Below are 120497 nucleotides of genomic sequence, written 5' to 3'. Positions count from 1 at the left end.
GCAGGACCATCTTTTCTCTCTTCACCTCCGAAAGGGGAACAGGAAGCCCTGATTTGGAACAGGAACAAACCACCACAGCCTCACAACTCACCAGCAGTATAGTCTTAGGCAGGTATTGACTCACTTCAGCAAGTACTATCTTGACTGCACAGTGAGAGCCCACCACCACATTCGCAAAGCCTGCAAATGAAATCGAGGAAGAGGGACCACCACCCTTCACGCAGACAAACGTCACAGGACAAGGGTCCAGTGGGGTACAATGGCTTTCATCTCCTAGAGGGGGCTGCAGCTGCATTTGAGCAACAAACAGCACGCACACCCACCCCACACGAATTTCAAGCAGTGCCTGCTGCTGCCAAATACTGCTCACCCATATGATCACCCACCCACATTTTGGGAATTCTCAACACCCACCCCTTGGCTGGAGCCCTCGACCCATATCCAACATTTTGAAGTTCCTTTGGTGCCCACTCGTGGTCAGACAGCTAATGAAGGAGCAGGTTTTTGGCTTCATTCTGTAACACACACTGAATCTCTCCCAGTGCAGACAGATCCAGGCCAGAGTATATGCTCTAGGATCAAACAACTCCCTAATAGTTTCAGCTGTGTGTTTCCTAGACCACTTTAGTTTAATGTAGTCCTTTCAGCTCCTCTCCAGAAGTCACATTTAAACAGTCTTTGCCAGCATCTAAAAATTCCCCTTTTTTAGTTTCTTTGGGAGTCCAGATCCAATGCAGTTCCTCAGAACCTGGAAGCTGAGTGCAGTTGCCAAGACACCCGGGTGCACAGGGTAACTGGAAGGGCAGGACGCTGCCAGAACAGTGCCACAAAACATTCTTACACCACTGCAGTTTAAGGTGCTCTCACAGATTGCACCTTGGGTAAAGAGAAAACTAAGGAACCTATTGCTGATAGCGTGGAAATGACTGAGAGCATTTTTAAACATGTTGGGGGATAGGAAGGAGGTATGTACTCGACCAGACTGCCATAATCAACAACCTGCATGGTGTAGCAATTTCAATCCTTTTCCCCCAGCATTTAATCCCAGGTCCCTTTTATCTTCCAAAGTAGAAAGCCTTTTTTTCTTCAGATATATTAGCAGATCATTAAATTATCTTTTACCTTTTACTACAGAGGAGGAACAGTAGAAAGTTGCTGTCTGTAGTTGGGTGTGGGGTTTTTTTTGTTTTGGTTGGTTTTTACTTTTTCTTTTTAGAAGAACATTTCTGAAGTTACGGCATACGTCCAACAACTTTAGACACTTGCCAGTGTAAATAATGTTGTAGTCCTACTGGGTGTCTGTCCTGCTCTTAATGCCTGAGCTCATCAGACATCAAATTTACCCCAAGGGCTCCAATGCAATTCCCTTTTCCCAGCTTATGTATAAGTAGCAACCAGACAAGCAGAAGACACCCGAGTACTTGAACTGCAAAGGCTGCAATACAAGCTTATACATAAAAGGGAATCCATGTCCTCCACCCACAGGAGGACTTTTGCTGAAGAACACAGATCAACCACTAAACAACCTGTAGGAAGCCAGTGTTCACTAAGCTGTGTGTCTGTGGGACTATCTGCAGTACACTGAAGCACTTAAAAAAAACCAAACCAGCAAACAGATCAACCAAGGCTACTGGTAAACATTTTGTAAAAGATTTATTTAAGTATCATTTATCACAAAGAGGAAAATACATACAAGATTAGAAGCATGCAACCATCTTCCACATTTCAATTTTTTTTTTTTTTGCATTCTCAGCACATTGTAATACAACTCCTGTGCCACCCTCACTTCTTCCTGAAAAATACGATGTTTCAAGACATAGGATATCCAAAAAAACACAATAAAGGTAAGATAACATATGAGAAAAGTGCAAAGTAAAAAAAGTCACGTATATACCACATTCAAACCCCCTACCCCTCCAAAAAATGGATAAAGGCAAACTGTCATTTTGCTGCGTGATCAGATTGTCTTTATGAACTACTTTACAAAAAAATTAATATAAATTAAGGGCACAATCCTGCAGACACTTATAATTGTAGCTAACTTCAATCCTAGATTGGCTCAGTTGGTATTATTAAAAGCCACAAGTTAGTCACATGCATAAGTTCTTGCAGCATAAGGCCCTAAGGCAATAAAATGTTTAAGAGCATTAAGGAGAACAAAAATTAAAGCAAACAAAATCACTCCCAGATGCGTTTTGCTTAGTAAGTTTATATCAAACATATTTTAAACAGAACAGTTTGCTCCTAAAGCCCTGAATATTTCTATTACTTAAGCAGTTTTGCAAGATTAAAAGACAAAACCCCCAGGAAGCTGGTACAGATGTTAATTAACATAAATTGCTTCAGGCAGGTATGTAGGGAGGTGGAGGTTCCTTCTCAGGCATCTTCACTGCCATTTCATAGGTTGGCAGAACATACTAAAAAGAAGACATTTTGAAGAGATTAATGCAGAAGGTTTAGAAAAAAAAACAGAACAAGAACATACATGCCCCATTAGCAACTTAATCCTCTGTTGCAGGCAAATGTTTTTAAGAGATAGTGAGGAAGTGAAAGAAGGTGCAACAGTAGTTTACTGCTCTGCTGAACCTAACTCTAGGTCATTCAATCCACCCCACTGCCTCTCGGTTTTGCAGAGCAGCAGGGAATGTTTTGAGTGATGCAATCAGAAAGCTTCACTCTGTTACAAGAGCAATGTTCAAAGACTTCTCTCTACAAAACCTCCTCCTATTTTATGCACTGTAAGAACGTAACTAAGAAATAACCCACCGTAACATTAGCTGCTTTAACTCTTTTAATCTTTCCAGTCTTTGTTTAGAAAGCTTGTAAACATATATGGGTATGGTGGTTTTCTACTTCAGAATTAATCAATGCTGGTTCCTTTTATCTCAAAAAGAGGTTTTACCTGTGGAGGAGCTTCAAAAGCAGGGTACACAGCTATCTCTGGCAAATTTCTGTTGCTGATATATTTATAGCAGTTCCATACACAGTTAATTAGGTATGCCTGAAAGAAGAGAGATTTCTCTTTTTAAAGCCCTTATATGCATTAGCTGATTCAGAAATCAGATGCTGGATTACATTCATATGACAAAAAGGAGCATAAATTAACTTAGTCGATACATATCTGAGGAATGGTTGCTATTTCAGAGATTTAGCCACATACCAATGTTGTTCCCCATTTAGCTTTGCTACCATAGTGACTCAGAGTATGAACCACACAGGGTTTTAGCAAAAGAATTCACAGATCCATTCAACTAATCTCTCTATCTGCCTCAGCAGTGCTAATCAAATTAATCCTCAACTGGTTTATGCTTCTGTGGATCTCAGTCCGAACTTGCGAGGAGGAGGAGGAGAGGAGGACAGGCCAACAGCACAATCCCACTCATCCCCGAGTTAACATCACTATTTGTCCAGCTACCAAAGCGAAGGAGAGGGCACGAACACTCAACTGGGGTGGCAAGGAGAAGACAGTAGAGCAAAGTAGCCTGGACTTTAAGTCAACATTAACTGCTGTAGAAAGACATACCATCATGCTCTGATGAGGATTAGATTTTTTTTATTATTAATCTGTATAACATTAATCTCTCTGAATTTTTCATTGATGAGTTAGTACGTAGTTATACACAAAGTACCGAACTTCCCAATCAATACAAAAATACCATCTACTGTATTAGGCTTCCACTCCCCTCAGTCAGACATTCCTCTTGGAGAAAGTACAGAAAATGAGTAAAAAAACCTTTTTCCTTACTTCATTTTTTCTTAAATTCAATCTGAATACAACAAAGGAATATTGTCATGCCCAATGTATATTATCAACTCATTTCTCTAATATGCTTTGTCTGCGCAAGTTTTTGTAATTCAAATGAATGCATCTGTATTTAGATCATCAAAAAGAAAATAACTGGTAATACCACCCTTCACTAGAAAGAAAGATGCAGCTCTGAATTAACCTATGCATTTCCTCCTTCCATCATCTTCCTTCCAGAACGTGCACCCTGGTTTTGTTAGGCACAGTGAGAGATTTTTAAAGTTTTGTTTAGAAAACTTGTATGCAGTAACTCAATATTGTTTCACTACAAGCTTAGTTACAAATATTAAATTTATCTCCACATATGCAAAAACAGGGTATTTGAAGTCTTTGTGCATTCCTACTTCCTACTCAGGAAGGGCAGAGCTGCATAAACATGCCCCACTGCATAAAACAAGTTAGTTGAAGACACCAGTACACAAAATATAAGACTAAAGTCATACCATAATTGAACATCCTAACAATTCTGCTCAAATAAGTTATTAACTCAGCATTAAGAAGTCAGCTGTAGTTAGAACTGAATAGTTCTTAATTCAACATTGAGAATTAACTCAGATTGACAGCATCTTACTATAGTAACTCATGAAACAGACATATGCTTAAGTTTTAACTTACCTTTAAAATGATAAATAAAACAAAGAACACCAGAACAATAAACAAGAGACAGCTGGAGTCCAAGGCAAGGAGATCATCTTTGTAAGGGAAATCCGGCTAGTCAAAAAAAAATAAGGAAGGGAGAGAAAGGGAGAAGATAGGTACAAACACTGTACAGTCACAAATATGACAGAAGGACATCCAAACTTCACACCAAATGAAACAAACTCTTGCGTAAACTACTCCCCAGAAACAACAAAAAGTGCCATTTCTCACTAGTTCCTTCTTTATCCGCCCACAAAGCACAGTATTTATCCTGCCTCCATCCTGCAAGAACAGGTGGTCACTACAGAAGAGGGATACCTATACAGAAGGCTTCTACTGTCTATGTCCCTAGTCACTTCCTCAAGCTCATGCTAATACAGCTTTTGTACTTATACAGCATTTGTACTTACAGTCCTCTAATGCATAACTCTTTAATGACTTAGTATTAATTACCTCCTGTCATTCCAACCAGTAATGTACATGTGCACAGAGTAGAATGGAAAAAAGTTGCCCCCAAACTTCATAAGAGCCAAAACAAAGAGCTTCTGCAAATTTCAGACTCTTCTCTGTCCTTGACCACAGTAACAAAGCCTCTCTCCAAAACAATTTTTTTTTGTTTATCTCTGTTTTAAAAGTATTTTATTTTTAAACATCTACTTGAACAGATCCAAATACATGCCAGAAAGAGCTTGTGATCCCCATTAACTGACAGTGTATTCTATCTATTGAGTCTTCTTGCAGTTAAAACACAGGCAGTGTTAATGACAACTCCGTTACAGTTTCCTTAGAAGGTATTGTTGCAAAATGAGAAGAGCCATATACAACCTAAAAAGGAACCCTCAGAATCTCAGATTCCATCCCATAATGCTGTAGGACCCTACATCATATCAATCCTTACCTAGACTCTTCTAACCCTTCCCCCACCAAATAAGGATCAACACATTTTTCATCTGCAGTAGCAAACCTGCCACAGAAAACATCACTTAAAGGGTTAGGAACATCTTTATTTCGAGTGCAAATGTAGCAGAGACAGTTTAAACCAACAACTCCCACCACAACTCTTTCTTTGCTTCCTAAAAGGAAAGCCAGGGAGAGTAATGACAACTTTGGTCCTTCCACCTCTGATAAGCTCTCATTCTCATAACCAACCTAGCAGTCATCCCCTAAGGCTGCTGCAACCTGAATTCCTCTTTCGTATGCACAGGAAGGTAACTATAGCTCAGTCACTTATCTAATTAAACCAAAGTTTAATTTCAAATGTAAAATACCAATTTGAGCTGAACAAACACTTACCAACTGATCCAGGTAATCCTTGATTCTGGGCAAGTAGGTTAGAGAACTGATGGCAACCAGACAACTGAGCACAAAGTCAAAGAGTTGGTAACAGAAAAATGGGATCAGCCAGCCTACACGATGCTAAGAAAAAAAAAAAAAGCAGCAGCCTATAAGATATTTCCTTAAAAAATTCAAGTTTAAAACCATGTACTATAAATATACTTACAGCGATTGCACCATACACCATCATTGCACTGATTGTGAACATGAGGAGGGAGATAGCAAATAGAACACAGGCATTTTCTGCATTAAAAGAAAAACAGCAAGCATCAGTCATTTCCTGAAGTTGTCACACTGCAGCTGACAGGTACACAAGCTCTATCCATTACTATGATCTGTTCTCACTCAACTGTTTCATCTGTGCAGCAGCAGAACTGAGTAACTCTGACCTGTCCTAATGGAAAAAAATCTAGTTCAAGAAAACCAGCAGGCGTTTGGAAAAATCCCTCTGCCTTAATCAAAAGCCTGAACAAAGCTCAGACACACCAATTAGAAGCCTGACATAGTTTGATAGTAATGCAACGTAATGATGCCGATTTGCAATATATGTCAGTGCTAAAAGTATGTGGGTGATTAACTTTACAACTAGTAAGAATTTTAAGTGAAGCTAGCACAGCATCAACCTTTACTCTTTAAAATGGTGTGATTATGTAATTCGGTCATTGGTAGTGGGAGCAGCACTGCTCCTTCAATAACACTAAGGAAAAGAGGAAATCACTGTGTGGAAGGTATCCCGTTATTTACAAGAAAAGGCAGTTGAACAGAAGCCAAATGGTAGCAGAATCCAGGACACTCCTGGAAACTGAATTATAAAGATTCTCCTTGTGCATCACAGCCACTGATGACAGAAGCACAGCTGCTTTCCATGAGTTAGATTATACTCGTTCTCCTACAGCAAGCACAGTTTACATTTTTAAACACAGAGAAAGAAACCAGCTTGAAAATCTACAGATGTGGTAAGCTAACGTTTTTAGCAATACTGAAGCCAAACTGTTGTGGTTCCCATGCTTGAAACACACGATCTGAGAATCATAGCTTCACTTTCTAGTCTGCAACTGATTTGAAAAGACACACTGTAGAAGCACTTACGTACCCAATTCAGTACAAGATAATAGTATCTACATATGTAGTATGTAGTGTATCTACAGATGTATCCATCAGTATCTACAGATGGCATCAAGAAGGAGGTCCTCCCATATCTGAAACGCATTGCGTCAATCAGAGAGCCCTAAGTACTCAGCAATAACCAACAAGTGCGGTTTTCTTCTGAGGATTTGTTACTCACAATATCCACACGCACAATCAAAATTGTAATATCCCTTCATGAACACAAAACTCTCTAGCCCATAGTCCAACACAGGAAACAAGAATCTTCAAGTCAAAAGCATGCGATAGCCATTTTACACTAAAAAGTGGGGAAAGCACCTTCAGAAGCATCTCTCAGTCATGTAAGCTTAAGGCTACCAAGTACACTGACATTTGCTACAAAACATACGACATTTTACAGATATCTGCTGTAATTGTACTTAATACCTTGGCTTTATGAAGTATTTGGTCGTTATTCCCACTCTCATTTCATTACTAACAAGCGTGAGTTATGGTCACAGGTCAGAACTGACAGATCCTCAACTCAGGTCATGAACAACTAATATGAAGACTGTAAACCAGAACTCTCAAAAGCCAGATTTGTGCTGTACTATTTCTCTTTGCTCCAGACTGGATCTGACCCTCCCTAAATTTCAGTGTAATATAACAGACTTAGACAAGACACATTAGAAGTGCCACACTCAACATATTTTTGCACATTTAAAAACAAGAAAAACAAAGCATGCGCAAAAGTTTACATGTCATGCTACAGTTAAGAAACTTGGTCATTACAGGCAAAAGTTTGACACTGATTACACTTGCACACATCATACGCTTAATCTGTAACAATAGAGCGGAAGTAGGTTTAATTCTGTTCATCATGCTTTCTCTTCTATTTCTTCTGCATGTCAAACTTTTTAGATAAATACTTTGGTTTCACTCAAGTACTTGGCATCCTAATTCTTCCACTGTTGTTAGAAAAATGGCATGGTTTTCCTCTTAGTAAAATCCTACACAATAGCTGTAAGCGCTTTCCTTAAATCTATGAGGATCACCAAAAATTAAAAAAATCAATCTTAAAAACTAGTTTTCTGCTTTTTGTTTTACTGACACAGCAAGGACAGTAAATGTTTATGGAGAAAGTGAATTAGAGAAGTTCCACACATAATTCAACCCTGAAAGCATTAGATGGCCAAGAAATCTTTAGAAATCCTATTGTTTAAGATGCTTAGGAGCAATATGAAATAAAAATAATATTCCATATAAGTTTTTTTTTGTTCTTGTAGAAGACCTCAATCCCAGAATAATTAAAGAGAAATTCAGAAAACAAGACAAGCACATTTTAAAACTGTATGCATGTATTACACACTAATGTAAGGCAAATACACCATGATACTGCATGCTTTGTTTTCTAATCAAACAGCAGAGTTATACACCTACCAGCCATTCTCTCAGAAGCATAGTAATTTCCAATGACTTCATACTGGATATCAACAGTTGGCACTATATTTGGATGAGTCACTTCTACGGTCAACAAGATGCCCATCAGCAAGTTCACCACCTGAGAAAGATCACAGTTACCTAAAGGTTATTTACACTGCAACAGCTATGATCTTTTTAAGGACACACTAAGAAATCTTTTATTTCCATTAGAAATAAACTCTTTGCTTTGCCTATATGTGGAAGGAAAAAAAAACCTCACAAAACCACAAACCCAACTTACCATTAAATTTCAATCTGATTTAGTTAAACCACTATTAAAAAAACAGAAGACCACTGGACACTTTTAATGAATCACAACTAAATAACTTTGCAAATTAAGAGGATGGATAGGGTTTGGAAGGATTCAAATGCCATAATTAAACTGATGCTGCATGATGAATGCACAGATATGTGAACTGGAAAACTGGAAACAGTTAGAAGAGGGCAGGAAGGAAAAGGTACAACAAGGGACACAATGAGGGACATTTGGAAAGAGTCTCTGCCTTCTACAACAAATTGAAAAGCAGCGTTAATTTAATGCACAAATAAGGTACTGCACCCTACTCTTTCAAATAGTGCTGGGGGGCAAGCAGTACAAGGGGATGTGCAAGCATCACACAGTAAATACTGAGTATGAGGGAAAACTTCCACTACAGCTCCAATCCTCAAATGTAGCTTGCTTCTTGGTTTCTCCCATGTTACAGTTTTAACACAGGGGAGAACTGGCTCCCTCCCCTTCCTAGATCATTTATTAAAACCTCATCAGTCTTTATCAGAAAGGCTGCACAAACACAGGTAAAGTTAAAGAAATCTCACACAAAGATTGAATCCCAAAATGTGTAAGCAGTCAGCATTGGCTATGTGCTTACCAGTCCTTCTCCTCACTTACACTGCCATTGAAAACTACTTCTGCTTCCCCATTTTGGTACATACCAGAAACGCTTTCAGTAACAGTAAGAGCTCAAAGAGTCAGAAGTAGCTTAAGCCTCTGCAAAATTGCCTTCACAGCATTTATAACCTATTCAGGGTTTACAGGGGCATAGTTTCTGTTACTAATATCTGGAGAGACATGCCAAAGAAAAAGGTTGCATAACAAAAAAAGGTCGCATAACAAAAAAAGGTCATGATGGTATTTTCAAGCTGCAGTCATTTTCCAATCAATATTCAGTAAGATCACCACCACCGGCAGGATCTTTTACAATTAGCCTCAAGAGAAAAAAAAACCAGCAGACTGGTTTGCAGTTTCTCACAACTTAAGAATATTTGCCAGATATTTCTTCTTTTACTGGCCTGGTTCCAGGAGTCAATGATAGTAATAGTGGCAAGTCTACGCACAACTACTGAAGTTTTCAGTAAGGAAAAAAAGCTTTTGAACATTCAAAAGGAGTTTTAGCTTTTAAGACTCACAGCTCCTACAAGCTCCCCCCCCCCCTCCCCCTCAAAAAGGGTTTTGTTGGGTTTTTTCTCCTCCTCCTCCCCCCCCCCCCGGTTTAGATATATCATGGTGATAAGCTTGCTTACACTTTCTTCTAAAAAGAACCCTTTAGTGAAATCAAAGCTGATCATTCTGTAGAAATGCTGTCATGTCATCATGTATTATACAACCTTATCAGAAACTCCAGCTATTTTCAGCTACTTGTATCCCCCATTTTATGCCTTGGAATGTAAAATATAATAACTAGTACAGCTGGCAGTAAAGGACTAAGTTTAGCCACTAATATCTTTAGCCCTGGAATGCGCATATTTTCCCCCTCACAAGATACTTCTTACAGGGCAAACTGTCAAGTTGCTCATCTGCCACTTGTCTAAATCTTTTATTTTGCTTCACCATTGTTCAAAAGTATAGAATACTGTATTCTCTCACCACTCCTGTTTCATCCTTCTCTACTCTGGCTTTCTGCTCTCAATGTATTTTCAAGCCTTCTATTTCCTCCTCCTTCTGAGTGAACTAGGGGTATCAACCTATACTTTGGAAAATAACTTTTTAAAACAAGTATAGAGCAAGAAGCCTATGTCAAAGTTCAGATCTCTGGCAGCTGAAACATTGATTTCTACTTCATAAAGCACAGAGAGACATGTTCAATTATAGCTCAATCATTTATTGGTTATACACAGTCATCATTTTAACATAAATAGTGATAAAGTTCAGGACAAAAGACAATTAATTCCATAGTGAGTTTAACTGCCAGGATAGGCTATCTGCCTCAAGATAAAGAGCAAGCAGCACTTGAATTAATATGGAAGTACTGAAGAACTTGAATGCCTTGGAATTGTGAGAGTGTGATCCTACATCTGTCACTTTTTTTATTTTCATCCTATCCGTGGTCCTAATTTAGCATACAAAAGTCCTTAGTAATTTCACTAGTTACTGAGCACAGTTCAAAGTATTAAAGCTTTATGTTCTCAACGTGAAATGGCGTGCAAGGAAAATAGGAAGTTAGAGTCATTCAAAATCCAATCTATTAGGATCAGTGAGACAGAATAAAAATACTAACTTAAAAAAAATCCAAACAACAAACCCAAACCTCTGCCAATTAACACACAGGGTTTCCAGTACTCCATTACTGCTATTTGTGAATCATATCACAGCACTGAGCAATTCATCATATTCAACATATGGATTTCAATTAAGAGTTGCCAACAACTCCAAATTTGTAGTCCTTTTAAGCACAAAGCCAGAGCCTGTATTTTAACTTCTATCATTCTTCTTTCACAAAAGCTTGATAACAGCAAGACCAAGGCTTGTTTCACCTTGATAGTCAACGTGACTGACAGCAAGAGTATGGTTTGGATTGCAAAGCATCGTCAGAGCTTAAAAGAATATACTCACTACAAATAAAATATATGTCCACAAATGGTCTACATGGAGAAGTTGTCAGAAAAAAATAGCACAGGTACGCATCAGAGTAATCTGAAGATTAAAACCACCATCCCCCCCAAAAAACCACCAACCCTGACAAGCCAGCACTCAATGGATAGTGCAGTGTTCTGAGGTAACACCTCAGAAATCCCAGCAGTCCCCATTCTAGTCTTTTTTGTTAGGAAGTCAAAGAATAATAATAAAAAATAAGTTACACACTGCATGTTCAAATTCTTGTTCAAAAGATGGTTCCATTAAGCTAGAAAACCCCTTAATTTAGTTTTGTAGTAGTTTAAGAAACTTATTTTACTCTTATAATTGGGATAACAGAGCTGAACGGAAGTTTGGTGGAGCTTATATCAAAATTAAAAAAATCCAATAGCTAGTATTAAAGTAGAAAGTGAGCAATTATTACAAACCAGTAACAGAAATATTAGCTCCCCATATGATCAGAACTCAAAAGACTGTGGGACTATAACAAGCATAAGCTTTTTAATTAGTGGTTTTATCTCCATGGTATACATTTAATGCCTAATCATGTAAGTGCTTCATCTCTCTGGAGGCCTGAACATGAAGTCTAGGTTTCCCCAAGCACTCTGAGTGACTAAAAGTCTTAGACAAACAAGAATTCCTACTTATCATTTGCTTAGTTCCTTTTATGAGTGGGAAAGGAGAGGGAAATTGCCTTGCACTACTACACTTTCTCATTTCATCTCACTTTTCCAGTATTTTACCTTAAACATGTTCCTGAAGAAACAAACCAAGATGGGGGTTTGTTTTTGTTTTTTTAATTATACTGAAATAATAAAAACTGACAAAGAATAATTTTAAATAGGGTACTTCAGAGCTTCTAACACTGTCAAGATTAGATTGAGACCAGTTACATTCCTTCATTTCTGGAAATCTTGTTCAGTGAACAAACAAGTCCAGAGATCATCCTCACCCTCCTGCTAACCAGTAGCAATTGCATCATTTTGACTCGATTGCTGAAGTTTGCTGCCAGAATGGAACAGCCACTCCCTCCAAAACAATGTTATTACTTTTAGACTGTTTATTGAACTCTGATCTGATTTTTGCCAGTGCAGTGTTCATACTTCCGGTTTCTGGAAAGCGCTGTGCCTAATAAGAAAGTTTACAGGAAGAAACAAACTTCAAAGCCACATGTTTGCAATTATGGAGCTAGGAATAGGAGGTTTCTTTTTCCTTCCTACATAGAACAGTAGCGGGTGTTGCAGAGTAAACCAAATTGCATTAGTCCTGGAACTCAAGTATGAGTCCGCTAGAAATATTCTTAACTTGCCTTTTTCCAAATACAGTTTTATCTATTTATCAGAAACAGTAGCAGCACACGGACTGAAGCATGCTTAAAAGACGCAGTTTGATCACACAGCATCAACAGCAGACATTTTAGAAAGTAATGTCCTTGCTCTCTCTAGATTCACAGAAGTACACAACAAGGACAGTGATATAACTGTTTTAGTGAGGAGGTGAGTTAATTAGATGCAAGATTTAAGAGTATACAAATAAGCAAGGAATAGGAAAACACCTAAAGAAATGGTTACATAAGAGTAACGCACATGTATTAAATAGCCAAAACTCTTATCTGACTAAAACATCTGGAGTAGATTGCTACGAGACTCCATTTTATGTTTGGTATCAAATTCCTTCAGGACTGCACAGCACAAGAACACAGTCTGTCCGGTAAACACAGACTGACCAAGATTTTCAGTAACACAAAGCTATTGTTGAACTACGCATTCTCCCCCACCGAAAAGCTACCTCCCTTGGAAAAAAAAAAAAAGCCACCAACAAAAAACCACACAAACCAAAACAAAAACAACAAAAAACCCCGACACAGACAGTTATTACCATTTGTCCCACTGTAACTTACAAGCACGGAATATTAAACTGATTTAGAAGTACTTATCACAAGCTAGTGTCTGAAAGACTGAAGTTAGTGATATACTTAAATGGTGCATTAACATGTCTAAACAACCTGACATACCCTAGGCCATTTAATTTTTTTTACGTTTGTCAGCAGAAAGATAAGTTTAATTTTCACTGTCCAAATTGTTTAATTTTCACTTTACCTCCAAAAGGTATGAGTTATAGTTGAATTCTGATTTAAAGCATTAGGCAAGACCACCTAAGACTTCATGGTAAGACCTTATTTCAGCTCAAACATCTAACAGCTGTCAGACTTAAAAGAGTTACCACCTTTTCCCAGCTGACAGCTGGGAAGACCTGGATAAAAATTTTCAATGCATAGTTTAACAATGCATAGTTTAACAAAGCATTTGATACAGTTTATAGAAAAACGCAGCTATGAACTACTTTGCATGCACCCTGCTACCCTGAACTCAACTATATTTTTCCCTCTAGCAGCCTGAATCCATTGCATTTACAGGAGATCAAAGGAACACTTTGCCTCAGACACCACTCCACCTCTGAAGCCAGCTGCCTCATCAGGTGTATGTGAAAAGTATGCCTGACCAGCATACTTTTCATCGTCCATAAGCACTGCAGATATTTGCACAGATTCAGAAAAGAGGTAGAGGTGCTGCATCCAGGCAACAAGATGAAACAGAAGGACAGCAAGGGAGGTAGAAGCTGGAAGTACTGCTGGGTCTGTGGCCACAGAAAGCACATCCCTGCCCACCACCCCCACCAAGTTCCTGGGTTTCTAGATAACCCTGCGAACAAGAAACAAAAACGGGGAAGGCAGTAAGGTACATTTGTTTCATAACAAGGATTAATGTCTCCTTACTGTTAACAATTTATGCTTTTACTTAAGGTACGAGAAGCATATTCTTGATCTCCTTCCATCAGCATAGGGTAAAACTTCTGGAAGTTTTGCAGGTTTCCAGAACAAGTCTGACGTTCAGTACTGCAATGGATCTTACTTTTCTGTTTTACATGAACTAATAGTAGAACTTAATCAACACCAAGACTTCTTTTACAATTTCTTTTTGAAAAAGAAAAAAATAATCCATTTCCTAGAGTTTAGTTACACATCCCACTCCCCACCTTGCTTTTTCTTCCATTCCTCTTTCCTGACATTTTATTGTTTGCCTGTAAATTTTTTTGTCAATGGAAGGACCAAGACAAAAAAAACCAAAAGATCTCCCCATACTTGCTAAAGATAAACCATAAACTCTCCAAACTTAAATCCCCATGCCTGTAAAAGCAGTTTCTGTGCATGGCTCCTTCACATCAAGGCATAAAAATTCAGCATTCTCTATTTTTACAGTCTGAGGAAGGGTGAAGGAGAATACAGGCTTTGGTTACAGCTTCAGGAGAATAGAAAAGCTATAACGCAATGTTTTTAAACTATCCTCACATTTTTACTGCCCATGAGGGTAAGGGGAAGGAAAGATAAGGAAATGACTTCAATAAAGGGGAACTCAGTTCCCCTTTAAGGGAACTAAGGGAAGTTAAGGCTCCGGGCCTTAACTTGCTGATACTGTTTTCATATGTCTACTTGTACTCTAGTTCAAAACTATCTTTAATATTTCAGCTTCACCACCACAGCTCTCTCTCAGAGAAAAAGCACCACCAGTTAGAAAACAAAGAGGTGTTTTAGAAACTAAACCTGTTTCTATCGCTCCTCAACCATAGCGTTGAGGACACAGAATACCAAATAACCGGGAACTTCCCTTTCCACAGAACTCTTCAAGAAGCAGAAGTCATGTTCATTTTGAAGACCCTCACCTTCCTCTCAGAAGTTACACACTGCTCAGGGGAACCACATCTTACCATCCTATTCCCAACATACCCCAAATTCCAGTCTCCCCAAACGTTGGCATCTCCTCTCTTACCAAGGACACGTTCAGTTCTGTTTGAAACATATCAAAGACCCTACACCTCCAATCTAAGAAAAGGAACAGGAATAGTAGCAGAACCTCTCGGAGACCCAGGTTAAAATGCTCAGAACTTTCCCTTCATTTTATTTTTCTAACCATAACAAGGGAGACTGCCATGGGACAACTGGGTTTAGCAAGCCCGAAAACGGACCCGGAGAGAGGCCCGAACCACGCCGGGTGACTCCAGGAAACTCGTGCAGCTTCCCCCGCACGGAGCAGCACAGGGGACAATCGCGACAGCTGGCACGACGACAGCCGACTCCCGAAGGGGAACAACTCCCCAGGTGAGGAGAGGGGGAGCCCCCCTGCGCCCGCCACCACGGCCCCCTCGGACCCCCCGCCCCAGCCCACCGGCGGCGCATGCGCCCTGCCCACTCCGCGCCCACCGCTCCCAAGCTGGGCAACGGCCGAACTCCCACGCGTGCGCGCTGCGCACAACCCAAATCACCGCCCCCTCAGCGGCGCCGGCTGCCCCCCACGCCAGTCTCTCACCATGTACCAGGTGCCCAGGATAATGGTGCCGGTCCGCACATGGCAGCAGCCGCAACAGCGAGTACTGTAGAAGCGGTCCCGGCTCCGCTTGAACGTCATGGCGGCAGCAGCAGCAGCGGCGACGCCGACCTCCCGCCTCCAGGCCCGCCGCTCGCCCTGTCCAGCCACTTCTGCTCCAGCTGAGGGCCGTAAAACCCTCGCGCGCGCGTCACCGCCGCTCTGGCCAACCAGGCGCCGACAGCGGGCGCGCGGGGGTGTGCCTGCTGGAGGGCGTACGCGTTGCCGCGGCAACAGGCGATTGGCGGCGCCGCAGGCCAATCACAGCACCGCTGGGTGCAACGCCCTGTCTTCACCTGTGGCGGCGGGGGGCGGGGCGGGGCTCACCTGAGGCGAGGCCTCTGTCCGCCATGTTGGGGCGGAGCCCGTTCCTCCCGTCACAGCCCCCTCGGGGCTGGTACCGCTCCGCATGGCGGAGCCCGTAGGGGCAGGCCCGTGGCTGTGGTCGCGGTCGCCTGGTGTCTTGGGCACAGCTCGTGCTGCTTCCCCACGCAGTGTCGGTGGAGGTTGACCAGAGTGAAGAGCCGGTGTTCGGCCTCCAGGCAGACATCTAAAACCTTACGGGGAAAACTGCATTGTCCAGCGACAACCCTTTCTTCCAAGAAAAGCTGGAGTAGGTGTCTCCTTAGTAAGGCCCGAAGTGGCCTGCTTTGAGATACTGCCAACATCCCACGGCTTTCACTGAACTTTGGCCAGTACTGCAGAGAGTTTAATTCGCTTAAATCCTTTTGCTATGCTTTTGCATTGATTCCTTGGATTAAATTATTAATATTGTGTGTTACATGCTAAGAGGATATGTGATAAGAGGATAAACGGAAGAGGTGAGTTTCAGTCCACAGTCATGCTCTACTTTGTTGTGAGTCAAAGTCCCTGTTCGTGAGTGGATAATAATTCATTAGTCCCAGTGAAGATTGCAGGTGCTGCCAGATACATGTGTTAATTAGAAATAATGTGTATAAATCGAAGTGCTGCCTTCATATATGTATATGATAAGAGGTTGCTCCACCACTTAGACACAACATTGGTTCCCATATAGAGCCAGACCTATAAACTTCCTCTGACCCAAGGGCAGCCAATGGTTTTTGCAGACCTGAGCTGTTGATACAGATATGCACACAGTTTATTTTAACCCTGGTCCAGCTGCAAGTATTTCCTTCTTTGCCATACAACCTATTTGAGACACTCATAGAACCATAAATACTTGCTGTGCATATATACACAAAGATCTATGTCATATGTCAGTATTAATACTGAGTTTTTTCACTCTGAACAATGAGAAGGTAGTGAAGGTGACTGTACTCCTTTTGATATATTCCAGATCCTACAATTAACACATTTTATTGTTTTAGCTACTTAGTCTATTTTTAAACATGAGCTGTTGCTGAGTTGTTTGAAATGATTTACTTTAAAGGCTTTAAAACTGGCTTTTTAATTTTAAATCCCCTGTGTTCCATAATTGGTGTTTTTCTTCCTTAGGGCATATTTCATTTTTGAATAAATGTGTTGTAAGTGCTGCTAAGACTGCTCTAATGATCCTGTTATAAACTATTATTTGTTTCTTTAGTGCTCCTAATGTTCTCAGCCCTGTGCACAGATGCTTAATTATCAACACTCTGACTTAATGTAGCAAAAATGGGCTAATTTTAATCAATAAACATGCATGTAAATAAATAGAAAAGGAATGTGCATTTTGTTGTAATCAGTCATTTAAAAAAATCAGTTTTCTCACAGATGGCACGTTGGGAAGCCTAAGCCAACCGTTTCTGCAGCATGCATGCCTGAATTGGTAACATCGTTCCTGCAGAGCTGAGAGAGGCTCTCCCTCCTGTTGGTCTGTCCCTGTGTGAAAGAGGAATTCACAGGACTAGAGTAAGTCAGAAGAGAAAGCCTCTCGCTTGAGTTAGGGCATCTACTTGGAAATACCTAGATTCCATTCTCAATTCAAATGGTTTGTGAGGGCAAGCGTTCCAACTAAGATCTTGCAGTTGGACACTTTGCCTTCACTGGTATCACTGGCAGCTCTCGTGTCAGGCTCAAATCTTCAGGGCTATTTTCATGAGATGAAAGAAATCTTAATTAAGTGTCCATATCTTTGTCAGCCAGGCTCAGAATAAAAATTGATGCGATTCCCTTGAGCTTCACTGCTTGTTATACCCTGCAGACAACAAAGATACTGGGAAGAATAATGTGAATGTCATTTAACATCACAAAGCAGCTTTCCACAGCAGGATAGACTGATGTGGAACTATTGAGTGGGCATAAAAAATCTCTCCACTTTCTCCTCCCCTCAATTAAAAAAAAAAAAAAAAAAAAAAGAGTATTTTGAGAATGATTGCATTGTTTCCTGTACTTGGGGGAAGAGAGGAGAGGTTAATGATTTTAGTCCTACCCTTTGTGAAAGATTTCAGTTCTTCCATGCCACGAGCAGCCCAGATGACCTCAGGCAAGACACTTCATTCTCTCTGAGCCTTAATTCTCTCCTTTTTGTTAGTTCAGAGAGGATTTGTGAGGCTAAATATATGAAAAATTCTGAAGGGCTCAGGTTGCAGCCATGGCAGCCAGAGCAAAATCTCAGAGACAGAGAGTACTGGTGATAAACTTTTCTTCCCAAATAGCAAAAAGACCTTGACATTGTGGGAGCAAATCGTCCACTTCCACAACAGTAAGAGCAGAAAGCCCTACATATATCTGCAAGTCAGAAGCAGCTGCAAAAGAATGATTCAGATTCCTTTACGAGCATGCCACTTAACTCCCTCCCTCTCAGCAGGTAGGGACGGAAGGAGTTTTGATACTGTGGTGTTCCTCATTAGCCAAACTGGTTAGGTCTTTCAAAATCCATGTCTAGACAGGAGATTTGAACTTCTGTCTTGAGAGGGCATGGCAGTGTTTTACCAAACACAAATTATCATTTTTGAATAATCATATTTGAAAATAATATAAAAACACATGTGACAGCAGAACAGCTAGGATCATGTAAACGAGAGGCCGGGTTGCATTCTTGTTCAGCTTCTTCAAAAAATTAAGCTCAACACCTGCAAGATGTCAAAATGATACAGCACTAAGACTGTTTTATGCTGATCTTCGTAATTCCACAACCTCTCCCTTTTGTGGCATTCTTCAGTCCAACCTTGGCTAAAATGTTGGTTTAGACTTACACTGTAATCATTACTTTTCCTCTGCATGTACCACACTATTGCCAGGTTGCTTGTGAAGGATGAGGTGCTATTCTGCCTCAGCATTTGCTGTGTGTGTGTGTGAGGGGAAGCCTACAGACCATGAGCTGATAATCATACGTAACCACCACAGGCAGAGTTCATAACACTTTATAATGAAAATATTGTCCTATTCAGGGTTGGGGAAACTGAGGCACAGTGAGATGAACTGATTTGACCAACACCACAAAGGCTAGTGAAAGCGATAGGAACATCAAGCAAGTCTCCTGTCCAGTGGCTTCTTTGCCGGGGAATAAAAGGTGTAGTGCCGGACATGTTGGAGCTCTTCCATCCCAAATGGAAGGCATTTGACTATGAGGGCAGTAACAAGCTACTTCTGTGATTTTTTTCTATAACTTTACTCTATGTGTGTGTCTGCTACTCTACATTATAACACAAGAAAAAGAGGAAAGGTGACTTTGCTTCTCAGACTTGGTTATTTTCCACATGGAACAACCATTTTTAAATTAAAAACAAAAAAGCAAGGTTTTTCAACATCCCAGAGAAACTAATGTCTTTACATAGATACTGCAGTATATAACACCAGATCCCTTCAACAGAATTTAGAAAAATCAATAGAACTAGTGCAGAAGATGTGAAAAATACCTGGGCTGAGAGCATGGATTGGCTTTTTGCTTCCTTAAAAAAAGATAAGAGTGTACTGGAGTAAAAGCAAAGCATTAACATATCAATGAGGGGAAAAAAACCTAAAATAAATTAGTCATGAGGGAAACTTTCCTGTTGGTGACACACAGTGAAATCCTAGATATCCTGAAGTCAGCATCAACAAATTTTACCAGCCTTTTTCTCCAAGGTGGATTCTGCTGGAAGAAAACAAGCTAATCCAGAGATTCAGTGGTTTCTTGTAAAAGAGATAAGAAAGTAATAAGAATGTATCATGATGAGTTTTGTGGTTATTGGATTTTACTTTTGTTTATTGAATTAATCAACATCATTTTGAGATTCCTAACGTAATGTTCCAAGCTTCTGTACTTTGTGTTCTAGTTGATTGATGTTAACAATATGAATTATCTTTTACCAGCAAGAGTCAATTTAACTCGGTTCCAAACCTTTTAACTTGTAACAGATGGATCAGAAAGTCAGGGTTAGGAAAGCAGCTAAAATATGACAGCATGACGTAAAACTTTCATTAGCACAAGACTGTGTTTCTGGGTTACTCACTGTATGCTCAGGTTTTCAGAATATCAAACACTGAATAAAAATTCTTGTATTCATTTACAGAATCAAAATCTGCTAAACTAAAAGAGCCATGGTTCATTTATATCAGCCTCCATACAGCTGGGGAGCTATAAAAATGTCTAAAAATAACGTACAGCATTTTCCTCCATCTAAAATGGTACTTGCAAGTTCAGGTAGCTCAGTACTTTCACAATAGTACATGGATACAGAAATCAAAGTTTGGCATAAACTAAATTTTACCAAGTTTCTAGTCGTCTCTTGATGGGATGGTATAAGGGTCAGTTATAGTGACAGTGGCTTTTTCCCAAGAAGGCACAGGGAGTTTGTTTCTGAGACCAATGCATTACAATGTCCTTTCAGTATGGGAGGACGCTTCCTTTGCAGATGTGAACATCTGTGGAATATCAGGGATGGCACATACTGGAAAGTTCAGTGTACCTTGAAAAGATCCCTGGATTTGGTTCAGCACAGAAGAAGGACAAGATTTCCTCTATCTAGTCTTCGTAGCCCATGACTTAAAAACCCTCTCTCCTCACAAGTGCATTTTCAGTATTATGGAGCAGGCCTGTGTTGTTAGCATAGTAAATAAATTATTTTCTGCCAAGCGATTAACATGTCTACCTGATACTCGGCTCATGCAGACATGTCAGCTGTGCCACTGAGCTGCAGATTGGGTGGAACCTTGGTAATTATAGATAATTACAATGATCAATTACAGATAATTATGGCACAGCAGGCCAAATTCCTCTCTGCAGTTGCCCCACTTAACCCTGACAGTGTTACACCACGGTTTGAGCGTGAAGCAAAGCTTCAGGCTCTGCATCTGCATACTGCAGTCTGCCTGTGAGTAAACACAGCTTTGTAGGTCAGGAGTTCATCAATTACAGCATCAACCACATCTTAATGCCCGAGATACTCACGGACACATCGCTTACGGATATGGTCCTATTATTAGGGATATAGTCAATCTTCCACCTTCAAAAGGCTTCCCACAAGAAAGAGCATCATTACAAAACCAGAGTAGACTGAGTTTAAGAGAAAGTTGAAACTTAAAGCACTGTATTTCATCATTTGCAGCTGCTGCTGTAACAATTAATTACTTGCTCCTAACCAGATCATAGATGTTTTCCCAGCCAGACTTCATCCCACCTCCCACACTGTGGCTGCACCAGTCTTGATTTCCAGCCGTTGGGCCATCTGCAGGCGCAGGGAGAGCTTTTGGTTGCTCCCAAGGCATGTGCCACTCAAGCAACTAATAAATTGCTTACGGAAAAGGCAGTGGGAGCCAGCTGGATCTGGCCCATGAACTGGCAATTAGACTACACTGGGTTGATGAATGACCAAAGAGAGGCTACTCTAGATTTACCCTTCTAAGGGATAAGTTATACAGAGAATAAAAACATTCAGTTATAGCACAAGCAATGCTACAACCTGTTGGAGGGTTGTTGAATTGCCTGTCTGAGGACTTATGCTACTCTCCAGCTAGTAAAGATCAGAGACTAGGAGAATGAGCGTATCAAGCGCATTCGTTTAACACTCCCAGTGCCAGAAGCAGCATAGCAGGCTGATGATTTGCACAGAATGGTTAATTCTCACAGGAGAGAAGGGGAGACATCTTAAAAGCATAGAAACCAGGGAGTAGCCTGAACATGCAGTGATGAAAGGAAGGGGAATTTCATAAGGGGCTCAAAGGTCTGCTTTTCAAAGGCGCTGGCCATCTGCAAAGACCATTTGTTAAGCTCAGTGATGGTTTTTCAGCCTCTGAGGACTAGAAAGTAAAAGAATGGAAGTTAACAGCAGCTGCTGAGTGCTTTGTGTTTTGGTTTGGTTGGTTTTTTAGACTCGGTCCATTCACTGAGGAACCAGACCGTCAGCACACTTTCCCATCCCTGGGAGCCTGTGTAGCAGCAGCACTGGGGGATGCGGCGCAGAAAGACTCCTGGCACTACCACAACCATATCAACCAAACGGCACCCAACATACCCTTCCTAACTACTCGCAGCAATGGTACCGATACAGCAGATGAATCACACAAAACCAGTACGTTGCCACCAAATTTGCCCTGAACAGAGCTTTGCAATTATTTAGGAAAGCCTATGAGCAACAGTATTTAGTTGTAGGAGTGTATTTTCTCTGCCTGCATTAGAATGTGATATTAAATAAGGTGCTGCTATAAACTACTGAGCCCGTCTGTATTACAATGATGACTTCCCATCTGTGAAACAGTGGAGCGAGAAGAATACAGCTCTCCCGATACCGCTGATGTCACTAAGAGTGGTACTGATGAATTTGACAGAAAAACTGGGTAATATAATTTGCTGCTGCTTGTCATCAGCACCGCAGTCAACTTGTCAGTGTTACAGGTCTTGATTGTTCTTTTATCCCAACAACAGAAGAATGTCATGAAGATTTCCTAAACACAAAAGGGTTCAGATGAAGGAAATCTCTTAAAAAACATTTACAGTACCTTGAAAAAGCTTGAAAATGAAGTGGTTTTAGCCAAAACCACATGCTCTTACACACATAAAAACTAATTAAATAAAACTGCTCATGAGTGCTGGGCTTTGGGCAAAAGTTTTGATTTTTTATTGTAAAAACAATGAACATTTGAAATACTGTAACATGTTAAAATAGAACATAATTACACAGACATCAAAAAGTTTGCAGGCAAATATGGAGAAAAAGGCAGAAGAAATCTGGAGTCTACCAATCTTGTGAGCTTCTCTTTATCTCCTTCATTCTTCCTTTTGGTTTTTTTTTGGATGACAGAGGTTATCTTCAATGCTCAGCAAAGACCTTGGGCAACATCCTGGCCCCAACGAGGTCAATGAATGTTTTCCCTTGGCTTCAGAGATAGCAGAACTTTACTCATTACCCACATACTCATTAACGCATCTTCTAAATCCTTGAACTCGCTGTACTTGTTTCTCCAGTGAGGCCATGTATTTTCTTGTTATGCATCTGCTCCAAACCAGTTACTTTCTGGATAAAAGTCCTTTGTTCTATTCAGACCATTCATAAACTGCCTGTATTTCCCCTACACTGAGGCACAAACACTAAGATGTGCAGATTCTAGACAGTGGGCTGCTAAATGGCATCAGTTAAGATTACCCCTCACCCGTCTGTCTGAAACAATCCTGCTGTGCTAAATTTCAGGGCACACTGTACAGCTAGCGACCCCAAAAATCACAACACAAGAGAACTGCCCTTTAACATGTAGTAGCCAAACTCCAAACACAAATACGTTGCTGCAATTAATTGCTTCTCTGAAAGATACAGCTGCTTTGACAGCTATGCAACAGATGAAGGCTGTCAGGTAAAAGTGTTGAGCTGCAGGTAAAGCTCAGATAAGCCAGCATCAGGGACTGGGTGGCTGCGATGGCAGAAGCACAGAGCTCTCCTCTAGCTCAACGATGCAAACAGGAGTGGTGCTGTAGCAGTGTAAAGCCATTAACATCCCTGGCTACTCGGTGTCCTACGTGAAATGAGTTTCACAGCATCAGTCCAATGCCTACGAACGCTCATATGTTTAACATGCATTAGTAAGGTAATCTTTCCATACAATCTCCAAAAGCACAAAGTTGAATGCAGATGGAGATTTGACAACCATTATCTCATCCTTCGAGGCAGCACTCTAAGATGGGTCAGGTGGAAGCACAGTCTCAGGACCATTGAAGAAACCCTCACAGCTACCACCAGAGCTGCAGCTCCTCTAGGGATAAAGGGCTTCAGCTTTTAGTGGTGTCAGCCCAGCGCTATTTATAAACCACAGTATTAAATTGTAACACATTCCCTCCTCCATACTATAAGCCCTCTAACAGTGAGAAATACACACTCTTCAATCAATACTAAAATGACATTTTTAAAAATTTTGTTCACAAATGTAGTTTATATTTGAATATTTAAGTAATAAAATGATAAAAACTTCCAAACATCAGATTAAGAAAAATGATTTCAAAAAGTTACTTCAGTCTACTATAAATACAAATGCAACATGCTTTAGACATACAGACTTTAAACTTTAGCCCACCATGAAATCTGAGGAGAAAAAGAGGGTTTACACCATCTTTCCAAATAAGTTTAAAACCTCCTCTGGAATTTCCCTTGTGGAGCAAGCTAGCCTGATGTGGGGTGAAAAGTATAAATATGTCAAGGTATGAGGCAAAAGTCTGACTGTAGCAGCCAACAAGAATTTAAAAGATTTAGAACATTTGAGAACAATCCACATTATTCTCCCTTTGTCTCTGAACAGTGTCTCCTTCTGTACATTAGTAGCCTGTAGATGAGCACCTCTGCAAAAATGCCAAGAGACCGGCCTATCTGGTGGACCCTCCATGGAACTGAAGTACAATCACGGTCAGGTACATCCCGACCATTTCTACAATGGCATATAACATTACAAGTTTACAAACACCATGACAGTGAAAAACTGAAAGGACTTAATGCAACCAGTCAAAACCCATTCAACAGCTTTTAATCAAGGGCAGCAGTTTGTAATGAACAGCCACTCTGTTTCAATGCCACCTCCTGTGCACAGCGTGCTCACGTTCTCTCACACACTCATGCTCTCTGGCTCACTGCTCCTCTTCTCCTCTTCCTCTCGCTGGGAGGTCTCCTAGAGCCTCTCTTTACTTTGGGCTCAGCACGGCATCGCAGAAAGCAGAATCCTTGCAGCTCATCGGCATGCCTGCCCCATTGGGTTGTCACTCTGGCAGCTGCACAGCTCCCTCAAGTCTCTTTCTTCATCTTCTTCCTCTTCCTCCTCTCCTTTTTTCCAGGTACACCTGCCATACAAACAACAGGCACGAACATTCCACGTGCAATCATGTCCCTGGGAACTGTTGGCTTTTTGCCTGAAGAAGGGTATTTTGGGGTTCTTAGATGTGTTTTACAAGAGCCACCTACTTACAAGGGTAATCCAAAGTCATGGGGAGGGCTCTGAATATTTTTAGTGGGCTCTGACTCACACATACATTTGATTCCGTTTCACATTTAAAAACGATGTGCAAAAATTATTCCCACTAAATGCAATAGCAGTTTTGCTCATTAGCTCTGGCAGGAGCAGGAACAGGTATTCGTCACAGAAAAAATATAATAGAGCCTCTCTAAGAATTAACACATACAGCTAAAGGAGAAGCATTTTGCATATTCACTTAAAAATGCATTTGTGAACACTTATCAGATTACATATTATTCTGAAACCAAAATTCATCAGATGTGCAGAAACAATCACTTACTGCTATTGGATGAATTATTAGCAACGTCCAAGGAATTTTTGAAGGAAGCACAAACTGCATCGCTGCTATGTTTTGTAGATATCAAGTCGCTTGGGCCTTCTTCCATTCTTGTTTCCAAACCTTGCTGGGGCTTAATTGAAACAATATGCTTTACTAAGCATATGAGTTAAACAAAGCATATGCGAGTACAAAATATGAGAGAAAATGTCATTATTGGAGGGAATTAGGGTATTTAAAGAAACTCCAGGACAAATTAGTTTTTAAATGGTTAGAATATTCTGGGATGTCATCTACCTACCTCCTGTTCATTTGTTTTAGAAGGGATTAAAGTATTGAAATTGTCTTTCATTACCATCTTTCCCCTTGTTTTCCCCCGTGAATAGAAGAACAGCAAGATATATTGAGGTGAAAGTACTGTAATTGTATAGGGAGACTGAAGACTAACATGTGGCCAGTGACTGCTAAATGACCGCAGTCCACAGAAATACTGGTGGTAGCACAGGGAGTGTGACAAGCCACTTTGTATATCGGACTTCATCAGTAATTTCATTTTTTTTATGTCCATCTCCAAAGGATGAGCTTGCACAGCAGCAGACACCGGTACGTGGGGCTGACATGCAGCACAAACTCATTCTGGCCCATCATAAACACGCCAGAAGAAACAATGCTGTCCTGAGGGGTCTGAACAGCACTATTAAGATTATTCATTAAGGTACATACAAAGCTAAAGCAACTAATTGGATGTACAAGAGAGAGAGAGGCCTGGCAGCACTCCGGTAACTGATGGGCTGTCCTAATGACCATGTGGATGATGGTCAGGGAGTTAGTTAAAAGCTTTTCCCTTAAATTGGGAGCATCAGGAGTTCAGAGAGCAAAACTGTCCCAAGGATCAGCAGAGACCACAGTGGGTGTGAGGGGAAGACAAATGATACTACACAGCTGTATGAGTCCAGAGCAACACATTCAGTGACAAGTGAATGAAAAACAATTAGGAGATTTTGGGGGGTGTGTGTCCCCCAATTTCTCATTTCACTGAGCAGCAAGGACATCACAGCCAAGGACTGGTCCAAAACCCTGTAAACACTCTGTTCCTTTGTACTTCCCATCCCAAATGAGCTGACATTTTCCACAGCCTTTCTCTGTTGTACTCTGAGACATTTTTCTCTCAATAAGCTTTTCACTAGTATAACATTGGTCTTGCTTTATCTTCACTGGCTTTTGGGAACGACCTTTACATTACTGTTAATATCTGCAGGTGACCTTCCGCCATAAATAAAACACAGCCCAGTTGTACACTAAACTTGGAGTGCATTTGCCTGAGAAAGCATTTTTGCTTCCATGATTAAAGCCATCTGCTCCTCTCTGCATTGCAAAATCAAACTGTTTTGTAAATATATTAGGGAATATCGTGTTGCAAAAACCCACTGGTCACTGCTCACCCTTCTTTTATGGGAAGGCAGGGAGAAAAAAGAAGAGAAGTGGAAGCCAGAAGATGGAGAGGAAGAAAAGCCCCCCTTAGGTCACATCATCCTAATGGAGAAGACATCCCCCTCTGCTCTTGGAAAACCAGACGCTACTCTGGGAATACAAAATACTCACATGCCTCAGACCAGCTCCACCCTTTGCTTCCTTCACTTCAATTTTCTTCTTCTTCCGCTGCGTTTTGCTTTCGAGTCCAGAAAGGCAGAAATGAATGCCTGCTTTGCCTTTTGGCAAATCCTGAAAGCATCAGAGATTTTATAAGAGGAGGCCTGGGACAGCTGGTTCATGTCTTTTTCAGGAAAACTGATTACCTCCAGGAATGTGTGCTGACAGTGTACAAGCAGGGCGTCTCTCTGGATAAGGTACACACCTTGGCTTAAGACAGCTGTTTGCAAAAAGCTCAGCATGCTCTTCCCACTGCTGCCAAAAAGGGACATTTCCCTGGGCTTCTAGAAGGCATTTAAACAGCAAGCTTTCTGCTTCTACCTCTCCACTCAAGCCACGACTGTATCACTATCAGCAAACCCTCTCACTTAAATAAATATGTCCCAGCCACCTGGGATGGTGTGAAGGCTGGTGTCTTCTGTGGACTCTACACCTCTTTTAAGCCCCAGGTATTCAGGAAGGTCAGCGGCAGTAGAAAGAGTTCATTCACGCAGGGTGGCAAACACCCAATGTTTGCTGTTCAGGACAGCAATGCCATCCGGATGGCATCCGAACTCCCAGAACCAGCCATCTCCCCCAGCCCATCTCACACATCCTGCAAACATGTCCCCCAGTTCCAGCTATTTCAGACAGGTCAGGAGAGTGACCAGGCCAAGTGCCTCCTCCCAGCATGAGAAAGCCCCCACAACCAGAGGAGTCCAGCTCTAGGGCTGGACTGGACACCCCAGTCTAGCTGAAACTGACCCCAGTGGAGCAGGTCTACCTTGGTCATCAACGCTGCTGCCTCACCTTTTCCTTCTCATCCCCTGTCTGATGCTCCTCAGCTCCCGTCCAGTTTCCCCACTCTTCCATGGGAGCCTTCCAGTCAGAGTCTAGGTCAATGGCTGAAGGATCATCTATTAGGACAAGCATACGAATGATTTACGTTCAGAGCCATACTACTTCCCAGGCTCGCACTAGTAACACAAATGCTGCAAAAAGTTTCTGTCATCTTCCTGCTTTCTGATGGGATGTCTGGGTGTGCATGTATGCACCTGCGTCTTAAACGTATTTAAAAAAGTATTCACTGACTGCTAATTCACAGTTAGTGACTGCACTCTTCAGGACAGGAGGAAAAATTAAAGAAGGGCAGGAAGACACATACAGGAACAAAAGCCCTTCCAGCCTGCGCTTCAATAAAACAAGCTTTACAAAACTAATAGCATGGCTTGTCAAATATTTTCTTTTAATTTCAGGGAGAAGGATTCAGGCATATCCAGAAACACTGGCAGAGACGGCAGGCTCTTCCACTCACTGCAACGCACCATCCTCAGGGCAATTATTTGTATGGAAGAGTAATACTAGCAAAGGATCTGTGCATTTGTTAATGCTCTCATTGGCTTTTCTTTCCTAAAAAAAATACTACCAACTGCATTCTTGACTTCATCTTCCTCCTCCATTTTCTTTTATTGAATGTAAGCCAGAGAGGCACCAACACGGCATAGATTTCCAAAGCTCCCTAACATGCAACTCTAAATATGCATGAAATAGCTAACACCTACCCCGCATAGATTCTGATCATTTCATGGGGGCTAGGCAGAAAATTTTTAAAAATCTTTTAGGTTTCTGTATCTGCCAGCATCTGGTACCTTTGAAAATCTGGTCACAAGCCCTCAGCTGCCTCTCCACAAAGCACTGGCAAATGATCCTCAAGCAAGAAGGCAAAACAGACCAGTTTAATTTGTGTGCCCAAACTGAATGAGGTGCAAAAAAGCAGATAAATCAGCATAAGATGTTGAAAGGACTACTTGATTATTTTTTAATGGTCTGAATGTAACAATGTTAAGTCTTATCCTAACAGGGAAAAAGACTTTCTAAACACAACACTTAATAATAACTCTTAGCTAATCACATATCTTAAAATAAAAACAAATATAAAAAAATCCCAGGCTGGATGGAAAAACTTCTAGTTGAAGCAGGGCCAAAACCAAAAGCATGCTGGGGATGATAAAAGAAAACTGTTTCCAAAATGTTGCTCTGTCCAGTTTGCTGCCAAATGATATAAACATGATTATAAACATTGCTCAAGTTTCTTGGTTTAAAATCCATGCCCAGTATTTCCATATCCATAGACAGTATTCTTTCCTTCTTCAAAAGGCACAGGAACAAGCATTTTCTAATTTATTCCCAAAAAAATTCCAGTCTAAGTATTTTAGGCAAATGAATGCATCCAGATTTGAGAGATGCATAATATACATGACTGACTTAGATGTCTGAAGAACAGTTTGGGTAAGCTATAGCATGGGACAGCACCACCAAAAAGCTTCTGCTGCTTCTCCCCAGTTAGGTTACATGAAGGTCTGGCTCACAAGTTCTAGAGGATTTAGCTGTTGTGGTTGAAGGCAATACCAACCTGCACTCTCCACCCCATCTCTATGCCAGAAGGTACATCAGGGTGAGGACACAACAAGTCCCAGCGCTGCAGCCCATGTGTGCACACTCTGCCCCTGCACTAATATACCACAAGGGTGCCACGGCAGCAAAAAATATAGGCAAAACCATGCTCCTACTGCTAGAGAGAAGGCAAATTCTGGCTACCAGGAAGGTACACAGCATGACACAGGGACTGGCGAAATAGCACCAAGACTTCAGGAATGACAGTCCCTCCTGAGCTGCACAGCAGCAGCTCTGCCGATGGATGCTCTCGTGGGTGTGCAAGCAGAACGGACTGTAACTTAAGGAAGGCACACCGGAAGCCACGACTATCATTTTCACTTATTTAACTTTCGATCTCTTAAACAGTATGTTTATGTACTTATTTTTAAGCATGAAGATAGTTTTAATGGCTAAATTGCTGCAGTGGGCTTATGTTCATGCTTCGCCCTCGTCATGTGGGTAGGCATGAAGCTCAGCCAGGCAGCGGTGACTCTGCCTCATCTCAGAATTACTCTTCCCAAAGCATTATGTCCCAGGGATGTTTAAAATCAACTCAGAGTGAAATTAAGTCCAATGTAAGATTCTTTACAATTTGCTGGATTTGATGGGAAAATAGGATTAAATATACTTATCCTAGAGCTCTGGTTTAAAACCTCTCCTGTTGTGTAGCTTATTTCCCTTCCAGCTACAGTGACATCTCCTGGAATGGCTTTAAACTTTGAATAATCTCTAATATTTTTAAATCAGCAACTGGTCCTCCCTGGGTCACAACTTCTCTCACAGGCTAAAACTGGTCAGTAATTCCTCCAGCAGGAGAAAACCATGAGCACAAAAAGGAATGTGCCATGCAGCAGCAAGTACTCCTGCTTCCTCCAATCAGAGAGGATGCCAGCACTTCTGCAGGCAGAAAGTCCATCCCAGTGCCAACCACCCGAACGCCCTTGGTCTCCAGCTGCCTGGGCAATGCTGGGGAGCAGCTGGCTGTGCCCTGGGAGGTGTCGGGAAGCAGGTAAACAGGGCCCCACAACAGCAGGGTCTGCTCAAAGGCAACAGTCACCAGGTTCCTTATGCCAGCTGATAGAGAGGGTAGAGTAGAGTACTCTATAGGCTGAACCTAATTATCTGGCCTGGAAAACGAATCTGGAAAGTACGGCAGCAAAAGCAGTCTGTCACCAAGAAGGAGATTAAAAAATTTCTAGTCCAGAGTTGTAGGTTTCAGTCCTGTGCTATCAGCACCCCTCTTTGGCATGCTCTCCCCCGATATGGTCAGCAGAAACCTAAGGGAGAGCAGCCCTTCATCTGGCAGGGCAAAATCCTCAGTGGACTGCATATTGTCTATGGTGCTGAGTCCTTCTGTGGCTGCTGTAGAAAACCCGTCCCTTTGCAAAGGGCAGGTGGCTGTGTAATGAGCATGCTCCTAACCCAAATCCTTGCTGAGCCCTCACTTGTAGACCAAGTGGAATCCATTCGGTACAAATGGATAAACAATTTCCAGTCTAAAGCTTGCATTATGTGTTACAGGTCAAAATTATTGCTACCAACAGCTGGGTGTAGGAGTCCCTCATGTGGCACCTTCCTCTAGCATTATTCAGTAGATGCAAAAATATCAAATAAATCCCAGACTGAAGACTTCTTTTAATCCAAAGAAGCTGCTTATTCCCATGAAAAAAATGAATTAAAATTCATTTTAACTCCAGGACAGAAGGAAACATGGGAGTCATGAGACACAGGAGCTTTCTGAAGGTTCCAGGGAAAATCTGCCTTGGCAATCAAGAAGGGTTCACTGGGAAGATGCCAAGTTACAGGTAAAAAGACAGCCCTCGTCATCATGAGATGTGCTGCATTTGAGAAGCAGAACGTGGGTCTTCTGAGACTGCCCTGTGCCGTTGCACAGGCCCACTGCGCTTGGAAGCAGATGCATGGCATAAAATCTGTATTGGCTTGCCTTGGAACCAGACACAAGTGCTCTAAAACAGCCCAGCCAGCCACAGTGTGCAGGTTACACATTTTGTAACAGCAAAACCAGCCACAGCTTATAACACATTTTGTGAGACAGCTAAGTATAAGTACATAAATGTCACCAAAGGGGCAGTGGCAGACGTGTGGTATAGTTGCACAAAGGCAGTATTGGGAAACATGTGCAAGCAGTAAAGCCATCAAGGTAGAGCACAGGAGGCAGAGCAGGCAGGAGATGTCTGGTGGATCCAGAACAACCCTGCAGAACAAGCGAGAAAGGTGTCTGGCGAAACCAGAGCAGCTCCTGAGCCCGAAAGTAAAGTGAACTATGTCAGAAGCACCAGAGATTTTCTCTTCGTGGCAGGACTGAAAAGCATGCCAACAGTAACAATGAGCAGGGAAAACTGCGGATGAAAGAAGCTGCCCACTTTGGAGCCCCCTTCCCTCATGAGGGACTGCAGCCATCAGTGCTAACCACGTGGCTTTGGCTCCAAGACACTGAATACCCCTAGCTAACGAAGGCTTAGATTGCTAAGGACTAATTGTTCGAATATGCAGAGACAATGACTGGTGACAGAATGAGGATTACAGAATCACTGAGGTTGAAAGGGGCCTCTGGAGATCATCTAGTCCTACCCTGCTACTCACAGCAGGCTCAGCTACAGAAGGTTGCTCAGGGATGAAACCATGTGGGTTTTGAATATCTCCAAGGATGGAGACTCTGCAACCTCTCTGGGCAACCTGTTCTGCTGCCTGACCACCCTCACCATAAAAAAAGAGCTTTTTCTTATGTATACATGGAATTTCCCATACTTCACTTCATGACCGTTGCCTCTTGTCTGCTCACTGGGCAGACCAGAGGCAACCACTGCATCAGGTGTTCATACACACAAATGGACCCTGCTGGACCCACTCCAGTATGTCCATGCCCATCTTGTACTGGGGAGTCCAGAATGGGGCACAGCACTCCAGATGTAACAATGACTAAGAATTAACCATCAGCAACGTGTATCATTGATGAATGTCAACCTAGCAGTGTGTTGTTTTGAAACCAGCCTGATGCATTAAACACTCCCATATCACAGTGGCTGCTCAGTTCCCTAACTACTAAGTCCCTCTCTCCCTCTATGCATATATGCTTTCGGTTGCAACAACACTTAAGCCTCAAGCCTTTTGTGAGTTAGGCTGTTATTATTACTGGTACTTCACAAAAAGATAACCCAGTGCGGCGCGGGGACCTAGCCAAGGCTGCTCCGCGAGCTGGGGCAGAGGCAGGACTCCAGCATCCAGCTCCTTCTTCTGCACCAGCCCATTGCCAAGCAAAGAGACTCATTAAATGTACTGATCTGGATTTGATAAAATGACCCCAGCTCATATTCAGGTTATGAATGGCATTTTTTTAGTTCACAGGCCTGCAAGAGGCCTTGTTTAACTGTCAAAGAGCTCATTTTGCCTGCAGCGCAGACCTTAATGCCAACCATTACCTCATCTAAATTCAGGGAATACATGTTCGTGACACTCCCCTCTGCATCAATATCAAGGCTGACGATTCAAAGGCAAAAAAATACTACTACTACTACTACTAAGAAGCAAGCTGTAAGGCAGGCAGAAATCCTTCCATTTCTGCTTTCAATCAAAATGCATCTGCTCCGACGTTTGCAAGAGCAAGCTGCTGAATTTGCTCCTATCTGTTCTGCTCTCAGACAGACGTGGCACCAAAAAAAGAGGAGCTCTGCCTGGCTTTGCAACTGCAGATCAAATCCAGAGTGTGCCAAGTGTGACCTGTGCTAAATGCAACGCAAGGAAACGCTGCTGAAGAGCTACCTACATTGCCTCCCTCCTTCCCGCGCAGGCAAGCTTGGGCTGTGAAGTTACAAAGGGCCAGGCGCTCATCAGCAGCAACGTGAGGGTAAACAAACACAGCACTAAGGGAGGGAGATGCTTGGGGCTGGTTTGGGGGTTTTTTTGGTGTTTTCTTTTTGGGTTTTTTGGGTTTTTTTGTTTTTTTTTTAAAGCAAACTATGCTATTTATAAAATCCTCTGATGGCCAAGCTGATGCGTCTGCTGCAGAGTCTCAGTTACTGCTGGGCAGAGAAGCAAGACAACCGCAGTCTTTTCTCCTCAATGCATTCAACCACTCTGGGTTCTCCTGTAGTTAAGGCAATCAGAGCAGCTAGAGCAAGAAGGGGTCTGCTCAGCTCATCAGACATCATTCCTGCAAGAGCAGAGTAAGGCCTCCCAACAACAGGGGTATAAATAGATACTTCACTTGATCCTGACCAAAAGGTCAAGAGAAAAGCCCATCTAATACCCACACTGTTCATGCCAAATTATTCCAGTCACTCAGGACCCATGCTGGCCTTTCAAGCAGATTTTTAAAGTTAAAAAAAGGCCATTATCAGTCATAAAAAGACTGAAATCCTGATTACCACAGTCCACTGGAGTTGCATTCTGCATCTGGGTTCTGGGTATTAGAGGAAATTTTAAGTTTTGGCAAAGGTGCCCGATGCTCTAGCAGCACCCTGTCCTCCCTGCAGCTCTTCGCCGGCCACCCCACTGAGCCCGGGCTGGGGGCTGCCTGGAAAGGGGCCACTTGGCTCCACCTTCCCCACCCAACGATGGGAGGGAGGCGAACACAATGCTTCAGTTACGAAAACCAAACCCAACTTTGAATTCGTTTTGCAAATTTAGTAATCTGAGATGATTACTAACACGTGGTGTTTGTTTTGAAGCACAGAGCCCATATTGTTGCCTCTGGCTTGGGAAGTCCCTGACCCACTCTCTGCTGGGACATGGGGGGATTGCCCTGTGCTTGCCCTGTTCCTGTGCTTATCTGCCAGCAACTGCTATGTGCAACTGCTGGAGAGAGGATGCCGGACTATGGGAGCCTTCAGAGAGCCTCCCTACAGCTGGCCTTGCTGCCCAGAAGCTCTAATTACACTTTGCACAGAAGTATGTATGCACCGAACAAGACTGCACCTACTGCATCCCTTTTTTGTTGCCTTCTAAGTAAAAACATATATAAATTGCATGTTGTCACCCTTCTCAAGGGTCCCACGCAGGGCGCCTACTCCTCTGACCGAGCTTGCAGCAGCTTTGGGTGCCTGCCCAACACCAGACCCAAAGTGAATTTTTCCCTTACCTCTGCCAGCCTTGTGCCAGGTGGGAAATGGACCCTGATTTTTGGGGCTTAGAAAACAGACTGGAAAGGGTATCAGCATTAGTACACTCGTCTTTCAATAGAAAATGAGCAGAGACATACCCTGCCCCTGCCATGCATCGTCTGCGGGAAGGAAAGTTGAGCTGGTGTGCCAACAGCATCTGGAAGGGCTGTCCTCAGATGATTTACTCTTCATGTTATCTGCATACAGGAAAAGCATCTTTTTAAAAATAAAAACAAAGAAAACCCCAAAACCTAAAAGATAATCACACAGATACAGTCACATTACTAAAACCAATTAATCGTGCCTTTATCTGCTCACTATGTCATGATGCCTGGACGTTATGTAATTTAAGCTACACATTAATCTATGCTGCTCATCACGGTGGATTTATTAACGACGGCTGGATGAGGAAACCTCACACATAAGTGATTAAAAACAACCCACTCAGGAGTGGCTACACTAACAATATTCAGAGATGTAAACTTCTGACACATCTCTGTTGGGAATGTAAGAAGGGAGCTATAGTTCCTGCAGAACAAAAGCCACATCCAATGTATCCAGCTCCAGCTCCTACTGACTTCAGTGAGAAAGTTTCTGCTCATTCTAACAGAAATCCATAATTACCAAATTAATTACTCCGAGAAAGAGCACAGATGAGAGAGAGCTGCTCAAAGAAAAAGAAGAGTTAAAGTTTTTCTGATTATTATTTTCAACAACTAAAGCAACCAGTAGGATTCACGTGCCTCCCTGAACAACTCTCCTTAGCCCCTTTCTAAGGCCTGTACATAACAGACTAGTGTTTTCTTCATTTCTTTCATACACAACAGATTTTTTTTCATATCTCTCATTTTTCCTTTCTTCCTTTCACCTAAAGAACTCCTTTGTTCATGCAGTTTTGCTCTGTATCAGCTTGATTTTTTTCTGCATAAATGCAGATGTTAACAAATATTTCTCCCTGTCGAGTACTTGTACATTAGGAACTGCTTCAATCCACTGATGCAGTGTTGGAAAATAGATGATAAAATATGGCATGTATTATATTGACTACCATGTCTGGCTTTAGAAGCATATTTCAGCATTCTGGCTTACACCGCACATGCTGTTTTGTGCACGGATGTCTATCTATATGTACCTATGCTTGGCTTTAGCACCTCTGAAAGATTTAGGACCAGATTTTGCATTCATCAGCCAGTTGGACCTCCAGACAAATTTCAGTTTCTGGTAGGCAGAGAGTGTATGAACTAGGAGCGCTCAGAGCCAGGCAGTGAGAGGGACTGACAGTTGCAGAGAGGCAAAGTAAAAGCCAGAAACAAGGCTCAAGATTAATGCAAAACCAGAAGATGCTCCATCCTTCTCAAGGCCATGAATGGAGAGGCTCAAGCTGAAAATCCCTTGCTGTGCTGGAGAGGAAGCTGCTGGCTAGGCAGCCTCGAACAGGCCCTCTCCAACCTGGGCATTTGCTTCCTCCCTCGGTCTGAAATTCTCTGAATTTCTTGGTCATCAGAACGCAACAGAAACCTTCTGTGCAAGTAAACCTAACAGAGAAAGAATTTGCTGGGGAGGCAATATTCTTTTTATTTATTTCAGGATGAGACACAAGTTTGGAAAGCGCTCAATAAAACGCTCTGACATCACTCCTTAAAATGCTGGTGGTGCTGGATTGCAGATGCGACCAAGCTCTACAAGGGAGAGTGACTAATGAAATGTGGCTCCAAGGGAAAAGACCCATATGTAAGCAATGAGAGTACTTTTAAGCCAAGCATCTAAGAAAGTGATAGAAGAATTCAGATGGAAGTCCAAAGAGACACCACTCACCTAACTCCCTGGACAGTTCTGACAACGTCCCAAAGGTCACATGACAGGATTTTACTTCTGCAATATCCCATGTTCCTGCATTTAAAAAGCAAACAAACAGTAACCCAAAATGCGATGTCACATTCACAACTGGCGACTGCAGTTTCTACCTGACACTCCCAATCTCATTACAGCCCTTCCATGTTCTCTCCATCCCAAGCCTGCAGCCACTGCTCTTGCTGGAGAAGAATCAAGCAAGGAGAAATTATCTTCTATGGACAGAGAGAGTCCAGCCCAGTCGCCATGTACACCTTCTCGGCCCTTCAAAGTGCACATCACACCAGCATGACACATCAAATTCCTCACTCATCTGAACCAATATCCCCTTTATGCACAACTGGCAGAAGCTGTCATCATGTATCAGCTTGGAATTTGGCCTTTTGAAAGCATTAGAGAAAAAAATGGTACTAATGTCCTCCCCCCATCAACCCCATACTTTGCAAAAAAAGGACTGTAGCAGAGAAAGCAACTCATGTAAGGGCAACCTAAGACCATTTTCTGAATCACCAGGGTACTGGATTACTGCTACTGAAGGTGAGTCATCATATGGCCTTATATACCAATAAATCCAGCCATCAAGCTCGATTAATCAATGAGATTGTAATGAAAATCAAATGCTTTTGAAAATTAACCAAAAGCAGTATTAACTACTTTAACTTGTAACTCGTAACTCTCCCACCCCACCAAGAAGTCAGGAAGAGAGATACTAAGAAAGATATAAAGGTCCAATTACCACCTAGTTATTAATTGTTGGTATTGCTCTAGAATCTACAGTATCACCCACAGTACAAACACAACATGAGACATAACTTTGATGACTTTTCATTTCCATTATGGTTTAATTTTTATGTCAAATACCAGTGAGAGAGCTGATATCAGCGTCTCCTAATCTTTAGCCTAATGGCCTGGCAGTCCATCCCTTCACTGCTTTAAAGGTGTCTGAGGTTTTAGAGACGCAGTTTCCCACCTCCAGCTTCTGTTACACAGAGAATGTTCCAACAGCACAACTGAGACAGAAAGTAGCTATAAATGACCTTGTTTGGACACCATAAGGCGTGAATCAGATGGGAAGCTGGGGAAACTGTGTAGGTACAGCACAGCACTGACATGAACAGAACACTTCCAACCGTCAAATACCCAAACTGATTTAGGAATACCCTGCCTCATACTGCTTTGAAATGCACAGATATACCCTGAAGCCTAACTCTGACCACGTGTGAGCATCCTTGGAAGGAAAGGCTTTGGTTCCTTTGCAAAGGAACCAAACGCTACATACCTGTGGGTAGAAAACAACTTGCACCCAACAGGTAGTCTGCAACACAGAAGAAATTCCTGCCATAAAGACCTCTCTTTTCACATGGCTGGAACATAAACAACAGCTATCAGGGTTCAAAGGGGGTGGACAACACTGCGTGTGTGTCAGTGGGGCTGTACTCTGCTGGACACAGTAATTCATGAAGTTTTCCCTCTGCAACGCTTGAACGTCGACACTCACCGACGTTGGAGAAAACATCCTCTTCTGACCGGGAGAGCACCGATTGTTCTCGTATGGCTCCTGAGGCCTTCAGCACGGTCCCACACTCTGCCTTGGCAATGAGAGCACCTTTTCCACCACCACTGGTGTCCTCTGTGACTGGCCACACCGCTCTCTTCTCATCCCAGTCAAAGGCTGGCTCAACCGCTGAGCTACCCAGAGATGCTCTGCTGGGGTCTTCTCAGGAATAAACATTATCACAGGGTCATCATTATTTTTAATTACAATGAAGAGTTTGTACAGGGGAAACAACAGAGCAAAGCCTGATCTAAACCCATCAGACGTAATGGCTATATTCCTGAAATTATTTACAGATACAATGACAGTAAAGCAGAGCCCCTGGGATGGGACGCTGAGGCAGCAAATGTGAAGGCCATGTGAGAAGGAAGGCACCACACAGTCCAGCAATGAGTCCCACAGGAGATGACACTGCACTGCAGAGGCCTTGGGCATCCCTCCCTGACTGCAAGGGTGGCTCAAGGCCTCCAGAATCCAGCTAGGGACCCAGAGCAGTAAAGGGAGAGAAAGAGGACAGCAGGACCTCCAAGGAAAAAGAAAGTAAACCTCTTGGATGGTGGTAGTTCAAGGCTGCTAGAGAAATCAATGCCGGGCATATGTATATTATAAATAATGGTAATAACTTCCAACATCTTTTGTTCCAGAGGACTCCCAAAGCACTTTAGGACTCCATTTTCCTGCGACTCTGGTGGGGAGGGGAACACTGCTGGCATCAACCCCGCCTTCACACACCTTAATGCTGCTGCTGCTGCTTCTTCCCTGCTAGGAAACAGCAATCAGCACTTGGCAGGGTTAGGGCTTCTTCCTGGAAGAGCACATTTCACTGCTCTGTAAATATCCATACTAAACAGGACCACCACGATCACCTGGTTGAGCCTCCTGCACAACCCAGGCTCTAGGACTGCAACAAGGACTTCTGGTGCTTGAACTGCGACTTAGTCTGCTGAGCTCCCTTGCCCTGGGCCAGCAAAGCTCTTAACGCCTGCATGGGCTTAGTGTTAAACCATGCATGGTTAACCTTCTGCACATGCAGCTGGCACCACCGATGCCAACAGGCCAACTTACATGAATAAAGCCAAATGTGGACCCATCTACTTTGCTGAAGAGCAAGTAGAGACCTCAACACCTTAAACCCTTAGAGAGTGTCATGCAGATATTTAACTCTTGATTTGTAGAATCCAAATGATAGAGAAAGTGGTCCCAAAATGTCTGTATATTTTTAGATGAAAATTTGTTGTTCACTTACCCTGATCTTCAATTTTAGTAGAGCATCTGACAGCACTTTAAGATAGTCTTATTGCAGACAGTACACAAACACCCACATTCATCCAGCTGTCTCCCAATCTCAGACTTCCATCTTAGCTTCTAAATTACTCTAATATATTAAACCTACAGGTTCATCTATTATATTAATAATTTTATCACAGATAATTAAAGCATTTCCAAATGCCTTAATTCCATGACCTGCTTTCATACAGCGGTTATAGTAACATAATTAGTAGAAATGTATTTAGGCATAAGTGCATGGCAGACACTTTGAAATCCCCAGAGGAAACGTGGAGTGAGCACAAAGCATTGTTTCATTTTATCTCATTAAGATAAGAGTATATCCCCGCTTTGTAGCTGTTTACTCTGGCCAGGCCTGGATTAAAGAACCTGTTTGGAGCTGAGCAAATTACACAGGTTTTTATACATCCATTATCAGAAAACTTCTGTCAAGTCATGCAAAAATAACTAATCCACATTACACCAACCCTTTAGCAGATCTCAGATCTAATAGACATTTGCTTTCAAAGTCCTGTGGGTAATATTATGTGTTTTAATGAAAGCCTGGAGTAAAAGGCAAGCTCCCAAGTAAGAGCTCCCAAAGCTGTCTTTTCCTAAGTAAATAGCCTAAGTAAGTGCAAAGACTTTGCTGCCGAATGACAAACAGAGCAAACAGAAAGATGCTGGGAAGTGAGAAGGGGTGACAAGCCCAGCCAGATCAGGTGTGTAAACTGAGCCTGTGCATTTACCTTTTTGTTTCAGCCTTTCCTTCCTTAAGTGTCTCTTTTCTCGGCTGCTGATCTTGGTCTGCCAAACTCCTACAACACAGAGCACAGTTCATTTTTAAGCTAACAAGAAACTTCCTTTACTGCCTTTATTGCTTAACACCAAGGTAAACAGCTGTCTGATAGTTTCTGATGCTGGCTGTAAAAGTGGCATCAGGGCAAGTGCTGCCCCGGTCTTGTGCAGCATCTCCCCTGCGTGCAGCGTTTGCTGTCTCTGCAGAAACGCGTTACATAAGAAATCCCCATCACAAACCTGTCTGTCACGTGTCCTGACTCATGTAACTGCACATATTCTTCTGTCCTTTGTGTCAGCCTGATGTGACACCCCTTTCCCTCGGGGCAGATGTCACAACAGAGCATTAACCGCCTTGTACGTCTGACAGCGGAGAGAAGTTCATGAAAATCTTAACTGTCAAAAAAGGCTTCAATTTATGGGCTTTCTCTACCCCTGAACATACCCTAAGACTTGTTCTGCGATGTGGAGACCCTCTGCCACACAGCTGATTTTCACACGCATTCATTCACACCAGTGGGGCCACGTTCTGCCTCCATCCATGCTCTCCATGACCCAAGAAGTCAGGGGAGAGACTGGCACAAATGGTTAATAAAGAAAAAAACACAGTCCATAGATTTCACTTGAGGTAAACATCTTCTTTCCTTGAACCATCCCTGAATAATGTGTCAAACAGTTCAGCTGGCTCATCCGTTCAAAAAACTAAACATCTGTTTGAAGAAAGCCTCCACTGTTTCCCGTTCTCCTCCAGCAGCCTTGCAAGCACTCTGCTCCTGACACAAGGGCCCACAGGGAGGACTCTGGTCAACAGCAGCAAGGGCTTCTCTTGCTCTCACCACCACACTAATCACATTATAATCTTTTAAGCCCAGAAAAGCTTAGAATTTGTTGTTTTCAGTATGACCCACGGTGGGAGGAGGCAGAGAGGGGCTCATGGGATGGAATGTATTTTACAATTAAATTCTAGCTGCCTGAGCCTTGCTAGCCTCTGACAGATTTCTCTGCAAATTTGCTTGCAACCAAAGATCTTGGCTCTGTTTATGCGTGTGCTAGAAATTGGCTATTACCCCAGTGCCTTTACCAGCCTCAATCATGGGCATAACAAAATGCTGCCCGAGAAGACCACAGCTTCAGCTGTGTATCAGCATGGCAGAGGCCACAGGATTAGAGTGAGAGCATGAAGACAGGACCGCGCTACCCAGTGGACCTCTGGCCACTTCAGAGATGCTTCCTCATCTGTGGATCTGCCATCCCTGTGAATGCAGTAAGGACCTGAGAAGTCTGGCAGGAAAGCACATGGTCCCTGTCTGCACAGTTATACGTAGTAAGGAGCAGATGATAGAAATAGCTCTCAAACTGGCAATTTTTCCCAGTAACGCAGAACACTAGAATAATAGAGAAGACCTCCCTTTTGAAATATTTCATCCCATGTTATTATTCGGTAATATAAATCAGATAACAGAAGAACCACATCTTTTGCTACCTTCCTCCTCTTGCAGTTTGTCTTTTTCCACAGAAAGCAGATCTTTTGGCACCTCCTTGTCTGAGCACTGGGCTTTCCTCTTCTTCTTAGGCTACAGTATACAGGAAATACATGGCAGAAAGATAAACAGGTGTTTGTTACATTTCATCATGAAGAAAAAAAAGAGCCAGGGCAATAGTTTTGAAATGGAGACCACATGGTGGTACTCAGAGAGAACAGTAGGTCGCTGGAGTCTTTAAGTGGGTGCAAAAGTCTTCCTGAGCAGATTTTATTGCAAACTCCAAAGCAATGAATGCTATAGCTTTTGGCCTACAAAATTTGACTTATCTGCTAGGTTAGAACACTCACATTTTAATTCAGGCACCTGCTCTATAGTAAGATTTGCATTCATCATTCCCAAGTCCTAATTTTCTTCCTATAAAGGAGAAAAACCTAAAATTATTTACCCCCTTTACAATCAGCAATTCTGAAATCAAGAGTTAGGACCCTGCCTATGCTTAACCAAAAAAACCCCCATGGAACAGCCTATTTTAATGAAGGTATCTGTAGTTTACACTAATCTGAAAGGACACAGCAGTGGCCGAGGCCATTTTCATATGGCTTGATGAAACAGTAGAGCTAACCTCAAGCCTTCAGTTTTGAATGTTCTAGTTTTAACACAGCGGTTCTTGACTTTTCCAAGGTGGGATAGCCCTGCCAGGAACACACTTCCCTTCCCAGGCTGGGAGGCTGCTCCTCACTTGTAAAGCACGGACACTTTCCTCCACACCAGTGCAAGTGCTCAATGCCCAAGATAAAACCCTTGCCCAGACTCAAGGAAATGTCCCGTGTCAGAGCTGGAACTGAAATACAGGAGATCCCAACTCCCACTTCTAGGCTTGGACCATGAGACCGTCCCACTTGTGGTGGCAGTGACAAGCACCACAGTGTGACTGCCAGAGAGTTACTTGGTCTTATGTTCCTAAGTAATCTTTTAAGTGCTTCAACAACAGGACAACAAATTATCTTTAAAAAGAACTACCAAAAAGGGAACATTCTTGAAACAAGTGTCTCTTGAAAGACAATATATAAACTCTAAAACTCTTTCTGGTACCTTGAGGAGCTTTTTCTCTCTGACGTTGACTGATGTTATAAGCTGGCCATTCACTGGAACCTAGAAGATGGACAATAAAAAATGCATTATGGAATATATATGTGCATGTTGTGTGTATGTGTAAATATACATATGAATTCAATTATTTCAATACCTTCCTATAATACATGTGATGGGCTGAAAGACACAGCTAAATAACCTCCAGTACAAATCTGGGCTAGAATTTGTGGCCTTGTTCCAATTTGAGTTAATTTATTCCAAATTAATTAGTGTTAGCTAAGCCTTTATGAATGTAAATCCAGAAACTCCACGTAGATTTATTCCAAAGCAGACATATTTGTGGTTTATCCTAAGATTTGTCTAGGATGAAAGTTGTTTTTCAAATAGGGTAAGCCTGTCTTAAAAAAGCAGCATAGACAGGAGAAGGCTTTTTTTAATTCTTGTTTACTGGTTGAGGTGGACCTTATGTTTCCCCTCAAGTCTATCTGACCTACTAAAAGAATAGCTTTCATCCTACCTAGATCCTGTAAAGTAAACCATGGAAGTTTAAGGACTTTTCAAATTACAGTTTGATTAATGTCTTGGTTGTCTCAGAATTCACTAGCAATGGCCAACCTCCAGCTACAGGGGTGGGAGGGTGTAAATCTGCAGCTAAGACAACAAGGGCTGTGCCAGCAAGGGCCACTGCACGCTACACAGAGGCAGCAGCATCCAAGAGAAGGCAGACCCCCCTTCTACAGGTGGCTCTGTTTCCCCCTGACATGCAGAGGAGCATGTTGCTGAATGTATGGCACGCTTCTCCCTTGCTCAGGTTGCCCTCCTTGTGCAATGCAACCCCCATCAGCGCTGCCCAGGTCTCCTTCAGTCCCACCAGACCTGTTGGGCTGCTGAGCTGAACCCAAAGCTCAGAGCAGGGAGCCTGACCCAGGCTGTCACCACAATCCCTGATCCATCCTCCACCTCTGCCTGGGGCAAGGGGCGGACAGGGAGCCCCGATGCCTGGCAGGTGAAAGCAGCCCTGCAGGGAGCAAAACCCCTGGCTGCAGCCCAGAGCTGTCCCCTCGGCATCAGGAGACAGCGGGCACCCTCTCACAAGCTGGTGATGAAGGGGATTCAGGTGCCCACAGTCCTCAGGTGCTGATGTTTTTCACCGTCTCCTCCTCCTCCCCACCCTCACAAGCCATCTCTGTCCCTGAGACACTGTGGCAGAGTTTAACCGCACGCACGCTGGAAGATGAAACCTGCTCTGATTCAGCTGCAGAGGAGCGGTGCCCGCTCTGTGCCGTCACAGATGCCGTTAGCAGGATGAAGAATAACCAGGGCAATTAATGAAAAAGAGATAGAAATCAGCACACTCCGCAAAACACTGTAGGGTAAATCAGGAAAGCTAAAACCTGATTTATTTTTTTTTTAAAAAAGGCTCACTAGGTGGCCACATCCCTTTAGGCAATGGGGACACCACCCCAGATGTGAGAGGCAAAGACTCAGAGCCACCTTGTGACAGGCGAGATTACAGCTCTCACACAGACACACAGGGACATAAGGAAACTCTTCTCCATAGAGCAACAAGTTTTTGTGTGTTATCCCAAAGGCACTCCAAAACATCGTCGGGACTTGAACCAGCTTCCTCTGCGAGATGAACCAGAGTTATTGCCTAGATAGCACAAGAATAATCTCTGCTCACGTTTGCAATGATTAGTTACCAGCAAATAAAATCCTTTGGGTGATTGCCCATGCCTGTCCCCAGCAAACCCAGCGGGGCTGCAGTCCTTCAGCCTGTTAATGCTTAGTTCTTTGGTATTTTGAAGACATTTTAGAGCTATTTTTCACAAGTCTCAGAAAGGTCTGATTTGATGTGCATGTTAAAGACAGCACAACAGGTACCTGCACACTGGCAAATGCTTTGCCCTTGGAGGTGCTTGCTTGGAAACCCGGACCAGTTACAAACTGGTGGTGTACAAGGGTGTAGCATGGACCCAGCAGGTTGGTGTTCAACTGACCCCCTAGCATTATTTGGAGGAGGAGCCCCAAAATTGCAGACTTTGCAACATACCACTCTCTGAACACACAGACAACACTGATTCTGCGTCTTCCAGTAAAATACCACAGTGACAGGAGCCAAAATATCTGCCTAATTACATCAGTAATTCCACCAGCTTCAAATTATAAGCTTAAACCAAGTGGTCCACATCTCTTTTGTCTCCCTTAGCTGTCATTTGGTATGTTTACAACTATATTATTCTGAACATTCACTAGCAAAATAATGACTTCTGTGTTAAAACCCAGCAACGTTTTGTAATAGTTAGGAAAGCCACCTTTGGTTTTTCCCACAGGCAGTCCTCTCTCTTCTGAGACTCTCAGGTTCATTTACTAGAAGCACTCCATAAACCTCACCACAAAACAGACCATTTTCCATATCCTGCTCTGCTCAAGCAAAAAATCCCACTGTGCCTGCAGAAGGGAGGGAAGCAGCCTCTCACATAGGATGGGAGACATAAAATACGAAGTCAGGGGAATCTTGGTGAAAATTTGAACCACTTAGGGAAGATCTTGAGCTTACATGATTCTTTTTTTCTCAGCATATGCTTCTGTTCAATTAAATGTGTGAAAATACAAATAGATCATGTCTTAGTGAACAAGAAATCCTACGCAATATAAAATGTTGGAGTAGGGGGGGGCAGTTTTCCACTATATGACACAGGACTTCAGGAAAACTGAATTTTATAGCATAAATACATGAAGGGATAACTGGGGGAAGCCACACAACACGTAAGCGCATATTCCTTTCCAGCCTCAACAAAACCTGGTGATTTCCCAGTTCTCACAATGAGATCTTCAACGTTTTTTCAAGGCTTTGCAAATGGACCTCCCAAATTAAGCCACTTTCAGCAAGACTGCCACCATCAGCAACAGAAATGGCAGCACCAACTTGTGAAGCAAGGAGGAGGATGCATTTTTGCCTTCTTTCAGACACACACAGAGGATAAGAGACATCCTACCTCCTATTGGCCTCTCTTTACATCAGGATGCTTCTGCAAGCATGAGGGACTACAAGCAGAGAGACGAGGAGGTGTCAAGATTAGGGACATGCAACTGTCTTCCTCCCCCAGGCTGCCAGAAGCGAGCACAGCCGGAGGCTGTACAGAGCCCTCACAGAGGCAGGGAAAACTCCAGAGGGAAATGTTGAGTGCAACAGAGAATTAGGGAAGATGCAAACTATATCGGCTCTGACAGACTCGTCTCAGCTGGGGGAGGATCACATTCCTGGATCTTCTCTCCATATAAATGACAGCAAGCGAGAAGCTGGAAAAATTGCAGCACTTTGTTTTAATGCCTTGCCAATCTGACTGCTGTATACTTTTACCAGAGGAGCACAACATTTCCTACGTAAGTGATATTTCATCTGCTAGGTAAACATCCCTCTCTCTCCCCGTCACTGACTCAGAGGTTAAAAATATACTGTTGACAGTCATTTACTATATCCCAGGGGTCTTTATGCTGACTGACGGGCTATTCAGCCCTAAATACCCACCTGGGACTCCTGAACCTTGCTGCATCCTTCCTAATGAGCAGTTGAGTGCAAGAAAAATACCAAACCTGACCACTGACTGATGACCACCAAATAGCCCACCACTGTGGTGATGCTCTTCTTTCAAACCTGAAGTATCTGTTGCTTCTCCACCATCCTTCAGTAACAGCAGCAACTCCCTTCCTTTCATCACCAAGTATTTTTACCGAGTTCAACTTCCTTTCAGTGGAAAGGTATTATTCTAGCCTGACCTTTTGTATTAAATCCTGCCTTTATCCAGCCCCTTTTTCAGGCAGTAAGCAGGCTGTATGGCTGAGGAACCCACCCTAGCCTATTCTTCCCTTTCGATGCCTTTAGGATATGGGATTAGTCATGCCTCTTTATCATGCTGTTTGGCCATTCTGAAAAAGAAAAAGGAATTTTCATGATTTTATTGCACTTAACCTAATGGACTCATTAAAGAGAAATTAATTTTGTCAGGGTAATTTTTTTCGTAATGAAAAATGTAGGTTTGTACAGGGAGAACACATCTAAACCTGATGCATTAAGTCACTGTATAAAGTCATCAGTGCAATTCCAAATACATTAAATATATGCAGAGAAACTGAATGCAGACTTTTAGTGGAATCAGACTGAGCATATTAATTTCTACTCACATTCTGTGCAACAATAGAAAGATTATTTTTAGTTCATGGCCATTTCGTTCATGACCCAGCGCAACAGGATTTCCCCCCCCACCTCCTGCCTTTTTTTCCTTTTTATGTAACCTAAGGTTATATTTCTGATGATTCCTCCGAAACCTTTATTCTCTTGAGCTAGCATTTAATTTATTTTATGCTGTTAGTATAGTTCTACGTAGAGTCACAAAGAAAGAAGGCAAAGTGATAGGTCTTCAAATGTTAAAAAATACTGGGTTTAATCATCAACATATAAACTGAGTATTCGAAGCCATAAAACTGTACCCATGACACTTACCTTTATGCATTTCAGTAGTTTCCTAAGACTAGTCATTTTTACAAAACCAAACACCTTGGTAAGCATCTATCAGGTCAGGAAGTCTGCTTTCAAATCTCAGTGCCACCAACTGGTTACAAGATTAATTAAAAATTATGTGAACATTAGCTTCAGGTTCACTAATTGCCCTTTGCCCCACTTGGGGAAGGTGCTTATAACTGCCTTCCTTAAGAAGGCATGCAAAGGTTTCCCCAGTAGAGGGATACTAGGACAAATAAACTCAGCGTATGAAACCCAAGGGGAGCTATTATACGCTTCACACATTAGAAATCAGGGAATTCATTTAAGAACATGAATAAAGATTCAGAAAATTGTTTTCAGCTACCACTTTCAGAAAACTCCAATTAAGTGGGTTGGACACTGGAAATTAAAGGAAGCAAAAACTACCCCATTCTGGCGGGGGGTCTGTGAACACAAAACCATTTCCAGATTTAAGAAATACTTCAATTAAATTGTTTCCTAGTGCTCATTTCCAGTGCAAAACCTATATTTTTTTTCTCCCTGTGTTACACCACAAGATAAATGTGGTGGACTTAGGCCAAAAGGCTACACTGGTACAGCAAAAGCAACACCAACATGCACTAAATAAAACAATAAAAGAAAATTTAAAAAAAAAAAAAAAAAGGAGAAAAGAACAAAAAGAAAAGGACATTCTAACCAGGGATCTAAAGAACCTCCCTGACCCATGCTGTGTTACTACTGAACAAGATATTGCTGCACTCTTGAGCTTTCTCAGGAGACCTTCAACAAGCTGAAAACCGAGCAGAAAGTCTTCATTTCTCTCAGCATCCTCTGGAAGATCTGGCCTTTGCTCCCTACACTATGCACTAAGAGTCAGATGTCTGCAGTACCACTTGCAGTCCACTGTTTGCTCTCGGTTCTTCTCTCCTGTGCACAGGAGCACAGGCTCAGCCACAGGGTAAGCAAACCAGAGTGCTGCTGCGGCCAGCCAATGGCTTGTATTGCTCCATCAGCAGACAGTGAGCAATCTGCATGACAAACACACTGGGAAATAAAGCAGCACACTGAGTTTCATTAATTCTGAATCAGATTTTCATAAATGGAAGCAGACATCCTGGCCAGTCTGGCTTTGCCACGTGGTCCTGTGCTGATGATGGGCTTCTGCCTGGGAGACTTATTTCCCAAACCAATGGGAACCAGGTGAATGGGAAAGGACAAGCTTGCATTTGTCAGAGGAGAAAGGATGGGGTTTAGGTGGAGCAAGAGTCCACCAGAGAGACAAGAAGGCACCAGCTTCAAAGAAAATTACTCATTCAGTCCTAATAGCTAGAGAAAGGATAGCACAATGGCAGTTTCCGCTAAGGTGACAATGGGAAGCCACAAAAACATACTGCGTTCGTTAGCAAAGGAAACTGAAAGGCTCTTCATGCGTGGCAGAAGAACGTAAAGGAATTTCTTTGGGGCATGCCCGCTCACAACACTACACACATGTACACTCCTGCAAAGGAGGGGGAAAAAAGAGCAGGATCTTGGTTTGTGATCAATATTGTAAATATTTATCACCTTATTATTAATAGCTATTATCGATATTCATTAATACAAAGTTTTCCCTGACAAAATCACTTCAGATAAATGTGTTCCCAGTAGGAAAGAAGAGTCTGTTGGAAGGGGAAACTGCATGGGAAACACACACAATGATTAGACAGAATTATATGTGAAATACGCACTGGGAATACGTGAAATTTTTCCTTTCGTTTAAGGCGCCTGGCAGAGGAAAGAGGTGGTGCTCCCATCAAATGGATGCTCTGAGAACCTCGTGGGAAAGGATCTGGGCCATCAGCACAGAAAACCTGTTCCTCTGCACATATTCCCAGGGACGAGGTTGCCCGTAGGAACCCCTTGAGCACTAACAGGTAACAAATACAGGCTGATGACAAGTAGCGGGAGCCAGAACTGCAGTTTTTGCCATTCATATCCGAAGGCAATTCCAAGAGAAACACTAGAGAAGCAGCCCTAAGATGCTGCTGCCTATGTTACATATCCTCCCGCTGGCCAGCCGTCCCAGGATACACGAGAGGCCATAAATCCGGGGAGCTGACAGGTACCTGCCTCAGCTCAGCTGCTCTTATCATCTGACAAGACGTCTGGGGAAAGACAGAAGAGTTTCCCCTGCGTGAGTGGATTAAAACCACTGTTGCAAGGAGTGATGAAGAAATCGGTTTCATGGGATTTGCTATTCTAATTAATTAGAGCAGCATTACAAGGGATCAAGGCTCCATTTTAAGGAGGCAATTACCAAACTCCAACACCTTCCAGGATACTTATGAAATCAATTCTCATCCAAGACAGCTCTATGAAAATAATTGTGCAACTGTGTTGCATTGGCATGAAGAGTACCGTATAACCTGAAAAGGTAGGAGAAAAGGTCTATCTGCATACCTCTGGAGCTGAGGGGATTGATCTTTAGTTCTGGTGCTGTTAAGCCATCCCTGCAAGAGGCAAAAAGTATCTCCAGTTTATAAAGACACTTCTGAAAAGCAGAAAGCTTTCTTTTGGGATGTATCAGATAATACATATTTTTATAAGTTGCCTAAGGAAGATTATATCACTGCATTTGTGCAAAAAGCTCTTCTTTTGAACTGACCAATTTGCAGAACAACCCAAAAACTTTGAATAAACACAAACCCCCAAACTCAACAGCAACCTTGTTCAGATCAGTTGGCTTCCAGCAAGTCTTGTCAGCAATTTCCTAAAAGACTCTTTATTAGGGAAAAGGCTATCCGGAAAACACTAAACACCCTCCGGCATCATTTCTAGAGATTTTTTTGTGTGACAACAGCCAGAATGTAACTTGTTAAGTGTGCGCATAATGAGATCACATTCAAAATGTCCTTGTATGATTGTGTTGAGGCCATGCATCCATTTGAACAAAGTTTATTCAACAGACTTATTTCACATGGGCTGTGAAAGCAATTCAGACTGGGTCTTACAGTGCACAGCCTGCTCTGAGACTAGTAATCACTCCACCCTGTTACTCTGCTATACGCAAAGTTAACAAGTACTGAGATGAAAGGCTCTAAAGCTGCCTGCCAGCAGCACTGGCATTGGGAGAGACTAACATAGTCGTGCACCGTCGCATTTTAGTGACTTGGACCTGGGAAGGATTTGGATGGAGGTGGCTGGGAGCTGCAGGCTGGGAAGGAGCCCCACAGAGAGCCGAGGGTATGCTGCACCCTCCAGCGAAGGCACCCTGGACAGGCGCTGGCTGCCTATTGCTATGGGGGATAGGGGCACACAGGGGAAAGAGGATCAGTCCTACATCAGAGGAACTGCAGCCCTGTAAGAGCAGATTCCCAGGGAAGGCAGTCTCACAGCCCACCCATGGGGCAGAGGCTGGGAATCACTGGCAAATATGCATTCCCAAACTGAAAAAATAATTAACCACCTAGTTTCTTTTAATTAAGATCTGGACTTATCCACCACTCCGGGATATGCAGATGTTTGGCTGCTGGAATGTATCAACACACCTGAGCACTGGAGGCGATTCATCTCTTGGCTTCATACCTCAGCAGGCAGCAGAGAGGGGCTCCCATCCTGTAATACCTGCGCACTGCAGCTTATGGCATTGGCCATGTCTATGGATGGAAGACTTTGTTATTAATAATATCTCTGATGCTGCCTTGGTAGAGATTTTCATAGGCAAATTTCGGCATATTAAAGGTGTTCTGCTGTTCTGGCATCCTTGCATCAGCTTAGTGCCAAAGCAGCATGCAGTGTTTTACACTTACGTAAGGAGATAAAGTTTTTGCCTCAAGGATATGATGTTCCAAAGACAGAGATAACATGATGGGAAAATGACAAGGAGCAGTAGAGAAGGGGGGTAGGGAAAAGAAAACAAGAGACAAATAGAGAAGAGAAAGGACAGAGTACTGGCATGGGAGGACAAGCCTGATTTTTTCATTTCAGCATGTAAGATGCTTTCCCCAGGTTATCTTTCCTTAGGACCTTTTAAGTGATTTTTCTTGATCATGCTCTTCTCATCCTCTACCTCCTTAGGACCATATTTTGCCTCCTCTGCACTTACAGAATAATCAGTGGGTCTCATTTAGAGGATGATGCTACTCTCTGTAAATGCAACTGCTAGGGTCTGGCCCCTAAAGAGTAGGAATCAGCTTAGTGCTGCAAAAGATGAGATTAATGATAGAAACTGCAGATGCCTGTAAACAAATTTATCCCTTCAGTTTCTCTTTTCCTCTTCTTCTTCGGTTTCTGTTATTCAGGCTTGTGAGGTACAGCATCTCTGACCGGAAAATATCCATTTGAATCAATGTCTTCAGCTTGAACTAATAACCCCACCACCGTCACAGCACCAGGCCTGTCTCTGACAACAAGGTGGGTGTCCACCCCTTTCTGTCCTGCACTGCCTCCAATAATTGGTGGGTCTGCAAAATTTTAAGTCATTCTGTAGCCAAGTCAAGTATCGATGATTATAAAGCTATAATAAAATTGTTACTGAAGTCCCTCTTCATCCCTTGACAGAAGCAGTTCTGTTAGGATTACTTTTTGATTTAACTGTTCCTTACTAATTCAGGGATACTTATGCTGTCGGGCCAACATTCTGTTCTCACTGATGACAGACAAAATACCCTAAAATGGAATAGCATATTAAAATATAACTATAATACAAATAAAAGTTAAAACTTCCATGACAAAGTAACAGAACCCTGAAAACTAGTGTTATGATGGAAAGCCCGACACATTTGTATTCATGAAGAAAAAAAAACACTTATTTCATAGCCCGCCTAAAAAAAACCTCTGCAAATTAGTTTTGGTTTGTCTTTCTCAGAATTAAGACCTAGGAGATATCAGTGACAGACAAAAATGTTCAGAAATGCTTGATGTATTAATTTTAAATACATACTTACTTATGTTCAGTATGTTCTCCTGAGAGCTTTACTTTCCATACCACAATACCTTGGTGAAATCGTTTTCTGTAATTTATACTGGGATTTTCTGCTACAGACAGCTTACAGCAAGTCCAAGTGACACAACCATGACAATATCATACGGAAACTTCATCACAGTGCATCATATCAAGCTCACCACATATATTCAACAAGGTGGCCATGGTCATCAGCTCACAGCTACTATCACATATTAATGCAGTAATAACAAAGCTCTGATTCAGAGTAAATATACATTATTAGCACATTGTATTAACACCACACCAGAGATACTATACGTGGGTCCTCCTTCTTAGCATGATGGACATTAACTGGAGCTTTTGCAATTCCCTGCAAACAGGATCAAGCCCATATGGAGTTACGGTGTTAGACAAAGTGGCGGAAGAAAGCCCCATACCAGCGATCCCAGGCCAGGAGCTCTAGCAACCTGCTGCCTTGCACTGTACGCTCGGAGAGGGGCTTGATGCTCAGAGAGGAACGCTGAGCCCCCGAACCCCTAAACCACCCAGAGAGAGCTTTGGGACGCAGCATCTCTAGGCAGGACAGGCTGCCCGGGCGTGCGGGAGGGGACGGGTGGCTGTGGCCGCTGGGCTGGGAGCAGGGGGTGCACCCCGGGCTGTCCGGCGGGGCTGCAGAGCGCAGGACAGGCGGGAGGAACGGATGCTGGGGAGGAGAGGGGGAAGGCTGCTCGTCCCGGGAGCCCCCCGTGCCGGGGGCGGGCAGGGAACGAACCCCCCCGCCGCCCTTACCTGCGCCGTGCGCCTTTGTTCCTCCGGCTGCCGCGCCGGCAGCGCCCCGGCCGCCCGGCCGCCGGCTCCCGCGGGGCCATCCTCATCCTCATCCTCATCCTCCTCCTCCTCCTCCTCTTCCTCCTCCTCCTGCGCCTCCCCGGCGGGGCGGCGGCGGGGCCCCGGCGCGGCCCAGCCGCGTCGCAGCCCCCGCAGGACCAGCAGCGCCGCCGCCCCCAGCACCAGCGCCGGCCAGAGGAGGGCCAGCAGCCGCCCCGGCAGCCCCGGGGCCGCCGGCAGCAGCTCCCCCGCGCCCAGCGCCAGCCGCACCGCCGGCCCCAGCATGGCCGCCCCCGGGGCCGCCGCTCCCCGCCGGGGCGGGGGGATGCTCCCCTCCGCTCCGCTCCGCTCCCCTCCGCTCCGCCGCGCACGGAAAGTTGGTGCCGAGCCGCGCTCGCTGCCGCAGCCAGGAGCGGGCACCAGCGCGGCTGCGGAGCCGTGCCGGGCGCGGGGACCGGCTGGTCGCGGCGGAGGACGGGGCGGGGGGGCGCGGACACGTCTCTGCTCACGGGAGTCTCGTTGCAAAGGGTTTGGCCGTGAGGTTGCGCGGGGCGGGGGGGGGAAGGGGGACGTGGGAGCCCGGGCGCTGGCGCTCGCCGCGTGGGGGGCTCTTCCGTGGGTGGAGGAGGGAGTTAATGCGCCGAGTGAATCTTTTCTATGGAAGAATGAAAGTGGTAAATTCAAGGCGAACGCGATGCGGTTCCAAGCAGCGGAGCTGCGGGCGTCGGCATTAATTTGAGAGCGGATGTTTGGTCGAGGATCGGGGTACCCAGGGGTGTTCTCAAGTAATGTATTTTTGCGAAATTCTCCAGTCTAGACAGAGGAGTTTTTAGGAATGTACATCTGTTCTCAGGCACTGCTACAAATATGTCATTATCGAGCAACATCCCAGTGATGATTACAAGAATTGCCTGTGTAATGCAGCGCGTGATGCGTTCTCATCTAGTGCTGATCCTCAGAGAAATAACGGTTTATTACAGCTAGCAGAACGCTAAGCAGAGTGCCTCAAACCACAAACCTCTTTGCTTCGCTGGATGGAGAATTTCTCCACCCACCTGATGTATAAGTGCAGGTGATGCTCTCAGAAAGTCTTTTTTCAAAGTCTTAGAGCTTCGTTTAAAGTGAGAAGTTGTATTTTGTCTTGGCCAGTCTAGAGGGACAACCCCTGAGAAAGAAGCAGTGAAGAGCAATGACGGGAAGGAACGAGCCCCTGATTCAGAAGTGTGTTGCTCATCATGGCCGTGTCTCACACCTGGCACAAACTCTGTGGGACTCACCAGGGCTAGGGAGCATTACTACAAAGATAGTAAGTAGAGCTTATTTAGATAGAACAGCATAAAAAGCCATGTTTGTAGCAAACCCAGCGCAGAGAAGGGGTTGGTAAGGGAATGGGTTTGTCTGTCTTCGCTTTATTTCACACCCGGTGGAGACTGCTCTCTCATGGGTGTGGATCCAAGCACTGAAGCTCAAGCCCAAACACATAACCCGTGCAAGAGACAGCAATGGGGAAGGCTCATTATCCATCCTTCCGCTGGATTAGCAACTCTTCAGGGACACAAGATTTATTACTCCTGTGTCCTGGGCCTAATTCAAATTCATCCTGAACAGGTCTAGGTTTTGAAAGCATAATAAGGTGTCATAGCACTCTGGAAATTTCCAGTCTAAAATACAGGAAGATTGTCGATAAAATTATGTGCTGAGTGGCTTTATGGGGAGAAGAAGGTTTGGGGAGGGAGGGAGAAATGCTTAGTACACAGGAGAGGGCTGCGGGGGTATGGTGGTACTTCGAATGCTGTTGTTGGGATGGGAAGCTTCCGTTTAAACATGGGTCCCACAAATGATCTGTCTTCTGTCTGCCCGTCTCATCCTGCTTATCTTCTAAAGTCTGTTGTTCAGCAATGACTAATCTTGTGGTCTGAAACCTCAGAAATTTCAGTGTTTCTGTTCGTAGCCCTGATACTGATTTCTGATGAGAATATGCCTATCTTGTACCTATCTGGAGCCCTAAGCTGGTAACTGAGTAGTCATGTGAAAATGTCAGAGACAGGGGGGCTTCCCCTGAACTTAAAAGATGGCAGTTATATGATTAGTTTTATGACATTTTAATGTGGTACTTGTCTCTTCTTTTTTCCCTGCCTTGATTTCTCTGTTCATAAAATGAAGATACATCTCTCCAGGTCTGAGCTGTTAAAAAGCATACAATCTATACCTTTGATCATAAATAAATATCACTACTTTCAGCTCATCTAAATTAGTTTGCCTTTCTTTTTCCCAGGGAAACATAAGCTGAAAGACATTTTAGGACTCAGCATTGCTTAACTGAGTATGAGATTACTGCTTTGCACCATTCCTTTCTATTTCTTTTTTTCCTCACAAAATAAAGGCAATTACTGTGGCCGGTCTGTAATGGCATTTATTTTCAAAGATAAGCATCGCCATATTACACCTTTTTCTAGTATTAATACAGACTTATTTAAAGGCATATCACTTACAGTATTGGTCTATGAAAATAGCACAAATTATCATGATGTCGTGTTATATGGAAAGCCTGAAATTTTATTGCAAGCCTGAGAAGATATTTTGGTATTTATGTGTGACATAAACTAATTGCAAACGTCTGATGGGGAGTTGTTCTCCATTCAGACTCAGAAAGAAAGTCCAATAATCAGGAGCTAGAACCATCTATTTGTGGCAAATCAAAATGCAGTTAATGTACACTGACAAAATAGCGCAGTCGCTAATGCCTCATGGGCCATATTCGAACCTGTCTGCCTCTGCGTGCAGAGTTAGTTATTCAAGGTGCTGAAATGATGAAGGTAGGCTTTGGGAGTTTTTCTGGGGAAAAATCCAGTCTTATTAATGTTTAAATGTTTCATGGAAACAGTTCAATTTTGACAAAAACAGATTGCAATTGGAGAAAAAAAAAAGCAAAAGTCTTTTTTTTGATCAATTTTCACGATAAAAGCAAAGCAGAGTTTTCATGCTGAAAGCAAAGCATAAACTTTTGTTTCAATTTTCTATTTTCTACTGAATTGTGGAAAAAATGAAATTTTCTGAAAAAATTAGGGAACAAAATAATTGTTTTAATAGCATTTCACAGGAATTATAAGATCGTGACCTGATGTATTAGCAGTAGACTTAAGGATTCACCCACGGAAGCTAAGAGCAGTACCCTACCCTGACACTGAATATCTGTAGCCTCGCTCGTGTTTAATCAACAGCGAGAGATGCAATAGAAAAATTAGTGATTTCACACAAGTCAGAGAGGTAAAGAGGAAGCTTTTAAACTGCTTCAGCAAAAACACCTTTCGAGAGGCAGCGAGAAGACCTCTTGGCAGTATTTAATACTCTTTAATCAGCTTCCCTGACGGTTCAGAAAACTGTAGCTGAAACAAGGCAGGTGAGTTTCATTTCTATCAATCAGCTGTCAGTAAGGGAAGCCAGTAAGGCTTTCTGAGCCTTACTGTCAGTAAGGGGAGAGAATGAGCTGTCCCTTCCCTACTAGAAGCAATCGGTGCTTACCGGGTTGTTCAGAACAGACCCTTCTCATAAAATTACAAGGCTTCATCCTCCCCTCTCTGAGACTACGGGAATTTGGGGTAACTACACGGAAAACAGTGGGGGTTTGCACTGGTTTAAGCAACATGGAGCAGCTCTCCTTTCGGTAGCCAGTTTCTGAGCCCTTGGTCGGGAGTTGTTTCTGGTGCAGGCGGGAGGATGTTCGGACGTGGCCAAGATCAAAGCGCAGGTCTCCATTTCAGGCATTCGCGGGTAATGAAACACAGAGCGAGTACGTGTCCCCCGGGCACCGACTCCTGCTGCGGGGCCCTGCTCCCAGCTGCAACCCTCTTGCTCTGCTGTAATGAAGCTAATTTACAGGCTGAGATGACCTCAGAACCCGCGGCTTATTTACAGGCTCGAAGGGACGTTTGCACCAAATCCTGAGGTTCATCTGCTGATGTGCAGATGTAGTCGTAATGTATTTGTGTAATTCACAAACTCTTCCCATTTTTTCTCCTGTCTGAAGCCCTCGTGCACTAGTGACTTTCCATGGACGCACGTGAAACTGATGAACTACGGAGCTTGTTTAGCTTATCGGTGAGGAAACTGAGGCATGTGCTAGCTGCGTGCCTGGCAAAAGGGTGTCAATAACCAGTAATGAGAGTGGAGTGCTCTGTCTGTTCAGACTATTCATCTCTTTGCATGGCTGCCCATGTGGCCAGGTATTTGCCATTAAATAAGATGATTAATTCCTTGGCAAGTTGATATCTGGCCTAGCAGTCCAGCACTTCCTTTCGGCATCTGTGGCTGCTTTGGGGAATGCAGCTTTATAGATTTTTACTAATTATCTAATAGCTTTTCAATCTCTTGTTTCAGTACGTGGAACTGGTGTTAATTATTTACAGATCTTTGGCATACCATTCTTAACTGATTCCCCTAGTAAATATGTTTAACACTTGCCTTGGTTTCCTGTACATGATTCATTTGGTTGGTAAGTGATCCATCTTTGTTTGCTGTCAAAGTCTTTGAGTTGGAAGAGGACTTTAATCATGTTACTTGGCTTTTCTGAATAGGGAGAAGAAATGGAGTCAAATAAGCACGCAATGGTAATGCAGTCAAAGAAGAACCGTGGCCTGGGTTTCTTTCACCAATAAAAAGTTATGCAAGCTTCAATTTCCCTTTCATTTTCATAAAGAACATGCTGGAAACATCTATTCAGCCAAAGATGTGAAATTAAAACAAAGAAACAAAAACGTCTTGAAAGGAGGAAAGAAGGCACTTTCCCAGCTCATGAGTTAATTAAGACCAGTCAAAGAAAACTGCTTCAAAAGGAAGGAGGAAGCCAGCAGTAAGCATGGCTGCAACTGCTTTTAATACGCTATAGCAATGACATGCATGGTAGACAAAGTCATAGTAGGCATTAACGCAACAATGTCAGTTCAAAGGGTACAGCGAAAAAGTTGGAGGCAAAACTTAAAAAAAAAAAGTTACTGAATAGTAAAATTGTTTCACTAGTAGATTTGTCAGCAACAGTATGGGACAAAGGAACTTGTTTAGCAGAGCACGATCATCTTGAGAACTATAAACACTGCTGGTTTAAAGATAAAATGAAAGGCCTTGAGAGCAAAACAGAAATAGACATAAAAATATGCATAGTTGGCTTTCCTGAAAGCCAAGAGGTTTGCATCCCTGTCAAACAATTCAGAAAGAAGCTGTTAAGTGCCCCAGGTCACTCTTGCACCCTTAGCACCTGCTCTTCCCCTGGAGGAAAGCCTGTGCAGAGCTGCATGAATATACAGCAGCACTGGTAGATTTTCTGTGCATCTCATCGGCAGTGGAGATCTGGGAATCTGGCAGGAGAATTTATTCCCTTCCTCTCTACAAAAAAGCTGAGTGCAACCTACAACATACTATTATCAATATTTTATACAATTAAAAAAATTATTTGTCTAGCAGCAGAAGACAGGATTGTTCTTGTGTTCTTTACATGCATATTTGTTCTCAGTGCTGTTCAGCCTGTGTCTCTGATCCATGTGTCTGGGAAACCAACTGGTAGTTTTCTATTTCTTTTGACAGGCAGTTCAAGCTCTTGCTTTAAAAACTTCCTAGGTCCCTTCATCAGAGATCAGCAGCATGCGTGCATTTTTTCAAGATAATGATGACTCCAAGGAGGTCTAAAATCAAGATAAGTGTCTGCCCTTGCTTTATTCCAAACTGGCACATGACACAGTGAACACAGAGTAAATTAGTGATGACACACAGTTTATTTCTATCAAAAATGGCATTCAGAGACGTGCAGCTGACACGCTGGAGGGAAGCGATCGTTACCTTCAGGGAGGCTTTAGTGTCAAAAATGCATGAATCCGTATCCACTGATAAAAGGGTGGCTTACACCCTTCAGTGTTCAGACAATATCATATTCTCATGCGATCTAGGTATCAAAGGCCACAAAGTTTTCCCTAGGTATGCTCACATAACCTCTGTATCTGAAGAGGATCTTCCACTTTGATCTGGAGACATGAAGGTCTGAAAAATGTACCACATCCACCACATCCTTCATGGTTTCTTCTCATGTTTAGTCATCCTCCATGTGAAAAAACCTACATCTTGTTGCTAACTTAATGTTATCTAGTTTCCCACCACTGATTTCTGTGACTTCTCTGACAGAGATACCCTTCTTGTAGCTGCTGTATTCTTCCTGAGACAGTGCTTCAGTGTCACAAGTATGTTAACTTTTATTCATCAGAAGTGAGTTTAAGAGGTATTAAACCTCTTTATGGTTCTCACCAAAAGGCATTTCCACCAGGTCTCATGCTATTTTTGGAGGCTGTTATTTTGCACATCCTCTTGACATCCTTTTTCTGTGCTAGCATATGGAGAGGTAATATTCAGCCTCTTGAACCTATTCACTTGTTCCTAGCATATAAATTGTGGGACCATTTTAGCTCTCTTTTCCACACCAATGCATTAGGGTCTCTGCTGGAGATGCCTGCTCATGTTTTTCCTGCTTTCTAGCCAGTTTACTAATTTCAATTCAAAAATATTTATTGGATTACTAGAGTAAATGACATCTACAAACTAGCAGGACTCGCTGTTTGGAAGTACTGCCCTGTACTTGGTTCCTTCCTCTGCAAAAGAGAAATAATGTTTTTACAGCACTTAGTCTATCTTGTCAGCTCAGACTAATCTCGTCACAATGTTGGGAAGAAGAACAAGTTTAATCTTTTTGTGATTAACAGGGAATCTGGAGCACTTACAGATAGATCTTTCTGAGGATACTGAAGAGATTTATGGTTGTTGCATAGGGTGGTTACCTTGGTCAGTATGACAACATTAGCAGACAAACCCTGATGAGTTAGTGTTGCTTTCAGATGGTCTGTCCCATCATATCTGTATGGCAGGTGTGGTCAGTGGATTAACATTTGCTTCTGCGCTGTTCGCAGTATCACTTTCTGTAATGAAGGATTATTAGAAATGCACTTGATTTCTTATATTCCTGGCACCCCTCCTGAGAATAAAAGTAGCTTACGGAGGCTGTATTTACATGGTGCTCTGTAGGTACATGCCTATTTGTTCTGCCCACAGTACACATGCAGCTGGTTGCTCAGACCTGGTTTGTGTTCAGTGTTTTCACATTGGAGGCAGAGAAGTTGTGAGTCTGGCTGTAAAAGACCACAGTGAAGTACCCAGAGCTGGCCCATCACCAGAGCTCGTGCTCCAGAGGGACAGCCAGGAGAGCTGGGGCAAATCATCTCAGCATGGGGAGTCAGACCTGAGACTTATGGGGCTGCTGCCCCAGAGATGTAACCTGGTTGTAGATGATTTCTTGCTTTGTCTTCTCTTCCTTTAATCCCAGGTCTCCTTATACCTGAAGGAGATAATCCTTCTTGGGCATTGCTGTTGAAACAAGCCCAAAAAATTCAGACATTGTGGACTGCTGTGGTCGCCTGGGCCCACAGAAATGGGCTCCTAAGTGTCCTATGAGTGAACCCTGTATGCCCAGGGAGCTTGCTGGCCTTTGCGTAAGACAAAATGTGTGACCCTGGTTCCTTCAAAGGAGGTGTCACAGCAAAGGGCTGAGTCTCCTCCGTGGTCGGTAGTTGCCTGGGATGTGAGTGTTAGCACAAAGGTTTGTTTTATTGAAGGCTCTGTCCTGTGAGCAGCCAGTTGAAGGCCTGGAGTCATCACAAAGAAGCTTCTGGATCTGGCTCCACAGAAGAAATCTCTATTAATGACTAAGCCCTGAGGTTTTTCAGACTGCTGTTTTGTCTAGATCCCAGGCTTGTGTCCCCAAGTTGTGCCCCGAGAATCCAGCCAGAGTCAGAGTAACCTGTAGGTTTGCTGGGGTTGCTGCTGCTCTGCTCACCCTGCCCCAAAAAATGCAGCCTCTTGGGATGAACCCAACATTTTTTGTCTCCTTCCATAGCCCAGGTAGCCACAATTTCACCATAAGGCATGTGACAGTGCAAGCAATAATGGCAATGGTTTCCCATTTTATAACTGCCACGCCAACTATATTGTAACTTAGACCAGCATCATTTAATTTCCAGGGTTGTCTCTCTTAAAACATGACATAATTTACCATTCAAAGCCATCCCACCATCCCGTTGTTGCACCACCCTGCCAGCCGCGCCATACAACAACATTTTGTTGCAGCAGCGCCTTTGGAGACTCCCCTGCATAGGGTTCCTCCACATTTCTTCCCAAACAGTGCAGCATTTCAGAAGGGAGGGCTGTGTTTGGCAGGTGTTTTTCAGAAGGGAGTATCTTGTAATTTTCCAAGCCTCTGTCGGAGTGTGTGTTTAAGCCAAGCTCAAGTCCTTTAGCTGTTCCCTACACCCCAGGTTCCTTTCACATTAACATTTTCCTAAATTTAGGGTATTGAGCTTAAATTCACTGTATAAGGCATCTCCAGAGATGAGATGGCTCTTTTCTCAGCTATCAATAACTGTGCTGCCTGCAGCTTACTGTGGTCTTTAGATATCATGCAAAACATGCAATTCAACACATGCAAAACAGGGAACTAAAATCTGTTTACCCAGCATGGATCAGAGACAGTCCTATTTTTAAGCCTAGCTCAGGAATGTGGGTAGCAAAGTGTCTCAGGAGGAGGAACTCCAAGCTGGAAATGGTAGGCAGCCACGGCAAGGCAGGACAAGCTTTTTTCCTGAGCCATGCTGCCGCTGGGCAGAGCCATGGTGGCCTCGGGGCAGGCAGGAGAGGGGCTTGGCGGCTCCATGTCCAGGTCCACCCCCTGAAGAGAAATTGTCAGCGACGGCTGGACCCCGAGGCCTCTCTCCGGGAAGAGCTCGCTTCCCATCACAGCTTGCTCTCGCTGAAGCCCTCGTGGTCAAAAAGACACAGCTAAATCTGCCTCCTGCTTTCAGCCCTCCTGTTTCATTTGTAGTCCTGCCATGGATCCAAGACCTGCTCTGAAACCTCCTGAAGTCAGGGGAACCTGGAAAGGTCTTCAGCTTCACATAAGCTCTTAACAGCTCTCCTCTAATTAGCCTCAGGTCACAGGCAGTGTGGGGGAAGGCAGCTACCATAGAAAAAGGGGTTGGAGTGGATGGCGTGTCCTGGGGGAAAAGCTCAAGTCCTGGGAGGAAATGCTGGCCATCGTTATGTCAGGGGTCTCTGCTGACACTTCATCATGTTTCTATCTGAAAATGAATCATTTGCTGCTACAAGTGAGTTCTAAGATGATTAAATGAAGCAGAAGTGGGACAGCAATATTAGCCACATTTTCAGTCTGCAAAAGGGGTTTTTTTAATGTTCTTGATATTTTCCATTTTACTTCTCAACTCGAAAACATAACCTTCTGGTTTACGTGCCCCTCGGGGGCTGTGTTCACCTCCCAGCTCTGCTGGATAACTCTGGCCAAGCCATTTCGGCTCAGGAGTTAATGGCTTTGCTTTCACACCCTTCATCTGCTTGTCTCCTGAGATCAGCATTCCCCAAACTCCACCAGCTCATGGGCTACAAGGGACAACAAGTTTTCCAGGTGACAACACACTTTGTTCTCCCTGTGAGCCTCAGTTTTAACTTATGAATTTCCTGTGCTTGTGAACAGCTTCGGGGCAAGTTCCCACGAGCCATGGGCTAGTGTGGCCAGCAGGGTGATGTTTCAGTGCAGGAGCTGTTGATGTTAAGGTGGACACCTAAAGCCTTGGGGCCAGGTACTTGGAGGAGCACTGGTGTTGTGCGAACTGTGAGTATTAATGATGCTTATTGATCTGGGAGTTCTTCATGCTGTCAAGAGAAAAACAAGCCTTAAAAACTGCCTAAATCCTGAAGCAGAACGGGATTTAAGGCATATGTTTCTTAGTATTTCTAACCAGCTTGTTTAAACAGCTTCTTGCATGGTGTGCTGGCCTTTCTCGGTTTGATGCCTAGGCATATACCACCCACTCATTATACAGTCTAGATGCCAAAGATGTCAGGTCCTACAACTCTCAGTAACAAAATCCTCTTTTGTACTAAAATCCTCCTATTAACTAACTGTTAACATAATTTTATGTCTAAGATGTAAGAAATTTTATTTTCTAGTAGTGTCAGTGTATAAATATGCTAGTGATGCAGGGCAGTTGGATGTAATTCTAACAGGAACCAAGGGTGGGATTAAAAAGTTCCAGGTCAGTTGTGTCTCTTGAAATATGACTTTTTCCCCCTGGAGAGCTCATCTATATGCCAGCCACCCGATTTCCTGAGCTGGGTGCAGTGCTTCTGCTCCCTGCCACAGATAGGTATGGAGCACAGTGTGCCTGTTCTGCAGTGACTGCCAGGAAGATGCCCTTTGTTGAAATTTTAAAATTGAAAATATGTTTGGGATGGTTTCCCTGACCAGTCCTCCCTGGCAGACCTTGGAGCTCAGAAATGCTCCTGCAGAGGATGTGGGTTACCCTTGTGAGGAATCTGACTACCCAAATGCACAGTTGTTTTCAGTTTTCCCAAAGTGGTACTGCTTTCATGTTGTCACATAAGAGATACTTGTGGTTAAGAGTGTAATGCAATTTCAATAATAAATATCCCTATTGTTCAGTCTAGTTTTTAATAGCTCTGTGATCCCAGCAGCATATAAACAACGGGAACTAAAGTATAATATAAGGCAGTGGTCAGAGTTCATTCCTTGTTCTTGATCCTCTCATTCTCATGCACAAGCAACCCCTCTGAGATGCCACTCTACAAATGATGAGAGTCTTCAACAAGCTCCAAGAACAGAAACTAGCAGTTTATTTCAATGCTCAGCAGCTAATTTTCAGGCTCATTTATCATACTGGTGACCAAACTACCACTGTTGAGTTAGCACTTAGGGGAGGGCACTTGGATGTGGTGGAGATTCTACTCCACTCTCGTGAGATCCCACCTGGAGTACTGCATCCAGTTCTGGGGCCCCCAGCATAAGAAGGACATGGAGCTGTTGGAGCGAGCGCAGAGGAGGGCCACAAAGATGATCAGAGGGCTGGAGCACCTCTCCTATGAAGACAGGCTGAGAGAGTTGGGGTTGTTCAGCCTGGAGAAGACAAGGCTCTGGGGAGACCTTATTGCAGCCTTCCAGTACCTGAAGGGGCCTACGAGAAAGCTGGAGAGGGACTCTTTACAAGGGCATGTAGTGATAGGACAAGGGGTAATGGCTTTAAACTGAAAGAGGGTAGATTTAGAATAGATCTAAGGAAGAAATTCTTCACTATGGTGAGGGTGGTGAGGCACTGGAACAGGTTGCCCAGAGAAGCTGTGGATGCCTCATCCCTGGAAGTGTTTAAGGCCAGGCTGGATGGGGCTTTGAGCAGCTTGCTCTAGTGGAAGGTGTCCCTGCCTATGGCAGGAGGGTTGGACTAGATGATCTTTAAGGTCCCTTCCAACCCAAACCATTCTATGATTCTATGATTCTATGAGATGGCACCAATCTAAGCCCCACCTAACATAATACTCACCTGAGCAGAGTGTTTATTCCAAGAACTAATTTTTCAGAAAACTGATGTCAGTTTGAACTTTGCTAGCACTTTTTTATTGGGAATTCAACATGCCCTGATGGTCCAATCCTGCTGTGTGCTGTCTGTGTCCAAGCTCTAGTAAAAATGCCAGTTCCCAGTGCAGGACATTCGGTTCATGTCTCAGCCACATGATTCATTGCCACGTTAAAGCTATCACAGCTTGCTCCAAATGCACAAATGTGGGGTCTATGTAGGAGGGTGAAATGCTGCCCTGAGATACTGCACTGGTACTCCTTACCGTACAACTGTACCTGCTCTGAACAACAGATACCCTAATTCACTCTGCCTCCCAACAGCACCAATAAGGTTATTTGCACTACTATGGTGATGTGCCTGTGCTGTTTCCAGTTCAAGAAATGGCTTGTTTGGTACTAGTGAGGAGGTCTGCACTGGACTGCCCAAAGAGGTACTCTGTGCTATGTGAAGCCACCAGCAGACAGTACTGCATGTGCCTTAGGGACCGAGCATGTGGTGCATTCAATACATGGTCCTGTGTGAATGCACAGATGAGGGGTCAGAGCATCACAGGTTGTTAAGATGCCATTGCAAGAGTCTGGAAATAACTCTTTGCAAGATCAGACCTTAAAAGCAGAGCATCACCCACAACCCCAGACCTCTTGCCCAGCAGAGCCCAAGTAACAGCCCTAAGTCAGATGAAAGTTTTGGAGCCCTGGCTACAGGACCACTGTGTCAGACCTAAGAGACTCCATCTGTGTGATTAGAAACGCAGCTGGAATAACTGTGTTACTAACTCATATACCAAGACAGCTTCCAGACAAAAGCAGGCAGGGCTAATGCAATCCAGTGGGCCATATTTTCCTCACCTTGGGAAAACACGTCTGTGAGCAAGTGAATTTCTTGAGTCTCAGGGATGGCAGTAGCCCCATCACGAGGATCAGGCAGAGGGCCTGACAGACTAAGCCATGGGACATCCTAAGAAGTATCTTAGTTTTAAACCACTTTTTGAGACCCAGCATTCCCACGTTGCTGAGGGATGCTCCCCACTGCCCTTGAGAAGCTGTGGTGCTCTTTGTTCCTTGTTTTGTGGGGCCAGTCTCCAACATGGCTCTTCCCTTCCTGCTCAATTCACCTGGAGCTACAGCCTCACTCAACAGCAATTGCAATGGTACCTAAAGCTAGCAAATATGCTGGGAAGCTGAAATTGCGCATTCCTTAGTTGTCTGTGCACCTTCTCTGCTCATGGAACTGAAGAGGAGAAAGGAGGTTCCAATTTTCTGTTAAAATGTAATATTGCAGAATATGGCCCTGCATCCTATGTGTGTCATACCAACTTTGATAAAATTACTTCTGAGCAACAGGGACAAAGGGAGGCCCTTACACGTCCGTGCCAAAGCAGAGCCCTTCAAAACAGTGGAATAAACGATCCTGGGAAGGTTGAAGCCTCCGACGAGGATGGCAGACAGAGTTGCCCTACAACATCTGTCCCTCACATGGGAACAAATCACAGTCACGCGCGGCCAGACTGTCGGAGCTGGCAGTTGCAGACTGTGCAGACCCAGAAAAATTTGCAATTCCAACAGCAGATGGCACAGTCCTAAAACTAAAACCAGTCTGCAAGGCAGCCAGGGGGAAAGATTGCCTGGGCTACAAATCTGAAAGCTCCTGCAAGAGGATCCTGTGGAGTGAGTCTACTGATTTGTCAACATAAGCAAACTGATTTTGAAAATACTGTATTTTATCTTTAGGATAAATAATTTAGAAAAGAAACTGCATATATGAGACAACCTGGTAGCAGTGGAGTTTAGTTTAAGACTCTCAAGTACAGCTGACAGCTTAAATGTAACTATAAGTTTTTTGGCTCCCCCCATGCCTCATAAAGCACTCTTTTAATTATCCTTGTATGATCTAGACACAACTTATAGTGGCCATAGACACAAAGAAATTCTATTTACTGGAAGGAAAGTGAAACTCCAGAATTATTTAATTGAACGGTAATGTCTTAAATTTGCTTTCACGTAGACCTAATCCTTTTGTGTTTCTTAGCCATCATTCAGAATCTTACAGAATTGGGCATAAAAACCATGTTCTTTATGTTTGGAATGTTTGGAACTAAGTGAGATTTGAGTATATCAACCCTAAAGCCCCCAGCCCTGTACATATGAGAAAGGCAGTGCAGCAGACTCAAGTCTGCACTTTGGTTCCATTAGCATCAACAAGATTGTTGGGCAAACATACTTATTTTGGTACTTTTTATGCAAACTTGCAGAATAAAAACCCAGAGATCTTCCCTCAATAGGCAGTATGGTAAGCCTGGATATATAATCCAGGACAACCATTTCATGATGTTTAAGGAATTAAGAAACTAATCCATCCTTTCGATGCACGAAGGAATTGCTAGAGGAATTGTCTAGTGGTTAAATCAGGAAACTGTGAGTCAAGATGTCTGTTCCCCCCTTTGTCAGTGAATCATTTCCTCTTCTTCGAGTCCCACAAAACACCCAGACAGAATCTGTCCCCAAGTAAAATAAACTCTTTACCAGATTTGGTCCCCATGTAGCTCCCAGAGTACTGCTTGCGGTAGAAGCTGTAATGTATGTTAGAATCAGAAAGCTTTAAACGTCAAAAGAGAAAGACATGTTGTGGTCCTGTACGTGAATTTTCCCTCTGCAGGTTTCACAGAGCCCAGAGCTCTGTTATCAGCTGCCCTGTGATAGCACATAGAAGCAGCAATCTCAGCATGGTCCTCATTTTGGTAGATGTCATAGAGTTGCAAAGAAGATGACTTTTCCAGTGCTGAGAAGCACATAATTTATATTAGCAACATTTTAAGACTGGGCTATCCACCTTGGTTAAGGGTCTGCTGACTTTCTTGCAATTAGAAAGAGGCTGCTGTATTCAGAGAGCCATTCAACCCACAATTTTTAAATCTTTTCCTTGGGATAGGATGAATTGTTTTCTGGAGCTGTCTCCCTCCACTGTTCATAGAAGGAAATGTCAAGTGATTTTACTCCTAACTTACTGCCTCAGTTCAGTGCTTGAATGGGCATCGTTGACTCCTGCTGTAGGTGTCAGACCACATTAAGCACCAACTCCTTAAGTTTAACAAAAGTCTATTTGCTGCTGTGTTGTACTTTCAACAACTACAGTTGCTGCTGCTGTTTTTGCAGTTACCACACATTCCCTGACCACCCCACCACTCCACACCGAGGGCTGCTGCTGCTCTTCTAGTCAATGGTGTTTCCCCAAGAACCAGCATCTTCCCAGAGGCAGTCTGTGGAGGGCAAACAGAGAAACAGTGCAATGCTTTACTGCCAAACACACTAATCGGTCATCCTATCCCACTGCTAATCAAGTAAACAAAAATATGTGCTCTCAGAGATAACAAGGATTAAAGGTTTTGCAGTTATTTCACACAGGGATTCCAGGCATTGCTATATTTGCAGTAATTCCCGTAAGTTTACGTCCTAGTTGCCTACACAGGGAGAGCAGCGGTCTTCAACGTTCAGAGAAACACAAGTTCCGAGTCGAATAACTCTACAGAAATGTCTTGAATGTTTGGGATTCCTCCTCCAAAAATATCTGTCTGACACAAGAGGAGATCAATCTTACCTAGCTGCAGCTTTCTAAAAGTTAGGCTGGTGAGCAGGAACCCTCAGTAACTGATGGAGGCAGAGGAGCAATTTCAGACAATGAAAGTATGAAAGAAATAATGCCTTAAACAAGGGAATCACAATGGTCTATTATTTTCTTCCACTGTTTGTCTTAAAAACAATTAAAACTGTAACTTTCTCACCAAGAAAATAATTTCTAATTGGTATGTTTTTTTCTACTTATCTGTCATCAGAGGTTGTTGTGGTTCAGGTATATGAATGTGGGTACCTGGATTGTAGATGTTTACATCTGATCTAGCTATTTTAAGCTTTGCTTGCAAACACTTCTACTGAATGGTATTTCTCATTCTAAGGCAGAGTAGGCCTAATGAGCAGCACCCCAGAAATGCTTATTTCTCCCCATTACTTATGAGGAGAGCCCAGAGTCACTAGCTCTGGTGTAGATATCTGCACTGCAAACATCTAAAATTAGGTGGGATAAATCTCGTGTAACAAGCTTGATACTTTAAGCCCCTGTTCAGCAAAGCACTTACTGACAGCGTAAAACGAAGCCTGAGCTTAAATGCTTTGCTGAACTGAAGCTTCAATTACTTAAGGAATGAGAAGACAGTCGTGGGGGATCATAGCAGTTAGACTTGCACAAGGCTTATGTTGGATTTCCACCATACAGTCCTACATACTGTTCTATTCCCCTACAGAAAACACTTTTCTTCCTTCAATTTCCTCCTCCAAACACATTTATTTCCGACCCCTCCCAGCACTCACTCTCCCCCGGCTGAGTCACACATGTGGTGTAACCCAAAACTGGGGCAGGCGAGCAAGAGGCACCACAGACTGCCGGGATTCGCAGCTCTTCGTCACTGGCTCGTATCCTTTTTTGTGCTTCGGTGTTTAGCATCAAATTCTTCACCGCTTGGCTGAAAACTTTGCTCAAGAGTGGCAAGACAGCATAAATATGTGGTGGTAGGATGAGTGAGCTTCACGTAATTGGGGCTTGGTTTGTAAACTACTGGGGGTAGGTAGCCGGAGCTGAAAGCCCAGTCTCATCAGGCATGTTTGGTACTAGCAAACTCCACGCTTGCAGGGTGCAGGTCCAAGCACAGGCGCCGGTACTCACATCGCGGTGTTGGCCCGGGCCACCGCGCCATCCAGCCCCAAAACACCCTCCGCATCCTGCCACCTCTTCCTGGCTACCAGGAGAACCTGGCTTAGGTAGTAAACCTTCAAGTTATACTAATTATTTTTTATAGCCATCTTGCACCTTTGAGGCAAAGACCTAATCATCACTTTTATGCAGAAAGACGTTACTACAGTCATCTCCTGAACTTGGTCAAGGCTTTTGTATAGAATAGAATAGAATAGAATAGAATAGAATAGAATAGAATAGAATAATTTCAGTTGGAAGGGACCTACAATGATCATCTAGTCCAACTGCCTGACCACTTCAGGGCTGACCAAAAGTTAAAGCATGTTATTAAAGGCGTTGTCCAAATGCCTCTTAAACACTGACAGTTTGGGTGCAAATAATAAACAATGGTAGTGATTTATTATTGTTGTGCTCATGCTGTAAAGGTGTTAGAGGAGATGTCAAAATACTCAAATCAAATTGACATGCTTTGTTTTTATGTGCCATCTCAGTGCTACATGAGAAGCGGAGAAATGAGATTACTAAACCGAGGTCAGCCATCAGCAAGAATTGCTGGAACCCTGAGGATGTGCAGAGTGCAGACTAAGTGGAAATTTATAACTGTGAAAATACAGGAACACCATTGTGATACTTTTTTCTCCCTGTTACCACAATTTAGGCTCTGTAGTCCCTGCTAGTCAATAAAATTGATGGAGATGCGATACTTGGGATTGCAGTATTGGTATTGATAATGACAGACACCTGAATTCCACTCTTTGTTTCACACAACTAGTTAACTGCCTAATAAACCAAATTGGTAAATTAAACCCAATAGCAGCAACACAAATGTAATTGAGAATTCAGTTAAATCCAGTGACTGTCATTGCCGTGGGCAAGGTGACTACGTTAAGGGACAAGGGACACTGGGGTCAGCATTACTTGAAATAATCAGCAATTCTTCTGAGCTAAAGTACATTATGTATCTTTCCATAACTCCCCAGATCTGACTTCCATTTCCTTGTGTCAAGTGCTTATGCCCTGTTTACAAATGGAAGTATGAGTCATTATCAAATGCATTTTCACTTGTTTTTCTTCTGGTATATTCTGTAAAATTAATGGTTGTAGGTGTCCATGTAAAAAAATTCAAATTACTGTGTCTTTCACTCCATTAGTGCTGAACAGCTTTGGAAGATAATGAGGCATACTTAAATTTCTGTTTCTCCTTCTTGATACATTGAGAATTTTTAAATGTGAAAAAATAGCTTTTTCTTTCAATTAATCCATGTGTCGAGTGTTTATTATTAGATTTTTATACATTTAGAATAAATATTACATTTTTATATTTTCCCCATCTTTTATTTGCAAGAAACTATGTCAGTATTTCCAGTAAATTGCAGGCTGGAAAATAGATGTGTGTGTGTGTGTTACAACTTTCTGAAATGCTCTTTGGTAACATAAATAAATACATTTGGAATTTTTCAAAGTGGGAGAACCTTTCTAGTGGAAGTAAAAATGCTGTTACGTGATTGCTGAGAAATGTTTACTTAATCTCTTTGACAAGTTTTCAGGAAGAAATGAGTGAATAAGATTTTGTTTGTTTGCTTGTTTTTCTCTTTCAGTATATTATGTATGAATTAAAATATCACTGTAAAATAACCTGTACAAATACATTTAATTTTCCATTACTCTAAAAGCAGTATCAAGGACAAATTTACCTGCAGTTCTTATTTCTGATTTTCAAGTGCTCAAAACGTAATGAGTAATTAAAAGCTCCTAGCAGTGCAAAAAAATCTATAAATTCAATAAAAGTAATTAAACTCCTTCCTTGCATAATTTACAAGGTTTCACAATTCTCTAGCCTTTCTCTTTTACATAAGACAACAACTGAGTCAGAGACTTCAAGACATTTTGTTATAAGCTCATTTGGTGCACAGTCGCTGTTTGCTTTCTGACCACGGTCATAAGACGATCTACATCCAATTAAATCTCTCAGTCTGTGAATTAGATATTCATTACACACCCCTAATGACTGCGTACAGCAAAATTGCCTAATGTCTTCGTAAATCTTATTTGAATGAATGAGTCGTTGAATTAAAAAATGAGGTAAAGCTTAGTCCTGCCCTTTCTTATGTTATACTTCACTACACACTTTTGAGAATTAGCAGCTCTGCTTTCCCCATGACACCCCAGGAGGTAACGACCGAGCATTCAGGGTCATACTCCACTCATAGTGGTTATTATACAAGGAAGGTACCAGTTAAGGAGCCAGAATTTAGGCCGTTTATATTGAAGCCAGTATTCCCTTGGCATTTATTTTTGTTTCACAGTATTTATTTTTGGGGCAATAAGGTTTCTGCCCACAGAAGGGAACTATTGTAAAATCTAAACATACAATTTTATGCATTATAACATCCTGGCCCTATAAATACAAGGAAAGACTTTTTTTGTGTGAATTTATGGCACATGCATTGGCTGTGAAACTGTAGTTCGCATGTGCATCAGTGCATCACACTGCCATGGAAAACCAGCATGCCTGATACTGAGATCGTGTAAAATTTTTTGTTTCGACGATACTGTAGAGGCAGGAGTGAGCTTTTAATAAAGTAACCTTGCTTCTTCATGCTAGTCTAAATCACCAGGTCCAGTAAATGGCCTGTGGAGTGCTGTACCACATCGCTGCATTACATAAAATCTCATCTCGGGCGTTTCTCAGTACATTTCCAAGGGAAGTGAAAATAATGCTCGCTGACCTGCCTTTGGGTGTGAATTGTGCTGAAAGCAGTTACAGCTGTTGACAATAAGCCCTCAAAAACCTGTCCCACTCGAAAGCCTGTCCCTTGCTTTTCACAAGAGCAAACAGGCAGAACAGATAAGGGCAACGATTTTGACTTGCCATCCTCTGAGTCTGCAGGAGTGGCGAAATAGTCATAATCTGTCTGATATTATTCACAATAGTGCAACTGATATCCAGCTCAAGAAATTAAACACGCGTTTACCTACAGGTACATGTCCTGATACTTAGCTCACCAAAAGTCGTTCATTAGTGGTTTTTTCTCTTCCTTGGACAGTAAGAGCCTCAAACCTGGAGGATAATTTTGTCTTGCTTTCCTCTGGAATTAGTCCACAAGAGATTGTGCCACTGTCTTAGATAATTCCTCTGCCACCTCTTTTGCTGTCAGCAGCCTGGTGAGAGGCCAGGGGACTGGGAAGTGCATGTGGCCTTGCTGGCAGTGTTCCCGTTCATAAACTGCTCCCATGCGTTGGTCAGGCATTTAATGGGAAAGTAGGTTTGCAATGGAGTTCACCCCTCCTGGGAGACAGGGCTGTTTCCAGCAAGAGCTCTGACCAGAAAACTGATTTCTTGTTTCACCCCAGGAGGAAACCACTATTTTTAGGGATGAAAAAAGAATATGAGTGAGGGAGAAGCCTCTCACCTACTCCAGTGTACCCAAATGGTCAAGATCCTTATTTCAGGTGTGGTGAGAGAATGTGGAAGCTTTTTACATTTAATTTTACAAACAGTACTTTTTTTCCTGAAAAAAAACCCCCACCTTTAGAAAGACCAAATCTGTTTGTAGATCTGGGTTACGTTTGGCCAAAAATATTGATCCTCAAAATGGAGGCGTATTTTTTGAAAATATTACTTTGGTATTTCTTCCTGCCATTTGCCAAACATAACTTTTCACTTTTCATTGCAGAAAGGCATCTTGAGTTTTAAAATGATCCTAAATTTACAAAAGCAAGCCGTTGAAGGATTAAGTTCTACCTCTCCCAAGAGTCTTAAAACATTTGGGTTTAGATCAAAAATATCTTAGATGGTAACAAAAGTATTTCTCTTCTCCAGAAACCCCAAATCTCTGTTTCTTGGTTCAGCCCAAGCCAAAATTTCCCCTCTAACTACTCATTCAACCTCTGACTAAACAGGAAATGTTTTTTTTTTTATACTCAGATTTAGATGGTAGACTAAAGGTCGAGTCCCTGTCCTCATGTCCAGCTATTTGTAGAAAGGACATTCGAACTCTGATCTAGGCAGAGGTCTCTGACACTGACCTGTTAGCTACCTTGGTGAAGTACATTTCTCCTGTGTTAAGCAAAAATCTCTCCCTTTTTTCACCCTCCAAAGGGGATACACATGTTCTAGCAAACCATTTTGGTTCATATTAGCCAAAATTTTCAGATAAAGAAGGTTTCTGGAGGAAACTTTTAACCCTCTCTAGCTGTCAGGGTACTTGTGGGGTGAGTTCTTTTCCTTTCGTGTTCCACCAAGGGAAGAAGCTGTCACAGCATGTAAACAAAATTGCTCCCCAAAAAGCAGCCTTCCTGGGGCAGGCAGGGATTCAAGTCACCTTGACCCCATGGGAAGGGGGCAGAGGGGCCGCCTTGGCAGGGACAACACGCCAGCCGTCTGGCTGTCCTCACAGCAATGTAATCAGGCCTGGCAGGGAGCAAGACTGCTTAAAGCCCCTATAATTTTAAAAAGTGCTTGACATAATAGGTATCCCCATGGAAGTATTTTCCGGAGGTAGCACAATGTGGGAGTTAGGGAGCCCATGCAGTGGTAACACATTATATTTCTCAAAGATTTTGAGAAGTGGGGGATGCAGAAGACAAGCTGGGTAGAAATTAAACCATTTATGGCAAAACACCCTCACAATTAAAAAGATAAATTAATTGCCTCACAGCCAGAAAGAATGAAGATCTCACTTGCTTTCCTCCTACGTAGATAACAAAGAGAAATCAGGAAATGAGAAGCTGAGAAAGAAATGGCTAAAATGCTAATTTTATTTCACTAAGTTGTTTGTTACTAACTTTAAGCAATGCAGATCCAGTGCACATGAGTGAGCTCGTCACAGTCATTTACAGAAGGAAGAGAGGTAGGATTTGCCCAGAGTGGTTCTTCTGGTGATAGACAAGCAGATGTAAATAGGATTTATTTAATGAAGAAGCTCCTTTGAGACAGGAGCCCAAACTGCCAGATTGATATTACAAAGTCCCAAAATCTCATCTCCACCTGAGAGATGGAGGCCCTCTCACTGCATACTCAGGGTGGGTTTTTTGTGTTCTGTTTTTTTTTTTTTTTTAAATAGCATCTTTGATACAATGCACTTGAATACTTGGGTGTTTTGCCCTTCCCTATAAAGTAAGGGTGAGTAAAGATCAGCTGTATGCAGTACAGAGAGGACAGACGATGGGAAAACAAAGACAAGACATCCTTTAATTTGTGCCTAAGCACAAAATGGCTGATGCCTCTCCAGCCATGAGGAGGGCTGCTCAAAAATCACGCGCAAGTCGTAACAGAGCCAAGCTACACATGCGGCAGCAGATCGAATTTTTAATTTTTTTTTTATGTGAACCAGGGCTTTTCCTCAGGGAAAGTCTCTGTTTCATCCCACGACTCCTCACTGTCAGCTGCAGGGAATATGACACTGTCGCTCCAGCCCGATGCCCCTCGGGCTGCCGGCGCGTCCCAGGCCCGAGGACGGCCTCTCCCAGTGCCGGGTGCTGAGGACTATTTGTTCTTCTCCTTCTCAGCCCATGTCATCCTCGGCACTGCTCGGGTGTTTCTCTTCTCCGGTGAAACACCGCTGGTTGTTTCCTTGCTCCAAGGAATGCACAACGTGCGTGAGCGAGCTGCCTGCAGGCCATGAAAGCCAACACATTTTTTTGCTGTGAGAGGGTGGGGGCAACATCAAATATTTCCCTTGATTACTGTATGTCCATGAATCACATCCTTGGGAGCGAGGCAGCCTGGCTGGGCCACTGGGAGATGAGTGTTTTCAGGGTCCTGCTGCCAGCTTGGTCTGCCATGGCTTTCACCTCCCAACATCTCTCACGCTCCATTATCATACCCAACAGAGACATTTCTCCACTCCCGGGCTGAGCCAGCACCGCTGCCTCTAACTCGGCTGCAGCTTCAGCTGAGTCAGACCAGCCCGAACATTGTACCATGTCACTCATGTTTGCCACCCACAGCACGTTCCAGCTCCGCGTCTCCACACAGGAGGAAACATGCTGAAAGCTACAATACCCATGGCCCATTTTTCAAAAATTTGAATGCTGTAAAGAGCTCGGTTAACCCTGTGCGTGCTGCTCTGTGTGCACGGGGAGGGGACACGGCTCAAAGGGAGTTTCTGTAACACGTAATAAGAGGGAGAATATATCCTGGGACCTGGTAGAAAGGCTTTGGAGAGATACAAATATGGATTATAATAGCACTTGGCAAACCTGAACCAAATGCAATTCGTTCCTGATGTAAGGACCTTTAAGGCTAATATCAGTGCCAAAGCATGCTGAGGGAGGAGGAGAGGTACCGGTTGGAGGAGGAGAGGTACTGGTTGGAAATGAGGACTTCCAGGCTCTTTTGGATGTCAGTAGCACTGGTGCCATTGTGGCTGTCCAGGCAGGAGATGTCCTGGTCTGCAGTCCTGAGCACACAGCGTGTGCTGGTAGTGAAGACTTGAAGGGGGAGAAGGAAGGGGGAGGAGGGGTATCATCAGGGAAGATGGAACATTGTGGGTAGGAAACAGCTGCACCATATGTCTCAGATCGGCTGTTTCTCTGCCTCATCCTGCTCTCCTGCCCCATCTCACATCACGCGCTCTGCTCATCCTTTTTCCCCCTTGTTGTTCCCTGTGTTTCCTTTCCTCACCCTCCTGCATCATGCCTCCCCCTGTACCTGTGCACACATCCCTCTTCTTCTCAGGCATCAGAGGGGTGATGGTTATCAACCACATTCTCCATCGCAAAGAGGCCAGTGCTTCAACAGGTCACTACCTACACGATTTTTTTTTTTTTAGCCAGCCTTCCTGTTTGCACTGCAATCACTTTTGGCCATTTGGTAGAGTTACAATCCTCTCGTGGACCATATAGCATTGTATTATTGAAACCATCATTGTTACTTACACTGGTAATAGCTAGAACCTTTATATTTTTTGGCCTTGCTACAGTGAAAACACATAGTAGGAGACAACTGCTGCATCCAGAAAGCTTGTAAATGTGATGGCTGGGCATCGTAAAAGTTGTGGAATCCTCTGGCCCCATTGGTGAACCTGGAGAAGAGCCACCCCTAGCTTCCCAAGGGAGCTCCAGGTGGATACCAGCGTGGTGATGGCCCTGACAAGGCGAGGAGGTGGCCTGAGAGAGTGATGACTGCAGACAGGAACAGGTCCTCAGCTGTAAGCAAGGGGTGGTACTGCTGAGCTGCAGGGCTCCTGTAAGCCACAGGAGCCCATGGCAAAAGCCATGGCCTGGAGGCTACCGGGCACCAGTCTGGGGCAACTGGGAGCATCTCCCTAGACGGGGGACTCCATGGGGACATCCTTCACCAGCAGCAAGGCTGGGATCATTGTCCATGGGATACTCACGGCCTGACCAGCCATCCCACTGAACCATCCTGAGCATGGGCATGCTGCAAGGGAAGTGCAGCCAGGGAGGAGGGAGCAGTTGTCCCTTCGGCACCGTCATGGCTGCAGGCAGAAAGCTGGGTCCAGGCTAATTCCTTAATAACCATGCTGAGGAGCAAGGCTGGGGCTTGCTGACTGTTAATTCAGGTTTCCCAGACTAATGCTTCCTTTTGTTTCCTTCCCTCCTTTCCCCCTAATAAAGTTCTGCTCATTTAAAACACTTTGTTAAAGCTCACTGCTGTGACCAGGAAAACACTGCTCAATGTGGGGTGCACAGCGTTGTTTTGTGGCCCAAGTTTCTGAATGGGAGGTTGAGTCAGGGTTGCTCCAGTTTTCAAGGAGGCATAGTTCAAAACTGGACCCAACTTAGCACATGCTGAAAGTGTTACAAGAGTAAGCAAATGAGACCAAAAACATGGGAAGACAATCAGCAGAGGCGCAAAGAGGTTAGGGATGCTCCCAGGATCCAGCAGACACTCAACAGCAGGGTGGAGGACAGATCTGAGTCAGACTCCTCTGCCTGACATCATGTCCATCACGAGACTGAGCATATAGTGGTCTTGGACACATCCTGACAGACGCCAGGTCATGTATTTGGGCTCAGTTTGGCAAGTCTGAATATGCCCAGTAAAGTCTCTTACTCAGCCATTTGCCAAGCCTCTCTCTTCTTGCTACTGCCCCTTCATTTCTTCTGTTGGAAGTTCTCACATTGCAGTGCGTCCATCTGAGAAGACTCTCTGTCACTGTTGTGGAGAGGGTGCTAGCAGGCTAGATATGACCTGGGAATTTATTACCACTCTTGCTTTCTGTGCTCTATAAAAATATTGAAAAATGTTAGAGACCAGTGCTGCATCCACAGACATGATCCACCCGTGACCTTCTCTAAAAATGCAATACCATCTCACATAGACAAAGTTTCAGTACCTAGAATAGCAGAACGAAGAGTAATACAAAGTATGGAAATCAGCACTTGTAGCCCTTGATATCTGTACCTCTCTAGGCTTTGAACAGAACAAATAAGAGTAATATTCTGATTTTTTTCTTTATAATAACCTTAATTAAGACCAATATATGATTTTATTTGTCTATCTTTTTAAATTAATGAAATGTATTGTGAATTTAAAGATTAATCCTTTAGAAAGTTGCCTCTATATTAAGACTCCTGAACTTCAGTGTCTACATGCAAACCACATGTAGTATGCATTTTACATATGAGACCATCATGGTCAGTGAAGAGCTTGTCAGTACAGCCAATGAAGCCCAGCGAGCAATTCAGGTCACCAGTCCCCAAGGCTATGGGCTCAGCTTGGTTGCCCAGAAAAATATCCTGGGGTGCACAAGACATTTATGTGGTGCTGTGAGAAATGACATAGCACAGAAAAGACCCAAAGTCTTTTTCACTGTTGTCCAGAAGCAAGAGAGGGCACCAAGAAGGTCTCAGGTGGTAAAAACTGAACTGCTGCTTTGCCTCCCATGCTGACGCCTAGATGTAGACACCTCAACTTAGTGTCCTAAGTTGAATCTTGACTTTTTTACAGTAACTCACTGCCTCCTGCTAAGTCCTGATGTCTGAAGTGCTGCTGAGAGCCTCATTTGCTCTTGTTCTCTCATGTCCTCCTGGCAAGATAAATCCTAAGATGGCACCATTGTGAATAGCACATAGTTCAAGGACTGCTTTCTGCCCCACGGTCTAGAGTTGCGGCATGCCTCACATCCAGACAGGTAAGCAACCTTCTCCCCCAAAACTGAGTGTCCACATCCAAAATGCCTGTTCACAGTGGTCCAGCTCCTGAACCATGCCTGAGCTGTGCCTGCGAGAGTGCAAGCTGGCCCAGGTCGGGGATGAGAGATGGCCAGCCCATGGGCCTCTCTACACTTTGCTAGTATAATTGCATCCTCTGCTCAGAGCACTGCTTTTCAGTGTTATATCCATTTCTTCTGACAACATAATTTTTTAAGGCCAGGATGAAGTATGACTGAAATTTTCTAAAATATGGGTGTTCTGTATAATGAAGGGAAAATCACAACCACAGTGTTGCTTCACTTAAACCAGAAGCTTTTCATGGATACCCTGCAAATGACAACTTTACTCAGCTAAGGCAAACTTGCAAAGCCCAGGAGTGCCAGGTTTTCTGAGAGCTGGGTGGGTTTTGCCCTTTCGTCCCACCTTGGCTTCACATTGTAAAAATGCAGATGCTTAGGAAATTGCCTCCAGGTGTTGAGTGATCTGAGTTTCACAAAAATAATAAACCTTGATCTGAGATAGATGACCTTGTTGTCAGCATAGGATCTTTAGGCTTGCAGAAGAAAACTGAAAAGGGTCTTTTTGCATTCCCTTGCTGCAGCTGTAGCATTGTTTCGGCGAGTCTCAGAGAGACTCAGAATTGCTCAGTTTTCTTGGGCAAGAGTCTTGTGATTGATACACACAGAGCACAAGGCTGGTTTGGGTGTTTTGTGGAGATATGTGAAGTAATGCTAAACTCCCTCATTCAGATACTGTCTGCTAAGTTAGTCCTGGCACTGTGGTACTCAGCATGGAGGAAAGCATCTGTTTGAAGGTATACAGTGCTCATAAAGCTACGTGGTGTCTCTGCACAGCGACCTGCAATGGAGACCTACCCTTCAGTTCTCTTTGAACATCTTGTGAACCAAAAGCACCTATTGTGAACCAAAAGCACCCAGCCTTTCTGTCTTGATTTCTTCAACTAGAAGAAAGGATAATACTATTTCATTTTCTCTTGGGGATTCTGTGTTGATTGATTTATGAATGGAGATGAAGTCTGGAAGTCTTTATGTAGAGGCTCACTATAATGCCAGTCTTTTGTCCCGTGTCTCCCAACAGACCAAATTATGCATTAGGGACATCTGATGCTCAGAGTGGTAGCCCAGCAACTACTGCCCAACTGTCTTTATGGCCCATACAATATTTACTGTGCTGCCAGGTTCAACAGTGCTGGAAAACATGCATTGTAGATGCAATTTCACTGTAGAAATTGTTTAGAGCCTGCTAAAGCTTTAGTCAGAGTATATGGGATTTTTTTCTTCTATAAAAAGCCTGAGGGTTAGTATCTGTTTAAAATTCAGGAGGCAAGAAATGCTTCCAGCACTTGGAAACAGTGAAGAGCATCCTTCTGGGATCCCTGAGATGAGATACTAAATCTTGTACTGAACTTGCATTCCTTGTTTTCCTATTACAGCAGACATCGAGGGGTAGCAGTTGGGTCCCTGTACATCATCACCATCAGCAACAAAACACATTAACTCAATGCTGCTAATGAGCACCGAATGAGCACTGGAATAGGAAGCTATGTTGACATTTAAAAGATCCCAGTTATCAGGCTCCGTGTTGCCTAATTGTGAGGGTTGTGTGGGAAGCACTGCTTCAACGTCTCTATCTAGTATGGACATGACCGGCAGGAATACACTACTCCTATGGAATGTCAGTTACTGCAGGAACCAATTATTCCTTCTGAATATTCAAAATATGTCAAAACATTCTTCCTTCTTCCATTTTAGGGCTCATCAAAGCTGTGAGTGCGTCAACATCATTCCATCTACTTGGAGGCAGCTCTGGAATATCTGATTCACAGGCGTTTCTCTTGCTCGGCATTGAACCTTGTGCAGCCGTAGCTGACTCAAGCCTTTGTAAGTAATACAGGCAAAAAAGGATTTTGCCAACCAAAGGGTGATCTGGTCAGCATGTACCACCATTACATTCCTTTCCTCTCCAAAATAGGGTGCCCATGTCCAGATTTCCTGTAGCCCTGGACTATACTCATGCCCAAACTGTGCTAAGTGTGTCTGGGAGAAGGCTAGTTGACCCAGGCCAACAGCACGTGAGGGACTATCCTAACAATTTAATAGCGTAGGTGATCACGTTCTGGAGTCTGGGCCTCGGTCCTGACACTTGAATTTACTAGCAGAGGTAGAGCCAGTGAGTAGTAACAACAGGATCATCCAGACAACTGGTCTGATGGTATATCATGGACTATTATGTTTCACCTTGCTTCCCTTTCGTAGGGGTTTGCCTAGGGCATCTCTACTAGGAAGACATCCAATCTTGATCTGAAAACATCAAGAGACAGAGAATCCAACCCTACTTTTGGTAAGTAGTTCCCAGGATTAATTGCTCTTACTATTAATAATGCATGCCTGGGTTTCTTTGTACGAATTTGTTTGGCTTCAGCTTCTAGCCGTTGATTCCTGCTATGCTTTCTCCACTAGATGAAGGAGATCTTTTGCATACGGTATTATCTTGTTGTGGTGGTACTTGTACACTTTAATCAAGTCATGTCTCCATCTTTCAGATAAGGTAAGCAGAGAGATCCCTTCCAGGCTTTCACTAGAGAGAGACATTTTCTCTCATCCTCTCTCTGACCTGTCTCCATTTAAAATACGTGCACAATAACTTTTTGCAGTATGCCACTATTGGTCTTACCAGAGCAGTGGGGAGAGATAAGATCAGCTCCCCACTCCTACTCACTAATTCCTTGTTCATACATCCATGAATCACATTCTCCCCTTTTGCTTTACACTAGGAGCTCATGTTGCCGCCCTTAAATCCAGTCTGCGGTCCTTGATTTCCATGGCTGCTTGCTATCTTCATTCCCTCTTCCTATAGGAGTGCCTCTACTAAGACACATCTTTAAAATCTGGTCTTCTGCACTGTCTGTGTTATGGTGTCCTGGGAGCGTGTTGCAAAGTTAAATCCCTGAGCTGCTCAGGTAAGATTCCTGGGCATGGAATAAAGAAAATAAATAAGAATTATTCCTTAGAAAATGAATGACAAAATTCCCCTTATTGTCAATAGAAGTGGGATCAGATCATGGCATTTGTTCACCAATATGAACCTGTAACTAAATTTTCCAGGTCTGCAAAAGGTGAAATCCATGCTGCTCTAATCCTTTTTTCATGTACAAGGTCTTGTAACTGCTGTAACCAGTGAACAGACGTTGACTCCTCCTTTCCACTGCTACTGACAGTATTTTCTCATCTTAAAAAAAATAAATGAAGTCTAATCTGTCTTTCCACAAAGATTTTCTGCTCATTAAAATCTGAGAACTGCTGCATGGATTTCAGCTTGATAGGCAGAAAGTATCATCTCATTCATCCCACAGGCAAGTGTAGTCTACGTGGCTAAGACAGGATTATGAAGTTTTTTAAGTCAAATCAGAGCTATTCTTTGAAGGACTGTGATTGTGCAATCATCAAGGCATTTTTCATGCTGGCAAGAAAAGACACAAAGCAAACGGATCTGACGCATTTTAACAGGTATTTTTTAGATATGTAGATTGAAAGAACAGCTCTGAAACTTTCACGGGAGTAATCCTTACATCTTTGGTCCTGCTGATTTTGATGCGAGTTTCTGCTTAGGAAAGGATTTCAGGATTTGACTTGTGCTGATATTTTCTGCCGGTGATTTTTTCCATGTAAATATGAGGTCGCATTGATGTCATAACACCAATAAATCAGTCTTGTGGGCTCATTAACAGGGGACAAGCATCTAAAAGTCTCCAGGCTTTTGTGGCTAGCCAAGGATTACAGTGTAAACCCAACTGTAATACATATTGATGCTTGAAAGAAGAAAGTACATTTAAGTTCATGTGAAGCTGTTGATTCCTGTAGACAATATACTTTATATTATAGCTCAAGAGCTCACAAATTCTGCCATTAAAACAGGACTTGGTAACTCTGAGGAATGCTACAATTTGTATCTGAAACTACTTTTAGAGACCACCTGTGATTAGTGTTCATGTAGCTGTCATTGTCAGATGTTCACAGGAAATTGTATGGTTATTATTTCTGAAGAGCCGGGATGCGCCCTGCAGTGCTCAGGAGGAGGGATGCTTCCCCAAACCCCATGAGGCAATGGCTCTCGGTGAGGGCTGAGCACAAGGTTGGGATGTTTGTGGAGACTTGTACCTCTGCAATATGCATCTCACCATGGTTTATTTGTGCTGTCCCAGGTCCCCATAGAACACCCAGTATGTGAATGCCTCTCAGTGATGTATTAAACTAATCAACTACCTGTCACATACATTTTGGATGCAGCTTTGCAGTCGAAGAGGATAACTCATCCCTTTTTGATGGCCAGTCCAACATTTTCCCATGCAGCCATGTTCTCTCTGCACTTCCTAAAAGTTTAAAACAAGCAAGCAAAGTCAGTTCTGTTTTATATAAACATAGCAAGAACATGAACATGAAAATCTGTGTTAATAATAGTCTGGCCACAAAGCATTCTATAAGCAAAGGGTGGGTTTTTTTCTGTCAACACAGTCGTAGCTGTCCTGGTGGCTGGGTGGCAGTAAGGTGTGTTAGCCCGTGGGAAACTTGACCTAGGGAGTTCCCAGGTAGGTGAGCGAAATGAGGCCACACTGCCTGGGTATCTGCTAGGAGACCGGTCATATACCTCAGTCTGCCAAATACTATCTTCCAAAGTAATGGTGTCTGCTCAGGGTCTGGAAAACAGTTAGAAATAGTGGTTGGATTCCTCAGCTGCTTAAAAACTTGGTGTAATTCCTCCACCGAGAGAGGAACCAAAATAGCCATATGCAAAATATCACCTACCAGCCTCAGCCATGCCTGGGAAAACAGCGTGTGGTGTTCTGTAAGTGGATCACGTAAAGAGACTAGAAAAACCTGGCCAGCAGAGGTCAGATATGGATTTGAACAGTTTGAGAGCAAAAGTTGTTCAGAGATATTAATTTGGTTTGATATTTTCTCTCAATATTTGGGGATGGAGTGTTGTTTGGTGCCAGTCTGCAGAGCTGGTCTGCCTGCCCTTGAGCCATTTCAATCTACTGCTGTCTGTGATTATATTTCCATCATTACGGTGTTTGCTGTGTTTTACTTCCTAAGTACATTTTTTACATTAAATCTCATATTTTGACTCAGTGATGAAAATTAGGCTATGTGGAAAGTCATAATTTATAAACAAGATGTATAAATTGCCATGCCTTCCTCTGTTCTTTCTTTTTTTTCCTTTGTTTTATTTTTTCTTTTTTTCTGTTTTCTTCCTGTTTTCTTCCTTCCTTCCTTCCTTCCTTCCTTCCTTTTCTTTGATCTTTGTTTGTCTTCTTTCTTTGTCTGTCTTCCTTTCCTTCTCCCTCTCTCCCTCTCTCTTTTCCTCTCTCTTCTCTCTTTCTCTCTGTCTCTCTGTTTCTCTGCCCTTTTTTCTCAGGCTTATAGGCTTGTTTTGTGAACTTGGGTACACTGGATGACATAGTTACACCCACAGATTCACCCTCCCTAAAATCATTCACAGTTAGACTTGCCACTGCATGTTTCTCCTTTCTGAAGCTGAACATATTGCACAGAAAGAATTGAAACAACTTAGATTTCCTTTCTAGCATCGTTCGGCTGCCACAATAACTGAGAACGAGTTATTCTTGACTTACATATTCTGCAGATACAGAAAGCAGCATATATTGCACAGAGGTGGGAAACTGGGGTGGCTTAGTCACAAGTGATAAATACCCCGTGGCTGTTCCAGAGGGGCCAGGCAGCAAACCGGGCAATGCTGGCATCCTGGCCAGGGCTGGGGCACTGCCTGGACACCCACCAGCAGTGCACAGCCACGGCTGCTCAGCCTTTGGGCTTGTGGTGCTTACGGTGCTTCTCAAATGTTTGCCTGAAAGTAGCACTGAAGAAAATGAAGACAATGTGCTAGCCTAAGCATCCACTTTTATATATATAAAGTGGCATGTTCTGGTAAATATTGTAGCTAGAAGCCAAAGCTATTTACTTCTTGTACCCCCGATGACAGAAGTGAAAATGCTTCTAATCCACAGGGTTGTTTCCTTTACATTAACTTCTATCATATCTGCAGTTCTTTGTAGAAATATCTACCAGCAATAGATTTAAAAATCATATGGCACGTTTGTACGGCAGCTATTTCTTAACGACTTCAGATTCAGCATCTTTTGTAAGGCTGTAGGTGAACTATTTTTTAGAAGAGTACTCAGGCCAGGAAAGAAAGCACAGCCCTGGGTGGCTTGCCTTGACAGCCATTTGCAGTTTTCATCATGAGCATCCTAACAAGAAAGATATTTGCTCAATCTAAGTTTCCCATGTTTTGTTTGTGTTATATAATTTCCTGATATAATTTCCTGACCTCAAGAATTAGAAGAATTAAGAGGAATTAATCTGGAAGGGTAGACCTCCTGTGAGGTTTTTTTTCCTGCTGCAAGTCACGCTTTCAGAGAGAGAGTACTCAGATTTTTGTCTCTCAGAAAGTAAGGTTCAACACAACTAAGAATATAATATCTTGACATTTTAGAGCTGTAACAAGGTCAGGGTGAGAGGGGAAAAAAGGATGACAAGACCTGTTGACTCCTGGTGGATTGCTAAGCAGCTCTCATTGCAGGGAGCTCAAAGAGGAAAAGCAGGTAATTCCTGCTTCCAGATGTCTTGTTATTCCTCTGAAAATGTTATATATGTATATGTTAGAGTACTACTCACAGACCTCAATCTACATTGGGACTACTTCATGTAAGTGCGTGAGGGAGAGTCCCTCCTCCGGAGAGCTTGGTACAATAGTACCTTATGCCTCCAGTAACAAAGGCTGTAAGTATGTGTGAAAAACAGGTAGTATAATTTGCAGAAAGAAACATCTCTGTAAATGCCTGATTATACCATTTAAACTGTGCTTGCTGGAGCCCTGGGCTATACTCCACTGCTTGAATTTTTGTAAATCCTTGACATTACAGCTGCTTAAATCCATGCCAGGAGCAACATTGGATCTGTCAACCAGAGAGGGAGGCTTCATTGTCCAAAATTAAAGATGCGTGAAGCCTCAGATAGCTTTTCACTTTCAGCTGCTCTGCTTCAGTGTTGGAGAGCCTGTGTGAGAGATCCAAAGCCCAGCTGTAGGATCATACCCTTTACTTGTGTAATATGTACGATAGGTATCACTAATACAACATGTCTGGGTCATGCAGATAGAGCAGAGTCACCCTGCTTGTGATTTTCTTCATGATTTGAGGGCTCTGGAGCCAGTCCTGCACCCTGAACAAATCAGTGAGGCCCTGCCAGCCCAGGCCAGTGTCTGAGTCTCAACTAAATTGATTGCAAAAGTTTCCACTACAGTGCTAGATGTGTTATCTGTATAATCATGTAGATCTCCTTTGTAGTGCACTTCTCAACATAGTTCTGGCTCTTTAACACAACTAGAAGAACAGTTTCTTTTCATGGTTAGATAAATACTCCTAAGGTATCTTCAGGTTTGGAATATTTTCCTGAAAATAATCACATAGGAATGACTATTCCACCTTCTTTTGGGAGAAAAAAAATTGGTTGCAGAGAAGGTGATCAAGTAATGTGTCAACAGGAGAATCAGAAATTACCATAAACAAAGGAGTTTTGCCCAGATCTCTACATAAACTCTTTCACCTTCTCTGCATTTTTAGAGAGATTAGGAAAAAAATAAAATTCAGAACATGTGTTTTTCAGTGCTCCTATTAAATGATGCTTTCTCAGTCAAAACACTCACTTGTTCTCAATTTATCAGAATTGAGCTGAAAAGTAAATATGGCTCCTTCCATGAGACTTGCAATGGTGGGCCATTGCTTTGGTGGTCAAAAGACAAGTCAAATATGCTTGGACACTAAAGATACCGTGGCATATTTTTGTCAGAAGAGACACAGTATTTTGGGGATGCAAAGTAATCTCAACTGTCTTCCTAGAATTCCTTGCAGATGGAGAGTGATGATAAATCTCTCCACTTCCTTGCATGGTTTAGGGTTGCCGCATGCTGTTTGAACAGCTGCACTTGTCCCATCCCTGAAGGTGGCTGCACGTCAGTGGAGGAGGAAGCAATCCAAGTATATATCATTCTAAAGTGACAGACAGGATGAGTTATTGGTTTTTTTTCCACTGGTAAATCCTTGTTTCTGTTAGTGATACTGAACATGTTGTCATGACTGAAGAGTTTCAGCAACTCATCGTAGTGCTCTGTGTGTCTGTCATGTAACAGAAAGGTTTCTCTTCCTGTCCAGGCTCAAATTTCCTAATATACAAATCTCTCTAAACTCCCCTTAAAACCCCAAAAGGCACATCTCATGGAACAAATTCCACTGCTCTGTGGCTTGGCTAACTTACTAGTTACAGCTTTTTCCTGCGGGTTCCTAACTGGAGAATTCCTGTAAAATCATTCAGTAAAGCTGTGATATGTAGCCCCTTCTTAGAGGGCTTGCATAGGATAAAAACTGTATATTTGTAATTTTTCCCCCATATTTAGTAGCCTTAAAGGTGTAATGTTCAAAGCCATTATTTATTGCCAAATTCCTCAAGTGATCCAAGAAAGCATGATTTCTTACAAGAGAGGGAAGTGTCTTCAGTCTACTGTCGTGTTGCTACAAGACTGAAGTCTGGGTAATTCCCCGCACAGCGAGCACACCTCCTCGCTGAATGCTCTTGCAGAGGAACCTCTAAAACACACCGCTTATTTTCTCCAGGGGACCTTACTGATTGACAGTAAACAAACATCTCTGTGGAGCTGCATCTGGTTCGATCTGTGACTGGCATATGACAGTGAATTTAAGCAAGTGTGGTTGGGTCTGTGGTGGTGCCACTGATCAGGTCAACACCCCCACATTTGGACACCTCCCAGCCCACTGCGCTGAGTCTCAGCTCACTGTTCACTGGCTTTCAGCTTTGCTCTGTCTCACTAGGACTCCTCCTGGGACACATCAGGCACAGAACCCAGGTGGAATCAGCTTCATCAAAATTTCAATGTGTAAAAAGTTGGGTTTAGGCTCTCTCTGCCATCTGTGGTCTCAAAGGAGCACTCTGAGGGGGTATTTTTCCCACTGAAAGGCAAATGTCAAAGTTAGACTAGAAGAAAAGTTTCTTGCAGGTTTCTGTTTTCCCTCTAATGACTGTAAGGATGCCCAGAAAAGCACCTGAGACAGGTGACAAATTTTACATATCTGAATTTAAATGGTATGAGATCTATCATCTCTGTCTCTTAGTCCTTCATGGAAGCAGAGGCCCACAGGCTCATTGCTGCTGGCCCTTAGGACACTCACAGCTCTCAGGTAGGACATCTTGATCATTTAAATACACTGAGAGTTATCCAGGGAAGGTGGTGAGGTTGTGGAGCCACAGTATACACCTACAGGAGTACATGGCAAGTTAGCACTTACACATAGAGAGAGGCAGGCTTCGCATGGGTTTTGTGGCTTTTCATCTCAAAGACTAAAAAAAAGAGGTTCAGATGGTTTAGGAAACAATAAACTTTATGAATGCTGTACTATTTCCACCTGCTCATCTCATCGTCCCAGATGAGAGCAGTTCCTGTTCCTTCTCTGCTTCTCCCTGATCAGCTCCAAGAGGCAACCACAGAACTATTTTGCACTAGCCAGTGAACAACTTTTCTCTCATTGCCCCTTCTTTTAAAACCACAGAGGGTCAGCAATCTTCTGTGGCTGGTCCTGTGCCATCACATTTTCCCTCCTCCTGGAAATCTAGCTCAAAATCAAGGCTAAAAAATGGCAAAACCTCCCCTCCCCTTACATTTATAGAGTGACATTTGTGATGTAGAGAGTTTGTAAACTCCAAAATAATTTCCACCAGCTGAGGGAACAGAGGGTGCTGCACAGACTCCCAGGGGAAAGATGAGCTAGAGGGGTAGACATTGCATCACAGCGTTTGTTGTCTTTTGAGGGCAATATAGACTATTGAATCCTGGTTTTAATACAGTTGTCTGAAAACCTGCAGAAAAGTCATTTTTCTGTAAAACCCCTTTGGTCAGATATAAATGGAATTTTATACATGTATAGTGAATATTTCTTCAGTTTAAAGAAACTGTGAATGTATAGGCTACACAGGAAGACGTGCAGAGGCTTTACCCTAAAACTTATTGAAGGGTCACCAAAAAAAAGAAAAGTTCTGATTTTAAGAAAAGAATTAACATAAGATAACAATACAACTGTGCAGTCTGTTTTACAGTGCATTTCACATATTTTCAAAGTCCATGTCAACCTAACAAGTCTCCAAAGACTTCAAAGCCATCTATAGTGTACCCTGTTAATACTGGCAGTATAAATATTATGGATATTTAGTTCCTGGCACAATAATTTGGGTATTGGATCTTAAATTAATGAAAATTCTAAATCAAAACCCTTAATTGAATCACATCTGCATTTCAAAGATGTTTTAAAATCTGAATCTGGATTCAGATCTGAAGTATACCACTATACTGCCAGAGTGGACTTGCTACAACTCCCATCATAAATGCCACATACACTTTGGAATATATTGTGATTTAAATCAGCAACTAGAAAGCAAAGCAAAAGGTATTTCTCAAATGACTAACGTTGATACATTTGATTCATTTTATATGTAGAGATAAATCCTTTTATCCTATTTTGCAATATTTTATTTATATAACAATAAAAGGCTATTTTGCATCATAAAAGAAAGCTAAAAAGACAAAACTAGCCAGAGCTGACCAAAGCTAAAAAACAGGAAAGCCACTGGGGAAAGAGAAAAAAGGAATTCTAGTTATTTTACATAACAGATGGCAGCATAACAGAAAGCAGCTGATGTTGGTAGCCTAAGGGAATTTTCCCGTGTCAGAAGAAAAATAAATTTTAGGATATACAGAACACCCCATTAAATGGATTTCATAAAAAGAGTGTTTTATTTACATATACATGCATAGACATAGACATATAGATGTATACAAACTTGCACATAGTTGTAGACACATCTGTGTTTGGAGGGAAAAGAGACTAAAAAATATGACAGAATTATATTTTCCTTACCTGCTACACAGTATTACTTCTTTCTTTGGAGCAACTTGTTGGTCTCCTCTACCAAACTCAGTCTTTCCCTTCTCCCCTCCAGGGCTCTCTACATTTTCATCTATACACTCCTTTGGGTTCCCATTTACCTGTACTCACTCCCTCCTACACCTCCATTTTATTCTGCCACTGAATCTAGTGTCCCCCATACGTTGCACCCTTCTGCTACTCTCCTTGTAAAACCTTCTTCCATGCTGCTCTCCTGCCTGGAAATACAGCTTGCCCTGGAAGGCAAATCTCACCCAGTATGCAGATCCCACCAAGCCTTCTAGGGCAGACCCATCAAACAAGAAGGGCTGCACCTCATGTCTCTGAGCTGCCTCTGCATACGCAGGGAGCTTCCAGGGTGATTTGTGTTGTCTGTTCAGACCAGAGATACTTAATGTATGACCTTTGGCATCTGTATGTCTTGCCTGGGCAATTCATCCACTTTATGGCCCACTCTCAATGACCTTTTTTCCCATGAATGGTGGATGAAATATTCTCAGCAGCAACATCCCCCTCCCACTCTGCATGTTCCCAACTGGCTTGTCCCACTACCCCCCATACATGCCCATCACACTAGGCTTAAGGTTTATGACAGGGATAAACCTAACCACTAAGGCAAGCAACTTGATTTGCCTCACCAGAAGGTCCTATGGAGCTGCGAACCATAAAAGCTAAGACATCCGAATCCAAATATCTTACCTGAACAAGATATACAATGTACAAAGGAAAATAAGTTGCAGTGAGGAAGCCCTGAAAAAGGACAGCACAGAAGAGAGAAAGGAGAACATGAATAATCTCATACAACAGCATGGACTAGTGCTGCTTGGAGGTTGATGGGCTCGAGTCATTTTGGGCTACGTGCATATGAATGTCTGTCCCTGTGTGCAAGGGGTTTGTGGGCTGCCGTTTGGATTATAAAGGAAAAATAGCTGCTAATCCAGTGCCACTTCACCTAGCACTGAACATACCTCTGTTATAACTGTTAACGTAACAAGTAGTAATTATTTCTCCTGAGTACATCATTGCACCAAAAGAGAAAAGTGTTTATTATTAACTAGATTCATTATTCACTAAAAGCTACATGGAGGAATTTTCCATGCACCAGCCTAACTCCACTCCTATTGAAATCAAGGTGTTTTTTTTTTCCCATGGATTCAACTAGAAGCAAATCAAAGCCTGAGATCTTTGGAAAAACCCAGCCAAATAAGGAAGCTGTGCCTTGTTGAGAATAATTTTTCTAAGACTTTGAAAAAGATGAAGTTTTAGCAGCCTGAGAAGGAAATACGTGGGATCAGAATAAAAGTCTTGATGCCAACACTCCTAAATGGGAAATTCTTCCATCCAAGTCCCAAGAAGTGGTCTGTTGAATGCTCTGCTCAGCATCATTTTATTCCTAAGAGAGGTTTCGGCTGTGTGACTCTCATCCCAGATCTTACCCATTACTGAGATAAGAGAAGGGCACAGGTAGCTGTTGTGGCTGGCCATTTCCAGGTAGAAATGCTCTGTGGCAATGATGCCTGGCCACAATACTTCTCCCTTTACAATTGCAAGGCCACACTGGCTCAAAGCTGATGTAGCAGAGCAGAAAACCTGACAACTATTTTATAGTGGGATTTTTTTTCTCAACAGTTAATTTTTCCACTCACTTTTTTCCCCTTTTATTTCACCTCTTTACTCTGTTATTTTGGTTTGGCTATTTTCAGTTCAACTGATCTTAATGGAAAACCACTTGGAAACAACATTTTGGTTGTTTTTGAATTATAGTGCTGTGTTTATCCTGGAAACTAGCAATTCCACTAAATCTTACTCAATAAGTAGCTTGTGAGCAACCAACTGATCTTATACAGGACTCAGAGATTTTTAATTAGTGTAACCTAAAAGTTCAGTGTGGAGCAAAAAGGGCTAAAATCACTTTGACACACTGTACCTAAGTGTACATTTCCAACTATCCTTTCTTCTTACTAGCTCCACAAAATCTTTCTCAAGGCATTTTCCCTAACTGAGACCAAGAAGAGATCCAAGGAAGCCCTGTGAAGACCACTGAGGAGCAGGTAGGCCAAACCCAATCTGTGCAAGATGCTCAGGCTGTTTCTGAGCTTGTATTAGGCCTGGATGGTGGGGGTTTTGCTTTGGACTCATCTTCAGGATAGACAAGGAAGGTGATGACAGGGAACTCCTGAGTTATTATGAAACCACGGCAGTCTATATTACCTCAGTATTCAAAATTTTAGGAAAGTTGGATGAAAATGGTGTTAATTTTCTGGAAAGGAGGAGAGTAAGAAAGTATGGGATAGACAATTTTTAAAACTCTCTCAAAAAACCTAGTGAATTCACTTCCTTAAAAATGTTGAGGATCAAATTCTGCTCCTAAGATACACTATAATCACACTTGCTTGATAGAGTAGTTTATGGTGATGGGAGTTGGTGAGCAAGACCCAACGTCAGATGTACTCATGGAGGGCCTTGAAAAGCCAGGGTTTTGGTGAAAGAGGAAGAGCAGAGACCAAGTGGAGCAGCAGATGATTTAGGAAAAGAAAAGGCACAAATGAGAAAGGAAAAGAAAAACAAGAGTGCATCCATGTATGGCAAGCTCTGCGGGTGTATGTGTGTACACTATGAATGCTAGTGGTCCTGGAGTCCTCAGCTAAGTAAGCTGGAGGGCTCCAGAGCAGCACTGATGCGTAAGTAAGTGAGGCATTATCCCTCATCAGCGGTCAGAGGATCTGCTCTTGTGTTTGTTCCAGGCACTATTTTTGTAGCAGGGTACTGGTTTCTAGTGGCAATACTGCATGCTCAGTGCAAAAATCACAAGCTCCTCCAGCACAGATACCATCACCTGTGGTGCATGATGAAGATGGAGGAGATGGGGCCAACTCGCTGATGGTTCACCAGCATCCATCGTCTCAGGTAACCCTGGGGAGCGTGGGACTAAATATAAGCAAAGGAACTCAAAGCAAGAAATATGGTTAAGACTCATCCCAATGGGTGTAGATTTTTACCTTTATAAAACCAAAGATTGTTACCTTTATAAAACTGTGTCACAGGCTCAGCAGATGATTTACATTTTGATATCACCTCAAATATTGTCCAGCCAACCTGCTGCTTCACCCCTCAGAAGACTCATCTACCACATATGCTGATGTAGGCCATGGCTCTTTCTACTTCTATGCAAATAAATTAGACCATTTATATTTAATTAGACATATTAAGCTAGTAAATGCCTAGGATCTTTCAATGCCACAAGGCCAACAGCATGGGATAGTCCACATCCATACTGTTAGCCTCTGGTAGCCACTAAAACAAGGTGTCACAACCAAACTGCCTGATGGGAATGGTCCTCGGACAATACTGACTCCTGAGTTACAGGCCTGGCCAAAGCCATGCCAGAGACCATTCCAACAGTTTCACAAAGAAATATTCCCTGGAACTGTTTATTTACTTATACAGGTTTAGCCTCTCTGTCTATGTATCACAAATTGATTGGTGAGGCTTAACACGCATCAGATTCTAACATTACCCCACATTCCTGCTCACTAATGGGCATTAGATATTTCATTTTTCCAGAGTATGTATCACACAGGAACTCCCTCAGGCGCAAAGTCAGTAGGTTGTTCTCTGCATGTCATATACATAAATTTACAATTAGTGTATGTCAGCTCACAGAGGATCACATGCAGGATTCAGTGTTCAGGGACACTGCATGGATTTCTGACTTCTGGCAAACTCTGGTCCATAAATCAATGCAGGACTTAGACCCTTCCATATGAGCAATATCTTATCTCTGACATTTAGAGCAGCATGATTCAGACATGTACTTTGCTTCAGCTGTTCCAGAAAATGCAGTCAAGAACAAATTGGTGGCTTGGTCTTCTGAGAGATGGGAAGATGGAGTACTTTCTTCATAGTACTGGGAGGACTGTTCAGATGTTGCATATCTAAGGTAGCAAACCACCACTGCCAATAAGAGACATGCTAGCAAATGCAGACTTAACTGTAAAGAGCTGCAATATGCACTGATGAGGTCTATGGTCTCCAATCTGCCCTTAAAGCAATGCCCTGCAAGATGGGAGAGGCTAGACCAAATACATGAATCTTAAATGAAGTCCAGGGATCTGATCCTACTGCAGATTTCCCGTGCTGTTTTAGGCTGTTTCACAGAATCACAGAATCACTGGGGCTGGAAGGGACCTCTGGAGACCATCTGGTCCAACATCCCTGCTCAGAGCAGGGTCAGGATTTCACCATCTGAGCTGCATGTTCAATATTTATTTGCTTCAGCAGTTCACTGACATCTACAAAGATCCCTGAGATCCTTGAAAGGGAAGTGCTACATAAATAAAATGCATGTGACAACTACACATAGATCTATGCATAGATATTTATCTATGCAACTTTGGTACCTGCATGCTTAAGTATATGTGTATGTGTATATGTATATATATGCATCCTGAGGATGTTTGCATGAATCAACACCCTTGTCCTGCTCACAACTTTTATTATGGTTGCTGTTATTATTTATTTGTGCTACCACAGTAGAGTTCTAGGTTACAGAGTTAAGCTCTCTTGTTTACTCCTGTCTGGATCCTCAGCACTTGTTGTCCTAGATACCTTTGGGTCTCAAAATCTCTAAGCAAAGGGGCACCTTCTCCTCTTCCCTACTCCACCAGCATCCCCTTGCTTACATTTACTAGGGAAGGATGCCATGAGTCCTTGATGCAGCCTGAGTGAATTATGTGTAGCCTGAGGACCCTGCTGGTTTGGGCAAACAAATACACACAGATGACAGACCTTAATGAAAATAAGCTTAGGCAATAGCACAGTGCCTGTCATCTCACACCGGGGAGCGGCTGAGCAGATGAAAGACCCTTTGCTGAGGTACCTCAGAGATGTGGGGCTCTAGCACTGTGTTAGGCTGCCTGAGCCACTGAATTGCTCAGTAATCCACAGGAACTGACCTCTGGAATAGAGGTGATAACTAAAGTCTTTCTAAGCTTGGACCCAGGTTTTGGGGATGTAGCCTAGTACCTAGAGAGAATGAGGTCCATTTTTTTTATGCATGCCATTTGGTTTGAACCTGTGCAGGCAGAGACAGGTCCTGAAGCTTGGCCATAGGGTCAAATTTATACAAGGCACCATGATGTTTGGGTGACGTTTTTATTTCACTCCCACTTCTAAAAGATACTGGGAACCTGACTTCTATATAGGAATGGATCAGATGCTGATCATTTTAACAGTGAACGTGTTTGGAAATGACACCCACAGCCAGATCCGCAGATCTGCACACCCTGCTGTGCCAAAGCAAACCATAGTGCAGAGCACAGGCCTTTACAGAATGCAACAATAAGCTGGAATGTACTTGTCTTTTTTTATTTACTTTTTCTCATGAACAAAAGATTGAAACATACCCTTACACATCTGATCAGAGTGAATCAGGCCAGCTGAGCAAGTTTAGTCTAGCAAACACCATTCGATGTGGATCCTAAAGAAAATCTCCTCTAAAGTATATTGAAGAGCTGCAGAAATAAACATTGTAAAGGCTGCCATCTGGCCATAGTGGTCCACATGTGCGTATTTGAATAGGATGAGTATTATTTTCCTGGGTTACTGCAGAAGCTTTAAGCAGAGTTTCAGTTCTCATGTTTTATACTCCAGCTGCCATCATGGCTGTGGTGCAACATCTGTAGCACCATCAGTCACAAGGAATCACAAACATACCCTGAAATGAGGAGCATTGTAAATAAAACCAGCACTAGAAAGCATTCAAAACATAATAATCCTGCCTACTCTACACAGATATTAATGAGACCACTTGGGACAGCAGTCTGTGCAACTGTAGAGGAGCCAATGTCTGTGATACTGCTGGACATATGGGTGAAAACAAAGAAGCAAGAATGTAAGGAAAAGAGCAAGCAAGTGAGGAAACCCTTCCAACTGGGAAGATGTTTGAGGGCAATGGCTTCAAAATCCAGTCAGCAGATCACTGGCAGTTTACAGAGCTATCACATGAAGTCAGTCAAACCAAATGGTCTTGATTTCATTTTTAGCGAAAGACTTGGCAAGAAGATAGTTGTGAAATAGCGATGGCTGACTCTGCTAAGTCAATGCAATACAGCTGGAGCCTGTTCTAGGGGTAATGAGCTGAGAAATGGCAAAGATGACAGAAACTATGTCTGATTCTGAAGCAACAACAGCTCTTTCTCTTCTGCTGCTGTATCATCGTCTTCCTGACTTCTCTGTTTCCTTTCCCTTTGCTCAGCCTTAATGAGTGATGCTGAATTATTTCCACTGTGTCACAACTGTCACAGGTGTTGTCTTCCAGTTTGCTTCTCATTTCCTTTACTACACCCACTATTCACATGCATTAGAATGGCTGCTCAGATAAATCTCTTGCAACCTTCTGTATAGACTGGATACTAAAATCCTTGCTTTATTTAACATGTTTAGACATATCTATGTTCCTTAAATATATTTTATCTGCTTCCTGATAAATCACACTACAACATTTTAATCTCCTAGTAAAAGGTCTGTTCCATCAGATTAAGCAAATAGCACTGAAAGCACTGAAAATTGGAGGGAGTGAATTTGTCCTGCATAGAAAGTGGAGAGGCTGAGCTAACTGCCCTTCACAATTTCTAATTCTAATGTGAAATCTGAATTCTCATTTCACATCTCATTTCCAGTGCTCCCCATTTGGGGACTGTTCTCAGAAGCAGAAGCTGCACTGGCAGAAATATGTAGAAGACAGAAACGTTTTGATTTCAAAATCTTCTAAACAGCTGAAAAAACCCCACAGATGAGCAACAAATAGGTATTGTTCCCTCTATGACCATAATTTCTCTGCTCTGATATTGTCATAATAAAGCCTACTCAGCTGCTACTAGTGATGCCAAAACCCCTTGGGAACAGACAACTCGATCCGGTAGTTTTTCTGCTGTCATTTGGGATTATCTACTTGGTCATCTCATGTTGGACCTCTCTGTGGCCAGTCACCTAATGCCAAAATCCCCAAACTTATAGTTTAAGCCTGTATTTCAGCCTACACTTCAGTCACTTGAGACATCCTGTGGGGTTTAAGCCAGGATGAGTAACTCGGATGTCTCTGCATCCTGCCTCTGCTTTGGCACAGTGTTTATGAAAACGTCCCTCCTCTCAGAAGACATCGCCCTGGGGCACGTACAGCCTGAGGACAGCAGGTCTGACTTGCTGGCAGGATAACTGGAGCTCCTCCGTGCGAGTGTGGCTGAGTCACGTTCCCCTTCCTCCAAGGAGCAGGGCAAGAAGTTGAACCCACACAAGGGGAAGCATTTTGGAGCTGCAGGGTGTTAAGGCAAAATATGGGAAAGTGTGATCATCTCTTAAAATCATACAGCCTCACACCGTTTGTTTTATTCTCAGCCAGGAGCATGAGGCAGGCAAAGTTATATCATCTTGAACACATAGGTTGAAATTTGTATTTGGATGCAGGCACACCCAACCATATTGCTACCAGACAGGTAACCAGCACCTCTTTTTAGCTTCTACCAGAGAAGCCTGGATTACCAAAGTCCCTCTTTTTGGATTCTCCTTTCCTTTGTCCTCTGCTCCTCCTTTTTTTTCACTCACTGCTCTGTTATTTCAAGGCCTCGTGTGTAGGTTTGCTTTTGAGCAGTTGCACTTCGTTATTGGTTTTGTTGCGATAGCACCCAAACTCCTGGCCATAGACAAGGTCTCTGCTGTCACAAACTGCTTCACTGTTTTTTCATTTCCAGGACTCATCTGGGTACTGGGGGGCTGAATGATCTGCAAGGTTTCTGAAGGAAACACAGTCATAAACCCCAGGGCAACACCAGCCTTTTCTGTATTTTGCACAAGCTTCATAAAAGCCACGTCAGACAAAATTATTTATAGTTCTGGGCACTGCTCACTTTCGGTTTGGACCCAATCTTTCTAGTTTGCCTCTGCCATGAGGTTTGGTGGTTTGAACACAGTTTACGAGCCAGAAGTTTCTGATCCCAGCTGCACTACTAACCCCTTGCATGGCCCTGGGTGAAGCAATGAACTTCTCAGTGTGTCAGCTTCCCCATCAGCAAAACGGAGTTTGTAGCTCCTGCTCACCTCCATCCTCTGGGTATTGAAAAGGCCGATTAACTTACATGTGTGAGGAGCTTTTGATGCGCAGGGTGCTTTATAAGTGCTAAGTGTGATTAAGACCATCTACAGAGCTTGTGCATGAGGTTGTTACTTGAAAGTCTTTGGGAAAGAGAAAAAGGTGACAAACGCGCAGCTAAAGGCAACCTCTTCTTGAAAAAAAAAAGGCAGACTGAGGGAAGGAAAACTTTCCCAGGGCAGGGACTAAGCTGGAAGTGCCGTTTTGGAGCCTTTCAGCCCCAAAGCTGCCTGACCCACAAGCTCTGGGCACAAACATGGGAGCTTGCACAGGTATAAATTACCCCTGTGGTTAGATGCCTTAGGAGTAACTGAAGAAGCTCTGGGGCTGGCCCAGGAGGTGTCCGAGCGTACCTGGCAGGGGGACAATGTGCACCCCTTGCCTGCGGCAGAGCAGCAGACTCGGATTTCATGGAGGCTATAATTTTGCCTGCTGCCGCCGCTAGATCCTAATAACCAAACCAAGAACGGAATTTTTACGCTGTCCGAGGCATTCATGATCCCCCTCCGCATCTAGTGAAAACTTAACAGCGTGAGAAAATGCCTTCCTGTAGCATATTGTAAACCACATGCAGAACAGGAGCAGATGGAGGGTGCCTGTCCTCCACCCGACGGAGGGGCTCCGCCAGGATGCTCCCTGCCGAAGGATGGAAGCAGAAAGAAACGGCATCTTTGCAGGGTGCAGTCATTAGTCCATGAGGGCGAAGCCAGAAGAAATTGCAGCGGCTATGAGGTAATAACTCTCAGTGCTCGGAGGAACGTAAGTAAAGGGAGAGATGCTTTTCCGAAGCCTTTCCCCTGTACAGATGGTAGCAGTTAAGATTCCTGCAGGAGCCAGGAGCTTCAAAGTTAACACATCTGGAAGTTTCCTGATGCCTGAAGTCAGGCCGTGGCAAACTGCTCACTGGGCTGAGCAGGCTCTGCTCGGGTGCTTTTATTGCACTTGGACTGGTTTCAAGCTCTGCTCTGTGATTAATTGCATTTTAAAAAATAAAGTTCAAAACACTTCCCAGGAAGTTTGGGGAAGGCAGAGCTCTTTGGTGGCACCAGAAGCTCAGTGCTCGGTGCAGTTTTCATTACGGCGGCCGCAGATATGGCTTGCATTAACGACAGCTTCATTTGACATAGGATCTTGCAATCCCATTTCATCGTGGAGAGGGTGCTGAGCGATATGGTGTCTCTCCTCCTCCCAAGCCTCTCTGACGTCTGTCAGACACGGCAGGGTGGCAGCAGGTGTTGGCCAGGCTCTCTCCCCCATCTTGTTTGTACAGTTAAGTTTGGGGCCAGGACAGGACTGTAACTGTCATCTGCCCCATGGAAATTATGGTGAGGAAGAGCCGTGCACCTTCCTAGCATGCTCCTGCCCATCTGTCCCAGGGCCAGCCTCACTCTAACCCACAGTTAAAAAACAAATGAGAATCTTTCAGGGAAAAAATAAAAAAAAGAAGAGCACGTACTTGGGAGGCAAAAGACATTTCAGAGGACTAGAGCTACAGTATAAGTTCTTGTTGCCATATAATGATGGTGCAGAGGCCAGAGGCAGGACTGAGAAAAGGAGGACGAGTGTACTTTTCATCTTCATACTGGAATGGAAGTAGGCTTGATTTCTTTGGTATAAAACCAAGTATATATTTGTGGTAGAGAAACAGCCAGCTGCTTAAGGTGATGTTCCTAATGGTGGAGGTGCACAAATTACGCTGCCTGAGAGGAACTGGTGTGAATTGAACAGAGACCTGGAAATCAGGGTCATGGTAACTCATTAACACGTAACGAAAGGGTCTGTGAAGGGCTGTTGCACATCTCTTACAACCCCTCCGGGGCATCTGCTTGAGATAGTGTGGACTAAAACTCACACATCCACAAACCTCACACATCACTCACATGTGCAAGGCATGCACAAGGCTGTTTAGCACTCTGTTAGCACCCAAAGTTGCTCCAGGAGCTGGTGAGGTACTTGGCTCACGATGTTAGATCTGTGCAAGTGTCCTCTTCACTGCAAAAGACAGAGGTTGTTTTTTGTACAAAGGTCAAAACAGAAGATGTGATAAACAACAGAAGATGTGCTGAACCACTGGAAAATTTCACAGGCAGGCAGCAAGAAGGGGAGCAGGGGGCTGCAGGCACCATGTGCTTGTCTTGGCAGTGTCTGCAAGCAAGACAGCACCACACACACAGGCTTCCAGGTTGGGTCGTGCTGACACAACACAAAACCCATGGGGCCCTGCCACCACGAGGCATCGCTGCACACCACACTCTGAAGTGGAAAAGAGGTTGCAGATGCATGAGAACCAGACAGCAGATTTGTCATCCTGTGGGCTTGTGGTGGGCTCTCGGTATCCCTGGGCTTCTGGCATTTACCTCCTCTATCTGGTTTGTCTGAAAAAACACCTAGATTGGTAACCATCAAGTCGGGCGCGCTGTTGGTTTATTTTACAACACATCCGGAGTGCTGCTCCCTTTCTCCTACGCCCCCTTTGCTTCCTCTGCTAGACTGATTTTGCATCTTGTTTCATGTTAGGACCTGATTCGGCAAACAATTTAACTACTTGCTTAATTTTAATACACTGCAAGTCATTGTGTTGCAATCACAGCTCACTGCATGTAAAGCTCATCACGTGTGCTGGCACTGGCAGAAAGGCTGCATGCTCTGAAACGCTGGGACAGGGCCGTGCCTCCCCTGCAGGAGCTGGTCGAGAGCGGTCTCTTCCAAGCTGCTACCTCCAGTGCTTTTTTGGCTACGACAACACCCAATGAGAGATTTGGCTGGGGGAGCTCTGGGCCGCTGTTTGCAATGCTACTGTATTATTTCAGGGTTTGTTTGCATCTCCTGTGTCTTTTGTAATCTCAGTTTGGCTCTTTGCTTCATCTGCAAGCTCTTTGCTCCATTTTTACAGGGCACCAAGCACCGCAGGGCTGGGCGTGGGGTCAGTGTCCCAGCGGGTACCTGCAGGTCAGTGCAGCTGGCTGAAATACCATCGGGAGAGCATGCCTCGTCCTGGTGATTGAATGGCACAGCATGTGTGGCAGGCTGCGTGGTCACTGCTTGCAAATAATGGTTTCCTCATTACAGAGCGGTTTATTTTTAGCTATTTATCCATCATGCACAGATGCCTTATCGAGGTGAGGTCTGGAGTGTACAGACCCTTGGACAGACAAAGCTCCTTCAGAAGTGCTCTTCTGCTGCAAAGGGTCCAGATGAGGATATTCATAGAGGGACTTACTTACCCAATTCAGTGCCACCAAAGGGCCTGGCTCCCATTACCCTTCTCTGAAAATCCCTAGGCTGGATTTTTATGTTTGTCCAGCAGTAGGGCTGCACCACCGACGGACGCCCGCCGGCAGGTACCTGCTGTGTGTAGGTACGGCACCATGCGCAGCTGAGCCTGTGGGTGCTACCACAGTGCTGGTAATCATGGCAAAAATAACACCAGTCACTGCTCTGAAACCAGGGTGCTCAGCTGTTAGCTTATTTCTCTCTCTCTAGTTCATCCCTTGTGTACTCTTTCCTTTATGTGCAGCCCTGAAGACATGAGTCTCTGTGGATTGAGGCTATATTGTATGCTGCTTTACATATATATCAAATAATAAATTAACAAGGAAGGGATTTTCCTGAGACAGATCAAGCTTTTTACCAGAGGCATAGATCGGTAATCACTGTACACATGTAAAATTGCAGGTGGAGCAAGCCCGCACATGGAAATACCGCTCTTTGCAAGCAAGAAATTACCATGCTGTTTTGTTTTTCTGTTTCACTTTCCTCCTAGGAATTTCTTTCTGCTTCCATGCTTTATCTTCTGACCAAATTTCATAGTGCATGGAGTAGAGGAATGTGCGTGGGAAACACTTGGCTGGCTGTGCTCGTGGCTCGGCCGCACACCCTCCCCTCCTGCCACCCAGGCGTGAAGCCCTTCCCACCGCTCGCCAAAGTCGCTGTCACACGTTTCACCTGTGAGTCACTAATATGCCTGGCTGTTCATGTTGCGGCTTGTAAGCGATTAGTGCTTGTTCAGATAGCTTTTTTCTTTTCTTTCCCCTGCTCCTTCTGATTCAGCTGATTTGGATGGCCAATGGCTTCCTTGCTTGCTCACGCTGCCGTTAGTCACAGCCCTGCTGTTTATTCACCATCCTTCCAGGGGTGGGGAAAGGACAAGCGGATGGAGGCGAATGTTTGGTAATCAGGGACAGGCAAGTTGCTCTGGGGGGAGTCATCCACTGTGCAATTTCATGGCACCTCAGAAGGGAGCTCAAGCCCTGCTGGTACCATCTACCTAAGCATTTCACACAGGAGGTGCTAAAAAGGGATCCTGGAGCTCTAGGGATAAGCGTGAGTTGTAAGTGAGCACCAACACACCAGGGAAACAGGATCTGCTAGCTGTGTTGGAAGGTGAGGAGCTACTGAGCAGCAGATGCTCATGCAGCTCTTTGAGAAATAAAGTTCTGCTTCTTAGGTTGATTGGAGAGAGCTGCTGCCTCTTGCCATATTGTGGCCTTCAGATGCGTGGGGCTGGTGTGGCTGTGGGTATCCATGGCATGGGAAGATGCCGTTCCCGGTCTGTTTGCTGAGGGCTGGCTGCTGCAGGGAGAGAAGACAGGCAGTGGGGCTTGTTCGGTCTCTCTCTGGGGCTTGTATGGCCAGCGTCTGGACACGGCAGAAGAGGTTATTGAATGGCCACACTGGGCAAGACGCCATCCCCTTCTCCAGCAGGGACCAAATCACCCAGGGGAGAGTCCGAGAACAGAGCAAACAAGCAGCATTGCCCATTGCAAATGGTTTGCATATCTGGGACTCACTGTGCCATGGGGGAGTTTCTCTGTTTTTAACCAAGTTCAGGGCATTTGGGAACCCTGCTTCAGCAGCGGGAACTGCCTGCATGCAGACACGGGCCGTGCTGGGAGGGCCCCATGTTGACTAACACTGACCCTAAAAAGCCCTCCTGACATCTGCTAAAGTTTTTCTCATCTCCCGTTTTCAGGAAGGTCTGCTGCCTTCTTACCGACAGCAATGAGAGTCCTTCCACCACAGCACACAGAAACGAGATACCCTAACCACGCGCTTGCATTTTTTTCTTGATGTTTACCTGGGATTGCAGCCAGATGGGCACTGAAAACTGGTTTCCAAGACCAGAATTTGGGACAGCAATAATCTAATCTGACCTCCTGTGTAACCCAGGTCAGGGAGTTTAACATGGTAATTCCTGCAAGGGAAGGAATTAGTCTTCCTGGCTGTGCCATGAACTCTCCTCAGCCCAGCAATTTGTGGTTGAATTAGGTATATTCAGTCTCGGGTCTGAAGCAATGATGAGTTTTTGTCTCCCTTGGTGGATAAAGGTCTGGTTTGTTGCATTAGATTTTCTCCCCAGCTACATTCAAGTGATGTTCGACAGTTAAATTAGATTAGAAGAACTATACCCCACATGATAGAGGTATAATTTGGATGTGTACAAATATATTGTGCCACTAATAGTTTAACCCTGCAAATTCTTTAGTAAAAAGGACAATAATTACAACTGTGGTGATTTCCTGCAGATGACTGTGAGTTATTTGTGCACACAGTTGTGATTCAGAGGCTGTAGGAGTTGGGTGCAGATAATACAAAAGGAAGTTTATGACTTCCTCCTCCACTTCACCCCTCTGACCCTGCTTCTCTCCTGCCTCCACTTCTGATATTATTTTGGTTATATGAAGACTTGTGAGGGGATGCTGGCTATGTTTCATGGGGTATCCACTTGTGAAAACTGAGTCATGTTCTCCCACAATAAGTGTTTTTATCAGAGTATCTCATCTCTTGCATAATGTGAGAAAGAAAGGCAAATAGGTTGGAGAAAGGAGAAGGCTAAATGTTCGAAGCCTCAGAGATCCCAGTCTGACCCCACCACTTGTTACAAGGCCAAAGGGAGATCATTCTTGGCCAGAGTCTTTCCAGCAGAAAGCTGCTCCAGAGACTGCTCCTTGCTTGCCTCTCAAGATAAATGAATTCATATGGAAATACATCACCTTGAATATACAGCCATATGTGCATGTTTTGTATATATCTACACGCATACTTACTTGAATAATATATACAAACATATCCCTGCATGTACCTGAGCTACTTCAGTTTGAACTAAGAGCTGTCAGTGCCTCATAGCTTCCAGTAGAGGTGATATATGTGTATACATACACACACACATACATATACATGCGTCAACTTTCCCTGTTTTCCCTGCCAAAGACATGGATCCCACCATGCCCCATGCCTTTGAGCAGCAGGGAACAGATGTTTCGATCATGTTGGGGTGGGACAGACCAGAGAGAGGTGCAGACATAAAACAAAGCTATCCTGATTGCTTGGGAAGGAGGAAAAATCTCTAATTATGCAAATATACACACAGGGCCCAATACTGCCCTTAGTACAGCTGTGCTCTCCTTTGGAGTCACTGGCAGAATTTAGTCCATAGAGTGAGCTGGTGTATTTTCTTCTGGTCTTCTCTAGTTGCAGGTTCAGTCACTTAACCTGCATAAAACTCCTCCCCTTTCCATAAAAACATGGCTGCATTTTACCTAGCAGGTCAGCAGTGCTCAATCTGTGGCCTTCGGCATCTGTGCAAGCATCTGAGAAAACAAGTCTATTGCCAGTTAGTTAAATTACTAAAGCAGAATTTTTCCCTCCACCAAGGCCAGCAAACTGAGAAAGGCTGAAGCCCTACAGAGTGGTTTTAAACTTACAGGTCAAAGAGTCGGAGGAAGAGCCTGCAACAAAAGCCGGGTGAGGAATGAACAGTGGGTGTCTTCTACTTTCGCATTCATCCTCTTGCTCCTTCTTCTCATTCTTCATCTCATTTCCCTTTCCATGGGCAAATGGGGTGAGTGGGTCTCAGGTCGTCTGTGTTTAACGGAGTCCACGGAAATCCTGTTGCAATATGTATCACTTATGGTATATTTTGGTTGCGTAAGTTTTGCCACATTTAAGGAAGGAAGCATCATTTTATTGACAGCTGAAACATCCTAAATAAAACTAGGCTTTGCTTTCCCCCTGCAGTCACTGCTTGTGGCTCACTGAATAAGAAGGTCTCCTTAAAGAGGAGATTACAAGCTCAGCCTGGAGACTAGTGATCAGCTGGAATGGGTGGAAATCAAAACAAGGCTGTTGGGCTTGGGTATTTTTTTTTCTTGGCACCTGATGAATTTGCTCCCATGTAGAATAATTTGCAGCCAAGATTTTTTCCAGAGCTCTGAGATCACTACTTTGCCTCTTTGTACATTTTCTTTTCTTAACAGGGTTTGATTTTTCCTGATATCAAACCAATAAGCGAGGAACTTGTGGAGACCTGCTCACACACTGAACCTGGAGAACAGAGGGGAAAACCCAAACCAGTATTGCTGCATCGCTAATGGCGCAGAGGCTCAGATAACAACTATGGCTGCTGGATATTTAGGCTCTGCATTTAACCCACCTTTCCTGGCTCCCTTTACAGCTCACGTTTAAACAACAAGCACTTTCTCTTTCCCAAGGCTTTTCCTTAATTGGATTTTTGTCGTGCGTTTTTTTTTCTTCCCATCTGTGGCTTAAGAAACTGTAAAAAAATAGCTTGGAGGAACCAAAAAGAACCAGCACTCTAGAGAATTTCAGGCAGGAATTACACAGCTTTCCTAAAAAGCTATTTTCCCTCTTAATAACAGGATGGGGAGGGAAGGGAGACAGGAGGCGTTTTGTTCTGCAAGAGTTGGTGATGAACATGAAATTTAAGTTTAAATCAGGAATTGGGGCCAATTTCCTTGCTGAAACCAGCACCCTGGGAGGTGGGTCAATATTGCTATCCCAGCTTTATATATGGATGTGTAATAAAGCATTTATGATAAAGGGAAGTGCTTTGGGAAGGCGCTGACTATTATACTCTGTTTGCCCTGTACTTGTTTTTCCTAGGGCCTTGCTGGTCCCACAGGGTAGCAGAGCGGGGACTGGCACAGAGGCTTCTTGACTCCTGTTCCCGTTCCCGGTGGCTGAGCCATCACTGTCCACAATAACTCCTCTACTGTGGGTTAGACTGCAGTCTTCACACCAGGCTGTGTAGTGCTTTATCTCATGAACTGCCGAGTCACCTGCAGCAGCGGGCACTGCCCTGCTCAAAAGGGGAGAGGGACCACACTGGTGACTAAAACCCCCTTAAGGCAGCGTCTCTCCTCCTCATCAACCCATGCCTGTTTTTATACTCAGTCTAGAGGAGAAAAAAGAGTGTCATTACATGGCACGTTTCCTTCGGCAGCAAACCAGGTGTAGAATTTCCTGCCCTACCACCCTTTGGCTCCTGCTTGTTCATCTTTGCTCTCTCCTCCAGGGTGGCAGCCCAATTGCAAGGCTGCACTTAGCCACAGCATCACCGAAAGCATCCCCACTGAAAATAAAAACATCCTCTTCTGCATCAGCACAGCTGAAGGCTTGGTGAGCTGTGGGAGAAGGTGAGAGCAAACAGGGTGGGATGCACACGAAGGGCCCTTGTGAAGCCAAACAAGCAGTGCGTAGGTGCTCACTGCAGTTGCAGTAGATCCCTGCAATAACCCTTCAGTCAAGAAATACATTTCAAATAATATGGCGGGCAACTGGATATTGGACATGAAGAAATGGCAAGATATTTTGCACCTCATTGCATAGCAAGATTTCTCGGTATGGATCTCCAAGGGGGAGCTATAAACTGTTCACACTATGCTTGTTACTAGTCCCCATGGCAGTATATCCTACAGAGGTCCTTCAATAAAATTAAGGATTTAGCCTTCTTCAAGAGAACTGCTGACAGGCACTGGGTATAGTCTTGCCCCTCCAAGATTTTCATGGTCCCGTGTCCCATAGGCTCATAATATATTGATCCTCATAGCACAAATGCTTCTGAAAGAGCAAGAGCAGTAGTTGTTCTGCTGTCATAGAGTTCTTCCAGTTTTCAAAACACACTGGGCACCAATAACAACCTTTTTTGAAGAAGCATTCACTCACGGGCCTTGAGTCAGAAATGCCTCAGATGCGCTGACAAAGGGATGGTAAGATTTTCCTCAAGCCATGCCAGTCACTGCGATGGCAGCTGGATCCAGGCCTGAACTCCTAGTTTTGGGGATGCAGGAGCACCCCTCTGTATAAATAACAACAGTGACTCTGCAGGCATCCTGAAGGCATTGAGTGCTAGAGGGCTTTCTTCTTCTCTCTTTCCAGAAGATTGCAGCATCATGTTGTATTGGAGCTGCAGCCACTGGTATTAGCTAGGGATAGCTCTGACTGCTGCCAGAGATCTGGAGATATGCTGATTTCCACTCTACTTTTCTGGACTTTGTTACCTTATAAAAGAAGCAATCAGCTTTCTTGCAAGAGAACAGGGCTTTGCATTATTGCAGCATTTTTCACTTCCAAATCACTTTACAAACATTAAGTGGTGCATCCTCACAATGCACCTCCAGGGGGCTGTGGATATGTTTTCCGTTAATTTTATAGTTGTATTTAATCAAGCAAACAGGTAACTAGTTTCTTATCAAATCTTCATTTTCTGGCCCTCAGGTTAGACCCATAGGCACAGCCCCATCCTCTGTCTGGCTTGGGGTTGGTCTCTAATCAGTCTGGGATGGCATTGCTACAGAAAAACAGCCCGGAGAATAATTTGGGGGCAAGCCGCAAATGCCAACACCAGGCTGCAGAGTGACTGCATGTCATAGTTTTACCTTCAAGTGTAAATGTTTAAGCTCTTGGGCATTTGCAATCTTCTCCTCTCAGCCCATCCTACACAGCGCACGGCATTTTGCAGCTGCAGCTCATCCACTCTGACCAAATGGCTTATTTTAAAGGCATCTATTCCCTCTAGCTTATAGCCACACAGGCCAACACAAAATGACCTCATGATAAAACATGGTCGTATTAATCTCTCCCAAAGCATATTTTCAGGCTCCATTAACTGTATATAGTCAACAGTGAAGAACAGGTACAGACATCGGGGAAGCAGCAGCAGGACGGATGAACTGGCACCCTGGCCCCGGAGGAGAGCAAAACGTCCCATGTGCTGCCAGGCTGCTGCTGGGAGCCTGGTGCTCCTACCCTTTCATCCAGGGCAGATTTCATACTCTTCGAAGGATCTAAATAATTTTTAGTGATTGCACTGTGTTTTCTCACTTGCCCATCCTGCATCAGCATATTCACATGTCCAAGCTTTTTAAATTTTAGTTCTTTTAATTTTAGTGAATAAAATATAGCCATCTGACCACTATCTGAAGCTCCCAAATAACCTTATTTTTGACCAAGTGCACTCATTTTTCACATTATGCTGCACTGTGATTTTCATGGTGGTTAGAAAGCTAAATTAATCACCAAGGCTACAGCTTTGAGTCCCATCCCAGTTGTTCATACCTCCTGGTCAGGATATACTGCAGCAAAACACGCTGGACTCATTTTCATATTGCATTTCCCAGCGGCTCTGTGTAAACAAAAGGGCTGCGAAAGCCCCCTGACTGTTCCCAACACTTTCATGAGGGCAACACCCAGGAAGCTAGAGGGCTTGTTCTCTATACCTCTCACGTTGATGGCCTTTTCACATGAGATTTTTAAAAAGGCCAATGACTCACTTCAAAGGAAAATCCCACCATGGGATGGTAGTTCCTGATTGTCAGAGACTCTTTAATCTGAACATCGTGGTGCATCTGCTGAGAGGTTAAATCCATGAATACTGCCCAGGTTTCTCTTTAACATTCAGAGGCCAAACATCACATCTGAAAACATGACACTTCTGTTGTCCTTGCTCCAGTACCAGCCTATACAATTAACATATCCTTATGTGTTTGTACAGCACATAAAACAAATAAAGGCTGGATTTCCCAAACTGCAGCCACAGCAGAGTCAACGAGCTTATAAACATCGGTGGAACACTCCTCCACATCAATGGATTTCTTGCTTATGGAAGATCACTTGCATGTCTGGATTTCCTACCGCTATTAAGAATTATGCCTGTAATCCTACACGAATGTTTTTTTAGTGTTTTAACTGCAGCTAACCATCAGGCAGGCAAGATAGCGCAAGCCACATGGACTGAGCTACTCTGTGATCTCACTCCATTACACAATAGTTTTAGGAGCTCCAGTGGTGTAACATTGCACAGAACAAGCTCCAAGGAGTTTGGGGGTTATAGACAGTCCCGAGGAATTATTTTATGTCATGGGAGAGAGAAATGGGAATGAATGGGAGTTCAAAGTCCGGATTACCATAAGGCCAGAAAAATGCATTCCTATAGCCTGCAAGTGTACGAAGACATCATACTTGGCTCATTTCCTTTTCTCTTGCCTGTAGCAGCCACAGCTTTAGCCCTGCTTTATTTGCGCTACTTCAATGTCTCAATAAAATGTGACTGTGGGGCCTGATCCTCACCTAGTAGGTAGCTCTCCTGATGCCAGCGCGTCTGTGTGAACACCAGCCAGGGCTCAGGCTGGCAGCTCTGTCCTGGGCAGGGGAACACTATTTCCATTACATTATCTCTTTTGTTTATTGGCTTCCCCCCACCCTCCCACCCCTTAAAGGCATTTACATTTCAGCCATAAAATGTGCTCAGATTCAAACTTGCTCTGGACCAGGTCTCCTCCAAAAAGTTCGTATTTTAAATTTCTATCCAATTTTCCCATAAAATCAATATGTCTGTTTGTAGGGAAGCACTGTGAAGGGCGGGCTTGGCTTAAATCCGCCAAATTCAGTTTGGATTTATATCAGCACCGAACACCTGCTGGGGGGTGAAGCAATGGCAGGCTGAAGGCTGAGGGAAGAACCGAGGACCTGGGGGAGATGGGGTGATACTGAAAGAGCGAGACAGAAAACAGGGCTCTGAAAAATGGGGTTCCCACCTTAATAACAGGAAGGTGCAGAAGAAAACAGTACTGTTAACCTATGCCTCTCAGGAATTGCTACCCAAGACACACAGAAGATATTTTGCTCTCTGAGCCTTTGCCAGTCCTTGTGTTTCAGAGCTCCTCTGCTGTTCCAGGGCTGGCCCCTGGGTCTATCCCTGCTGCCAAGGATGGGGATGGCTTGGATGCCCTGGCCGATGTCTGCACTTAACTCTGCTGCCTCTGTGTATCATGTGCTTCCTCCCTGAAAGGTTTCAATCAAAAAGAGCCAACTTGCTGCAGTCCCCTCGTTTAAACTCTTTACATTGCTGCTACTAAAACCCATTGAGGAGCAACTACCCAAGCGCGTGAGCGAGCTGACCTGAGAGCACAGGTCCTTAGAAACTTGAAAAAAAAAAGCCCTGAAGAATTTTAAGAAACCACATTATTCTAACAGTTCAGATTTTAGAAAAATACTAATGCCAGATTTGCTATCATGCCCAAAGCATTGATAGGAAGACTAACCCGTTGGTCAGGAGGAAAGCTCATTGTAAACCAGTCAGGACCCCACATATATTTTTCCTACCAAAACAGCAGTCCCAGCATTTTAAGCAATTGCCACTTGAGGATCCAATAGGCTACAAACAGAGATTACTTCTATCTACTGCATAATATCTGCATTTTTTATGCTGTTTGGCTGGATTTTTGATGATGTCTCATATTTTTACTGGGCTTTTCCCTCTGCTGTGGCAAGCCCAATCTTTAAAAGAAACCTCACTCCTGTCTGTGTGCTCAGTGCTTTGCAGAGCTTTCATGTTTACCAAAACATATCCTAATGTCCCTTCTGTACTGCCCTGAGAGCCTTCATGCAGCAGCCTCCTGCAGTTGTTTTAGTTATCTGTATACTTTTCTCCTTGAATGAGATGACTTCTCCCTTCCTAGGCAGATTGCACAAACTGTTCCTTACCCAGACACCATGAGTCTTTCCACCCCCAGAAATTGCCACACAGCTCCTTGCTGAGCCTCTCTTTCCATAAATAATACATGCCCAGATTTCTTAAATTCTTGGTCATCTTCCTTGATTCAGATGTCAATGACCTCTGTTACGACACTGATGTAATTTCAAACAGGCACATCTGCAGCTGAAATCCCATTTAATAACTTTTTTCTTATTATATAAATAGAAATATATACTGTAGCCCTTCGTGGGTGGAGCAGTGAAATTACCACGATGGTTTTGTGCCCCGTTATAATCTCTGACCTGATTTAACACAGGCCGGCTCACACAGCCTCTCAGCGTTTTCCGTGGACGGGGTGCAGGCGAGCCACGTACGTGGAGCTCGTGGGTTTGTGTCATGTGCGATGAGACAGGAGAGGACAGAAGGGAATTCATGCCACCTAATTGAGGTGCTGTAGTTATAACCCTAATTACCCAGTCTCTTTCTTTAACCACTGTTTAACCTAATTCCTTTCCTCCTGTCAGCATCGTTTTTCCCATGTCACTCCCTACAACTCTGATACCAGGACAGCTTCACTGTAAATGTGGTGACCCAAGCAAAGGCGCAGTATATGGGATCATCTTCACAGAATGGATCATCTTCAAGGGCGTAGTAACAGAAGTGAGATTCTCATGCTCAGCCCAATGAAATCCAGTGGAAACAATGAGATCACGAGCAGAAGCACGTGAAATCCATTCCAGTTTTACCAGTAAAGCATCAGCTACTGACTTAACAGTGTTCAGTTTTCTCCACAGAAGTTTCCTCCAGAAGATGATCTCCTTTATGTCCATAATGACGTTGTTTTCACAATGTCTCTCTCCCTGTGAAAAGGCAGCCTGTCTCATGGTGCTTTATAAGGTCAATAATACACACATCCTTAAGAAGGAATATATGCTTTTCACAACTTCTCTACCCTTACTGGATCTGAGGACCAAAGCCTCGTCCCTGTGCTATGATGTGTGTTACATCTGCAACACAGTACTGCTGTGTTTATAACCAGGGGTGGCTGCTTTCCCAAATCTCTGCCTTCTGGACTTCTGCTGTTGTCCCATGTCCCAGCCTACTCTGTTCCCACATGCATGAGCATCCTCCTTCCCGCATCCTCTCTGCATGGGTAACTCATGGCCCTGCCACACTCCAGCGTTTGTCTTGCAACTTGTGTAGTTCACAGAATCATAGAACAGCCCAGGTTGGAAAGGACCTCAAAAGATCATCTGGTCCAATCTTTCATGGGAAAGGGCACCTAGATGAGATTATCTAGCACCCTGTCCAATCACATCTTAAAAACCTCCAGTGATGGGGACTCTACCATGTCCCTGGGGCGGTTGTTCCAGTCACTGATTGTTCTCACTGTAAAAAAATTATTTCTTATATAGAGATGAAGCATCTCCTGGTGCAACTTGTACCCTTGGCTCCTTGTGAAGAGAGAGCCTCCATCCTCTTTGTAGCCGCCCTTTAAGTACTGGAATACTGTGATGAGTTCCCCCCGAGCCTTCTCCTCTCCAGGGAGAAGGGACCTAACTCTCTCAGTCTTTCTGAAGACTATTTCTGCATAACTCCTGTGTTCACAGCGTCCCCTCCTAGACATATCATGTTTATACAGGATCTCCTTGCACAGCCCATGTTTACTGCCTGTGACCCTGCCACTCTCCCGTGTTTATATTCTGTGGCCCGTATTTACATCCTGTGACATCCAAGGCCCTACTGCCTGTTTGCATTTTTGTTTTCCAACATCTGTCGCTCAGTGCACCTTTGCTCTTGGGTTCAAAGTTTAAAATGAAATGTAGTCATAAGTGAAAGATAAAAAAAACACAAGTGAAACAAGACACCTATATCCTTGCATACTTCTGCTGATGTCCTTGATATGAATTGATCTTTCCATTCCCCTTGATATGCAGCCAGTGGACCCTTTGTACTGTGTGGGATGCAGAGATCAAAACAAGGACATTTAATGAGCTCATTTCCAACAATATTTTGAAGTTGTCTTTTTCTAGTGTATCTCCTAAATTCTCTCTGGGTATACTTTGCATTTCTCTCATTAGAAACATGCTCTTCCAGTCAGGCTGCTGACATTGCAGAGAAAGTTAGTGCCCTCAGTTGGAAGTTGAAATATAATTTGAGGTGCCTAAACTCACATTCACACACAGGCACTGAGTTAAATCTCTCAAACCCGCATTGACCTTTTTAACCCAAGCAACTCACCAAAATTCAGGATCTTGTAAAACATTTCAGTTACAGGGAGAAAACTGAAGATGGGTTCAAACACTTTTATACCAGCTGGTTTTCTGCAAGAAAGTCCTGCTTCCCTGCACACAGGAGCAGTAAGTTACTGTTCATGCACAGCTGGCTTTATTTTAATCACAGTTCCCAAACGATGTGAGCTCTTCCCAGGTCGGCTCTCCTGCACCCTTTCCCCAGCAGCACGTGGCTGTGATTTGTCAGGCTGTCCGCCCGCCTTCCCTGCAGCTTCAGAGCTGGGGCCTCTCTGCTGCTCAGTCTTAGGCTCATCCATTGCTCTATTTGCACATCCAGAGTCCAAATGATCCCTGGAAAAATTTCTTCACTGAGATCTATCAAATTCCCATGTTATCAGTGCCTTTCTCTGTGCTTACATTGGGCTTTTGAGGCTCATGGTTTCCTAAAAGACCTTAATGGCATCTCACAGTTAAATCAAACAAAGGCTGGGAAGGACATGCCAGCTGGGAGCTTTTGCTCAACCTCCATCACAGCTTTCTGGTTTCACAGCCAGAGCTGTGAAAGAGCTGCGCAGTGCCATCCGTTTCCTCATGCTGGGGACCTGCTGGAGAGGCTGCAGCCAAGTCTTCTCCAGCATCCCATCACCCCGTGGTTGGTGCCAGCCCTCCCAGAGCTGCCAGAGCAGGCTCTCCTGTACCCACTTGCCCTGCTATTTCCCCTGAAGTTACACTTTCTATTGAAATGCTCTTAGTCTGGCTTTTTCGGGGCTGAAAGGGGGTAGAGACTGCTCACACAAGAGACAGTCTGACACAAGCCTCCCACAATGGGGCCGGGCCAGGATGGGGCCAAACAGTTTCTGCAGCCACTGTGGTGGCTGGAAGGAATGCTCACATCCCCAAGCACTCAGGAAGCAGAAAATGCCAGATTTCAGTCAGACCCGAGCTGTGGCTCTAATGAGGACAATGGCCTGTACTTTAAAGAGCTTGAATTTATCAACATTTGGAGTGTGCTATGCTGTCAGACTCAATTATTACCGTTACGCATCGTCCTGCTATTTGACCTAACTCACAAATTGTTTTGTTCTATCCTGCAATGATTTGGAGCTAGAAATAAGTCAAGTTTCATGAGTGCATGAAGGGTGCATGCTCAGAGTTGTCATGCTCACCACGGGCCATCACTCACTTTTCCCTCTTTGGAGCCCTGCAGCTCATGTGTGGCTGCAGAGGTGTGTAGTGCCCATTGGGTGCATATACCACAAGTCATTATTTCCAAGGCTGTAACACACATGCTGTTAGAAACGTGCCTTTTGTCTCCTCAAAACTCACCTGGATACAGTGTGCAGCCATGGCTTTTATTATGCCTTTTTTTTTTCCACACTGCATTTTGATACAACAAATCCATGTACTGTAATCAGACTCCTTTCACTCTAGTTTTTGATAATCCAAGAGATTGAGCTTGTATTTCTCATTAGAAGCTTTTTTTTTCCTGCAGTGCTCAATTAATTCCCATGACACATTTCTTGACTTCTCCAGTTTGACAGCATACTTTAAAAAGGACACCAGCATTGCAAGAATTTTTCCAGGATCAGCTTTAGGCAATTAAAGGGGCAAAATGTCTTCTCTGCTCCTACTAAACAACTTCCTTGCCTGTACAGACAAAAATTGCTTTATCCTCCTCTGTCACCTTGGGAGCTCACGTTGTGTTGCTTGTCAGATAGGACCCCTAAATCCTTCCAGTGTTACTACTTTTCGGAGGCAGCCTCATTCTGCAGATGGTCAGCTCTCTTTGCTATGAAATCTGTAATTTTCCATCTCTCTGATTTAGAACATCGGTTGTTTGAAGCAGTTCAATTTAGCTCTCTCTCTAAATGATCTAGATGACAGCCTTATCTTCATCATTATTTATCATTCTGTCAAACTTTGTCTTGTCTACAGTAAATTCTCAGCAGTGTTTCTTATATTTGCTTCCAGAACAGTGCAGAAAATGTTGAATAGCACTGAGTATATACTGATCCCTGCAGTTCATCATTAGATGATTCCCCATTGACAGTCACTTTTTGAAACCTATCAGTTAGCATGTTCACGATCCAATTAATGTGTGCTTTATTGACATTGTATGCTGTTCTTTTTAATTGCAATGCTGCAGGAGTACCAAGCTCTAAAAAGGCCTATTTACCATCACCGCTCAACTCTGCAGTCCTCCCAATAATAAATTAAAATAGTCTGAAAAAGACAGTGAACCATGTGTCTGCCATTAATTATGTTCTTACTGTTTCCTTCTTTGATAACTGAATCTTGCTAATGGAAGTATTCCTATTACCTTGTCTGAGAATGGCAGGGTAACTGGCCTGTAGTTACCTAAACAATCTTGATTTCCATGTGTGACTGCCTTCACATGGGCCCATTTCCAGCCCTCTTGAACTTTCCAGCTTTTCCGACGTTTATCATCAGTGCGCCAAGTTTCCCTCCCCTAGGTCCTTTATGGCTCTTGAGTTCAAGTTACCTGGACCTGCTGATTCTCAAATATGTTCACCATTGCACTGTTAATGGACTGGGAAGCAATAGAAACCCACTGTTCTCTTTCTTGCCAATACAGAAGTATTTATTGAATGTTTTCACTTTATTCTGTGGAGCTCCCAAAAGGAGGTTTCTGACTGCAATTTTACAAGGAAGTTATAAAGTCTGGTCCCTGTGCCAAGTTCCCCGTTCATGTAGGGTGTTTTTGTCTGGCTCAGCCCTATCTGGATAGGAGCACGTTGGCAAATAGGACTGGCAGAAACTTGCTGTGATATAATCTTGTGGCCTTATGATATAATCCCTTTCACAAACTGTTTAAGCTTAAAAGTGACTGGATTGTTTGTTTCTCTGGGAAAGGCTCAGAGAACCTCATTCCTCTGGAAGAAACTTCCTTCCAATTTCCAGCCTAACCTTATTCATGGCTAGCTTATAAGTACTTTGCTGCAACAACATTTTCCTTTTTCTTAAGCATCTTTTCCATCCCTCGCACGTAGTCCTGTGTTGTATAACAGCCATATTATGCAACACAGTCTTTGATGTGATCGGTTAAAGAGCCAAGGTGTTTTGGTTTCTCCATATCTAACAGACTCCTTGTTCTTCCAACCATTCAAGCTAGTCTTCTCTGAACTTGTTCCAGTTTGAATTCTTCTTTCCTGACTTTAGGATGACCAAATGAGGTCTTATCAAGGCTTTGCATAACAGTAACGATATTTCCATTTTTTGCTGGCAATGCTTCACTCAATGCGTCCCACTTCTTTCTCTTAAATGCCCTATTACATGTATTTTTGCTCTTGTTATGGGATGGAGACACTAAGGAGATGGCAAGAAAAGTAAAAATACAAATACTTATAAAATAAATCATAGACTGTGATTTCCAAAATCTCCACAGTATCTTAGAGGCCTAATCTCACTTTCATGGGTGTTTCAGCTCTAGTGCAATTTTCTGTAGTGCTTAGGCATGTGATGTATATGTGGCCCTTAAATTCGAATTCTGGTAACAATTTGCACCTTTAGGTCCCTAAAACATCTGACCTTAAGCACATGGAGTACCTCTTAAAAAGGACTTCAGCTTGTACGTCACTTAAACATTTTTAAAGCATTCCCTTAGAGGTCATAGAGTGGGCATGGTGTGCAGCTCTAAGAGCATTGTAAATGGGATGTGTCAGTAGTGACTAATCGTAACTGTATGGAAAGTCTTCAAAGTATTTGACTAATAAAAGCAACAGTAGAATTTTCCTTAAATAGTCTTATACTAGGAAAAAGCTAACAGGAGTTTTCCATTGAAGACTGAATGATAACTCACTGATGGACCTTGATACAGAAAAGGAACATGTGTAGGATCCCCAGTCTTCTCACTTGTGTCTACTCTGGGAGTTTAGTGCCCAATATTTTTATGGTATTGGCTTTCCTCTTTTTATGTCATGCTCATCACCTTACACCTTGCAAAAAATTGTCCTTTCTTACATTTGGCAAGGATTCAGGTTCCCCCACACAGAAAGGGAACACCCAAGAAGGCTAGCAGGGATGAGTGGAGACAGAGGATGGTCACTGTGTGAGGAAGACCTATGTGTGCCTCAACTTGTCTGCCAGGGGAGGCAACTGAGGGCTTTGAGATACATGTCTGTAAAATCATGAAGAAAGAGGGTCAGCTGAGAATTGTCTTCTTTTACCGTCAATACAAGATCAAAACAAAGACAACAGATATAAATTCAAAACACACAGAATGAAATACTTCTTTACACTGTGCTTGAGTTCCTAAGCTATGGGCATGTGTAGGCTGATAGAGTGTATGGGGAAAGTATCACTGTACACTTGCATTTTCTGTATATTTTTCCCTAGGTGTCCATTTTTGGTCCCTGTTGGAAACAGGCTAGCTGAGCATCTGGTTGGTGCTGGCATTAATATTTTCTGTTCCTGTGTGATGTAGGTGCAGCCTGCTTGGCTTTGGCTGTGCTACACTGTCAAACATGGGCTGTTGACCTACTTCCTTATAGCACTGCATGAACAGAGAAACATGAGGGAGGTTTCAGTGGAGCCGTTGTTGTGCCTGGCTCCTGTCCATGGCAAATCAATATTGCAGCAGGTCGCTGAGATCAGCTGCATTTCTGATCACAACCAGTTTGTGTTGCCATTAATTATTTTCTCTTTGCTTGACTGTAGTGTGCCACGGTGGCTGCTGACTCCTCCTCATCTCTGACAGCACAGCTTCATGTTACAAGTAAATCAGCTTTGGAAGTAGTTGGTATTTTAAATGGCACTCTTGCTTTGCTCTCTCCATCCTTGGCTGCACAGTCTCTCCCCACCTCTCTCCTGCCCTGGTGCTTTCCTGACTCCACAGTAAGCTGGTTCAGGGATTCAGTCCCCCATAAATTACTCCTTATTTTGTGGGGTTATTGTTCCCATGGGTTAGCACCATGAGCTGGTTTGCAATGAGGTCAGAGTACTGTTACTGGTTCAAGGGAGACAGCGGGAGGGGATGGGAAAGGGGAACAGGAGGACACTTTTCATGAGCTGTAGTTGTTAGCTTGGCTCTGCAACGTGAACCCGCATCCCAGAAAACTCTGGATCTGTCTGCACAGAGAGTTAACATCTCTGTCCATACCACTTTGCTGTGGAGTGAAGTTTGCTTAATACAGTTCTTTGAAAGATGATTTTGAAAAAAGATGGATCTGTTCCTGTGTTTTCAGCTCAGGCATTCATTTCTTAGAAACAAAGACCATTGTTAGTCATATCTGCATGGAAGACATAGAGAAACCAACACTATTTTAACATATGACTATTCTTAAATTAATGGGGATAAGATAATTAACCAGCCCATAATTAACTTATGGCAATGTTTTTCAAAACAGACAATCAAACCTTAACTGTGCTTGCATTAAAATATTGATATAAAGCCTCTGCTCTAATAACATTAGATATCTAATAGCAATTTCAAGCATTTAATTAGACTAGTCCTTGAGGTTAATAGATCAACTTGCGGTTCAAATTATCTTTATGCTCTTTACAAACAGCAATTAATTAAGCCGTATGCTACTGCTGTCAAGTCAGTTAATAGTATTATACCAGTGATATGAGGTCCAAAGTGGTTTGACAGATTCCCCCTCCCACTATACTTCCCTGAGGAGGCAAAGGTGGCTGTGCTCCAACCTCGTGCACCTCTGCCTGGTGCTGAAAGTTAGGTGGCAGGGACCTGGGCCGAGGAGTAAGGCCCAAATTATGATCAAAGAGTCAATGATGACAAGCTCAGTGTGCTTGGACTTAAGCAAAAAAATAGGTAGGGACAGTTTACATTGGGGAATCTGGTCACTCGCAGGTGGACACTGCTGGGACCCTGATGGATTTCAGAAACACTTAGGTACTTACTTCTAACTGGTGTAAGACAGAAAACGGGAGTGGGAGCAAGATGAAATAGCCCAGGGCAAGGTCCAGACTGCCCGCGTTGGTGTCTGTGATGGGCTTGGGCAGGACCTGGGTGTTATGAACTGGTGGGTAGTTGCCCATGCTGCCAGCCAGGCACGGGCACCAACATGGTGATATGCTCCAGGATGCTCCCCCTTTCCATACGCCTGTTCCCTTGCCAGCCAGGAAAAACTTTATATGGGATTATGGATATGGCTACCTATGCACTCTTGGCCTTGCAGACTGTGCTCCCCAACAGGTCCCCAGTGCTGCCCTTCAGCTATCTGTGGAGTCCAGACATTTCTCACACAACTGCCCCTTAAACACCTGTGAGATGCAGCCATCCCTCTCGATGCTGTCTCTACCTTTTGTCAGCTTCTTACACCATTGTTTGTTATCTTCAACAATTTCTCATGCCACGTTCTGTGGTTTCCCTCATCCTTCTCAGTTAGCCTCCTCTCAAGCCATGGTTTACTTAAGGGCCTGGTCATTTTTCTGCAACCCTAACACGAGGCACAAAGGCCAGGAGACAGTCCAGAGAAACCACACCACAGCATCAGCGGCTTCCTCAACACCTGAGTAAGTGCAGAAACACCACAGCTTGGGGAGGAGCCAGCAGTGCTCTCAGCAAGGCAAAAGCCAGTCTAGGTTTGACCTTGTCCTCACCGTGAGCAGATGGAAACTCATGTCTTTCCCTTCCCAGGAGCATTTTATATTATCCCAGCAAGCTAGACCAGGAAGGCAAACTCAGGTCTCCTCACCTGCAGCTGTGTGTCCTACAGTGTCCAGCTGCTGCTAACTCATTTCTTCCTCCTCCCAGCAGAACATCTCCTGTCTGAGAGCAGTGGGTTGCTGTAAGTTTGGGACTCCTCCAGTGAAGAGAGGGAGGGTTGATCCCCAGCCTTTTGGCCTCTTGCAGTCAAGCAAAACAACTCTCATCCCAGTTTCTCCAGTGCCTACATTTTAAGCACCGTTATCACTGTTCTGCTAGTCATCCATGTCCAGAGGAGTGCCTTGCTCTGAAACCTGAATGCACAAAGGCTTTTAAAGGTCAAAGCTCAATATCTTCCACTGTCCCAACCCTATGCTGGTTTGGGATAGGGATAAAGAGGTCCAAATGATGCAGTTTTGAGCCCCCAAACAATCTTCTTGATCTCTTCCAGCACCTGTTAAGTGGTTGACTCTCTGCTCTGCCAAATTGCTCTGTGATTCAGTTGTGACACTGCTGCCTGACCTTGCTGGAGTGGCACGGGATGTCATGAATGCTTGCAAAAAGTACAAAGATAATTTGATGGAGGGCACTTGAGAAGTGTAAAGTGATATATAACCTGCAAAACAAGTTTAATGAAATGCTTTGAATTGCTGTGAGTTACGTAACCACATTAAAACAGTAGCATCAACACCAAAACATTGAACAAAAGCTAGGATTTTCCAAGCTGGGATAGTCAAAAAGTGCTAAGGATTCAACCTCCTCACCCACATTACTGCATATGCAGAAGACGAGGAATCAATTGCTGATTTTTCTGGTAAAACAGTCACTACAGTTTGGTAATTACTCAGTGTGCTGCTATTTATCTCAGCAAGGTGCACCAGACTCCCTGTGGCATGATTCTCCACTTTTTCTGCATCACAGAAAGGAGGAAGAGGATGGACGAAGGTACCACCCCTCAACCCACCAAACTGCCTGAGCCAAAGCTTCCCCTCTTCCTGTGAATGAGGGACTGGATGACCCCGTATCATATGAGTGACTCCAAACAGCTCTCCCGGATGACGTACAGTTCTCCCCTAATTAGAAGTCCTCCCAACTAGCCAAGTCCCTTTTGCAATCCATTCATCTCAATGGTATATTTTTTCTCTATTCAGATTAGACTGATTTGCATTGATCAGATATGAGACGATGGAGACTTTTTTAAATTTCTTTTTGGGAAGTAACTTTCTCGCACAGGTAACAGACCAAATTTTGGTCTCATTGTCTAAATCTTTACTCTGATCAAAGCTTAATGCTGTGTTTGCTACCTGAACATCTTCCTACAAAAGACCGCTGATTTACATCATCGCTAAAAAGGGGCAATGGCCATATAAAATCAATTTGCCATACAGTGAGATATGGAAGGAGTCCTCATGTGCTGAATCTGCAGTCGGAGGTGAGCCCTTTCTGCCCTGTGATAGTCTAATTTGGAAGCAGGAAATTCCTCAGAATAACCAGCTCCCAGTCCCAGCTGAGAGCTGGCTGATAAAAGCACTGTGAAATATTTAACTGCATAGTAGCAGAAGATTAAGAACA

The 120497-nt window shown here is 43.5% G+C and overlaps 2 protein-coding genes and 1 long non-coding RNA gene across 11 annotated transcripts; 1 reads left to right on the top strand and 2 right to left on the bottom strand.

The window, feature by feature from the left end:
- Positions 1–1636: 1636 nt before the first annotated feature.
- LAPTM4A (lysosomal protein transmembrane 4 alpha) lies at positions 1637–15770 on the bottom strand. Its single transcript, XM_072858509.1, has 7 exons — positions 15563–15770; positions 8306–8426; positions 5946–6022; positions 5738–5860; positions 4421–4516; positions 2903–3001; positions 1637–2417 (listed from the first exon to the last, which is right to left on the bottom strand). The coding sequence occupies exons 1-7, from the start codon at positions 15659–15661 to the stop codon at positions 2343–2345; spliced, it is 690 nt and encodes a 229-aa protein (XP_072714610.1). The 5' UTR covers positions 15662–15770; the 3' UTR covers positions 1637–2342.
- A 6823-nt stretch (positions 15771–22593) lies between these two features.
- LOC140649014 (uncharacterized) lies at positions 22594–60181 on the bottom strand. The gene is made up of 12 exons (XM_072855609.1): positions 60122–60181; positions 52714–53565; positions 42497–42556; positions 41404–41494; positions 39872–39940; positions 37800–38015; positions 36266–36340; positions 34549–34647; positions 27705–27811; positions 26868–26987; positions 25269–25398; positions 22594–24815 (listed from the first exon to the last, which is right to left on the bottom strand). The coding sequence occupies exons 1-12, from the start codon at positions 60179–60181 to the stop codon at positions 24760–24762; spliced, it is 1935 nt and encodes a 644-aa protein (XP_072711710.1). The 3' UTR covers positions 22594–24759.
- A 19702-nt stretch (positions 60182–79883) lies between these two features.
- LOC140650333 (uncharacterized) lies at positions 79884–106558 on the top strand. Of its 9 annotated transcripts, none has more exons than XR_012041925.1 (9): positions 79884–79993; positions 80369–80453; positions 80573–80660; positions 80887–81072; positions 91108–91193; positions 91887–92049; positions 95823–95950; positions 103943–104032; positions 104545–106558. It is a non-coding gene; the product is annotated as an uncharacterized lncRNA (long non-coding RNA). The 9 variants fall into 9 exon arrangements; XR_012041924.1 differs by lacking the exon at positions 95823–95950 and adding an exon at positions 81466–81619; XR_012041929.1 differs by lacking the exon at positions 95823–95950 and having other exon boundaries at positions 80970–81072.
- The last annotated feature ends 13939 nt before the right edge of the window (positions 106559–120497 follow it).

This window comes from Ciconia boyciana, chromosome 3 (genome assembly GCF_034638445.1).
Source record: "Ciconia boyciana chromosome 3, ASM3463844v1, whole genome shotgun sequence".
NCBI lineage: Eukaryota > Metazoa > Chordata > Aves > Ciconiiformes > Ciconiidae > Ciconia > Ciconia boyciana.
Note: the sequence above shows the minus strand (reverse complement) of the source record. Positions and strands in the feature narration are given on the sequence as shown.

Bases quoted from the DNA above. Each gene is read 5' to 3' on its own strand.
- LAPTM4A (XM_072858509.1), bottom strand. From the start codon at position 15,661: ATGACGTTCAAGCGGAGCCGGGACCGCTTCTACAGTACTCGCTGTTGC. The intron at 8,427-15,562 runs GTGAGAGACTGG...GATCTTTCTCAG, and splicing joins TCCTGGGCACCTGGTACATG to GTGGTGAACTTGCTGATGGG. The intron at 6,023-8,305 runs GTAGGTGTATAA...CTTTTAATGCAG, and splicing joins TGCTTCTGAGAGAATGGCTG to AAAATGCCTGTGTTCTATTT.
- LOC140649014 (XM_072855609.1), bottom strand. From the start codon at position 60,181: ATGTCTGAATTTTTTGGGCTTGTTTCAACAGCAATGCCCAAGAAGGAT. The intron at 41,495-42,496 runs GTACCAGAAAGA...TGTATACTGTAG, and splicing joins GAGAGAAAAAGCTCCTCAAG to CCTAAGAAGAAGAGGAAAGC. The intron at 36,341-37,799 runs GTGAGTGTCGAC...TTTTAAATGCAG, and splicing joins GGATGTTTTCTCCAACGTCG to GAACATGGGATATTGCAGAA.